The following is a 113,299-nucleotide window of genomic DNA, read 5'->3' as shown; positions in this document are numbered from 1 at the left end:
TCGCACTCAAAATAAATTAAATAGAATTTCCTCCGTAAGACTTTATAATGAGTCGCATCATAACCCTCTGTAGCATCATAACCCTCTATTAAAGAATCATGTTTTTTCGAGCCCGTCATACTTTTCATCCTGTTCCGATCATATATTTAAAGATGATGTTCCATTTTCGAGAACCAAATTGTGTCATGATTCTTTTATTCCTAAAACCAGCGTTGACTGGAACGACCTTCCTCCCTCCATCGCTGCCATTACCGATGTTGATTGGTTTGGTTTTATGGGGTTTAACGTCCCAAAGCGACTAAGGCTATGAGAGGCGCAGTAGTGGAGGGCTCCGGAAATTTCGAACAAAACGTGCATCATGGACTCGGGCCCAACGGTTAGCGCTAAGCGGCGCTAATATCAGTCCAAACCATTCGCTTGGACATTCGTGTCAAGCGTATATGGGCAGCTGTACAAGCATCATTTTTTTTTTAACGCGAGAGCATTATATGGCTATGTACGCGTCATCAAAGCGCCCGCAGATTTTGTCCGCATGTTCATGCCGCTCTGTAGATGTATGACAAAAAATTTGATTGCATTGGGTACTGGGTAAAAAAATGTCGCTAAATTCGAAATTTGGTTGGTGTGGAGTAATTAATGAATTAAACGCCACAAACACATTTAGATGTCGCTATAGACATGGCGTCGTTAAAGAGTGTGGGCGTTTTGCTTTCACACTGCTCCAATGCGGGTGGCCGCAGTGATCTAAAACAAAAAAAAAGAAAAAAACTGCAGGGAGAAAAATACCGACGATTACGTTACTTCCTAATGCGAAATTTGAGCGCAGCAAATAAGCTGTTTCAGGTTTCAGGGACAACGCCGCCGATGCCGACACAAACAATATGATACCCTCGCTTCCGCAGCGCTAAGAACCAGGTCTAGCCGTGGGAAGGTGGTCACGTATTCGTCGACGTGCCGGGGCCTACGTGAAATAACCGGCGCGTCGGCAGCTGAAGAGCACCCTATCCGCCACACAAGAACAGGGGGGGGGGGGACCCTTTCCTCCTCTTTCTGCATGGCGGCGACGGTGTTCTATGCAGTCACGTTATCTTGACTCTCTAGCGGCGTCAGCGGCATCCAGCGGTATCAGTCGGTCGCTGCTAGCGCTGGGGGGATGAAAGGGGGGCGGAGCTGGTTACGAGGCCGACGACGACGCGAAACCCAGGAACGGACGCCAAAGAGCTGCGCTCTAAAAGAGGACAGGGAAAGGCTATCGCATTTTCGCTCTTAAGCAGACTTAAGTGCAATCCTCAAACTCTTTTACTTTTCATTCATCAATTTCATTGCGGATGCACAAAGAGGAGTAACGACATAAAGCTATAGGGCTCAGAAAAAGGCGCTTGCTCCGTAAGCAGTTCGGCGTGCAGGCACAAACGCGTATCGCTGATCAAAGGCGATTTGAAGGTGATCACTTCAGCCCTAACCTACTCGCAATAAGCACACCAGCGGTGTGGTGTGTGTACCTCATTTTTCTTGTCCTGCGTCTGTGTTTCGCTGGTTCCACCCTGACAACATTATGAACCGACTAGCCCAGCAATTTACGCTCCAGGAAAAAACTGTTTGCCAGATTCAGCCGAAACGAACCTTCAAACTACGCTAGACTGTAAGGTCAAAAGATGTTAAGAAAGTACGAAGGAACCCACTCACCTTCACACACACTTATACACAAGGCGCTGCAACGTACCCTCACCGCTATACCTTAATTAAAATTTTGAGTAAAAATTAGCGTCTTAAAAAAAAAGAAAGCGGTGCTCAATTTTGATTGCAACAGGTGCTACAACTGATGACATATATCATCGTTGTTCGCTCATTATGCATAGTGCGCACAGAAATTTTTATTTTCTCTGACGAGTTCTTAAAGTGTTTCAGCGCTGAAACGCTTGTAGAAAAACAATGAGGCACACAAAGGGGCGCTAACTTGCAACTGCACATTTACTTGATCTTTCACTTAGGCAAGCAAACGTGCATGCGCTCCCCTCCATTCACACCTGATAAGAGTCTAGCGTTGAAACAAATGTGGGTGTTTTATCAAATAATGGCAATCACATGGGGATCAATAAGAACTGGTTCTAAGAAGCAATAGAAGTATAGAGAGCAACAACGAAACAGTGCACAAAGGCGCGAACTACAGTCAACTGGGCTAGAGAGACGAAAAGTGCTCGAACTCCTTTGCCTGCAGGCTAATCCTATTGAATAAACATGAAATATTTCTTAGACACATGAACCAAAGCTGCACAGATGCGCATATCTCGACCCCGCTGCTTGATTTGGGTCATCTCCCATATCTTCCCTTCTTTCTTTTCCTGCGGGCAATTACTCTGCTTTATGGAGGAGCGGGAGCATCCTTTACATTCCTTAAAGGCTGTGATAGGCTGGAGCTTTGATTGTTTCTTAGGGACAAGCGATGTTCTCTGTGCCTGTCACTTCCATAGCACCTGGTTTTTATTTATTTATTTTTCCTCAGTGGTCTAGAGGGAACATTACATGAGGTGTGGGCGGTGAAAAAAAGAGGCATTAGCATGATAACAGATGGTCTTGGATAGCATGTTTGAGTGAAACGGTATTGATGATGCTCGCCACTTTGGAAGGAAGACCATTCGAGTCGCTGGCTGTTCTGAGAAAAAAAGACTGGCGATATGTTTCTGTGCATGCTTTTTCAGGGCAGACGGCATTAGGACGACTATTAGGAATGTGTGTATGTGTGAGAGCGGGAGCTTCGCGGTGGGCGTGGGACAGCAGCGATGATAGTGCTAAAGCCTTTCTACTTGCTTACGCAGTTGCTCGGGATCGACTTCAACTTCCCTGCTTTTTGCCTGGAGGACAACTGCTGCCGAATGCTGCCCGTTTCCACGGATTCTTCTCAGCCGGTCATTGTCCTGCCACTTTGAACTTCGCGCCGTTGGACCACGAAAGGGCGCTGCCACCGCGCTACGACAAGCAAGACGCACCGCCACCGTCATCAATCAGCGTGCAGTGTATAAATAGTTGTCCGATGCATCCGCTCGTCAGTGGGCGTGGGACAGCAGCGATGATGGTGCTAAAGCCTTTCTACTTGCTTACGCAGTTGCTCGGGATCGACTTCAACTTCCCTGCTTTTTGCCTGGAGGACAACTGCTTCCGAATGCTGCCCGTTTCCACGGATTCTTCTCAGCCGGTCATTGTCCTGCCACTTTGAACTTCGCGCCGTTGGACCACGAAAGGGCGCTGACACCGCGCTACGACAAGCAAGACGCACCGCCACCGTCATCAATCAGCGTGCAGTGTATAAATAGTTGTCCGATACATCCGCTCGTCAGTGGGCGTGGGACAGCAGCAATGATGGTGCTAAAGCCTTTCTGCTTGCTTACGCAGGTCAGTTGCCCACTTTAACTATATTGTAAGCGTACAAGTAATCGATGTTCACTGCTTGTCCCATGCCCATACACTTTGGGATGCACCGTTGCTGATTGTATCCATGTTGTGAAGTCGCTTTTGTTGTCAGGTGATGTAGAGTCGAACCCTGGTCCCATCAAGCAAGGCCTGAGTAATGAGTATATATTAGTTGTAATTAATGACCTGAAAAAAATCTATCAAATCGCGCCTTGGGGAAGTAATGGCATCTTTGAGCGAGGTAAAGGCCAGTCAAGAACAGCTAGAGGCCGGTCAAAATCAGCTAGAGGCCAGTCAAAACCAGCTTGAAGATACGGTGTCAGACGCATTGCATCGACTGGCAGCTCTCGAAGCAAGGACAAGCGATTCTACAGCTCTTCTGGATGGGGCTGACGTGAAACACTTCGTAACTAAAGTTGTTCTTGATGAAACTATCTTCTGTGGACACGCCTTGATGAATTTGAAGATCAGTCTCGAAGAGATAATCTTATATTTTACGGTGTCGATGATGCAACAGATAAAACATGGGCGGAAACTGAGCAGGAGATACGGAGGCGCCTTCTGAGCTCATTTTCCCTGGAACTAACCGATGAAGGCATTAGAACGGCACATCGCCTTGGAGCTTTCGTTCAAAAGAAATGCCGGCCGATCGTCGTGAAGTTCGCATCGTTCAAAATTAAAGATGGCATTTGGGCTCAGAGAACAAATCTGAAGAATACAGGCGTGTCTATACAGGAGGACTTTTGCCGAGCAACTAGGCTCTCGCGGAAAAAGCTCATGGACTACGCTAAAGCAAGTGGCCATAAATACAACCTGCGTTAGAACAGGCTGTACGTAAACAAAAAATGATACGTATATTCTGCCGACACGGATGCCGTATGCGAAGTTGAAGCGCCTAGCGGGCGTGCCTCTGAAAATGACGCAACAGCCCCGCTTGCATCACCTCCGCCTGCATCAGACACGCCTGCATCAACTTCTTCCTCAGGTTCGCCATAGGAAAACGCAGCTGTACAGGCATCACCGAATCCAGATTACTGGATTCTTTTCACTAACATTCGCAGCACTTTAAATAAACGAGACTCATTGTCAGCTCTAGCCGACACGTGTCTTGCCGCGATGTGATTGTCCTGACCGAAACGTGGCTGTCTGAAAAAGTTGATTCTCGGGAACTGTTCACTTGTGAAAAAATTATAACATTTACAGATATGATCGCTGAGAGCGCGATGGTGGTGGTGTTTTGATTGCCGTTTCAGATGAAATTGCTTCCCATAGCGTTCCCGTGAATTCTTGACTGGAATTTCTCTGCACTTGCTTACGTTTGAACCACAAGGACGTTTTATTCTGCGTATGCTATCGACCACCTAGCTCACAGCCTTGCTTCTGCGATGACGTTCATGACGCCATTAATTCGGTCCTTTCTAAGTTTCCGAGGTCTCCTCTTTATATTTTTGGCGATTTCAACCTTCCCGCAATTTCATGGAACAGCCCCTCTTTTCATTTCTTACGTCCTTTCTCAGAATTGTCTGCATTCATTGAATTGTGTTCTACGTTCAACCTTGATCAAATCGTTAAAGCACCAACCCGTGGTACTCGGACATCTGCCAACATACTTCATCTTGTGCTAACCACCTCTCCTGAAACTATATCTTCAATCAGCTTTCTTCCGGGCTTAAGTGATCATAGTGCAATCCATCTAACTACGCCTTCACGCTCGGCTCGCTCTCCAAAAAGATACAAGCTACTTAGGAACCACAACAAGGCGGACTTTCAAGCTACTAATGCAGAGCTCGAGCGCTTTTCCGACACCTTCTTCCCGCAGTTCTGGAGTCGTTCCACTCAAAAAAACTGGCACATATTTAAAACGACGGTGAATGATCTCATAAATGAATATATTCCCACTCATCGCGTTTCCTGCTCCAAAAAAGCACCCTGCTTCAGCGTATCGCTAAAGCGCCTCCTAAAGAAGAAAAAGCGCATTTTCCGGCAGCTGAAAAATTTAAACATTGCTGATAAATGGCACCTTTATCGTGCTATCGCGTCACAATACAAGCAGGCGCTGCAGAGCGCTAAGCATGTTTTTTATCATGACACACTGCGTAATTTGCTCGCTTCCAACCCGCAAAAATTTTGGAACGTCATTAATATGCGCAAAACAAAAGAGGCCCGACTTCGCTCCATAAATAATATCCCGGTTCTTCCTCACAAGTGCTGCATTGCTTTGAACAATACGCTTTCTCATCCTTTACTAATTCCGTGGGTTCCACCTTACCCGATATTGCGGTTTCAGAATCTGTTCAGATGGAGCCTATAACTATCAGTGATGAAGGCGTTGCCAGGCTTATTCAGAAAGGAAAGCTTGCTTCAGCTGCAGGAGACGACGGTATTAGTCACACGTTCTTGAAGAGTACATGTTTATATCCATCCATGATGTTGTCCGAAATTTTTACGCAGTCCATCCGCACCGCATCACTGCATGACGACTGGAGGATCGCCAAGGTGGTTCCAGTTGAGGGGTTACTGGCACGGTTTGCACCCTGCACTCAGGGCCAACGCCACTCCGCTAGCTCGACCACACCTGTGGCCGCGAAGAACAACACCACCGAGGAATAAGCCCGCAGGCAAAACCATTTATTCGGATCTCCCAATGGCTTCCCTCGGTCGCGCGGAGGCAGCAGGCAGGCAGCAGGCACGGGAAACGGGCACAGGAAACAGGCACAGAACAGTTCGGGTCACCTAGGCCGCCGCTGGTGTCGCGTCCGCTCTCTCCGACGTCTCGGTGTCAACTTTCCGTCAGACTGTGTCCCCAGGCGTATTCAGCTCCCTGCCAAACATGAGAAAAGCCGGCGTGAAGCCGGTCGAGCGATTTGTGCTCGTGCGCAGAGCGAAGGAGATGGCGTCCAAGTGCTCGTCCCAATCATTGTGCGATCTCGCATATGCGCCCAGGAGCGGCTTGATGTCTCGATTTCGGAGCTCGCTGACATTGGACTGGGGATGGTAGCACGTGGTTTTCTCCTGCCGGACACCGACTGCAAGCGCCCTTGCAAGATAGCCGTTGGCCAGCAAGCTCCGAAATCATCTGGTACGGGTGAAAGACCCTTTGGAGAAGACAAGCTACCCTGGCGTCGTCTACAAAATTCCTTGAAAAAGATTGCAGCTCTTCCTACATAGGCGAAACTGGCGATTTCAGAAGACGATTGAAGGAACACCAACGTGACGTAAAAAGCAAAAAAGTGACTTCTAACGCTCTAGCAGAGCACAATCAAGACACGGGCCACCTGACTGACTGGGATTCCGCACGGATACTGGAAAGTTAAAAACTGTTATCTACCCGCCTACTGCAGAAATCATTGCACATCCATAGACAAGCAAAGCGATAAACAGGACGCGGGCAAATCTACCCGAGATGTACATGCGCTATGTACGCAACACGTTAACCTTAAACGTGACAAAGCCAAACGCGGGCACTGCAGCTTTCGACAGACATCGGAGGCTCGTCATGTGGCAGTGAATAAAGAAAGTCTTCAGTGTAGACCGAGACCGAAAATGGCATGAGCGCACCACTGCAGAAAAAGTCAAGAGTTTACTCGGATCCATTAAAAAGATCATCTAGTGTCAAAACCTTCACTCCGGTATGCAGGAGTAGCCCCAAGGATGTCTTCCACGTGCCATGTTTGGAGACATGGAAATTGACAGCAAAGGACATTCATCTTCATGCGTCTTCGCTGTGAAGAATACGCCAAAGCTATTCTTGTCAGCTGTATTCATGCTCGTAAAAAGCTTGTCAAGATTCAAGCTTTTGCACACTCTCTTGGTGTCTCATCTTCCCAGTAAACCATAAAACGTCACATAGACATCAGCGAGATATTTACGCTGGACATCAGACACTTCCGCCAGACATCCATTTAAGTACGGTTTACTAAAAATCTACGTACCTACAACACCACAATTAGAATCCGCACTGAGGTATAGTGCGTTGTGCAGACATCCAGCTCGACATTTACCAGATATTTGTGGACTGTGTAAGTACGCCCAGTCTACGTAGTCTAGACGTCTATATAAAGAGAATATGATTATACATAGACCAATACCCAGGAGAAAATTTCTAACTGGTTCCAGTCCAGTTGGTATAAGGAACACATTTCCAGCTGTTGCGACTAGAAGTTTGTTCCTTAAAACAGTTGCGACTGGAACCAGTTGCAATACCAGATGCAGCTGGCACCTGTTGCGATTCCAGATACAAGGAGGCCTACTGCATCCCAGCCACAGACTTCACTTTGGAGGCGTCGGGACGTCCAAGCACTCCAGCTAGCTCAAATACAGTTGAGTAAGCGAGTACATGGCTATCACAGGAGCCCAAAACACTGCAGATGTCTTTGAGTGCGTCAGTGTTTTATTGTTCTCAGCGCTTTCACTGAATCTGGAATCTTCTCGTTGAGCATAATCATTAGGTTTATAGCTGCGGTGGCATCAATACTCTTCTGCCGAGCTCAATAAATCAGGGTTGCTACAAAACAAAGCATAATTGTTCACTTTTATAGGTGACAAACAAGAGAATAGCACAGCAACCACTACAAACAAGCCCCAGTAATTTACGCCATTTTTACCGACGCAAGTCTGTGAAGCGTCAAAGGATGCCCTTGCGGCACTAAAAAGCACTCGTGCTGACCGGAGCGTCCTCCTACACGCAGTTCGGCACACCATCCAAACGCATGCCCACATTTCGGTAGTAGAGGTAAGTTGCATTCATCGCCAGCCCCTGTTTGAATGCACAGTGAGTTTGGCAAAACAGCCAAACGAGTGAGCATAAAAATATAACGTGCCGATAAATGCGTTCGAATTTTTTTCATTACGAACGCAAAAATAGCATAAAATACACTTCAATGTGCGAACTGAGTACGCACCTGGAAAGGTCACGATTCCAGCCGATGAAAACGACCTGTAGTCCTAATTCGTACTGACGGGTTCACTTCGACGAGTATGTAGGTAGGCAGGAAAGACTTTTACTGCTCTAGAAAGGTCTTGTGCTAGTAGCAGACGAGAAAGAAGAGGTACATCTTCCTTTTTCTTCCAGGGTCGGTGCTCCTATTTCAGGACACCGCTGAGCTTCCCTGCTCGTTGGGCGTGCTGGATCAGACCTTGTTGGCAACCCAGATCGCTGCTGGACAGCCGGCTCTCCCACTGTTCCGCACTCGGTTCTTTACGAAAGCTGTCGTTCTTAATGTATTCCCGTGTGATGTGGTACAACGGTGGTTTGCTGCCACACCACGGGAAAGTGTCCCGTTATTGCTGGCGAAGATTGCAGACAGGAACATTCCCGAACCTGCATATACTTTCGACGAGTAGTAAAAGCAAGAAAACTGCCTTCCTTCAGCTCCATCAAGGAAAGAACGGTTGAACAATCTCGCCAGCAATAATAAGGGAATAATTATTTCTGTGCCGAGGTTCTTCAAACAGAACGTTCCCACGGAACACGATGAGAAATCGCACACGCCGTGCGCTCTACCACTGCCGCCATGGCTGACCCTAGCCCTTCCTCCATGCCCTACCCTCATGCGGAGTGTGCGAAACTGACGCATGTTTTGTATCGTCACTTTTTGCACTTAGTAGTCTGCTTGCTTTGACACGAAAAGTAAGTTCGTAATGTTTAAATTGTAGCATATCTCTTTTTTCACAGCTCTAATCGTCATGCGTAGTTTGCGCTATTATTGATAAAATAGGATACGAAAGTCAACGTCATGGCGGCGTAGACAATTTTACCGCGATTTTCGCACCTCCGCCGGTCCGCGGCAGTCACGTCTAACGGCATGTCTCAGTAATCACGGTCTCAGCAATAGAACTTCGTTTCGGTGGTTGGGCAATTATAAATAAATAATTGTAACGCCACCCTGCCCGAAACGTCTATGCCACAACGGGCTGGAGATAGAAAGAGAGCGGGCTTAATAAAAAAAAATAGCATTGCTAATAACATGGGCAAACGATATGTTCGCTGCAGCGCGACCCATGCTAAACACACAATGCAGAGTTTTGAGGAAAGTGGCGATATTCGCCAGGAGAGCGCCTACCGGCATTTTCGCATGCAGTGCACACAGTGCTATCGGATTGATGTTCGCCGATAAGCCAGCTTCAATCTAATTGCACAGTACGTTCGTTTCTGCGCCTAATGACTACTGAGCCATAGCAGCGTTTATTTCCTTTTCGTCGTCCCTCCAACGGTAAAAAAACTTCCCATTTGGTTTTTACCCACGACTAGTTCTGCCCAGTTGGCCCTCAAATGGGGATTTTTACTTCCCACTTGACCCACAAATGCAACCACTTACTTCCCAGTTTGTCTCCAGTTCCTCCTGTTTGCCTCTAGACTGGGAAACGATGTTTCATACGATGTTTCCCAGTTTCCCAACCCAGTTTCCCGATGTTTCTCCGTTTCCAGCAACTGGGAAACGATGTTCTTCAGTTGCTGGAAAACTGGAACATTTGCCTCCCCCCTGGCCCCCAACTGGGCCAGTTAAATTCTAACCGAGTTTCAAAGAGGTACCAGGTGGCTTCCAAATGGAACCAGTTACTCCCATTTGAAACCAGTTACTCCCAGTTCAATTTCCAATGGAACATTTATTTGGCTTAAATACTGCAGTTGTAATAACCGAAAAACTCTGCATTGAAAAAAAATTTTTACGCCCTCGACCTACTGTTCCTTGGATCACCACTTGTCTAGAGGCTTCTGCTATAGCATGCTATGATAATGCTAACATAATGCAAAAAGCATTATGTTGCAAGGACATCCTAATGCAAAGAGCATTATAATGCAGAAAGCTTTATGTTCACAATGCTAGCGGACTCTCACAGGAAGAAATGCCCAAGGGACAGTGGGATGAGGACCTTATACGAGTATTTTTGTAATGCAGCACGTAAGGCACGAGTGCTTGCAACCAATGCTTTGTGCAGTTACGCATGCTTTACGAAAAAACACAATAGCGTGTTTTCTTGACCCATGCTGGCTTTGTTATTTTAACTACGATGTTATTAACTTAATTTAAAAACATCATAGTCAGAATAACAGAACAGGCATATGGGCAGCGCATCTAACACGAAGGCGAGATAACCTACTATCATTAAGGGTAACGGACGGCTGGATTCAGAGAAAAAGCAAGTACCGCAGAGAGGATCAGGTCAGGTGGGCAGATGAGGTGAGCAATTCTGCTGGGATAAGGTGGCCGCCGCTGGCACAGGACAGGGCTAACTGGAGAAATTTTTGGCCAGCAGTGGTCATAGGCTGGTGATGATAAAAAGTGGGACTCAAGAAGTATATTCTCAAATGTGAGGTCACACATTCAGCTACATAAATGCCAAAGGTTTCCTCAGTTCAACATTCCAGTAGTTATCATTGCCAGCGCGATTAGTAGATATAAGATATTTCTGAGAAACATTAACTGCAAATATTGAATTGAACCAATTTTTGTACTTTAAATATTTGGATAAGTTGAATAAAACATGCTTAATCAGAAAAAAATGATTATTATTGTCCTGGCTGCTGAATAAAAAAAAGTTTTCAGTGTGGCCTCACACTTTAAGCTGAGATAGCTTCTGTTAGCTGTAACATAATGTATAAATTGAAAGTAAGAATAGTTATGAAATATTGTTAACATGTAATTATTGAATATATCTGTTTTGTTTCAACTCAGTCAAACGGTGTCTCGATGCCTCTCCATCCCGTGTGGACCCGCGCAGTATGTGGAGTCGTAACACCTCGTTACATTCAAAGCCTTAAGAACTGTGTCAGCGATAGAAAAGTTTATTCCCTTTTTATACAAAAGAAAAGCCCAACGGGGAGATGTCGAGCAGGTGGACGTTCCCTCTCCCAATCCTTAGCGACCATGGCGGAAGTCAAGGGCCCTCGTTTTGGTGGCTCTTCTGCGTACCTAGCACCGCGACGTTCTGGCAGGAGACAGGGTGGGGCGGGGGACGTACACTAGGACAAACACTTCTGATCTTGACTCATGCAAATATGTAAATAAATTCAGTCTTCTTTCGCCACCTTCGAATTCCTTCGCTCAGTGGCACTCCAGTCCTGGTGGTGGGAACGGGCGTCGTCTGGACCGTATACATGATTTTAGATTCTAGTGCTCTCTAGTGTCGACGCCATTTTGGACTGATAAACGCTGCCGTCGCTGCAGGTGTGTGAGATACTCGCGGAGCTACGAATTGCTTACTCATCGGTATCCGCTCGCTGCACGCCTTTGGAGAATTCATTGATTGGATCTGCGTGGGCGATATGGCGCTAGCGACCGCAAGCGCCGATAGCAATCAACAAGGATCCGACGATCAGGCATTGACGGAGCTAACAATCAAGTTAGTTAGTTATATGGGGTTTTATGGCACATAAGCAACTATGGCTATCATGCGCCAAACACAAGGTTAGATGATGTTATGTCAAGTGTACGGTGGTTACATTATAATAGATTTAAAACATTGGCTTTCTTTAGAAACTTACAAACAAGTGAAAACTCGACAAGTGTTTGCTCGCCTAAAAGCAATGCGGGATGAAATGGAATGTGTTCATTGTAAAATACCGTAAAAAAATTTTTTTTACAAGTTCTTCGAGATGCGAACAAGAAATTAAAATGTGATTTACCGTGAGCTCCTCACCACACATTTCACACAGAGGTTTGTCTTTTTTTGTTAATAAGAAGTTATGGGTGATGTGTGTGTGACCTATGCGTAAACGACATAAAATTACTTCGATAAAACACTCTTTATGGCGGCATGATTTCCATTCTTTTAAAATGGGCTTTATGGTATGCAGCTTGTTGTGTCCTTCATTTTCCCAAGAAGCTTGCCACTTGGCTCTTAGTCTGCTATGCACTAACTTCATGTAATCCCTAGGAGGCAAATTCACATGTTTTATTTCCATGGTTCTGGTTTGTGCAGCACACATGTCGGCTCTCTCATTGTCCCTAATGCCAATGTGACTGGGAACCCAGCAGAATTTTATAACATGTTTTTGTGTTGTGACCTTTACTATATTGTGTATGATGCTTCCAATCAGTTGCTCCGTGGCATTTTTGGAGTTTAATGCTGTAAGGACGCTCAGTGAATCTGTATAAATGATGCTCTTTTTGATGTTTTCATTTGTTATTTTTTGTACCGCAACACAAATGGCATAACACTCCGCGGTGAAACCTGTAGCACATGAGGGCAGTCGTACTGCATTTTCATTTTTTCCTTGTATGACTGCGCTTCCTACATGAGCATGAGTTTTTGACCCGTCAGTATGAAATGCAGTGTAATTTCTGTATTTTTCTTGTAGTGCTAGATATTCTTGTATTATATGGTCGTGTGGCGTACAGGTTTTACTGAGGCGTGTTAGTGTGACGTCACACACTGTGGGGAGAGTGTACCATGGTGGTAGCGCTTCGTTTCTTGGGGCAATATTTTTAATTTCGTTTAGTATGTTCAGAGCTTGGCATTTTTCTTCGAAGCGCAAGAGCAACGGCTTAATCGCGTGAGGCATGTTGTTGAAGAGTATTCGGGATGGGCATTTCGTCAGAATTGAGTAACACACATGTTTGGGCTGAGAAAGGATTTTGAGGATGTATGTACAAGTTAGTGCAGTTCTTCGATCTTCTAAGGAAGGTTCATTCGTTTCCACATACAGACTTGTTATTGGTGAAGTTCTGTAAGCACTGGAAGACAACCTTAAACCAAGATTGTGGATAGGATCCAGTCGTTTTATGTAGGATGGTCTTCCTGAGCCATATACTATGCACCCATAGTCTAACTTAGAGCGAACCAGAGAACGATATATATGCAACAGGCATGCCCTATCAGACCCCCAGCGTTTTCTTGACAGTAGTTTCAGTATATTGAGGGCCTGGGAACCTTTTTTCTTTAAGCTATTTATATGTGGCTAGAAAGTGAGCTTTTTATCGAAAGTTACTCATAGAAATTTATGCTCTTGTTTGACAGGTAGTGGGGTCTGGTTTAGATATAGTGTAGGGTCGGCCTGTAGGCCTCGTCTCAAAGAGAACAGAACCGCTACTGTTTTCTGAGGGGAAAATCTAAATACGTTTCTATCTGCCCAGGTAGCCAGTTTATTTATTGTTATTTGTATCCGTCGCTCACAAGTAGGTATGCTGGAAGACGTGCATACTATTTGGAGGTCATCTACGTAAACTGAGTACATTATAGATTTTGGGATTACTTTTCCTATGGAGTTCATTTTTATGATGAATAAGGTCGTGCTGAGGATGCACCCCTGGGGTACGCCAGTTTCTTGTACAAAAGTGTTGGAGAAGGTTGCGCCTAGGCGGACTCGGAACGTGCGGTTGGTTAGGAAGTCGTTCAAACAGCTCAGCATCCTGCCGCGGATAGTTAGGTCCGCTAGGTCACGGAGGATACCGAACCTCCACGTGGTATCGTAAGCCTTCTCCAGATCGAAGAAGACCCCGATACAGTGTTGCTTGTGGATGAACGCTTCCCGGACTGTGTTCTCAAAGCGAACAAGGTGATCGGTTGTGGAACGTCTTTTTAAACCCGCATTGGTGTATATCTGAAAGTCGCCGGGACTGAAGTATGAAGGTTAGTCTGATGTTTAGAATGCTTTCGAATGATTTTGCTATACAGCTAGTGAGTGCTATTGGCGTGTAACTGGCGGGACTAGTTGGTGGTCTGCCAGGTTTTAGAACGGGTACTATGATTGCTTCTCTCCATGCTTGGGGGCTTTCTCCACTCATCCATATTTTATTGAAAAATTTTAGGAGAGCCTCTATGGCAGTCTCAGAGAGGTGAGCAAGCATGGCATAATGTATATTGTCTGGGCCTGGTGCTGTCTTTTTACCGGATGTTAGTACTGTGTTTAGTTCCTGCATTGTAATAAGCTGATTGTAGTCTTCATGTATACATGTTCTGAAGGGAAGTTTTTGTTTTTCTACTATTGTTTTGTGCTTTTGAAAGGAGTGTGTGTAGTTGGATGAGCTTGAAACTGTACAAAAATGCTCACCCAATATGTTAGCCTGCTCTTCTAATGTTGTTTGAGTACCGGGTGTTGTTAGCATTGGAAATGTGAAAGGAGTAAAATTTCCAGTGAATTTCCGCACCTGCTCCCACATTTTTTTGGATGTTATTGAGCTGTTTATCGAGGATATGTACTGTTGCCATGATGCCCTTTCTGCGTTGCGTCTGATGTATCGTGCTTTTTGCTCTTGCTTTTTTAAAGTTTATGAGATTCTCATGTGTTGGATATCTCCGAAAAATGCCCCAGGCTTTGTTTTGTTTCTTTTTTGCATCTTTACATTCTTTTGTGTGCCAGTATTTGTGATTTTGTTTTACTATTCCAGAGGATTGAGGAATAGCTAAATGTGCGGCAGCTAAGATACAATTTGTGAACTTTTCATTGATCTCATTGATGTCAGTATTTTCTAAAACTATTTTCTCTAATGTGGCTTTTGCACTAAAAAGTTGCCAGTCAGCTAAATTTAGCTTCCAACACCGTGGTTTTTGTGGGAACGACTGTTGGCGATGATGAGAGACTTATTACAACAGGGAGATGATCACTTTCATATGGATTGTCTAAAACACTCCAGTTAAAATCGTTAAAAACAGCCGGTGAACTAAAAGACAAATCTAAAACACTCATTTTCCTCGAGGTTGGGGAGCAGTATGTTGGTTTATTAGAGTTGAGTAAACAGACGTCATTGCATAAAATAAAATCCTCTACGAGATGGCCTCTAGCGTCGGTTTTCTCGCTTCCCCAAAACATGAATGTGCATTAAAATCTCCAACTACCAGGTATGGCCCTGGTAGCTGCTCTAAAAGATCCTCTAAGTCATGTAATGTTAAATTAAAGTGCGGATCGATATACAGTGAGCACACTGTGATGGTTTTATGGGCAACCAGAGTGGCTGCGGCAGCTTCGAGTCTTGTTTTTAGTTTAAGCTCTCGAGCCGGGACACCGTGTTTCACTATGATGGCTACGCCTCCCGACAGCCGGCTCGCCTGTTCCCGATCGCGGCGGAAAACAGTGTAATTCTTTAGAAAGTTATTTTTTTGGGGACCTAAATTTGTTTCTTGTAGACATAAGGCGACTGGAGCGTGTGCTCCTAGTATTTCTTTTATGTCACTGTAATTGTTTAAAAGTCCTCTACAGTTCCATTGTATTATGAAAGCCATCTTAATTTTGTGTTTCTATAGGGTGGAAAGGTAGATCAAGTTGTTGATGGCCCCGTGACTCGGGGCCTGTCTTTTTTTGATCGATCCAGAGAGCTCCGCCGACCGTCCGACGTGGACGGCGCGGGGCTGCCCGGGGCTGCCCGGGGCCGTGTCCATCGCCTCTGCGGAGGTGCTGGACGACCGTGCAGAAGGCACGTTCGCATTCGAGTTTGACCTCGACCTGTGGGAAGAGGTCTTGAGGCCTGCCGACCCGGGGGTCTGCGCAGCCTGACTTGCAGTTGGCGGAGCAGCGTTAGCTGCTCTGCCTTCGGGCGCGGATGGCACCGCCACAGGCTCACTGCGTGTGACCTGGACGGGTGCCGAAGCCTGGTGTGGTGCGCCGCGCCCACGCACCACATCGGCGAAGTTTTGTTTTGTTGTGAAGGAGAATGAGTTCGTGAGTGCAAAACGCCTTCTCGCTTCTTTAAATGAAATGTTTTCCCTTGTCTTTATGGTGATTATCTCCTTTTCTTTTTTCCAGGACGGACACGCCCTGGAGTACGCTGCATGGTCTCCTTCACAATTTGCGCAGTGCGGGGCTGCGTCACATTGATCAGAATGATCCTTCGAGGCGCATTTCGCGCACGTTTTCCGGCCGCGGCAACTTTGTGAGCCGTGACCGAACCTTTGGCAGTTGAAACATCGGCGAGGGTTGGGAATGTATGGTCTTACGTTAACTTTCAGATATCCTACTTCGACTGTTTCGGGCAGTGTGCTGGATCATGTGTTTTGTGTCTATTTCCTTATTATCCTTCCGGATCTTGATTCTGTGAACATCTATCACGTCTTGGTCACTCAGACCTTCGAGCATCTCTTTTTCAGTAATGTGGACAAAGTCATTTTCGGATATAACGCCTCGAACGGTGTTCAGAGATCGGTGTGACGTCACGGAGACAGGAATATCCCCAACAGATACAATGTTTACGAGTTTTGAGTGTTGGACGTTGTCCCGCAGTTCGAGCAGTAAGTCACCGCTGGCCATTTTAGATACCTTGTAGCCAATGCCCAATGCTTCTGTCAAACACTTTGACACTAGGAAGGGGGACAGGATTCTAGCTTGCTTATCTTGTTTATTTATTTTTTATTTACACATACTGCAGTCATAGAGACCAAGCAGGGGGGCAACATTCAAAAAGCAAAAATAATATCAAACACTACGCAAATCCAGCGTTCCGGCAACAATAAAAGAAGAAAACCAAACAGAGGGCAATGATATTGTTAAGTTTACACATACAATAAGACACTCTTTTCAAAAGCAGCGGCATCCTGAGCCGAAAAGACATTTGCTGGCAGTGAGTTCCATGTTGTGATTGTTCGGGGAAAAAATGAGTTTTTGAACGTATTTGTGCGTGCAAAGTACGGGGTAAGGTTATGGTTGTGGCTATTGCGTGTCTGCCGTGTAGAACGGGGGGATATATAGGGAGCAGCATTAATATTAAATTGACTAGAGTAAAATGAGTACAGAAATTTAAGCCTTGCGAGTGCTCTCCTTCTTTCTAGAGTGGATATGTTCTTCGTAGACATCAGAACGGATGGCGAGATAGAGCTATGGTAAGCGTTAAAAATGAAACGGACGGCTTTTCTTTGGATCATTTCAAGTTTCTTTATATCCTTTTTTAAGTGCGGATCCCATACGACGGAAGCATACTCAAGTTTCGGACGAATTAGTGTGTTGAAGGCAAGTTGTTTAAGTTCAGAGGGAGCGTGTTTTAATTTGTGTCTTAGAAGGCCGAGGTTCCTTGAAGCAGACGAGCAAATGCTATTAATGTGGCTGGACCATGAAAGGCGATTTGTAATGGTGACTCCAAGATATTTGTATTCGCTCACCTGTAGCAGTGGAAGATTGTTTATTGCGTAATTAAAACTGTATGGCGCTTTCTTGTTAGTAACCTGAAGAAGAACCGATTTGTCGCTATTTATTTTCATGGACCAAAGGGTGCACCACTCTAGGACATTACTAAGATTTGACTGCAAGCATTCTTGGTCGGTAGTGCTGCTAATTTTCTTAAACAGAATGCAGTCATCAGCGAATAGTCTAATACTGACTTCGGACGTATTTACGGAGTTAACCAAATCATTGATATAAATAAGGAATAAAAGAGGCCCAAGTACGCTGCCTTGAGGCACACCAGAGGTAACGGGTAAAATACCTGAATGAGATTTTTTAACATCGACGAACTGTTTTCTGTTGGAAAGATAGGTTTTAATCCATTTGACAAGTGCTGTTGGAAGACCAAGATGCTGAAGTTTAAAGATGAGCTTATTGTGCATGACGCGATCAAACGCCTTGCTGAAATCTAAAAAAATGACGTCAACCTGTCCAGCATTGTCAATCGATGAAGCGAATTCATGAACTGTAGTGACGAGCTGAGTAACCGTAGATAAGCCTCTTCTAAAACCATGTTGAAAGGGAGACAGGATGTTATTTTTTTCCAGAAATGACATAAGATATTTAGATATAACATGCTCCATAAGCTTGCAGGTACCTGAAGTTAGCGATATGGGACGGTAATTGTTAACGTTCAAACGATCACCTTTCTTAAAAATTGGAACAACGCGAGCTAAGCGCCAGTCATCAGGGACAACAGAATCTTTTAATGAAAGTTCGAAGAGGCGAGTTAAAATGTGGGCTAATGGTTCGGAATAACGGCGCAGAAACTCATTAGGGATATCATCAGGCCCCACTGCCGATTTCGTTTTTAAGTTTAGCAGCATGTTTAGTACGCCTTCATAGCTTATAAAGTCACCTGATATATCAGATCCAGATACCTGCAGTTCCAAATCTGGATCACTCGAGGCAAAGACAGAATGAAAGAAACTATTGAAGTGATTTGCAATATCCCCAGGAATCTCAGAGACCATGCCGTCAATAGATAGCTGATTTACCTCATCTTTAGAATCACGTAGGTAACGCCAAAACTTCTCAGGGCTCTCTCTTAAGAAGTTGGGCAGCGCCTGCGAAAAGTAGTTTTTTTTTGCTTCGGAAAGCTTAGAAGCTAGCTGAGTTTTCAGCGTGCGAAAACAGGTAGTTTTATGACCGCTTCGTTTAGCGCGTTTAATTTTGCGATGCAAATGAATGATTTCTCTAGTAATCCACGGATTAGGCTTATTTGTACGTACACGCTGGTTGGGAACAAAATTTTCAATGCAAAAGTGAATAGTGTCCTTAAGTGTAGTCCATATTGCTGTGACGTCGCTAGGCAGGTTATCACATAAATCCCAGAGTTTGTCACTGTCAGAGTTTGTCAGAGTTTGTCACTTGGTACTTAGGAAAACTGACTTTTCTTTTTTGAAAAAACTCTTCTGCTTCGTTCCGCCCTCTCTTGAGAGAGCGATCTGGTTTTGAAAAAGGGGGAGCCATAAAAATTCTAGTTTTTCGGTCATGGTGCCAGCCACTCACCACGGAGTCCAACAAGGGGACGCGACAGGAACTTGCGACCAAGTCCTGCCCACGCCAGCTGTACACCTTAACTATAACCTAATATGACTCAACTCAGGGTAGTTGGTCACACACGGTTAACCCTCGCCGCCAGGAAAAAGAGGAACAAACGAAGAAGAGAGGAGGAGACAGGAGAGTTGTAAGAAAGAGATAGGAAAGTGAAAGTTAGAGGGGAGGATAGGAAAAGGCGACTGCCGATTTCCCCAGGTCGGGTCAGGCCGGAGGTGCCGTCTACAGGAAGCTGGGGCCAAAGTGGTGTGTTGCCTCCGCCGAGGGGCCTTAAAGGTCCAAACGCTCGGCATCAGCTCAACCACCAGGATCCCCTTTTCCCCGGACACGGCGATGCCACGCACGGCTAAGCGCGGATGCTCGGGTCCGTGGTGATGCATTGTTCACCATCATCCCCCTGCGGGGATGTCCCTGCGGATGCTCGGGTTAACCCCGTGGTGTCGCCACTCACCAACGTCTGCATGCTGCAGACGCCTCCCTGCGGGGAGAGCTAACAATCAGCATCGGTAAGTGTTGTGCTCCCAGTTCACGTGTGTAGTTTTTGTAGCCGGTTTTCTTAATAATAAACGTGACACGCCGTACGCTGAGAACGAAAGTGGCAATCGCGATCCAAGAGCTCGGGTTTAGAAACCGAAAACATCATTTAAAATGGACGAAATTCGTTCATAAACTGACGCTCGAGCGACTACAGCGAGCAACGTGAACGAGCCGAAACTGCTGCTACTCATTGCTATGTCAGCGTTTGCTGTTGTACGCACGTTGAAACCGTTGAAATTCAATCGCTTCGGCCGCTTGCGTCTTGAGTGCTCCCACTACGAGCCAATTTATCGAGAGTAGGCCGCCGCGGTCGCTCGGTGGTTATGGCGCTCGGATGCTGACCTGAAACACTCGGATGCGATCGCGGCCGCGGCGGCCGCATTTCGATGGAGGCGAAATTCTAGAAGCTCGTCCACTGTGTCATTTCAGTGCCCGTTATAGAACCCCAGGTGGTCGAAATTTCTGGAGCCCTCCACTATGACGTTGCTCATAGCCCGAGTCGCTTTGGGACGTTGAACCCCCAAAAGCAAGCCAATTTTATTATGATGTACTTGCCTTCTCAGCTACTGCGCCGTTGCCAGCACCAATCGTTTCAAGGCCAATGGAGTTTGAATTTACTAAAATCAGAGGCTGATTGATACGCCAAAGGGCTGTTATTAGAACGTAAAAAGGAAACCAAGCTGCTGATTTAGTGTTGCGCTTTAGAATCTAAGACAGAGGCACTGCTGGAGTCATCGTCACATTTGCTATGTGTAGTGTGCGCATTGTAACTGATCGAGCTGTTTATGTTGCATTTGATGTGCCGAAGACGAAATCATGTATGCCATGTATGGAAGACAGCAGGGCTAGTTCCTAGTTGTTGAATGTGCTGGATGTGAAGGGCCCAGAAGAAACAAGCCAGAAGACTCATAGCTTGCATGCATGCCGTACTGTGCACATTTTCCTATTTTTATGTTCTGTGAATGTCCCTTTTTTTGCAACAAACAGCGGGAAAAAATATGATGACCAAAGAAACGATGACACAGAGTGGACAAATGCTGGCCTGTGTCGTCGTTTCTTCGGTCGTCATGTTTTTTTCTCGCTGTTTGGTGAAATGGATTGTTAACAACTCACTCTACTATTACTCCTTTTTCTTTCAGATGGCGGCACCTACGTGCACCCCATGCTGGTGACTAAGTGGAAAGATGACATGAAGCTCTAGCCAGATCTGTCAAGTGCACATATTTTGTGGTACTTGCTTAAAACAAAAGCTTGTGACCTCAAGCAAGCTGAAGTTTACAAGATCATAGACTCCTATAATTATGTGCAGAGTGGCTGGGTAGGCCAAGTATTGTGCCGCAAGATGAGGCAGGATATTGTGTGTCTCAAGACAGAGGTGCGGCCCTCTCAGGCCATTAACAAGACACCATGGAAAGCTTGGGCCTGCATCAGAAAGGCTGGTGAAATGCTGACTGCTCGCTGCAACTGCAAGGCAGGCAAGGCACGTGTATGCAGCCATGTGGGTGCACTTCTATGGAAGGCAGAGATTGCTGTACAGCGTGGTCTGACAGGGAGCACATGCACAGATGAGGCGGCTGCCTGGAACAGAGGCACAAAAGGAATGTGGAGCCTGCCCTCATTGACGACATTGGGTTCAAGCTTCAGTGCACTGCCGAGCATCCTGACAGCACAAAAAAGCCAACACCAACACGCAAGATAAAACATTTTGGCCGCAGAGAGGATCTCTCAGAGCATGTAAACAAGTCTTCTTTCCAGGACCTGTTCAGCATGCCTGGTAGGTACCCGGGTGAAGCATTCTGCTGAGCTGGCCCATTGTCGCCTCAAAAAACTGAAATGTTAGCTTGTGTTAATAGAATTGCATGCTGATACCCAGTGACGCAACTTGATTTGAAGTATTGTTCAGTACGGAATCACACGTGAAAATAACATCTTGAATACATAATCAAGCGATGTCGATGTTCGGGTAACATAGTTTTATTGTGTCATGCAGGCACCCTCCTTGAAGATGCATTACATGCTACAAGGAGGAAGATGGAGGACCAGCGGGCCACCCAGACATATGGAGACACCCTGTCTCGGGAGACTGAAGGTCCAGTACAAAAGGTAAAACAACAGTAATTTACAGGCTTTTACTTGAGTTGTATCTGGCCCATGTGTGAAAAGGGATGTGAGGGAAATTCAGTTCAGTTTTAGCTGTCAAAAAAGTAGGGGCCTAATAATACTGAAAAAGAGTTGTAAAGTGCATTATTGCCAATAGTGCGAGACAGTTACAGTGCGCAGGTAAGCTTGCTTCATATTTTGCTGTATGGTGATTAACAAGTTGACTCCATCTTGCTAAATGACTAGCTGCAAAGTAGTCGCCAATACTGCAGTGGCTGCAGAAAATTTGTACCTTCTGTGAACATTGCCTGTGTTTCCTGCTGGAAAGTTGCAAAGCATGCTACAGGTGGTCAGCAGCAGCAAGAAATGTAGCAGCCACTTCTTAGCCGAGTTTAGCTTAGCTTCTTCTTAGCAAAGCCACACAGGCGCTCTTTATTTTGAACAAGTCATTGGCAAGCAACCTCAGTATTTGTGTTCCTTTCTGTAATTTCTTGCACGTTTAAAACTGTTTTCTTCCAGTTCACACTCAGGTTTATTCAAGGTGATTTGTTTGTCTGTTGAGGTTGCCCCAACATGAGCCTCTGCTGCGATTGTAGATTTGCCGGAGAGCCAGGTTTCTTGAAGTAACCCTGGAAAGACCTCTTTGTCACTTCAACCTGGCTGACATGATCAAAGCCGGAGAAGAAAATCAGCTGGAAGTGCTTTCAAAGCTAAAAATAACAATGGCCACCTCCTTGAATATTAGTGGTGAAATAAAACGTACACTCGCCAAAAGATGGTTTATAAAAAACATAGTTTGACGTTTCGGGACCCGTACGGGTCCCTTGTTCACAATGAATGATGGACGGAATGGGCCGCTTCTTATATGCGCACTTGACAACGCAGTGAGTGGGCGTAGTTATCCGGGAGATTACCCTTCGTCCTGTTAATGACATGATCCGTGGTCTGTATATAAAAAGATCCTAAAAGCAGTCGTGACGATGTGGGTTTCATGGTATCTAATATTGTGGCGTTCTCCCAGTCAATGGTGTGGTTCTTTTCTTGAGCATGCTCTGCCAGCGGGTTCGATGAGGTGCGACATTTGTTGACGTCGTTCTTATGTTCTCTTAATCTTCTTCTGAAATCGCCTGATTCGCCAATGTATGATGCATCGCAGTTTTTGCAGGGGATTTTGTACACCACTCCGGGGAAACGTGTGTGCTCCAGACGATCTTTCACGTGACAGAGCTGTTGTTTCAGCTTGCTGGACGGCACGTGCGCAATGCGCACGTCGTATTTCGAAAATATCCGTGCCAGAGCCTCACTTGTCCCCCGGGCGTAAGGAATGCTCGCGCGCTTCTGTTGTCCGATGAGTCGGGGTTCGGCAGGTTGCAGAGAGCGGCGTTGTTCGTTGTGCAGCAGATGTTGAGGATAGCCATTCCTCTCGAGGTCGTCGCGGACTTTATTCTGCTCGGAACAGCGCAGACCGGGATTGGAGCAAAGACGAGTTGCACGGTTGTATAGAGCTGACGCGACGGAACGTTTGTGGCCAATGGGGTGGGCGGACTGAAAATCCAAGTACTTCCCAGTGTGTGTGGGCTTCCGGAAAACAGTAGTGGCAGGACCATCGGGAGTGCGGAGAACAAGGACATCAAGAAAAGCAATCCTTTCGGAAACTTCTTCTTCCATTGTGAATTGAATTTTGGGTTGAAAAGAATTTAGGTGCTCCAGAAACGGTTTGGCGTCCTTGCGGGGAATTACACAGAAACAATCGTCCACATACCGCAAGAAGAGCTTCGGACGAGTATGGAACGATTGCAGGGCCGAATTTTCAATAGACTCCAGAGCGAGGTTGGCACAGGTTACGGATACCGACGCACCCATAGCCGTGCCAAAGATTTGCCTGTAGAACTCGTTGTTGAAAGTGAAATATTCAAATTCAAATTCAAATTCTTTATTTTTGCCTTGTAAAGATACAGACAGCGGAGGCGCAGAAAAAGCTGAGAAACAGCTTGACTAAGCCGCAGCCCCCTTTCGCTTGGCAGCAGCTTGACATCAAGGCTTTTAATACAAAAGGCAGTTGCAAAGCGTGATAACAAGTATACAATACAAGAGAAAACGAAAGAACATTATACAATATTGACACAATATTCACATTGGGTAGACACAGGTAATGGCAGCAAAGAAAAAAAAAGAGAAAGAAGAAAAAACACACAAACCAAAAATCCTACATGCTAGCATACAAAGCACGCAAAGACCTGTTTGACGAACTGAAAAGGTCAAAATTATTATATATATACGCGTTTAGCAGGGACGGAAGAGTGAACTGCAGGCGTTCTCTACCCGAGTTTAACCGTGGGGTCGGGACTATCCATGTCTCCGCATACCTTGTTGTGTAGCTTGCATCTCGGGTATGTAGTTCAGCAAGTTTACGTATGTGGTTTACATGTCTACGTGTTTCGAGTTTAAACCGGACACTCCAGCGATATTTATACAAGTTGTGTATTTTTAGCACACCACTTTGTAGAAAGAGATCTTTGCTTGGCGAGTCCCAGGGGACATTGTAAACATGACGAAGAAACTTTTTCTGAAAAATGTAGATACGCTGAAGACAGCTAACCGTAGCTGTGCCCCACACTAGATGGCAGTAGTTTAAATAGGAGTAGAAAAGTGAATTGTAGAGGAGTAACTTTACTGTTCTTGGAATGACGTATCTGAGCCGACTTATGACTCCGGTTATTTGAGCCAGTTTCGTGACAATATGGTCCGTGTGGTGTTCCCAAGACATGCTGGAAGAAAAAACTACTCCAAGGCATTTAAATTGTTCAACTATGTCTATACGTCGCGAGTTTAGTTTAATCTCGATGGGGGAAGGAAGTAATTTGTTTTTAGGACGAAATATGACAGCTTTTGTTTTCTTCTCATTTATACGCATGTATCTGGATTCGGACCACTTTTGTAATTCACTCAAGGTGTCATTGCATTCCCGAACAAGGAGATCAAGATCATTTCCAGTAAAATAGATGCTAGTGTCGTCAGCGTAGATAATAAATTTAGCGGCGGAGTTAATGTTGGAGATATCATTTAGGTACATATTAAAAAGTAATGGTCCCAATATACTACCCTGGGGAACGCCAGAAGTAACAAGTTTTAGTTCAGATGTCACATTGTCTATGCTTACAGCCTGTTTTCTATGCGAAAGATATGATTTCAGGATCATTTGAGCCAGTCCACGAATACCACAACGCTCCAAGTTTTTCAGGAGTACACTGTGGTTTACTAAATCGAATGCCTTCGAGAAGTCCACGAAGACACCAATAACAAAGGCCTTATTTTCAAACTGTGTTAGTATATATTCCTTTTGTTCGAGTAGTGCTAACTCGGCAGATTTATTTTTACAAAACCCAAATTGATTAGGTGACAATAGGTCATGTTTATCAATAAAATCAGACAACCGTGTATAGAGAACTTTTTCAAAAGCTTTCGAGAATATTGGGAGTATCGATACTGGTCTATAATTTCCTAAATCATTGCGGTCTCCTTTCTTATACAAAACCGTTACTTTGGCTATTTGCATTTTTTTAGGAAATGTGCCCGTAGTAAAGCATAAGTTAAATATATCTTCAAGAACAGGGGCAATAACTCTTATAACATGCTTGACAGGCCTCACTTGAATGCCGTCAATGTCACAGCTATGGCTGTTATTTAGGCTTTGTACGACTGATATAACCTCCTTTGTCGTAACTGGGTTCAGAAATATTGTGTCCCTATTGTAAGAGCTAAAATAGGTGTTGAAATCACTTGACGGGGTGTTATGGGCAAGGTTGGTAAAAAAGTTGTTGAAGGCATCTGCCAACTCTCTGCCGGATACATCTTTGTTATCAAGCTTTAAAGCCCGCGGGGCAGCCTGTGGTTGCTCACGCCTCAGTAAGAAATTCAACCTTGACCACAACAGATCGTGGCGACCATTTTTAATTTCAAGAAATGTCGCGAAGTATTCCGCACGAGCGAGACGTAGCTTTTTTGTTAATCTATTTCTGTATTTCTTAAAAATGCTTAGGTCATCTGTTGAACGTGTCTTTAAAAAGAATTTGTACAGTTTGTCTTTCGTTTTAATTTCTTGGCGCAACTCAGAAGATATCCAAGGTTTGCGAGTTTTACGCTTTATTGCACGCAATTTTAGCGGGAAAGAGGAATGGTAGAGCTGTTTAAATACTCGGAGGAACTCATCGTAAGCCTCATTTGCGTCACTGGTAACGTCAATACTATCCCACTCAACTTGTTCCAGTGAACTGTGAAATGAATGGAGGGTAGCATTGGTTATACTTTGGTACTTCGCTTTCTCCTGTCGGTACTTTACCAGTCTAGTCTTATTTATGCATGCAAACACTGGAAGGTGGTCACTGATCGCACATGATATTACGCCCGACTCAACTATCGGTTGGGAAGTGTTCGTAATCAGCAGATCAAGAAGTGACTCACTTTCTTGTGTTACCCTTGTTGGATCGTTAATAAGATTGATAAATCCGTTCGAGGCCAAGACTGCGTTAAAGTCTCTAGTAGAGGAGTTATCCTTCAACATATCGATATTAAAATCACCTCCAGCTATTAGAGTGTATTTATTATCTGTTATAAATGAAAGAAAACAGTCGTAAAATTCCAAAAACCTAACCATATTTCCATTCGGTGGACGATAGCAAACCGAAAACACGAACCTGCCAGTACAGGCTGATAGCACTTCAAAATCTTCAGTAATAAGACTGTGCGAGTCCAACTTGTCGCATTCAATGTCATCTGACACCAGTAAAGCCACTCCACCCCCCTGGAGGCCGGAGAGGTTCAAGTAATAAGTTTTGTAATTGGTCATCCTGAAAACTTCGGAATCATGTGTGCTCCAAGTCTCACTGAGCATGATCAAAGAAAAAGGAAATGAAAATTCGCCAAAGAACTCCTCTAAACACAATATCTTGTTTTTTACAGAGCGTGCGTTCAGGTGAATAGCGTTAAGCGTTGTCAGCGCAACACACGAAGCAGTGCGGTTCAAGTCACTCGGCAGATAATACATCTGCTGCATGTCGATTATGTTTCAAGAAGAAACTCGAAAGATACCATGCTGAGTGCTATAGCCGATCCAAATCGCTCTTTACCTTCACATGAATGGCACTCATTCCCTCACTTCGCCTAACGAAAACCTTTCCATTGACATACCAAGTGAACTTATAGCCTTTTTCTTTGGCACAGACTTTAGTTGCCTGAAGCAGTTCTCTATTTCGGCGTGTTAAATTTTCTTGCATGCAAATGGGCGGGTCGCTATCTTTTAAGTTCTTCTTCTTCTTCAACCAGTTTTCTCTTGTAGCTTGCTTCGCAAAACGCACAATGATGCCTGGCGTCTTATCACGTTTAGCGGGAAGTCGATGAACAGTTGCTATCTCCGATTCCATCAAGCGAGGCACTCGAAGTTTATCAGCCACGTTATTCAATATGACTGTTAGATCCTCATCCTGCACTTCTTGTATGCCATGCAGTTCCAAGTTCAGCTGCCTGCTTCGGAATTCAAGATCGTGTATCTCCTTTTCAAACTGAGCTTGTGCTGCCTGATTTAAGTCATCCTTTTTCTCAAGCTCCGATATCCTCTTCTTTAGGTCCATGATATCAGCCTCTTGATGGCCGACCTTTTGCTCAAATTCATCAAACTTCGAAGATATGAAGCTAAGAGACTCCTCCATGCTTTCAATTTTTTCTGCCAGGGGCATCAGCCGCTCTAACTTTTGGTTAATTGAGAAGAGCGCAAGTTTGATATCTGTTTCAGAGCCACTACTCTCTTTACTACATGTATTGCTATACTTCCTGCACTTCTGCATGATGGGCACTGCCACGCTTTCTTTGTGGCCTCATACTTCGATTTGAAGGTCTTTTCAGTAAGATCAGTACATTTTCCAAAGTGATAGTTGCTCTCGCATTTGGAACATTCCACAAATGGCTCATCCTCAGAGATGATCACATCACACGTGCTACAGGAATCAGACATTGCTTGAAGTGTACAGAAGTAGTCGCAAAATGAATCTCAGTAATGCAAAAAGCATAGCAAATGTCAGCAAATGGCAGCAGCAGCAGCAGCAGCAGAAATACTATTAAAATAGATATTATGGCAACATAGGGCTACTAACCTGCAAAAGAGCAGTTTTTCAAATGGTGTTCACGGCTTGCTGCCGCTGCTGCCAAGTGACGGGTGGCCGAAGATGCTCCGCTTTTTGTCGGGTCGAGCTGGCTGGGTGCGCATGTGCAGATGACTTCTTGCCAGGAAATCCCTCGTCACTGGGGCGGATCCGTGAAATGTAGAGCCAGAAGTCCACGCAGCGCTTCGAATGCACGTTCGGTGGGGCCTCGAAGTAGACGGCACTGCAAAAGAGCAGTTTTTCAAATGGTGTTCACGGCTTGCTGCCGCTGCTGCCAAGTGACGGGTGGCCGAAGATGCTCCGCTTTTTGTCGGGTCGAGCTGGCTGGGTGCGCATGTGCAGATGACTTCTTGCCAGGAAATCCCTCGTCACTGGGGCGGATCCGTGAAATGTAGAGCCAGAAGTCGACGCAGCGCTTCGAATGCACGTTCGGTGGGGCCTCGAAGTAGACGGCACTGCAAAAGAGTAGTTTTTCAAATGGTGTTCACGGCATGCTGCCGCTGCTGCCAAGGCTTGTTCTGCAAACAGAATTTCAGGAGACGGCATAGATCAGCTGTTTCAAAAGGCGTTCGGGATGGCAGTGACGCGTCTTCTTCCAGTACCCGCTCGCAGCATTCGACAGCGAACTGAACAGGGACGCATGTGAACATGGATTTCACATCAAAAGAAACCATGATGTCATCGTCGTCAACCGCCACAACCTTAAGCTTGGTAACAAAATCAGCCGAATCTTTCACATAAGTCAGCGTTCTTCCAACGAGGGGCCTGAGGACTTGATGCAGATACTTGGACAGGTTATGCAATGGCGAACGCGTGAAATCAACAATAGGCCTGAGAGGCACGTCCGGTTTATGAATCTTCGGTAAGCCGTAGATAGCTGGTGCTGAGCCGTTGTGGCATAACAATTTGTAGTAAATGTACTTCTTTGAAGGAGGGACAAACTTGAACACATCGGTTAGCAGTTTTTGAAGCTCTGCTACTACTTTTTTCGTGGGATCCCGGTTCAGCTTGGCGTATGTTAGTGCATCCTGCAGCAGGTCGGACATCTTTGAAATATATTGAGTACGGTCTAATATCACGGTTGCGTTTCCTTTGTCGGCCGGAAGGATTGCTATCTTTTGATTGTTCTTCAGCCTCTTGAGTGCATGCTTCTCAGAAGTGGGTAAAGTGCTGGGCAAATTTGAACGTTTTCCAAGCGCCCCAATAGCACGCGAGCGTGCTTCTGCTTGAAACTTCGGATCCACTAGGCGAACTGCCTGCTCAACGGCACAAGTCAATTGGCCTACCCTTGGTGCGGCGCCTGTGTTGAAACTGAGGCCACGGCTCAGGAGGGCATGTTCCACGGGATCCAAGTTGTGCGACGACAAGTTGTAGATCCCCGGTACAGTATGGCTGCTTCCGGTGGTTCCGAGTAAGCGCTGGAACTTCGCTTCCTGGCTGGTGACCCTTTCATCTCCTGTTCGGGTTGCGACGAAGTTGGCATGAAGCAACACGTCGACGAAATCAGGGCCCAGAAGATCCTGAAGTTTGCGTTGCGAGAAGGACGCTTCATTATCAAGGCGCTTGATACTGGCTTTTGTTTCCATGATGCGGGCCTGAAGGAGACGCCGTTCTGCCTGAGCAACCACGTTTCTTCCGATCGGTGTCTTTACGAGCAGGGGTAGACGGAGAGACTTTGGCATAAGCCCGTGTGCCTTGCAACGGGAGTTGCAGCGCAAGTGGCTCTGGAACGAGGCCAGTCTTGATTTCAGGGAAACGAACTGACGGATCTCGGTGATTGCAGCGGGCCCATGTTTTCCGCGGAAGGCAACGTAGTCAAGGGTTCGACAGAATCCTGTCTGGCGAGGGAGAGGCATAGTGGTGAAATAAAACGTACACTCGCCAAAAGATGGTTTATAAAAAAAAAACTTAGTTTGACGTTTCGGGACCCGTACGGGTCCCTTGTTCACAATGAATGATGGACGGAATGGGCCGCTTCTTATATGCGCACTTGACAACGCAGTGAGTGGGCGTAGTTATCCGGGAGATTACCCTTCGTCCTGTTAATGACATGATCCGTGGTCTGTATATAAAAAGATCCTAAAAGCAGTCGTGACGATGTGGGTTTCATGGTATCTAATATTGTGGCGTTCTCCCAGTCAATGGTGTGGTTCTTTTCTTGAGCATGCTCTGCCAGCGGGTTCGATGAGGTGCGACATTTGTTGACGTCGTTCTTAAGTTCCCTTAATATTCTTCTGAAATCGCCTGATTCGCCAATGTATGATGCATCGCAGTTTTTGCAGGGGATTTTGTACACCACTCCGGGGAAACGTGTGCGCTCCAGACGATCTTTCACGTGACAGAGCTGTTGTTTCAGCTTGCTGGACGGCACGTGCGCAATGCGCGCGTCGTATTTCGAAAATATCCGTGCCAGAGCCTCACTTGTCCCCCGGGCGTAAGGAATGCTCGCGCGCTTCTGTTGTCCGATGACTCTGTTGTCCGCTTCTGTTGTCCGCTTCTGTAAAGCAAGCCTTTGGCTTGCTTTACAGGCTCACGCCAACCGAGCCCGGCTGAAGAGACAGAGAACTTATGCAGCACAAATCTCCATCTCCGACGTGTTGCTTCATGCCAACTTCGTCGCAACCCGAACAGGAGATGAAAGGGTCACCAGCCAGGAAGCGAAGTTCCAGCGCTTACTCGGAACCACCGGAAGCAGCCATACTGTACCGGGGATCTACAACTTGTCGTCGCACAACTTGGATCCCGTGGAACATGCCCTCCTGAGCCGTGGCCTCAGTTTCAACACAGGCGCCGCACCAAGGGTAGGCCAAATGACTTGTGCCGTTGAGCAGGCAGTTCGCCTAGTGGATCCGAAGTTTCAAGCAGAAGCACGCTCGCGTGCTATTGGGGCGCTTGGAAAACGTTCAAATTTGCCCAGCACTTTACCCACTTCTGAGAAGCATGCACTCAAGAGGCTGAAGAACAATCAAAAGATAGCAATCCTTCCGGCCGACAAAGGAAACGCAACCGTGATATTAGACCGTACTCAATATATTTCAAAGATGTCCGACCTGCTGCAGGATGCACTAACATACGCCAAGCTGAACCGGGATCCCACGAAAAAAGTAGAAGCAGAGCTTCAAAAACTGCTAACCGATGTGTTCAAGTTTGTCCCTCCTTCAAAGAGGTACATTTACTACAAATTGTTATGCCACAACGGCTCAGCACCAGCTATCTACGGCTTACCGAAGATTCATAAACCGGACGTGCCTCTCAGGCCTATTGTTGATTTCACGCGTTCGCCATTGCATAACCTGTCCAAGTATCTGCATCAAGTCCTCAGGCCCCTCGTTGGAAGAACACTGACTTATGTGAAAGATTCGGCTGATTTTGTTACCAAGCTTAAAGGGCAACTCCGGCGATTTTTCAGCCATTTTAAGTTAATGGCTGTTTTGTGTTCCTAAGAACCTCCTGTAATGTGTACGATACAAGGTTTTCAAAAGCAACCGTAAAATAATTTTTAAACAGCAAAAAACGCAACACTCGAAACCGAAACCGCAAAACCGAAACCGGGGAGGTGCCTTCGTGCGGTATAGACTGTGACGTCACGAGCGGGTTCGCCGCGCTGTGAAGTCCCCGAAGATATCACAGAGACCCTGAGCCGCGCTGTCGACAGGACTGAAAGCGCGGAGGACAGCTTTTCCGAGACCAGCGAGTCTTTAGAAGACGACTCATTCGACGATTTTGGACTGGACGAGTCGCCTTTTAGGTATGATACACCGCCGCGCGAGCCAGCCGAGTCACACCACAGGCCGCGTCACCTGCAGCACGGAGACGGTCTGAACTCGGAGAAGTGGTTACTTGAGCCATTTCTCGTGCATGCATTTGTGACAGAGTCGTCAGAACAAAAGTTAATGAGATGCTCCCGGCGGCAGCTGTTCGTGTGGCCAGTGCCGGCCGACCCAGCCTGATGAAAGAATCTGCTGCCGGAACGTTGCCGCTGTGCACAGCGTCCTTACAGGGGCATGCATCACCAACAGTCCTCTCTGCGAAGCTTAATCTCGACGGCGAGCGTTTGGAAGTGAGTTCACGCCAGCTACAGTTCTACAATCCAATATACCGCTTCTTCTTGACGGCCGCGCTTCGTTCAGCTGGCTGCTGCGATAGACGGTTGTACTATAATAACGTTGGCACAGAATATGCCTTCAAGCGCCAGTTGAACGAAGCCTTAGCGAGTTCAAAGAGATCTCTTTGAAGTACACGCTTTCTTCATAGCAATCCGGCGCGAAATGTTCCGAGCACAAACGGGAATGCTTCCTCGGAGACCAGTTTACACGGCGGACAGCTCTCACCAACTTGTCGCGAAGGTTCTTATCGCTAGGAAACCTACGCTAGATCACGCCCGTTGTCACAGATCAAGAATTTGTGCACCCCACAGCACAACAGAAGTTGCCGTGACCCATCACTCTGGCGTACACACCACATCAGGCACGTTGGGATGGCGCGAAATTGCACAGGTGGTCGAAATAATTCCGGAGAGCTCCAGTACGGACCTCTTTCTTCCTTTCTTCTTTCACTCCTCCCTTACGTCGCGGTTCGGGTGTCCATTACTGCGTCATTTACTTTCCTCAAAACCAATTTTCAGTTTTCCCCTGCACTTCCAGCGCCAGCGCGCGCCCAACCAGCTTGACACGCCGCCCCGCCAGTGACGTCACAGAACAGGGTGGCATGTAGAAGTTGCTCGATCAGTGGGTGCCGCGCCTTTTCCCGGCCCCTGCAAAGGGGCTGAGTAAGACGGAGGAGCGAACTTTAAGGCGCCTGCAGACAGGTACTCTACTCTGTCCTGCAATCTTAAAGCATTACGATCCTAACACGGATGGGCGATGCCCACACTGTGGGGAGACCTGTGATATCTTCCACATGGTGTGGGCATGTACTCAAAATCCCCACCTCCCCCCTTCCCCTACCCCTTCCAGAGAGGCATGGGAGACTGCCCTTCTCAACTGCTCCTCGCTTGAGTCCCAAAGGGCTCTGGTGAAACGGGCTAGAGACGGGGCATTGTCATGCGGTGTCCCGGACTAGGGACGCCGACCATGTAGCGTGGCCACTCTGTGGCTCCCAAACTCTATTTCAGAAATTAAAAGTTTTCACCACCACCACCTCGCGTCGAGGAGCGCTTGTCTTCAAAATTCGTTTGCGGAAAAACTACGCCGGTTTCAGGTGCGAAATTTTACATGAGGCATCAGACTATCATAAAGAATACAGACTTAAAATCCATGTTCACATGCGTCCCTGTTCAGTTCGCTGTCGAATGCTGCGAGCGGGTACTGGAAGAAGACGCATCACTGCCATCCCGAACGCCTTTTGAAACAGCTGATCTATGCCGTCTCCTGAAATTCTGTTTGCAGAAGACATATTTCACTTTCAACAACGAGTTCTACAGGCAAATCTTTGGCACGGCTATGGGTGCGTCGGTATCCGTAACCTGTGCCAACCTCGCTCTGGAGTCTATTGAAAATTCGGCCCTGCAATCGTTCCATACTCGTCCGAAGCTCTTCTTGCGGTATGTGGACGATTGTTTCTGTGTAATTCCCCGCAAGGACGCCAAACCGTTTCTGGACCACCTAAATTCTTTTCAACCCAAAATTCAATTCACAATGGAAGAAGAAGTTTCCGAAAGGATTGCTTTTCTTGATGTCCTTGTTCTCCGCACTCCCGATGGTCCTGCCACTACTGTTTTCCGGAAGCCCACACACACTGGGAAGTACTTGGATTTTCAGTCCGCCCACCCCATTGGCCACAAACGTTCCGTCGCGTCAGCTCTATACAACCGTGCAACTCGTCTTTGCTCCAATCCCGGTCGGCGCTGTTCCGAGCAGAATAAAGTCCGCGCCGACCTCGAGAGGAATGGCTATCCTCGACATCTGCTGCACAACGAACAACGCCGCTCTCTGCAACCTGCCGAACCCCGACTCATCGGACAAGAGAAGCGCGCGAGCATTCCTTACGCCCGGGGGACAAGTGAGGCTCTGGCACAGATATTTTCGAAATACGACGTGCGCACTGCGCACGTGCCGTCCAGCAAGCTGAAACAACAGCTCTGTCACGTGAAAGATCGTCTGGAGCGCACACGTTTCCCCGGAGTGGTGTACAAAATCCCCTGCAAAAACTGCGATGCATCATACATTGACGAATCAGGCGATTTCAGAAGAAGATTAAGAGAACATAAAAACGACGTAAACAAATGTCGCACCTCATCGAACCCGCTGGCAGAGCATGCTCAAGAAAAGAACCACACCATTGACTGGGAGAACGCCACAATATTAGATACCATGAAACCCACATCGTCACGACTGCTTTTAGGATCTTTTTATATACAGACCACGGATCATGTCATTAACAGGACGAAGGGTAATCTCCCGGATAACTACGCCCACTCACTGCGTTGTCAAGTGCGCATATAAGAAGCGGCCCATTCCGTCCATCATTCATTGTGAACAAGGGACCCGTACGGGTCCCGAAACGTCAAACTAAGTTTTTTATAAACCATCTTTTGGCGAGTGTACGTTTTATTTCACCACTATGCCTCTCCCTCGCCAGACAGGATTCTGTCGAACCCTTGACTTCCTTGAATATTGCGGCAGCTACAAAAAAACAAAGAGAATGCACTGCTTGATCTTTTGATCGTAAATGCAGAATAACTGCTTCCATATTCAAGGACGTGTGCCGGTCAAAGCAGGTTAATTGCTCATCGTTGCTGGCTAAAATATTCAATACTACAACAATTTTCCGTCCGGCCATCCGGTATGACATAGAGTTTGAAGAGCTGGCTAAGGCTTTTGCACTTGCTGCATTTAAAACACAGCACATAAATAGCAGGCTAGATGACTGGGGCTTGATGGTACTGCCGAAATATCCCTATCTTGCTTGGCTGCAGTCCAGATGGGTCATTTCATTGTGACTGCCATCCTCCAGCGCTGCTCGATGTCAAGTGTCTGTACACACTCCGTGATGTGCATCCAGATGATTTGGTGAGAGCAGGGCAAGCAAAGCCAGACTTTTGCTTGGATGCCACAGGCTCATTGAAGGTTACGCACAAGTACTACTGCCAGGTTCAAGCACAACTGCACTTGAACCTGGTGGGCAGCACTATGTGCTACCTGTACTTGCACGTAGACAAGGGAGGGAGGATGATTACAGTAGAGAAGGAAGAGGCCTTTATGGACACTCACGTAAATGCCCTAGAAAGTTTCTTCGTAAAAATAGTGCTGCCTAGGCTGTGATTGCAGCTTGGCCAGTTATGCAGCACATGGTGATGGCAGTAGAGAAGGATAGATGGAAACAACTTTATTACACAAAAAAAAAAATCTTCCAGGGTGGTCCCCTACTGGTCCAGGAGTCCACGGGCTTGTGCTTCGCGTAAAGCCCGATCCACTAGCCATTTCTGGCCGGCGGGCTGAGCGGTCCGTAAAGCAGCCTCCCAGGAAGAATGAGTGGGATTGGGGATGGGGGATACTGCCTTTGGGGAAGGACATTCCCAAAGGTAATGGAAAAGTGTGGATTTGGGCACGCCACAGGTGTTACAATCAGGAGGAAAGGTGGGATGAAAGCATGAGAGGCGGTGGGGTGAAATAAAGCAGCCTGTCTGTAATTGCCGCCATGTGGCGCTGGATAAGGGCGACAAGGTACTGTGGGGTGGTGGCAGTGTCATGCGGCTGAATTTGTAAAATGTGGTAATTTGGTGATATGTAGAGAGGACCGAAGGGGCTTCTTGCGCAGGGTTGGGTGCCTGATCCTCCGGGGTCCGGAAGGAGAGTTCTCGGGCCAGCGCATGAACGCGCTCATTACCGGGGATCGAGGCATGCCCAGGGACCCACGACAGAGTAACCGTTCGGTCGAGAGAGGTGGCCGTGGTAAGAATACGGTGTGTTGCCGGAGTCGCCACGCCCTGTAGGTAGTGGCGGTACGCGGCCTGTGAATCTGTGCAAATTTCTGTTATATTTTTGTCAATGATGGAGTGGGCCAGAGCAAGTGCGATGGCGGCTCCTTCCGCCTCTGCAGGCGAATTAGTTCGAATAGTGGCAGCGGCCCCCACTGTGCCGTCTTCATAGGCTGCGACTGCCGTGAAATATCCTGGTTTAGAATTTTGTGCCGCGTCGACATAAAGGATATCGGAGCGGTTGCTGTATGTTTTCGTGTAATAGCTCGCTCGTGCCTGCCGCCTACCGTGATGGAGACTAGCACTCATATTGCGCGGTAGGGGCTTCTGATATATGTGATCCTGCGTGCGCAGAGAAATCATGTAAGGTGTAGGACTTGTTGGGGTGGGAATTGGTGGATTGAGACGTAGCTGTCGCAGTAGGCATTGTCCTGTTTCCGTGCGACTCAGGCGGACTAATTGATTGGTGCGCTGAGCCTCTATTAATTCCATCACTGTATTGTGGGTACCAGTGGCCAGGAGACGTTTCGTGCTAACCGTCCGTGGAAGACGTAAGGCAGAGGTGACAGCCGTGCGTATTAGGATGTCTGCCTGTTGTCTTTGCCGCTGAGTGAGTATGTGGTATGGCAGGTGATATGTAATGCGGCTAATGATTAGTGCATTTGTCATATTGAGGGTCTCGCGTTCAGACAGCCCATGATTGCGTGCTGCCACCCGCCTGATAAGTGCAGCGACCTGTTTGGTCTGTCTCTGCAAGAGCTGAAGGGTGGCGGTTGCATCGAGTGTGTTGTTAATTAGAAGGCCGAGAATCTTCACCTGAGGCACAATGGGCACTGGATTCCCGTACATGTGCAGTTCAATCGGGGGGTCACTGGGGAGGGGTTTCAGCTGCAGGAGTTCCGATTTATTTGGAGAGCAACGGAGGCCTGTGTTTGCTAAATGAGTGGTGGTGATGTCTATGGCAGATTGTAGGATATCCTGGGCTGTTCCAAGGGATCCTGCCGTTGTCCAGAGGGTTATATCATCTGCGTATATGGCTGTGTGGAGCCCTGGGACAGCAGCAAGGGCCTTTGCCAGTGGCGCTAGGGCAATGTTAAAGAGTAAAGGTGATAAACCGCCCCTTGTGGGGTTCCCCGGTTAGGCAGGGGGAAAGGCTGGGAGGCAATATCCCCAAGGTGGAGGTCTGCCGTGCGCCCCTGAAGGAAGGCCCGAATATATTGCCATATGCGGGTGCCGCACCCCGTGGTGGCTAATGTCGTGAGGATATGGTCATGGCTTATTGTGTCGAAAGCCTTATGGATATCCAGGGCCAGTATGGCTCGCGTAGAGGCTGTACGACGCTTAGTGCAAAAGAGGGACTCTTTAAGCGCGAGAAGTACGTCTTGCGCCGAGATGTTTGGGCGGAAGCCGAATTGAACGTTTGAGAGAAAGCCTGTTGTTTCTAGGAATGGTTGCAGGCGATTGAGAATGACGTGCTCGAAGAGCTTGCCGACACAGCTCGTTAAGGAGATGGGGCGCAAATTTTGAAGAGTGAGGGCTTTGCCCGGTTTGGGTATAAATCGCATGCTGGCATGGGTCCAGGCTGATGGGAGCGTCCCAGCTTGCCAGTGGTTATTAAAGAGCTCCGTGAGTTCCTGGAGGGAGACATCGTCCAGATTGAGTAGTGCCTTGTACGTTATGCCATCCGGCCCCGGCGCCGTAGAGCGGCGAATACTAAAGAGTGCTCGGCGGACTTCGTTTAAGGTGATGTCGGCATCAAGTTCTGGGTTAGGTGGAGGTAGATTGGGTGGATGTGCCGACTGAAGAGATGTGGGTATATAAGTGTCCCGTAGTTGGCCAATTACGTCGGTGCCCTTTTGGAGCTCTAGTTGTATTAGACGTTGTGTGTTTACTTGTGTCTGAGATTTAGTGGTTGTTGGATCCAAGAGAGCGCGTAGGAGGGACCACGTGCGTTTAGTGCTTAATGTACCCTTCAGGTCGTTACAAAAGGTTGCCCAGTTTGCGCGGGCTAGCGTGTTCGCGTATTCTTCTGCCTCGCGAGTGAGAGCGGCTATGCGGAGTCTCAATTTACGATTGTGTCGCTGGTGACGCCAGCGCTTGAGAAGTCCCTGTCGGGCCTCCCATAGATGAGCCAGATGCGGATCAACCTGCGGTGCCTTAGGGGTATTTTTAAGGTATGTCACCACCTTTGAAAAGGCGTTTTTTTGTAAAAATGACATTTTTTCTTTTTTGTATTTCAGGAATCTCCAAACATTCAAAAATGTTTTGCAGCAAGAATAATGTTTGTATCTTATTTTGTTCAAAAGTTATAGCTAACTTTCGAACAGGTGGTGAACAGTTCTGAAACCGAAACTAATGTGTTTTGGTAACAGAAAATGATACCTCAGCGATAATCAACGGCGTATATTGAAAATTTTCTGTTTTTTTAGTAGTTTCATATATAAAAGATTATTCGAAGGCAATTTGTAAATCTTCCTTTTTTTTAAACATTGCTTTAAATTTCTGCAAGGGGGATGCATGACGCTACAAGCATCTACGTTGTTTACTTTGCGCGCGCTTGGCGCTATCGCTTTGAATGCTACCAGATTCGTCCTTGAATGATGGCAACAGAAGTACAGGAGATATTTTGAGGGAAGTAGGCATCGAATCGGGCCACCACACTCTCGTAGCATGTTTCACCAGTGACCATTACCGTGTGAAGAAGGCCCAAAGTCAATCAATGGGTGAGGCAAAACATCTCCGCAAGAAAAGACGGGCAGCAACAAATGCCAAAAGAGAGCTCGTGTCAGCTAAGGAGGGCCCTAGCTATGAACCTGGAGGATTTTAACTTCCTAGGGCATGAGATCGTGTTTCTACAAGGATTGAAAAACTTTAATCTTGTTTTTCTCAAAACTTCATTTCTTGCACTTTTGTGTTGCGCAAACAATGATAACATAGAAATTAATAAATATTTTTCAATGAAACTTTGCATGCTCGTTCCTTTGTTACTAGCCTGTGCAATGAACTAGGATAAATGAAATCGAATGGTGAGTTTTGATATAATCATGTTTTACGTGAAGGAAGGCAGGCAAAAATGACACATTTTTTTGTTTTCTTTGGCATTTTTGCTATAACTTTTTCCCCAATTATTGGATGGCAAAGATCCTAGTTCGTTGCACAGTATGGTTAGTTGGCTAACTCTGTGCCAAAAAGTTTACAATTCCTGCTCTCCATTCGCTAGTTATGAATGTTTGCGTAACAGCCAATTTTGGGCAATTTTTTGTGAATAATAAATGCTAGCATAACTTTTTTCACTCTTTTTTGCTTTTGAATATCATTTAAAACAGTGCTTTATAAGGTAAACGTGAAATAAAAATTTAATGCTCAAAATTTAAAAAATTTTGAAAAAGGTGGTGACATACCTTAATGCTTTTGCTGTTCGCCTGGATGGCCTTCACCAGACGGTCTGTCCAGTCAGTGACAGTACGGGGTTCTGTCGAATCAGTTGCCAAATATGAGCGCAATTTATCCCAGTCAGTGAGAAGCTGCGAACGAGGGTTGAAAATCTTGGATTCATAAGATATAATAGTGGAGACCGGAAAATGGTCACTTCCAAGGCTATCCTGGAGCACCGTGTGAGATTTAACGATTATGTTCTGTGTGGCCCATGTGAGATCGGGTGTGGTGTCGCGGGTGACGCTTGTGCCAATGCGAGTGGGTACGGTGGGGTTTGTGATCAGGCTAAGGTTGTAATCAGCCATTGCGGTAGAAATCAGATTACCTTTGGGGGTATCCGAGTTGTATCCCCAGTGCGTGTGACGTGCATTAAAATCACCCACCACAAGAAGGTTTGAGGAACGGAAGGAGCCCAAGATACCCGGAATAACTCTGCCTTTATCTTTAGGATTGCTGTATATGTTAATAATAGTGAGGCCATGTGTGTGTCCTGGTGAGCTTAGCTCTATCGCGGTATATTGAGTGCCCTTGCTGTCGGGCGTGTTTGTCGGTGTGCGGTCTAGTACCGGCATGGATGCGAGTGTCAAGATTGCCGTACGTGGTGTAAGGGCTGCCGTGTGATAACCGCGGATATGAATGCGATTTGTTTCCGTCTCTTGCAGAGCGATGACATGGGGGGGATTAGGGGAGTTTGCTATATATGCGGCTAGTTGTGCTTGTTTTCGGCGTATGCTGCGGCAGTTCCATTGCCATATAATTGTTTCTGCTGGTGCGTTGGACTGGTGCCGCCGCCGACGTTTTCGCGTGTTATTGTTCTGCGCCATGTTGCTGGTCTGGATTGAGTGGATGAGGACAGGCAGCGGGCTGAACTGCGCGCTGCTTGCGAGGCAATTCCTGATGCGGTACAAGTTCGAAAAGCTTGTTGATGCCGGCGTCATGTTTTTCCAAGCGTGTGTTAATCGTAGCTTCTATCCTGTCAGCCATGGACTGTATCAACTGTGCCTGGGCTAGTATGAGCTGTTGCTGCATCGCTCCGAGTTGTTCAGCAACTATAGTATTTATTATGGTAGTGATTTCTGAGCGAAATTCAGCGGAACGTATGTACTGTTTAACCGCCTCTTGAGGTGTAATAGGGGAGTCAGGGTTTCGAAAAGAGGTGGGAGTGGAGGCTGCTTGGACGGACAACTCACCGCTTTTAGCAGAGCCGGCTTCTTTCTCGGGTGTAGCGTTCCGGAGTGACTGCGTCTCCTGGGTCTCCTGGATGTGGGATGCGCAATCACTGGCTTTCGAGGTACAGGCCCGTGGCTCGGTGGCGTCTGTCTCGGTACCACTGGGCACCCGAAGGGGTTGAAGTTGTGTGAAATCGTGTTGTGAAGTTTTATATCCAGCGTTCACGGTGTCCGCACTGCACTTTTCCGTGTGGTCTTTGCTATCTTGGTTGTCCGACGGTTCTGAGGTCTCGGTCTCCATGGTCTGCTCCAAAGGTGTCTGTACACCCGTGGTGGCCACTGGGTTTTCCTTCCTCAGTGGTGGGAGGGGTGGCCATTGTTCTCTGCTCTTGTTCCAAGCTTTCTTTGGATGGATGGCGAGTGCCTTGCTTGGACCGTTTTTCTGATTCCCTTTCGGGGGAAGTGTTGTGCTGTTGTTATATCCTTGAAGTTCTCCCGGCCGGTCGGCTTGGGTTTGGTTAAATTTGGGCCGATGCTCAGTCTCGCGCTCCTGTTCAGTCTTGTTCTTCTGCGCATTCTTTTGCTTCTGCTCAGGCTTTTGGTTATTCTGCATTTGGCTCTGTGCAGCAATGTCTTTATAATGATGACGTCGGATTACGCCTTCATCAGCTTTGCTTGTCTTTTTCCCTCTTGTGGTGTAGTTCTTCTGTCTTGCCGGGCAGTTCGTGTCAATGGTGGAGTGGTCCGATGTGTCGCAGACGATGCAGTACTTTTTGCAATCGACATGTCCTGGTGGAGGATTGCGTACTCCGCAATTGTAGCATCTTTTCTCCTGCGGAGTGGGACAAATGTCAGCACGGTGCCCTATTTTCAGGCAGCATCCGCAAACCTGCATCACTGGTCGGAATGGTTTGCACCTGTATTCGATGCCGCTGAGGTAGACAAACCGTGGCACTGCTTTGCCTTCAAAGGTATATAGACATGCCCCCTTGGTGCCGAAAGGCCTCGCTTGAATGATGTTGATTTGTTGGGGATATGTTTCCGTGCAGTTTAGTAATTCCTCTTCTGAAGGTATCGGTAAGGCGCCGGTAATGATGCCTTTACATGAGTTATCTGGTGAGGCTGCATAAGCGCTCATTGAATATTTCTTTCCTCTTAGATTGATTGCTTGGATGTTGCATATCTGTTCCGTGAGGTCCGGATCTGGGGTGCTCAGAATAGCGATATTTTGCTCTGGCTTGATCCTGACTCTGGCCTCGTGGGTCAATTGGCGGCTGAGCTTGAATTGCAAAGCAGCAAGAAGTGACCTACCGGAGTTGTTATGCAGCGTCACCCCTCCACGTAGACGTATTACCACCTTGTAGTCATCATGCGGCAGCCTCGGCAATTTGATGGGGCGTGCGGGTCGTGATCTTTCGGCAGGTGTGTGTGCTTCGGCCTCCGTTACAGGTTTGAATCGTTTTTTGCGTGCGTCGATCATCCTGAACCATGGCGTCGCCTTCGGGTAGGCTTCAGTCCTCTCTCGTTGCGTCCCGTGCGGTAGGCCCCCCTCCGTTGTGTCGGTGGTAGAAATTCCGGGCATGGCGTCCTGGGTATCCATGTCGGCAAGTTCGTGGACTCCCTCCGCTGCCGTGGACAGCGAGCACGACCCGCTGTGGCTGGATGGGAAGGCAGCGGCGTCGGCCATGAAGCGTTGACGTGGAACGCCGCTCCGCCGTGCGCCGCCTAGGCGGCGTTGACGTGGAACGCCGCTCCGCCGTGGGCCGCCGAGAGGATTTAGGCTTAGTGCGGCGACTCCGCTTCGGAGATCTTCGTAAAGTGCTTGTGCAAAATACAGCGTACTTACGGACAAAGGAGTCCTCGTAAAGGTCCCTTGGGGGTTCACGAAAGCCTGAGGTAGGAATTTAGGGCGCTATGATGGGTAAGTGGGAAAATAAAGGCGAAAGTTCACAGCACCCATGTGAAGCGCGTCCGCTCCGCTCGGCTCCCCCTGGTGGTCTCTCGGCAGTAGAGAATTGCCAGTCCACAAATAAACAATTTAAGGTATCTTGCGCATGATGTGCTTAGTCATGTATTCTCACACCTCAAAGTTGCATGTTTTGCTTTGATTACAAGTCAGACAACTGCAACATCTCTGCAGTAAAAGGTGCAGTGAAGAGGAATCTGAACTCGCCTTTTTGTCGCGGGAACTCGATCTACACGTTCCGAGCATTCTTAGGAACTTCGACTTAATGCCCTGCGAGGCCGATTTCTCTAATTAAATCGAATTAACGTCCGGCTCCCGCCTTTCTTCTTGAATTCTCCCCGTACGGTGGGCGGAGTCGACCAAAGCGTGGAGTGCCTTTCAGCCAGCTCCGTGGAGGCTTTGCATTCGCTTTATTTTGTTTTTAGGTTTCCGTGAATAAGTAGTTTCATTCGCAGATAGTTTAGTTTATGTTTATGGGGTTTAACGTCCCAAAGCGACTAAGGCTATGAGAGACGCCGTAGTGGAGGGCTCCGGAAATTTCGACCACCTGGGGTTCTTTAACGTGCACTGACATCGCACAGTACACGGGCCTCTAGAATTTCTCCTCCAAAGAAATTCAACCGCCGCGGCCGGGATCGAACCCGCGTCTAAAATGAGTTAAAATGGCTTATAGCAACTGCCCCACAAATCTAGTTGTTAATCGAGAGCTCACAGACAGGACTGTCGTTATCCGTGAGGAAAGGCTGCCCATTGTGGCCGCTACTTTTTGCTCTGTACCCTGCAGGAATGCAGCCACTTTACAGGAATGTAATAAATAACAGCTGAATTCGTGGTTTCGAAGAGGAAGCATGTGAAATTTGCTTATGCCGATGATGTAGCAATTTCAGAGCGCAGCTCTTTGGAGCCCGTTTCTGCGTATCGCGGTGTCGCCGCCGCCGTTGTCCGTTGTAACCAGCAGTGGACACCTTAGTCGCGCTTTAAGCTGCGTGACCAATGGAGCCGAACCTTGGAAAGCAAAGGAAAGGCGCGTAACTGCCCTCTTTGAACAGTGGACACCTCAATCGTGCTTTAAGCTACCTGGCGGTAGCGACAGATGCGCGCTGCACGCGTTGGCATTGAGAAAGTTGTGCCATTTTAAGGAAAGGAAGTGTGCATAACTGGCTCCTTGGGTCAGTGGACGCCTGAATCGCGCTTGTAGGTAGGTGGGGTGATGAGAGCGAAATGTGGGCTGCAGGCATCGACAACGTCGTGCGCCAGAAATGCAGCGCTGAGGCCATAGGCCGTCGGCGTTCATGTGCTCAGTGGCGTCGGCGTTGGCAACGTTTTACACTGCGATCATTTTAAGGAAAGGAAGTGCGCATAATGTGGGCTGCATGCGGTAGCGCTGATAACTGTGAGCAAACTCTCGCGATCAACCATTAACTGCCATCTGCCAGGGTGGCAGGGTGGGTGGGGACTTTAAAGTACATATAAAGAAAAACAGGAATTTCTTACGGGGAACTGGGTTATCTATTGTTTCAGCCAGCGTCTTCGCTTCGGCGGACGCGGATGTTGCGACGTGAGTCTCTTCTTTCACTCTTTCCTCTCATCTTTCAACACTCCTCTATCTGCACGTGGCAGCAGTGGTGGCTCGGCTCGAACCAGTCGGCAGGCCCGTGAACTTTCCTTTTCATCCGTTTCTCAGTCGCAACACCACCAAGAACAATTTCTTACCACTTATGCGGGAGAACATCTGGTTCTTCTCGCTCGTAACGCTTCCCACGGCTGTGACAACCTAGCGAAATACTTGCACAGACCTCGTCTTTGAGAACCAGGCATTTGTGCAGCAAGTCGAGCCTATATACGTCTATTTTTCCGCCACAAAGCTTCCTTCGTGACAATCAAGAACTGTTAGTGATTTCTTAAAGAATGAAAATGTGATAAAAATAAGTTTGTAATTTTACATGCATGTGTTTCTCAAATTCTTTGCCTCAATCTATCGAAAAGCGGGAACAGCTGATGAGCTGCGCTCAAATTTGGCAATAGGAAGTTACGTAATCGTCGGCAATTTTTTGAAGGAAGTGATCTTTGCTTTCCGGTTTCTAAATCGTCGCTTCAGTTTGGAATACCTTTCAAATGTCACGCTTAAGAAATTGCTAAAACATTTGCTTGACTGTGTCTTCCGCGAGCCAATATATCGATCTCTGCACAGTGGAGGCCAAGGAGCAAATGTTTTAAAAAGAGCACGGAAAATGGTGGTGCCAGCGGGTGTGAAAACGTTTTTCTTCAAGTTGCACACCGGTATGTTGCCGGTTAAAACACAGATGAAGGAGAAGGGATTGTTTTTTACCATGGGGAGCTTACTGCTTGTTGTATCAAAGTCAATACCAGAGTCAATAGAACACATGTTTATCGATTGCAGGGATCCGCTGCTTTTTTGGGACGTGCTCCAGCGTGCAATAAAGGAAGACTTACCCTTGACGCCGTTTGGGATACGATCCCTGGACGTTGAGCCGGATCTTTATAAGTACGATGTAATTTTGCTTCTTGGCCTGCACAGTATTTGGCGAAGCAAGATGGCTGTACGACACTGCGATGAAGATTCGCGGTCTGTCCGAGAGTACTTCAAAGAAAACATAGTTAGGCTGCGTGAAATGTACAAGGAGCTATGTGAAGTTATCAAGTTGATGGGAGAGTTGTGTTCCTTGAAACAATTTTGATTTTCTCACGTGAGTGAAACACATGTCCGCTCTTGATGCTTGAGAGTGCAGCGCAGCGCAGAACATATGTTTGTGATCTGTTCCAATCTGTCAAAACAGGCAATAAAGAAAAAAAAAAGAGCTGGCGTGGTGGAGTGGTTGGCCTGCTCGTCTCGCACTCCGGAGACCCTGGTTCGATTTCCCAACTCGACCGATTTCCTACTCGGTTTTATTTATTAATGCTTCTGGGATTTTTCCCTCACGGCCGACGCCGACGACGACGACACCGGCTTTTCTGCGACACGGGGCCCCTAACGCTATCGCGTTTATGCTACACATTTAGTTTACTTGCTCCCGATAACTGAAGTAAACAAAAGTTCGCGACAATTGCCTCGTAATTATTCGGGGTCAACTTGATCTCATGCATGAAGGCTTATTTTTGAGTCGAAATAATACGAACAGTGCTATTTTTTGCTTAGGTTAATCCCATTCGCATTAAGCCAAATATAGAACTCGTTATGTCAGAGGCTGGCACGCGGCTGTAGTGGATAAATTTCTGTATCTCAAACGGAAACTTTTGTCTGTTTTAAGCGTCCATAGCAATTACATAGTTTAAATGAACTTTATGAATATCATTAACGCTTGAAAAAATGCAAAAGGCCGGAAATTGATAATGATGCCACTACAAAATTTGCTTTCCTATCGCTCTCTGGGCTCCTTGTAGCTGTGTCTACAGGAGCCCGGAAATTATACAAGAGAATGCGAGTGGTTTAAACTTTACTTCACCGCGCTTTCTATCAGCGAATGCGTATGAATACCCGAGGGCGCACGTCATACATGCGGCTGAAGCGGTCTGTGTTGTTAAAGGTGCACTGAAGAGCAATCTGAACTCGTATTATTACCGCGGAAACTCAATCTACGCGTTCCGAGCATTCTTAGAAACTATGAATTGTTGCCCTGTATGGCCGATTTCCATAATTTAAATCGGATTAAACGTGCTGGCTCCCGCCTTTTTTTTTTTGAACTCACCGCTGACGGCGGGGGTAGAGTTACTACATCTACTACCAAAGAAGCATGTACAGTAACTCTAGGTGGGAGGAGTCGACCAACCTTTCAGCCAGTCCCGTGGCCGTTGCCCGTCTGCCATCGGGGGAGTGACACCTAACGATCGGCGAAACCATGCGTACTTTTATTTCCGAGGACATAATTTGCAGCTATGTAGTCTCTGACTGGATCTATTTATTAACGGAAACGTAAAAAAAAGTAAAAGCGAAAGCGAAGCCATCACGCGACTGCCTGAAGAGAGAGAGAGAAACAACTTTATTGCCATAGTTTGGCGGGATTTAAGGCAGGTGGGCTTGGTGTGGCCCCCCGGTGGGGGCGACTTCCTGAGCCCATGAAACGAATGCAAGTTGGATGCTCTTGTCTGGCCTCCTGAGGACTTGGTTCCACCCCTACTCGTAGGGAGCGGGCAGTAAGGTTCGAGGGGGCGGATTTCCCGCGCGACTGCCTGAAAGGCGCTCCACGCGTTAGTTGACTTACCCTGCCGTCAGCGGTGAGTTAAAAAAAAAGGCAGGAGCTAGGACGTTTAATCCGATTTAAATTACGGAAATCGGTCGCACAGGACAGTAATTCGAAGTTTCCGAGAGTAGATTGAGTTCCCGCGGTAAACAGACGAGTTCAGATTCCTCTTCAGTGCACCTTTAATACTCGCCTAATCCGCGGCCAAGGTAAAACAGCGCAGTTCTTTCTCTGTGGTGCACTCCGTTTTACTTTTGGGGAAATAGCACTGTATTCTACGAGCGAGGTAGCTGTCTATTACTGCAATTTCCTTATAAAGTAGATTTTAACGTTTAATGCAACTGAACGGTTTCCTTAATCGATAAATATTTTCACTATGAAGTGTCTGCGCTCAAAGTTCTCAAGGATGTTTTTTGTTGTGATCCTGTGGACAGATCCCGCCAATTATCCCGACTTGATTCTAAATTTTTTACTTATTCAGATACCTCACGGGCTCCGACTGGAGTATTATGTGAGGGGGGTTACATAATTCGGGTGCGAAAAAGAAGCAAGTAGAAGATGGTTATTTTAACATCGTTATACAATAGCAAGCAACCTCCAAGAAAACAGAGCTAAATTGAAAACACACTACAGAACACACTTCAGAAAAAAAACCTTTCAGAACAAAATGCTGCTTATTTATTCTTTGAGAGTAACATAATCTGAGATGTGAACAATGTTGTCAGGAAGGCTATTCCAACAAATGATTGCACGGGGCAGGGCTGATGAGTTGAATGCAGTGGTCCTTCCCGAAAGGCGTTTAAAACTGAGGTGATTATGCAGTCGGTTTAAAATGTCGTTAACAGATAATTTTAAGTTCTTTAAACTGGTGCACTCTTTTAAAAACAACACGCCTGAGGACAGTTTTTCCAAAAGCAACAATACTGATTGTGGTCAGTAGTTATTGAGCTCATTCAACTATTCTCTTTTAACTTGCAAAAAAGTGCAAACTTCATTCTTTCGGGAAAAACACCAACCATCAGCATTTTATTACAGGTTTTTGTAAGTGGAGAGATAATGTAAGAGCTGGGTGTCTTCAAATGAAAAACGTTAATTTCACAGCTACCCCGCGAACATCTGCCTTCATTGCGTACACAGTGGGTGCTCTCTTTTCATAAATTCTCCTGTGTTGCATCGAAAGATCCATAAGCCAGGCTACAAACAAAATCTCAACCGAACAGCCATGTTCCGAAAAACGAAACTTTTATCTAGAGTTAGAGACGGGAAGCACTTGTCTCTTGAGCCTTCTTATCTGCTGAAATGTCGACAGTGATCTGCCGGCTTTTCTTCGACCGACTTCCGCTGCCTCTGAGCCCGCCGAAGGCCAGTTTGTCGAGTGCACTGGTTGGAGCTTCGCACGCCAGGAAAGCCAGGTAGGAAAGCAGCAAACTCCAAACAAAAACCGAGAAAAAAAGGGACACCTGAAACGGGATGCGTGGTGCGTCGTTATTTTGCCAAAGAATTCATCCGCTCATACTGCCGCTGGGCTTTGTTACGATTTATTGTTTTCACCAGCGTACTTTGCTTATCAGTGCCAGCGCGCGACCGTGCCATGTCAAGTTCCGCAAGCGATTTTTCTCCCAAATTGCTGATAAGACACAAGCTATATTGTGATCTCGACCTAGCCAGGCCGTTTCAGCAACGTTCAGTAAAGTTCGGGTTCGTTTAGAAGGGTCATTACGAATGTTCTCTATAACGTTAAAAAAACTTATCCAATTAAGAACATTGCTTCAACGATTATTTGAAGACTTTGCATCGATTTGCTTCTGCCAGACTTGTAACGGTTCTATCAATACGTTGGCACATTGACGAATTGAGCGCACAAGCACGAATATAAAAGATCAAAAGCCGCCGCGGTGGCTCAGTGGCTATGGTGCTCGGCTGCTGGCCCGAAAGACGTGGGTTCGATCCCGGCCGCGGCGGCTGAATTTCTTTGGAGGAGAAATTCGAGGCCCGTGTACTGTGCGATGTCAGTGCACGTTAAAGAACCCCAGGTGGTCGAAATTTCCGGAGCCCTCCACTACGGCGTCTCTCATAGCCTTAGTCGCTTTGGGACGTTAAACCCCATAAACCAACCAACCTAAAAGATCAAAAATTAATTCTTCCGATAGTCTTCAGTTACCAAAATAACATTTCTAAACATTGTTCCAAAAATGGTGCCCAAAGTTCACGCCCTTAGACCTTATCACACAAATCTCTAGGATTGGCGAGAACTGCTTCTGTTTTTGTCACATTGCAAGCCTCAGTTATTTTTAGGATCGCACATAGGACAGTTGGTGCCGCTTTTTACACAATCAAATCGCCGAGTCTACAACAGATACAAATAAATAAGGGAGGAATTCTTTACACACATCCAAGATGTGTTTAGAAATAAAACGCTTCTAAGTGATACTGGGGCAACTTTATTTGCCATAGAATTTTGTGAGAGGAAAACTCGGTTCTGCAGCTTTTTCTGCTCGTGTCGACGCTTGTTCGGCAGCAAAAAACGCACTTGTTGCTGAGAAAATCGCATTTAAAAAATCGCCTCCCCGAATCCTTTCAAATTCGTGAGGTCTACACTACTTCATGATGCAACCATGATTCAAATTTACAACAGATTCACATGCTACAAAAAAAAAAGCAGTACGCCTTGTCGCAGGGGTAGATTCTTATGCACACACTAGAAGCCTGTTTATACAATTCAAAGTACTTTCTTTGCATAGGCACTACTCTTATATCTTAGCCAAAAAATATAAACAGGATGTCCAAAACAAAGAGGTCCTCATTCAAACCATATCAAATCTAAGTTTAAGAGAAGGTAGATCTACATCGCGGTCAGCAGAAATTTGGAAAATTCCTTTCATGCGCACAACCATCAGCCGTCAAATGCTCGAATATTCACTTCCAACCTTCTTAAATTATCTACACAAACACGATATAAATATCGAAAGTGTTAGCACCAAAACTCTGAAGAATTTTTTACACAGCAAGAGTGATGGTTATGCCGCTATGAATTGTATGATGCTTTTTTTCTTTCAAGTATATTATAGGGTTCGGGTGAGCGTGGTCGGGCCGGAGAAGGGACGAGGAAGGCGGGAGACGGGGTTACGAGGAGATTAAACAAGGAAGGAGGACTTTATACAAAAATATTTACATTATTTAAAACAAAGGGTAACTGAGAGGGACTCTCAGTGAGAAGAAAATTCTTCAGAAGTCAACAGGAGTGCCCTGGAGTCTCAAAACAACACCCGTTAAATAACGCACGGACTCCCCAGATCCCTGTCTGGGGAATATAGTTCGAAGGATGACGTCCAATCGCATGGACAGTTGCGGACACTGTTGATACCGCCCACGGCAGGGTGGCGCTGGGCCGTGGGGCTCTCCCGCAGCTCGGTTGATGGGAGAGGGTAGAGGCTCAGTAATTAAACACTGCTGTCTTTCACTCAGCACACCACCACTCTGTTCGTTGACCCGAGGGTCGACTCGGCCACGGAACGCCACCATCGTCGCCGCATCTTCGGCCTTCGGCGGTCTTTGACTTCGCCGCTGCCACCATGGTCCCACGGTCCTGGAAGGTCGCTGCCTTAATCCACTTAGGCAGGAGGGGAGCGCGAGCTGCCTTAATCCACACAGGCAGAGGGGGGGGGGGGGGGGGGGGGGGGCATCCCAAACCCAACAGCAGCCCCGCCACCAGACAATGCGTCCGGAAGATGAGCCGCTCCTACGCAGCTCGGCTGACAGGACGTGCAAGAGGGGGCTCTCGTTCCACTCTTCTCCAGGCCTCTCTTCATCGGCTGTCGATGTCCCGCTCTCGGAATTTCTCTGGAAGGCGAGCCAAACGGAACCACAAACGCCAAGCCACACACAGCAAAAGCAAGTGCCGTCTGCTGCCCACTCGCCCAGCCAGACCAAAACCAAAGAAAACGAATTACTCAGACTTCCCTCTAAGTACTGTAAGTAAAAATTAAAATGAAACAAAATTTTCCTGAACGACCACGAAGTGCGTAGCCGATGCACGGTTCAGGTGTTCGGACCTCTTCAAAGTGTTGTCATAATGCATGACACTTCAAGAAACAAGGGATAATTAGAATTATTCTAGAATCGGTCGGACAAATTGAAACGATTCTCGATGTCACCCGGACAGGCAGGAATCAGCCGCGAGGTCAGACAGAGGCTTTCAATTTTGCCCCAAGCTAATTCCTATTCGCAGCTACTACAGCTGCCCATGTCGTCTTCGTTGCGTTCTGCATCGCAGCAGACGCGACGTAAATGTGCGAAACTTGCACCACAAACCTCGCAGAAGAAACGTACTGCGCAACTTCATACGGCCACACAAAGTAGCGCCTCTAGGAGCTCACACGAGCTACGTATGCTACAATGTCTATGCTACAATGTCCAGGAGAGGCTTCGCTCGCACCTCTGCGTCAGCGGACACTAGCGTGCAACACATATTGTAGGTAACCCTGCTTGCAGAACCGCAGAACAAACACTGTCGAAGCAATAACGTTCTGCAAAACTCAGTTCGGCTGAAAGGGTAGCATCTCTGGGAGCTTACACGAGCTATGTACGCTACAATGTCCCTTCGTGCCTCCGTGTCAGCGGACACTATAACACGCAACAGTCAGCGCAAGTGAAGTTTGCGTGTCAAGCCACAAAACAAACCTAACAAACGGCGCTAAGTAATCTCGCGGCGCCCACGCGAGGGACTACGCCAAGTTAACTGATGATGATTTCGATAGACACCCTAACTTCGGTGTACATCCGCGCCTCAGCGGGCGCTGTCACAAATTCGCAGCGCAGCTAAACCTAGTGCCTGCTGCACGGCAATTCGCATCAAACCTCAACTGAGTGATGCCGTCAAAAAACAAACATGGCAGAATAAAACGCGCGGATGTGACCTCACCTCACAAAACTCGTTCGCGCTACAAAGAAGTGCGCCATACAAAGAGTACTTAAAAATAAGCGTCGTCAAGGCTACATTACAACAATGAAAGCTAACGAAAAGTACAAAATTCACTCAGGCAAAGAAAAGCTCAAAACTTGGTTTGCTTTCATTTTTCTTTCTACAGATGATTAAATGAATAAAAGCAAACAGTAAATACATGGAGCACTTAGCCCTGGAATACGTCTAAACACGATCATCTGATTCAAGGAATCCACTGCTTCCTGTTCTTCAGCCGCGCCCTGCGGGGACGCGGTCGGACGGCCGGTATACAAGCTAAGGTTCCAAAAACCGGCGGGGCTGATTAGTTCCGCCTGTGCTAGAGCGGCGCTTCCCCCTCTTACTCGCGGTTCCCCTGTGGCGCTATTTTGTGCAGTGGCCTTGAACCCTTCTCCCTAGCACGCCGCCCGCGTCACATGCCTCATGATCCCTTCTGCGGTCTCTGGATGGAGCAGGTGGTTTGCATTCCAGACTGCGCATGATTAGTCGGCCGGGTTTTTCTGCAACGCCTGCGAACTATTGAGCGCCGGGGGGCAATTTTGAGAAATTACGCGGCCTCTTCAAATGCAGAAGCTTGACCCGCGCTTTTTGCTTTCTCGCAGAGGTGTTCCGATCAGCTGTCTTCACTCGTGGCCGTCTTCCGGAAACCTCGCCTGTTAACCTTCGCTGCCTGTCAAAAGCTCGCGCGCGGCCAACAGGAGCTAAGCTGCCGGCCCTTGCTTTCGTGAAAGTAGTTCGGACGGCGCGAAAACAACAAAGACAAAGGAGACACGAACACAACAGGACGGGCGCCAACTTGCAACTGAAGTTTATTGCACCAGACCCCTACATTTTATGCATCACCCCAGCCATATCTCGCAAGCCTATCACACATCAAAACGAAATTGTCATCAAAAGTCCTAACACCGGAAGTAGGCGCAACTATTACAGACAGATATGCATTCTGCACTATACACATGATAACATTATCCTTATTTTATAAGTCTCAAGATTAGAAGAGCGCGCAACCCACATGAAAGCAATTCATTCTGAAAAGAAATACACACGCTTGAACAAGGCAACCAGAACGCAAACTCAACAATCCTGATTTAACACAAATTGTGATAATGAAAGAATGACCAACAACAAACGCGGAAAATTTTTGGTGGACATGAAAACTTAAACCTTCGGGGAAACCTCCCAGCGTCAATGAACTATTTCTAGCGTCAAAATAATTGAGAAAACCTCCCAGCGTCAAAGATAAAACGTAAAATCTAAAGACAGCCTTCGAGAAAAGCCACCTCAGCGTCACTAATTGAAATTGAAGGCCTACTCACGCATGCGCTTCCCGCTTTCTTAATAAAAAATGCCTCCACTACTTCCCGCTCAAATCTGTCTTTACCGCTCTTCAAAAAAACTGTTTTGCTCAAATCCGGACTACACCCTTTGCAAGTCTTGCAGTGGTCAGCAAGGAAACTTCCATGTTGTTGGCGCACATTCCGCATGTGTTCGCTGGCACGTTCATTAAAACATCGACCGGTTTGCCCTATGTACACAAGACCACAGCTTAGAGGAATCTGATATACCACTTGTGATCTGCATTTCGTGAACTGTTTTTGATGTTTAATAGGGCAAACCGGTCGTTTCTTCTCAGGTTTTGACATAGTGCAAATCTTTGACAACTTTGATGGGGCCGAGAACACAACCTGCACCTGATGTTTGCTTGCGACTTTTTTAATGCCATGGGAAACCTTATGCATGTAGGGAATCACAGGGACCGATTTTTTTCTTGCTTCTAGAAGTTTCTCATCCCGAGGCCGCTTCAGTCTCTGAACTAACATTTCAGAAACAGCCAAAATCAAATGGGGCGGGTAACCGGCTTCATGTAACCTCTGAATTTGGGCAGCAAAGCTCGATGACATCCTGTGATGGCACGACTTTCTTAAAACGCTCAGAAGGGAATTAACGATTATTGCTCTTTTTACGAGTTTTGAATGAGCACTATCAAACGGCAACAGCCCTTTCTTTGATCTGGGATTGTATGCCCAGCATAGGTGATCCTTCATGAAAACCAATCTAACGTCTAAAAACTGCAGTTCACGATTCACTGGTAACTCCCACGTGAACTTGAGGCCCTGGCTGTTATTGTTGAAGACTGATAACACACTTTCTGCCGCCGAAGCTAGATCGGACTCATGAACATTCTTCATGATAACCAAAAAATCGTCCACATATCTAAAAATGAATACTACACGTGGGTCTATAAGATGACTTTTAATTTGGTTCCCAACAGCTGACAAGAAAATATCACAGAGTACAGGTGCCACTGAAGACCCTATGCATACACCTTTTTTCTGGACAAAGAAGCTACCTTCAACTTCAGTTGCAAGTTGGCGCCCGTCCTGTTGTGTTCGTGTCTCCTTTGTCTTTGTTGTTTTCGCGCCGTCCGAACTACTTTCAAGATATGAACCAACTAGCCCAAATCAAAGTACTTCCTTGCTTTCGACCCATCAGTTTTCAAACGCTCATCGGTTTCGCCATTTTTCTCTTGCAGCAAAGCCACTGGCGCTTTGCTCAGAGTGCCAGGCGACGGCTCAATTGCACAATCGCTCGCTCCCGTGACCTCTGCTGAACATAATCGGTCGCTCTCCTGCGGTCCATATTTGGGCGCTGCGCTTTCACCTTTCTGGGTTGCAGCAACCACCCGTGTGGCATCGCTTTTTATAGCTAACGCTTCGCTCTGGCTTGGAGCGCCAGAGTCGCTGTCAGGTGACTCACAGCCACGCCCTGTGCCGCAGATTATCGCCTCAAATTCCTGACTGCTACTCGCCGGCTGCGCCAGCGGAGGACCTTCTCCGGTTTCGTCATTGCGCTGACTCAAAACCTCACTGCAGTCTTCATGAAACGGAGCTTCTGCCTTTAGACCTAAACGTTCGGTCCCTGTTTCTGCGGAACTGGCAGTTATTTCTGGGCTTGACCCTGCCCTGTCACTGCTCTTCTGAGCAACTATTTTGTGCGTAGGTGAGCAAGCGGGGTTCGTTGGCTGGTCGCTATCGCACTGATGGGAGCGCTGCCCGCTGCCATCATTTCGACCTTTGGAGTCGACTTCTACCTTTATGCCGAAGAAGCGAAATAGGGCCCTTTTCGCTATTGCATAACTGTCGATCTCCTCGCCGGACAGGCGCGCCAATACACCGCCGACGTCACCAGGGAGGATGGCCACCAACATCATCGACCATTCGCCCTGGTCCAGCTCTTCCTCCCTACAGATTAGTTCAAAATTCTCGAGGAACGTTTTGAAGTTTTCACCTCTTCGGAAACTCCTTAACCGATCTCGAGCTCTACGCCAGTGAACTTTACGCGTGAGCTCCTGCAGCTCTCGTCTGCGTTGCTCCTCTAGCTGGGCCGCTAGCTGCGCCCGTCGCTCACACCTTACCTCCCATTCTCTTTCCTTCTCCTCATGTAGCTTCTCCTTTCCTGCATCTCCTGATCCTCCAGAAGTTTCTGCCTTTCCCGCGGCTCGAGAAGCTTTCGCTTCTCTTTCTCCTGGAGAAGCCTTCGCGTTTCTAGCTCCACTTTCCGTTCCACAATCGTCTCCCACGTCTCGTCTGCCTCCTCGACTGTCACCTCCTCCGCCTGTATCACATCCAAAATCGCCGCTCACGTTTTAGCGGGGCCTACTGATATGCCCAATTCTTCCAAAATTTCAAGCAGGTCCTCTACCTTGAACTTCTCCATCGCGGAACGCACCTCGTGCCGCTGATCCCCGCTAAAACACAACCCTCAACTTGAAGCGAACAAAACACAAAACTACCAAATTTTCATTTCCCAGAAAACACAAAATTCCACTACTAACATCTGCCTGTGCTAGTGCGGTCTGGCGAAACAAATGGCAAACATCGGGCACTCACCCTGCCGAGATATAGCTGACGCCGTCAGTCCCGTAGCTGCCGGGGTCCGTTGGAGCCGGTGACCTGACGCGTCCATCTCTCGGTCTTTGTAAGCGTAGCTGATGCCGTCAATCACGTAGCTGCCGGGGTCCGTTGGAGCCTGTGACTTGACTTGGGCATCTCGAGCAATTGAACTGTTGAGACGTAGCTTCTATCTCACCGCTGGCAGCCAGTTACTGGGATCGGGTGAGCGTGGTTGGGCCGGAGAAGGGACGAGGAAGGCGGGAGACGGGGTTACGAAGAAGAAAACAAGGAAGGAGGACTTTATACAAAAATATTTACATTATTTACAACAAAGGGTAACTGAGAGGGACTCTCAGCGAGAGGAAACTTCTTCAGGAGTCAACAGGAGTGCCCTGGAGTCTCAAAACAACACCCGTTAAATAACGCACGGATTCCCCAGGTCCCTGTCTGGGGAATATAGTTCGAAGAAAGACGTCCAATCGCATGGACAGTTGCGGACACTGTTGATACCGCCCACGGCAGGGCGGCGCTGGGCCGTGGGGCTCTCCCGCAGCTCGGTTGATGGGAGAGGGTAGAGGCTCAGTAATTAAACACTGCTGTCTTTCACTCAGCACACCACCACTCTGTTCGTTGACCCGAGGGTCGACTCGGCCACGGAACGCCGCCATCGTCGCCGCATCTTCGGCCTTCGGCGGTCTTTGACTTCGCCGCTGCCACCATGGTCCCACGGTCCTGGAAGGTCGCTGCCTTAATCCACTTAGGCAGCAGGGGAGCGCGAGCTGCCTTAATCCACACAGGCAGAGGGGGGGGGGGGGGGGGGGCATCCCAAACCCAACAGTATATATGCTGGTCTTGATGTGATGGGGATATCTTATTGTTGTGTAAAATGGGACTTTGACGTAGAATGCGAGCAACTAATTTTTCTTTTGAGACAAGAAGGTCTTGATTCACTTGCTATGTGTGCATGTTTTCTTGATTATGCTCCTATATATGTAAATGTGCAACTGCTGTATGCCTTGTAAATGGGGGCTCGAAGCACGTCAAGTGATACATTTCACTTTTGTTCCAGTCCCTTACCGCCTCGACGGAAAAAAGTTCAATTTCAATTTCAATCACCGTTTCGAAGTGAATGTGCAGTACAGCCTAGCCTCCGGGATCCGAGTTGAAAAGCTGTGTCGACGCACCGCAGTTTACTTACGGAATCGTCCCTAGGTGGCGATAGGCGTATTTGAGTTCTTTTCGTTTTTACACTTTTTCTCGCTTATCAAAGCTGCATTATCAATAAAAGCAGCATCTTACAAGGTTTAGGTTTATCGGGGTTTAGCGTCCCAAAGCGACTCAGGTTATGAGGGACGCCGTAGTGAAGGGCTCCGGAAATTTCTACCACCTGGGGATCTTTGACGTGCACTGACATCGCACAGTATACCGGCCTCTATAATTTCGCCTCTTATCGAAAATCGAACAGCTTCTTTCTATTGCACTGCGATAAGCTATTGATACAGGCCTACTCCAGTTTCTCCTCAGCTATCCCTTAGCTTGTGTTTTATGGCTTTCACGTGGCTTAACGTCCTAAAGCAAGTTGGGCTATGAGAGACACCGTAGTTTTGAGGTCCGCATAATTTCGACCACCTGGGGTTCTTAACGGACGCTGATATCTCGCAGTACACGGGCCTCCGGCATTTCGCCTCCATCGAAATGCGACCGCTGCGGCCGGGTTCGAACCCGCGTCTTTCGGGTCAGCAGCCGTGCACCATAACTACTGAGCCACCGCGGCGGGCGGTACTTTAACTTACATGTTCAAAAAAGGAGAGACAGCCATTGAAAAAACAAACTGTAAATTGCCCCACACTCCAAAAAAAAGCTGACACTGCTACCCTGAAAGCGATTTTTTTTTTTCGTGGTAGAAGCACACCAAGCCGACCGATAGACTGAAGCCCGTCACTTTCAAGTATTTCGTTTACTTGATCGCACTGGCAGTAAGCGAATGCTCGCGTTACACAAGCCAGCTAACATCTGTACGAGACAACATGCTTCCTTGCTGCGGGGCCGCACTTGGTCGCGCATTGTCGGACACAGTGGGGAACTTCGGTCGCGTCTATATACACCTCAGCTGTCCTTCCACCGCTGGTCTCTCTAAGAGCGCTTCGGTTATATGCGAGCGTATACCTGATTGAAGTGCGAATGATGTATTCGCTCCCTGGATGAGTACAGCACGAGTTCGATGAATGGCACATGAATGAGGTAGACACCGAATGACAGCTTGCTCAGTGGCACAAAAACGTTGCTGGAGAGGAACCTGCTGAACAGGCCTGCGAAAAAATAAAACCCACATATATTGTACTCCAAATGGGCAAAAAAGTAAAAATAACAAGGCCATGAACGACTGGAATATGCAAAGCTTAGATAGGTATACCTGTACCATTCTCTCAACCTAATCTGGCTTTACCATCCATTACATAATGCAGTCTTACCGCCTCTGCCCGTGGAACAGGCCAGCGTGATCCAGGCTAGGGAGATGCACCACAGAAAGCGGTCAAAAAAGGCAGCCAGCAGGGTTCCAGCCATCGACGTAGGATGCGGGCTCTTGTACCAGGAGAACTTCATGAAGACAGAGCACAGCATACTGCTCGCAGCGACGCACCAGCCAGTTAGCTGCACGGCCTGACGATGGAAAGATGCGAAACCAATGAAGAGTGCACGTCCCACAGAAACTGTACGGTGTGAGTTTGCTGTGCACCGAAGAAATTACCAGCGCTGAACTGGTTAGGCTGATAGCGTACAAGTTGATGGAATCTGAAGGTGATCCATTAGTATAATCATATTAAAGTGCCTTAATGCTGTATCTTGTAGCAAAACACCCATAGGCATGTGCTTAGTGCTGCACCGTCATTTTCTTTTTCTAGTTAGCGACGATGACGCCGCAACGAATTTCCTTATTCTCTTATGTAGATAGCAAAGCGATAGTTTGCGAAAGGCGGCAGACTGTACCATCCACCGCTACATTCTGCCGCTTGCCGAGAGAGTGAATAAGCGCCTTGCAAAAAATCGGAAATCTAGAAAACGGACTCGCCTGTAAAGGTTACATTACAAACAGAATAGAAAATATCCTGATTTCAATGCGACTGCCTGCTTTTTTGTGGGAAAAGTTAATAGAGCAGGGTTCACTGGCGGATAATGCGACAGAAGGCTACGTTAAATACACAGTTAAGCATTATCCTTTTAGGTGGTGGTAAAAAATGCAGTTTTTTGCTTATTCCTCATTGCTTAATGCAGGTTCGCGCGTCATATCAACATTGGTGTCTACGATGCGCAGCCCTGGGGTAGGCTGCTGCTTATTTTTTCAACTGAAAGCTTTTTAAGCGCTGCGTTATTTCAGCACATCAATAATTTCGCTTTTGTATTTCGCCTTCAAAGTATCCAAAAATTTCACGATCAAATATATATACTGTTTCGGATGCACTGCCAATGAAAATGTTTGCGTTTACAGTGGACACGGCTGTTGACAACAAAGATAGCACGCTCCGTAGCTATAGGATGTCAAAGACTCGAGACTCACAAATGGACACTTCTAAATATTCTACACCATTAAACGGCTGGTACCAAGAAAATTAACCCCCCAATATACTTCGTTAAGCTAAATAAAACCAAAAACTAAATACCTTGGTTAATTTTGTGTGTCTTTCTTAATTTTCATGACTGTCCTGCCGGATTTAAATAGGGGGTTAAATTTAAGGCGATCCATTTCATTCATGTGGAGGAACTGCGAAATCATGCGCTTATTCGAATCCGCTTAAGCAGCAATGCGGAGCACATCAAAGAATTTCATTGCATCCAAGTCTTTCATTATGGCCGTTTTTTTGTTATATTTGAATTTTTGTCTCTTCCACCTCTGCCCTGCAGGACGAAAGGGGAGATTTCCCTCTTTATTTTGACACCTGTCAACTGTTTGGCAGGTGGCTCTTTCATTAATTAACCCCCCCGACAAGACGGATTGTTTGCTAGTGAGGTACTCAGTCCAAATGTGAATTCAGTGCGCAAGCACTTCGTTCTTCACTTCAGTTTTGCTTTTATTGCGTAAGCTAGCTCCGGCGGTGGCCACGGTTGACCTCTAGCCGCAGCGAGGGCAAAGCGATTGAGCGCCGTAGCCATAGCAACCGTTTCAGAGTTTCGGCGTCACTACATAAAAAACAAACTGTCGAGGCTGGGAACCGAACCAGGGCCTTTGGCATTTGACGCTACCACTCCGCCACAAAGGCTTAGAGTATCGGCATGAATAAAGGCGCATCTAGTGAATGCGTGGGTTTCATAAATAAAATAAAAGAAATAAAAAATAAAAACAAGAACAGAAACAAATAATTAGCTGAGGTTTAGCTCTGGTTAAACCGGGCAACTTGCGTAAGCAGCGTCGAGAGCACGCGATTAGGCGCGCAGCAGCGGAGCAGCGACGGTCCTGCTATCGTAAGCAGCGTCGAGAGCCGTTGCCATAGCAACCGTTTCAGCCGCACTCCACCAGGCGGCAGGACCGTCACTGCGCCCGCGCGCCTAGTCGCCCGCTCTCGACGCTGCGTACGCAACTTGCCCGGTTTAACCAGAGCTAAACTTCAGCTAATTCTTTGGATTCGCGGTGCACGGAAGAAGATGAAGATCCCCAACCGGGGACGCACCTCCTACCTACGTCTCGCTCTCTTACGCGCCTTGTCGCTGTCGTCATGCATGGTTGCTGCTACGCCGCGCTCCCCCGGTGTGGATTGGGACATCGCCTCGACATTGGGAAGAGTGCCAATGACAGATACCAGTATTGAAGGGCGAGGCGATTTTAAAGCTGTAGCTTTGTGGCTCCTTTGCAGAAAACTGCATCATCCGTAGTGAGCGAAAAAGTTCGGGTTGGTAGGGAAGGTGGCGACATCACACGTGAAGTGGTGAACTTGAAAAATTATTAAAAATGAAAGAAGTGGTGGTTAGAAGGTCGAAACGTGACTCAGTATTTAGGACACCTTTGAATAGAAAGTAAATGAATTGCGCTCGAAAGAAACCCTGACACTAAGGTTTAGAGTCAGGCGCGCTACCCATAGGTACCGCAGGCGCGCTTGTACAACTTGGTTAAAGCGGGCTTTATATGCATGCCGTGTGGTCTTTCACATAAAATGGAAACGTGTCCGTGTCTGCGTGGGTAAAGCGCAGCCGCTGGGGCCCGTCAACTTTATTGCCTCATACCCTAAAGAGACGGAGCTTAACCCCCTAACTCTGCAAGCTTCCTTACCCCGGTAAGGGAGCCTTCACTGCAGTGAGGCTCCCTTACGTCAACCTTCTTGCTGAGGAGCCCTAAGTAAGGTCGTCCTTGGTGCGTCCTCTGAGGAAGGCAGCTGTAGTGGGAAAGAGAGAGAAGGGAATTTTAATGAGCAAAAGGTGGAGAGGTCGGCCGGTGGTAACATGGCCCTGGCCTGCTGCGGACTACTTTTTCGTCGTGGAGGAATTCTGTGCACGGAGGCTGAATCCGGGCGGAGCTTCACTGCAGACTTAAGTTGTATCCGACTGCAGTAGCTGCCTTCATGCGTCCTTTCGTCGTTCCTGGCCCCAGAGGAGCGCTTCACCTCACTACTGTCACATGTGACTCCGCAGTCTCGCGAGGGTGGCGAGACGCGACGCAAGGACCCGAGCTCGGCGTGAGCGTAGCTGAACGAGCGGGAAAAAAATGGCAGCGTGGACTGACAGCTACGCGTGCGACTAGACGCCATTTTTTGAAGCGAAAAGCTTCACTAGGCTCGTCAACACCGGGTCTGGCGTGCGCCGTGATCAATTTTAGCCGCAGCTGCGCATGCGCAAAACCGAGCGACGTCACGCGGAGCGCAGGTGGCCGCTGCTACCGCAGCCGTCGTCGCCGCCACGCGCTGACTCCATCGTCTGAGCGTCGCCGCTTCTCCTCCTCGCCACCGTTTTACCCGTCGCCGCCGCCGTCCCAAGAGAAGAAGGTTCTTTCTCAAGGCGTTGCGAGAACGCGTGAGAGGCGGCGGCGGCCATAGAAGAGGCGGCCATCCTCGCCACCGTTTGACCTCTCGCTGCAGACGTGCGCAGTGAACACTTGAAAGGAGGGGTATATAAGGTGCGCTTGCCCATAGAACAGGCGCAGACACGCGCCGTGGAAGGGGAAGAAGAAGCAACAGTTGGACGGCGCAGAAATACCGACCCAGAAGTGGTGGCTTGGGAGTTGGCTAAAAAGCAGCGAGAGCTTTTCGCTTATCCAGGCTTAACCTTAGCTAAGCCACAGTCAATTTGTTTTGACCGTGCTTGTGAATATGCATCTGATGAAGTGTACCTGTATCCTCCAACAGCTAGGTGGTTTCGCGACGCGGTGAATCCGATGGAAGTGCACTCAGAGGAAGAATTTGTGTTCCGGTTTCACACCGATACGGCTCGGCCACACTAGGACACCTTCCGGCCACCAGGTCGCCGCTCGTTGCGTGCAGAGATATGGTTAGAAAAGAGCATAAATCGACACTTTGTACCACCAGCGTATGCTTGCTGACGTACACTAAACGCTGGTATTTTGCAGGACGTTACGCCATTTCTCACATTCCCACCTTTAGTTCAGCGTATGAGCGACGCAATGGCAGAGCTATTTCTTTTGCATCTGGTGTGCGATTTTCCCGCCCAGCTCAGCCTAGTGGCGCCCTCTGGTTGTTGGGACGGAAACAACTTGTTTCACGTGTTTCACGTTCAACAAACCGACGGTCCTCTTAAGCCTAAAATCTTCAGAATCTTGAATATAAATAAAAAATTAGGCAAATTTATCATTCCAACGTTTCCTCAGAGGCGAGATGAGACGAAGCGAGAGACCGATGTCCCATTTATGGCAAGCGAACGCACTGAAAAAGGCAGTAACAATGACGAATTCAGGCCGAATCGAGGGGTCCAGCTTATAAGGGCGCCGCAGTGTTTGTCGCCGCGGGAATATAACTTCCTACTCGGCGGCCAATGGGAATCGACGGAATTTTTCCGGCGGCAGAAATCTGCCCTGTACCGATTGGCGCTCCTGTATATTAGTAACCAATCAAAGATTCGTGCGTCTATTTTTTTTATTGAATGAGAGCGTTCGCGTAAAGCTTGTGAAAGATTCCTTAAACCCAGGCGCGCGGCATGCGTTCCTTACTTGAGGAGAGGCGACGAGAGCTTCCTCCATTGAAAATTCGCAGAAAGGAGGTCTCACTTAAGGTTAGGAACACTTTGAAGGAAAGGAAGCTTTCAGAGTTTGGGCCTAAGTATCCCCTGAATTTCTAGTCCGTGGTTTTTCTCCGATTTCTGCCAATCCAAGCATTGATGCTTCCGTCACAACGCTACTATTGTCCTGACAAAGATCTGCGAATGTAGCACTGAAAGTACAATTCTTGTACATCTGATGGTGACGTCATGTACCTGTAACAACTCTAACAAAGTAGCTGCCACCAGAAGTTGCTGCTGGCGTCACGACGCTGCGCCCTAGCTTGTGCTTAAAAGATGGTTCACTTCTTTTGCTCATGCCAACCTTGGCGATCTTGCGCTCCCTGAAGTTGTCCATTAAGAGGAATGTGATGCACCCGCCGAAGTAGGACAAGCCATGATAGAAAGGCCGTCCGTAGTACTCATTGACGGTCTTCAATGTCCTTCTGTAAGACAGAAAACAACGTGTATAACTGCGTAAGTAAAACATAAAATGCCAGTTTCCTTGCAGCTACTGAATGTTAAACTTGTTTCCTGTGTAATAACTTTTTCACGTGTGGCGCTTATGAACTTGAGCGAAGTCGATGTTTGACCTAGTTGGTAACGCACGGTTCTAAATGGAAGCTTAGTTCGACAAAACGAGGTCGGGACAGGGACACAGCAAGTAAGGTGTATAGGCATATTAACGCAACTTCTAGTGCATGGAACCCTGTTTTGTTGACGAGTGTTCTGCAGCACTATCCTGTCCTAAATATCTCCCACCACATCATCCGGGACTGCAGTCGCGTGGAAGTAGCCAGCAAGGTTATAGCAAAGCCGTAAAGCGTGAACTGAAAGTCACGTATTTAATTTGGAACGAGATGTTCTGTAAAGCCCGTTTTAAGGGGACATGTGCTACATTATAGAAAAAAATAAACGTTGGGGTACTTATTTGCTGTTCAAGCAAAACTGTAGCCTTATTTTGTAAAGATTTTTATTCTGAATAATTGCTTCGTCCTTTTTTATTGCGAGCTATCACTTGCGACGTAGGAGACAAAAAAGTGCTCCCAGCGATTGTCAGGCGCTGGCTAGGAAACACAGACAAGGATGAATAATGACAGAATGCCAAAACATTCCTCAGAGATAAGGGACTTAATGACAACACAAAGGCGTTTATGATTTCATTCGTCATGGTTGATGTCTGACCAGATGGATAGGCCTTGTGGGAAAATAATAAGTCACCAAAATAGACACTTTAAAAAAGTGTTACACTAAGCACGAACACGGCCAAGGTGAAGAACTGGGAGCTTTTCTAATGCACTAGGCGACCGCAAGTGAAATGTCGGCTACCGACGACAAAAAAAAATGGCTGGGGTTCAGCGTGGCTTCAACCTAGTTACCTACATGAGCAAAAGCCCTGTTAAGCATGGTTTCCACTGTCACAAATCAAATGTCAAGGTCAAGGTCTGATACCCAATAGTTATAGTGATATGATCACGTGGTCACACTACCATAGCTTTGGCCATACCACCATGAAGTTAACTTTGGTTTGACCTTGAGACACATTGAAGGTCATCGTCTCATACACATCGAAATCGTAAGCTGTACCCAGAGGAGCAATTACCCATCACGAACAGCATAACGGAGCTGATTTCGCTTCCTAACTGAACGCGGTAAAATGTCACAGGTGCAATCGGGCCATTTTTTTACTGTAACAGCCACCCTAGGCTCCTCTGGCTTTGAGAAAGGATCTCGAAAAATAAAATCACGTATCTGTACTCCATGCACACAGGTAGTCTGCAACGCACGATGTTTCAGCTTTTAAACACGTAAAATCCGTGAACTCTAATGCAGAAAATACGGGGTGTATGTGTGTGTTTCATATAATTTTGGTTCACCTCTTCACAGTTTTCCTTGGTTCTAAAGAGTGGCGTCTGTGTGCCTGGTACTCGCGTATGTGTAAGCACACACTTGCACGCTCATATGCATGTTGCACTCACTGTGGTGAGGTCCCGGGAGTGATGAGGAATGGATAGATGTCAGGATCGCTCGTCAGTGTCCACACAACCACCGCGTAACTCAGCAAAGACAGCAGGACAAACACTCCCACAGCCACTGCCTTTCGACTGTACAAAAGTAATGAGTTCCAGGATGGAAGACGTGGAGAGTCTACCGGCTGCTAGATCAAGAACATCAAAAAAAACTCTACATTTCGAACGTATCTAATTTCTTTATTCTCAATTAGAATTCATTGCTGTTTGAACTCGCTCAAAGCCGCCGCGGTGGCTCAGTGGTTGTGGTACTCGGCTGCTGACCAAAAAGACGCGGGTTCCATCCCGGCTGCGGCGGTCGAATTTCGATGGAGGCGATATTCTAGAGGCCCGTGTGCTGTGCGATGTCAGCGCACGCTAAAGAACCCCAGGCGGTCGAAATTTCCGGAGCCCTTCACTACGGCGTCCCTCATAGCTTGTGTCGCTTTGGGACGTTAAACCCCTATAAAGCACACAAACAAACAGATATATTTATCTCACAATATTTCAAATTGAATGAGAGTGCCAGTCATGAAGCGCAAATGTAACTGTGAGGTCACGGCAGGACCACGATACCTCGACAGTCACGTACGAATTGAACTCGTATAACTACCAACCTGTTATATAACTAATACTGTTGTAAGAGAGTATTAGCTTGCATGAAATACTATAGCAATAGGAAACTTGTGCGAAAAATGGCAAATGTCTTTAAATATTGCTAAGTGTAAGGTCATGCGTTTCCATAGACGCTCCAACTTAATACCACATAGCTACTTTATCTACGGTCTTCGTTAACATGCTACGAAAGCATACAAATATATTGGATTGCACTTGTCTGACGATCTTACGTGGTCAACGCACACCAACCACATCACTGCAGCATCTAGCCGATCCCTTGGCTCTCTTCAACGCTCATTGAAGTTTGCCCCAGCACATGTAAAATTACTAGCCTGCACCACATTAATGCGCCCAAAATTAGATTATGCAGCCGCCATTTAGAACCCGCATGAGGAATTCCTTTCTGGTAGTATAGAAGCTACCAAAATCACGCCATTAGATTTGTTCATGCCGATTATTTATCCTACACAAGTGTAACCGATCTTAAGAACCGATCCAGCTTGCCATTATTAAAGCACCGTCGAAAACTAGCCAGTTTAGCCCTTTTTCATCGTTTCTACTATTCACTTTCGTTAAGCTCCCTGTTAAGCTTCCCTGTTTTGAGCTTGTCACAAAAACAGTCAACAGGCGTCATACCCTTGCTCAAAAACACGAACATATGCGCAGTATTTCTTCATCCGAGCAGTAAAAGACTGGAACGGCCTTCCCAATGCCGCTGTAATATTAGAAGAAACGCTTGCATTCGAAGATAAGCTTAAATCTTTAGACACATTTTAGGTTTTCGTGTACATTTCCCCTCTAACGCTGACCTATTGCACTTTGTTTTACTATGCAGTTTTTACTGTTATGTAATCCGTTATTGAATTCTCACCCACCGTTCAGAGCTTCTTCCTATTTTTTTATTCTTGTCTTGTTTTTTTTTCTTTTGTATTCGAAAGCATTTGAGCGTTGTGCATTTTGATTTTCCGAGCTGTTTGCCTGTTTCATTTGTATTTTGAACTTTGATGTTGGCATTGTCCAGAATATGTTCGTTATATGTTAATATTTCTGTAAAACCCACCTCTCATGTAATGCCCCTGGTCTGGGGTCATTGAGGTACTAAAATAAAGAAATCAGTGAATCTTTAGAACGCACAAATGAGTGAAATAAGGTAGCTAACACGGTGAACGTACAAAGTAGGGGACTACTTGGCGCATCACAAGCGAAAAAGCTTTCGAATTCTACGTCAAAAATCACTTTTCGCCCAATGAGAGCCCGAAAACGAACGTTCGGGAAAATGTGCGAAGGCTTCTGGGGGAGGCGACCGCCCCCTCCGCCCCCTCCGCCCCCTCCCTTAGGACCGCCACTGCACCCGTCATGTTTCTGTACTTCTTGGATTGCCGGTGCTTCCGCATCAACAGAAACGAAAATTCAGGGGGGCACTTCGTTGGCCTCAAGTGCGGTGAGTCGGAAGCCTTAAGCGCGGTGTTGCTGCTTCTGTCACGGATGTGTGGTTAAGATGTTATTAAGCTTCGCCTCTAAGAGTGGAACGCGACAGCGTCTTGCAACGCTGCCAGGCAGTCCACGGAACGCCATCGCCCATTCGGCTGCCCTACGCCTTGCTCGACGGTAAATTGGTTTTTGAGGAAAGGATATGTATCTGTCTCGCATATCTCGGTGGACACCTGAACCTCGCCGTAAAGGGAAGGGAGGAAGATGGGAGTGAACGAAGACACCGCATTCACTACACATGGTGTTGTTCACTCCAAACCATCGAGCTGGCATGGCGCAGTGGCGGAGACCGTGGTTCGATTCCCCACCTCGACCAATTTCCTATTCGTTTTTATTTATTTCTCTGGTCTGACTAGAAAGGTTAATTAGGCTAATTGGTTAACTAAACTCAGTGGGGCCAGTTGGTCATACCCAAGCAACCACAGATATCCGTCGGACGTACGAGCTAGATCCGAACGTCCGTGCCGAGATCGGACGTCCATCGGACGTGCGAACACAATCCGATTTCGGATATCCGTATTCGTGCATCCGCTGGACGTACGGACAGTGTCCACTTTTGTATATCCGCATGATAGACGAGGTGGACGTCCGAAGGATGTAAGGTCGAGTATTTTCCCAGGCCATGAGTATGGACGTTTTTTATTTCACAGAAAATTCGAGTCTTTCGTGTATGTATACTCTTTTATTTGCATCAGTTGGAGGGTTTGACGCGAAGATGTTTGTAAATTGGTGCGATTCCACTCCTACCTGCAGTGCAAGAGCCGCCAACGAGCTAAATTTATCTAAGAGGAGAAGCAGGTGCTGCAGAATTTTGCAAGAACTAATGACTAGTTTTGTATTTATAAAACTTCTCCAAATTAGTGGAGTTGTGCGACATGTCCACCGTTTTGCTAGCTAAACTTGCCATTGAAATCATTCGTAAGTATCAAAACTCCCGTGCATTCTGCTATCACCATCATCATAGATGTCAGTTCGCGGTCAGTCCAATCCAATCCATCAGTACGGCTCCGTAGCGCTGCGCTGTTGTTGATTTGCTGCGTAGTGCTGTCGCGCAGAGCTTTATAGCTCTGTTATTATAATGTGTGGCTTTGTTCGGTCTGTGGACGAAAGATACGGGAAGCGCCTGAAGCTCTTGTGGAACACCGGAATCCCGTACTGCGTCGACCTTGGTTTAAAGAAGGCTTAGTGCACATGGGATTGCCTACGAAGGTATGTATCCAGTACACTTCTTGGAACTTGCTTCTAGGGCAATGCATGCTCATATAACATTCGTTCACAGGACAGTGGGAGCAGTAAGCGCGAGGAGATAGCTTCCACAAGTGTGTGCTGTTCTCACTTTTGGGAGCCTACATCACACAGCTGCGGGAGCCCTCAACTCGCGCGGCTAATTCCCACTCCTCTTCAAAGTTGCGGGACGGAGTATTTTAGCATCTTGTTAATTTTTAGGGCATCGCTATGTTCACTGTGCCTATATAAAGAGTGACAACGCGCCAAAGGCAGACCATAGGAAGCACGTGAGGTCGCAGTGGTTCGCAATGGAAGCTTTGCGGCTTTCTGTGCACAGTCGCGTACAGTGCTGCGCAGGTTAGTGCCCTAAGGCCCATGAAAATAAATAAAGAACAGATACATTGTCAAATATGGTGTGGAAAAGTGAGAGCTGTTATTGCCTTATACTTATTGAGGTGTTTGTTAAAGTGCATTGTCTGTTATACTTGCAGCATTAAACACTTCTATTAATTGGTTCCAATGTTTTTACTTTGGCTACTGCATTGTGCCATTTGTTTCACATGACTGATGTTTGCCGCGTTCTTTTTTATTTCAGAAATCCTGTGGGTGGGAAGATTACGGATGTGTCCCAAGCTTGCCACATTTGAAGAGTCACATTTAAGAAATTTTCCGAATGTAACCCATTGCTCTGCTGATGTATCATCAACCACAATAAAATATGCGTGCTATGCATCAAATTGTTTTTGGTTTTATTGCATTGCGCGGAGTGAAAAAAGCACGCATGCACCATATATGCGAATATTCGAGAAAGATCCGCCAATGAACGTACTCAACTGGACGTCCGTCGGCGGGCGAACCGTATACCTTTGGCCACCTTTCGGACGGCCGACGGACGTCTACCGGCTCTTTGCGGATGTTCAGCGGACGTACAGAACATCCGAAATAGACCTCTGTCGGCCGTCCGAAGGATATCGGTGGTTGCTTGGGTACATAATCTGAACGAACAAACGTAGCGTTGAAACAGGACACAGAAAGATGAGGACAGGACGGGGCTACAACTTATAACTGAATGAAATCGATAAACGAAAGACACATCCCTTCTCGAGCAAAGACACGCATGCGCAAACTTGAAAGAATGGCAAAACTGTGATAATCTAGAAAAAAATCCGGTAAAAGAAAAAGAGACGAAAAGGGGACGAAAGCCACCGGTCATGAAGACTGTTTACAAACATTAAGTGCGTCTTAGAAAGTTTCTTTCTTTTTCCATCAGATAAATAGATGGTGTGCTAATGCACGTGTCACTACCACGTTGTGATATTTCATGAGCTTCCAAGATTTCCCTCGCCAATTGATCTTTACCCCTTCCTAAGATCTTCGTGCGCTTCAAAGAGGGAAAGAAACCTGTGCAGCTCTTGCAATGCTTTGGCAAGTGCTCATCAGTTTGCTGACGAAGCGAAGATGCGTGTTCACTCAGCCTCAAGTTTAGGCATCTGCCCGTCTGCCCAATGTACACACTTTCGCAGCGGAGAGGGTTCTGATAAACAATATCTGTGGCGCATGAGACGTGCGCCTTCTTGTGTTTTGTGCTACACCCTGACTTCTTGACGCTCTCATGATCTGCCAGAGCGCAAAGCTTTGCAAGCTTGAGGGGAACTGAAAATACCACATCAATACCAAATTTTGCTGCCACTCTCTTCAAGTTGTGCGAGAGCCTGTGTACATAGGGCATAACTTCAAACTTCCTTTTCTGTTGTCCCGGTACATTTATCTTAGATAACTGGATGTGTTCTCTTTCTTTGTGTAACTTTTTCTTTAAAGTTTCTGCGACCGCCACAAGAACATCGCCAAGAAAGCCTGCTTCTTTAAGTCGTTGAACCTGGTTGTCAAAACTACTATCAACTGTGTGCGGACATGACTTGAGGAGCGCTGACCTGAGACTTGTGGCTGATATGCCTCGCTTAATGAGCTTCGAATGAGAAGAGGCGTAAGGTAGTAGCGCTTTCTTGGACCGTGGCTCGTAAGCCCAGCAAAAATGACCAACAGAATTAAAATACAGGTGAATATCTAAAAACTGAATGGAAGTTCTATGGAAGTTCTATGGAAAAATTCAGTGACTTCATGATACCTTTGAATCGGGTTAAAGTCGAGTCTGCAACTACACTCAAGTCATCTCCAGACGAAAAGTTGAGAACAACAAGGAAATCATCTACATATCTAAAGACACGTACAACGCGCTCATCGTTCAACTGAGACTGAAACAAACGTCCAAACTTGGCAAGAAAAATTTCACATAGCACAGGGGCGACACTTGAGACAATGCAAATCCCACGTTTCTGGACACAGAAATGTTCTTTGTAGCTTATGATTGTAGAATTGAGGTACAGGGCCAAGAGTTCCAGAAATGATTCAATACTAACACCACATGAATTCTGAAAAGACACCTCACCCGCCTCTTCAATACACTCTCTCACAGCAATGAACAGTTCATCGTGCGGCACCGAGTAAAAAAGTTCCTCTATATCCACTGAAAATGCAGAGTTTGCACCGCACACGTCACTCCGTAGAATGTCAACTAAGACGGCTGAGGAGGCGACTTTAAAAAGGTCCACAGTACAAAGGCTGTTCAGGTGACGCTGGAGGAACCTGCCTAGACGTGCCTGCCAGCTGTGTCGCTCTGTGATAATGGCTCTGAAGGGACATTAGGAAGGGGTAAAGATCAATTGGCGAGGGAAATCTTGGAAGCTCATGAAATATCACAACGCGGTAGTGACACGTGCATTAGCACTCCATCTATTTATCTAATGGGAAAAGAAAGAAACTTTCTAAGACGCACTTAATGTTTGTAAACAGTCTTCATGACCGGTAGCTATTCCTCCCCTTTTCGTCCCTTGTCTTTTACCGGATTTTCTAGATTATCACAGTTTTGCCATTCTTTCAAGTTTGCGCATGCGTGTCTTTGCTCGAGAAGGGATGTGTCTTTCGTTGATCGATTTCATTCAGTTGTAAGTTGTAGCCCCGTCCTGTCCTCATCTTTCTGTGTCCTGTTTAAACGCTACGTTTGTTCGTTCAGATTAAACTCAGTCCCACTGACTTGGAGCATCAGTGTACCTTCCCTTTAATTGGTTGCATGGTTACTAGCCAAAGTACAATTGGCCCAGTTTGAAATTCGCGCACAGTGACGTCACGAGCGTTTTGACCAATTGAAAAGCGTGACATTTCTGTCGACAACTCCTGCTTACAACGATGAAGCAATAAAGGCTTCCGAATTAATATAGCTTTGCTTAGGAGGCGTTTAACGTGTAGATTGACGGCTTAATGCGTGTGCCACGACGCTGTCCTTAACAACCTTTAATAGAGCTCGAGGTTCACAAGAAGCAGTTCTGCAGGTTAAAACTGATGATGTTAAGCCCGCAGTTGCTTCAGTTAACTTCGACTAGCTTCACTGCGCTACCAGGGGGCTCGCGACAGAAGCAGAACTGCCAACGTTTATTTGCTTCAATCGCTTGTTTTTTCAATTACGAATAAAATTTTCGCTTAACATCGTTCTTGTAGGCAAATTCGCTTGTTTGCGTTTCGATCTTCACAGAACAATCGCTTTGTTTCAGTAGAACGAGGAACGCTGTGGCGATGTCTCACATGTATCCGGCAACATTGATAATTTGGTTGTTATTATTGTGCTCTGAAAACGAAGTAATTAAAGTAACGCATTTCTCCATATCTTCTTTTTCTGCAAATTCAATGTCAGCTTCTAGATCTGCTTTCTATGGAGACAGTACCTAGCTGTAGAATGTTATATCAGCTCCTCAGAGAGTTTACTGCACCGAGTTATATAATATTAAATTTGAGGAACGTTATGGTACTAACAAGTCAGGCCTCATTACATGGGAAGAACGAGTTAATGCGATTTTCTTCTCAAATTATGCTTTAAAAAATCTACTTCTTTCTGTGCCGCCTTCATTTCTTGTTTTAAGCAGCGGTTTCGTAAACGCGGTACAGCTTAACAGATAGCATTTGGAGCAACTGAAGGAAAACACGCACGAATTAAGAAGACAAACAGCTTCTGCCTTGCTTGACAACACAGAAATGATGAAAGATTGAAATGTTTAGCCCGGAACACGGGGCTTAAAGTCCCAAAGCGATATGGACTACGAGAAACACCGTACTGGAGAGCTATAAAATAATTTCGACCACCTGTAGTTCTTTAACGCACGCTGACATCGCACAGGGAATGGACACCCTTAGTTTCGCCTCCATCAAAACGCGGCCGCCGCGGTCAGGATGCAAGCCACGCCCTTGGGATCAGCAGCCGAGCGCTCTAACTAGTCAGCCACCGCCGCAGGTTTAAATGGCGAAAGAATCTCGACTGCTGATATCGTTGCTACATACATGTGCTATGAGAGGGCTGCAGTTAACTGGAGAATCTCGCCGAAGGTCAAGAAAATTGCGCGGAGTAAAACCGCAATTTTTTTAGAACAATTGTTCACAAATGTTCTGGGAGTGAATTAGGCCTCAAACTGATTTTGAGCTCAAAAATCGCAATCAACTTCTTTAGCCAAGCCTCTGAAGCAAACTGCAGTTTAAACCTAGCTTCCTAATCACAAGGACTCAAGACTAAAGTATACATTTTGAACTAACTCGCTTTAGTTAGATTTCAGAGTATGCCTTGCTTAGAGCGTCGTCCGGAAATGTCATTTACACCTTTGTTCCTAGACACTTATAAAAAAAAGCTCACCTTTTCAGAAGCAGCAAAGTAGGAAGAGCGAATACAAAGAGTTGATAGTCTGCTGACAGGAACCACGTGTAACCGAGCAGTATCTGTTGTAGACAGAAAATTGCATTTTACAGCTTGTCACAGTTCATGAAGTCAACAGAATGCCCAAAACTGAGGACAAAACGTTGCACTCGGGAGCATAATAAGGTAGGTCTTGTCCTTTCACACGTTCCATCCTCACAATACACAGTGCAAGTTGCAGACGCTAAATACATGGAGGCCATTCTCTCGATGAGGTGAAGTATAAACGCCCTGTTATAAAAAAAAGGGAACCAAATGCACAACACTATCTAGAACAGACGAATGGGAGAGTTGGTAATCAATGAGCTTAGAAAGCGCGAAAATTTCGGGGACATAGGAAAAACACAGATATGAATGCTGACTTTCAACTGAAGCTTTATTACTTCAGATGGCATTAACAGCGAGAGAAATAAGGTTTTTAGACGCAAGGTAATGACGCCGCTGTTGCGACCATCAAGAGTTGTTAGCATATATTCTGTTCATGTGATTGTTGTCGCAAAATTCGGCGCAATTCTGAAAAAAAAACAAACAGCGCCGCGCGGACGCATCTCGCCAGAGCGCGTCGTAAAACAGGGGAGAACGAAACCCCGGAGAGTGACTAGCCTTTTGTGTGTGGCTGCCCCCTCCACCATCTTTCGCCGCAGGGATTGCGTCAGCCATGATGTCGAATGTCGGTGACGTTTCTACTCGAAGTCGACGGAGAGGGCGTATCCTTGTGTGTGCTAAGAGGCCCTCTCCCTCTTCACTCACGCGTCGGTGGCGACGCCAGCCCGGAAAGCCTTGGAAGCTACTCGAAGCGCGTTAGAGCGTTTTGACCAATCAGGTACGCGTGCCCGGCGCGAGAAGGAGTAGGAGACTGCACATTCGATACTGTGAGTATGTGCGCGCGTGCCTTGGCGCCAAGAACAGAGAGACGTGGAGCAAGCCTATATAAGAAGGGCGTGTTGACCGCTGTCGGTTAGCCCGAGCCGCCGTTTAAGCTTCCGAGAAGCGCGCCCGCTCAACTCCCGGGACTACACCACGCGCCTAGCCACAGACCGACGAGGCAGCGCGCGCCAGTCTGCTCGACGTCACCGTCGTGAACCTCTGGCCGTCGGACTGTCGCAGTGCTTGGTGAACAAACTGTGTTTTGTTTGTTTGCCTCTCTCTTGTGTTGGCGCACTCTAGGTGCAATAATTCTTTCATATTGTATTATCTAATGAAACTTTGCCCGAGTTGCATTATTTTGTTAATCACTTTGTATGTGCTCGTACGAGTGACTGTATAATCCTCTGTATCGTCTCATATTGCTGTATAAAGTTTGTTATGGTCAAATGTTTAGGGGAATCCCCCAAGGTGGAGTAGATTGGTAATAAGGGAGTAATTACTCATTGGCATCCACCCAAGCGCAGCCATACGGCTACAAAGGAAAGCTATACAGCTTTCTCAGAAATTTCGTAGTTAAAGAAAAATTCGTCCTGGTCCGGGGTTCGAACCCGGAACCACCGCCACACCGGAGCAGTCGCTCTACCAATTGAGCTAACCGGGACGGCAAGCTTATGGTAGGGCGAGAGCGAATTAGCCCTTTGTAGCCGTATGGCTGCGCTTGGGTGGATGCCAATGAGTAAAGTTTGTTATGTTTGTGAACCACTGGCCAGGACTTATTCTCTGGCTTGCCACCGGCGCAAGCTGGGCACCAAACGACCAAAAACCTCTTGTCGCTCGGTAGCAGTTGTCCACTGAGCTTGCCACGCTGAGTCGAGGGCTTCTCCTTTGAGTCCGAGACCGCTGCCCCTACACGCTCTAAGGGTGTCTGGGAACACAAGCTAAAGTGCTCGAAATGGTGACAATTGTCTTCATGTTTTCTTTTGTTGGTTGTGACCAATGTATACATTTTTGCCGCGCAAGCAATAAGGCTTCATTTGAAAGTACAGCGCTCGTGTTTGCATTCCTCCTACGTCACCGTCTTTTCTGCGCTGTCTACACTTAGAATGCACAGATTCCTACAAACATAATTTTCTTCATTATAAATGAAAAATATAAATATTTGCTCAGGCGCTGCACAGTTCCTTTACACGAAGTGTTTTGAGTTGATTCGTTGGCTCTGCCTTTCCCAGAATAGGGATAAATTACTAATTAGCCCGACAGAACACTCTCCCGCTTTTAGCGGCACTCGCAAGGATTTGGCTTTGATGGAGGCTTACTCGCGTGTCCATTTTGTAGAAATTTTTTATCTGTAGGAGCAAATGCCACCAGTGCTCTGACATTTCTTCCCGGAATCTTATGAAGAACGCCTTGCTGTCTGGCCCGGTGACGAACAGTGGGAGTACGTAGAAGCACATGAGGATGAAGAACAGGGGAATGCATGTTCTGGAAAAATAGAATGCAAATGGACATCCATAGAGACAAGGCTTAAGCAGCCATCCTTAGAGTTCACTACTGCATTTCATGGTTCGCTCCTGGAGCGAGAGCTCCTCTAGGACATGTTTCGCCAAGGTCAACGAGTGTTGCAGTTTGACCTTCAGCAGAGGGAGCGCCGGAGGTGTGGCTGTGACGTCAGAGCATGTGACTCGGTGCAGCTGCAGCCGTCGTGCCATTGCACCGACCGCGGTGCGCCGACTGCTGCTTCGCCAAATGTGGTCATGTGATTAAGCACGTGACCACATGACCACGCTTCCTCGTGCGTTCGCTTGATGAGGCGACGACGCTCTCGCATGCAGCTGATGAGAGCGCGGCTGACAGCGTGCCCGAAACGCCTGCGAGGCGTGTCGAGCTCTAACCATGCGTAGCCAAGTGTAAAGGAGCTTTCGCTCTGTTTAGAAGCGTTAAACCACTGCCAATTTTTTTCTACAGTGTACAACTCTGTATTGTACTTCCTCAATTTTTTGACAACTCGAGCGAACTATGCGCCAAAATTTTATCCCTCGCTAAAATGTTGAGCGGAAACGAATTAGTGTGCCAAAGAAAATTAAAATTCATCGTTGGAACTATGGTTTGAACGAAGATAAAAATATTCTTGACGAAAATTCTCGCTCTTATGATTCGAATATATGTCCTGGTTTTTAGAAGCTGGGTAAATTTTTTATTGGTTCAAGATTCAGTGCACATCAGCCGAGAGTTTGGCACCAATAACGAAATAAATATGGCTCCATTCAGTTAGGGATGGCAAATATTCTGGCATTGCCATGTATATTGAATACTGGCGAAATTCACTGTCTGCAATTATGAAAACATCCTTGTTTAAATTCAAGCCGCCTAAAAACGTTGGTAAGGTGCCCCGTTTTCAAAAGGCCCGGAGCTGCAGTAGTCGTTAGCGTTAGGCTTAAGCTGCACATAACCGATTCGAGATGGTCTTCTTTACCTGATCAGCCTTCGAAGCACACCGACCCCAAAAACGAAGGGTCCATTTCTCCTCTGCTTCATAACAGTCAGGCAAAGGAAGAATCCGCTGCACAAGGGCAAGAGGACCGTGCAAATTGGTTAAGCAGTCATGAAATTTCCAGTACACATCTGCAAAAGAATAATTGAAGTAAAGGAATCTGAAGCAACCGTACGCTCAATTTTAAAACGGGCACCAGCTACCTGCAATGTTTACACCGAGAATATTCGTGTGCAGCCTCTGCCATTTTTCCCCTGCGCATGCTATCCCACTTAATTTTTTACTTTAGAACGCGCCGCCGCGGTGGCTCAGTGGCTATGGTGCTCGGCTGCTGGCTCGAAAGACGCGGGTTCGATCCCGGCCGCGGCGGTTGAATTTCTTTGGAGGAGAAATTCGAGGCCCGTGTACTGTGCGATGTCAGTGCACGTTAAAGAACCCCAGGTGGTCGAAATTTCCGGAGCCTCCCACTACGGCGTCTCTCATAGCCTCAGTCGCTTTGGGACGTTAAACCCCATAAACCAACCAACCTACTTTAGAACGCAATGTTAAATAACTTGATTCTAAACTAGGAAACGCGGAAAAAAAAAACGAGTTTTAAAAGACTCGGAGCGAAAAGAATACCGCTCCCTTGCTGACCCCGAAGGTCAGCTGCCTCTTAGATTTTACCTCTCCAGCGGGTGCGCCGCATGTGGCTATGACGTCATGCCGTGTCACTCGGCGACGCCACAGCTGCGCGCTTGGCAGTCACGCTGCTTGGCCGCTCCTCCTCGCCAGTTGTGCATGTGGTGTGCCACATGACTCGGTCTTGCGTTTGGCAGTCACGTCCTCTGCTGCGCCGACCAGCGCTCTGGACGTGATGCATCACGTGATTTGCTCTCGCTAATATAATTGCAGGGCTTGCAGACAGAGCTTTCGCTCTCTATACCCTGTCGCAGCTGATTTTAGCCACAGCTACTTTTTTCAAAGAGGCCGTTTGTACAGATGTTACGGTCCCTTGATTATTTTTGCGAAGCCAAAGAGATACCGCGGAAGAGGGGAGGAGGTGGTGATAACATCCAAGGACGCTTTATTGCTATTTACGTTTTAGCCAACGGTAGGGGGTTACTTGCCTGAGGAAGAAGAAAGTTTCGAGGCTGTTGAAGGCTCCTGCTATCATCATGCAAGGCCAACGTTGAGTGTAGATGAGGAAGTTTAGGAAACGTGCTGAAAGAATACAACCGTTTTTTTTTTCAAATCCTACTTGCATGGCGAATCATGCGCGCAAGTAATGTGTAGAAAACGTGTCGAAATAAATCATTTATCGAGACTATAGCGTATCCAGTACATCCGAACCAAGTCATAAATCATATCTTAGACGCCCTATAGACAGTATAGGAGAAGGCTAGCATAGCAGGCGTTGCCGGCCGGGCGGATGAGATCAGAAAGGTTGCAATGGTAAGGTGGCCGCATCTGGCACAGGGCCGGATAAATTGGAGGGATATGGTACAACAGGCCTTTGTACTAAAGTCAACGTAATTAGGCTGATGATGATGACGATCGGCAGAGTTTTTCTATATCAGGCACTAATTGGTCCAAAAGTGCCACTTTAGGTGCCAGTCTAGTCATTTGCGTTATTCAGGTGCAATGCTCAGGACCGGTCTAAGCATGATGCTGTCGAGAAAAAAAAACGTTGCAGGGCGCAGGAGACTGCCCACAACAACGGTGAAGCCTCTGGAAGCTAGATTAAAAAAATTTAGTTCTTGACGTCATACCTCTGAGAGTGGGAGCTTTGTAAGAGGTGCCAACGAATTATGATTATCAGTATGTGTCCACTACCACCCCCGCGGGAGCTGCTTAAGAGTGGCTACCACGTGAATCCGCGGTTGTTCAATGATTAGTCAAAAACAAGCGTCTTATTTTTTTATATTTCAATTTGCTGTCAGCGACTCGTCGAAGGCATTGATTAGTTTGCATTGGCTCCAGAAAATGCTTCTATAGCCGCGTTGTAGAAAAGAGCGCATATTCTTCAACCCGATTTTGTTTTATAGCCCAAAAATATTATCCCTCACGCGTGAAAGAACATAGTTGTTATTTTATCTAAATTCTGAAAAAATGCTTTGAACAGCCCAAAACGTTTGGTGCTGGTGTGGGGAAAAGCATGAACTGCTTCCAAGAAAATCGCTGCAGTTGCAATGAACAGGAATTCGAATCGAAACCCCGAGCAGCAGTGCCGGCTTCGGATTCATTTATATTGTAGCTTTAGTTATGTATTTTAGAGCAATAGCATGAGTAGGGGGGGTGGGGACGTGAAGCTTGAATACCTATCGGTGTATAAATTTAAGCGTTGCATGTTACAGTAATCCGAATAAACGTCATTTCCGCTGGCACTGCGGCTATCGCAATAATTAGCTATTTTTGCAACTGATCCACCCAAAAGGAGTGAAATTTTCGGTTAGGATTTTGCAGGTGGCGCAAAAATTTTCCGCCAAGTAAAAGAACACGTAAAAGTACTCGGTAAAATGACTCAGTAAAAGAACACGCGAAAATAAGACTTGAAGGAGAAAGAGGCAGGACGTATAAGAGTACCTACATCTGCCCATAAACATAACGTACCGCTATCATTTTCACTCTCACACTCACGCACTTTAAAACACACACATACACACACGCATACACAATGGTGACATGTAACTACACTTTCAGAAATGCCCTACCGCCGCCCTGTACAAATCCCGCTGCATAATGAAAACGCAGTTTGGGTATGCACTGAATTGGCAACGAACATGCAAATGAGGTGAACATGTTCTTACACCAGTTGTCGGACACTGTGAAATAGCAGTGGCCTAGAACGATGTGGGAGAGGCTGAAGAAGCGCAGGCCGTGCAGGAACTGCAGAGCGTAGTGGTCGCCGTCGGCCCGGTCGGCCGCCTTGAGCAGTGCGCGCGTGCTCGACGCCGCCGAGAACGCTGTCACGAACTGAACAAACGCACCTGGGGAGCCCGCAGAACGACCTCTTAGTGCTACGCCTACAAAAGGCTGGTTAACCCGTTATAAAAATGGTGTATAGACAGTCTGTAGACTTCTTATTGACTCTATTGACTTCCTATACACACTGCTTTTTGTCTGTTCACAGTCTATAGACTGTCTATGACATTTGTATTGCCTATAGGCTGTTCTCTAGGTTTTTTGTATAGGCAGTCTACAGACTTTATAGACAGGAGTCTATAGACACTCGATAGACTCTCCAAACTTTTTTTGTAAGGGACATATCCTCCGCTGCGGTAGACTTGCGCTCCTGTGAAGCCGAATCAATTCGCGAGGCTCGTCATGGACTTAAGTCGGTATGGCTGAAAGTTAACGAATTATTTTGTTTACTGGAAAATTGCAACGCAGCAGTAACAAGGACGAGACGAGACGAACGCAAACACAAGCGCTGACTAACAACTGTGTTTTATTGCTCTGAGCTAGCCTATATAAGAACTAGGTACAAAACAACAAAACAGAAACCAACACATCACCTCACGCATTCGTGGCACGATTATCGGAATTGTCTCCCGTTCCTCCAATCTTTCGTCCTATCATTTGCGTTCAGAAATGAAATTTCTTTTTCACTAAGGCGCACAGAGGGGTTGCTAACACACTTATCTGCGCATTTTGATATCACCAGAGCTTCTGCTATCAACCTTATGGCAGTGTCCCGACACTTGCGAAGAATAACTGTTCTTTCAAGGGCAGGGGTGCAGCCCTCGCACTGGCTACAGTGTAAGGCGAGTTCCCCTGAGTTTGGGTCCCTTAGATTCCTTTTTGTTCTCTTGTAGCCTTGTGTTCAGGCATCTCCCTGTTTGACCTATCTAGATGTTGCCACCCGACAGGGGAATTGAACATACCACATCTTTTTCGCAATCGACGAGACGCGGACGGTGCCTCGTCACGCAGTCGGGCTCACGTTCGGTGTCAGAATTTACTCTTTTGCACAACTGATGCAGTTTCTTCGGGGCCGAGAAGAAAATATCAACCCCCGATCTGTTTCCTATCCTTTTCAGTTTATGCGATACCGCATGTAGGTATGGTATCACAGCTGCCTTTGTTTGGCCTTTTTTTTTTGTGGTGGGCCCATTTCGCGATTGTTTAAGTATGCCCTCTGCAACAGCAATTAGGAGATGCGCTGGATATCCGGCTTGCTCCAGACGACGCACTTGGCTTTGAAAGGCTTCTTCTTTACGCTGCCCACATGTCTTCTCAACAGCGCTCACAAAGCACGACTTCACAATGGCCCTCTTCACAAGCTTTGAGTGCGCCGAGGCATACGGGAGGGGTTTGTTACCCCTCGGCTCACAGGCCCAGCAAACGTGTTCAGAGCCAAAGTACAGACCTAAATCTAAAAACCTAATGTGGCCGTTGGCTGGGCGCTCATGAGTCACCGCCAACGGTCGAAGACACTCTGAAAACATTGTGAAAACTTCGGGCACTCGCGTATTCGCACAACCGTTTTCGTCGTTCAAGATCATGAGAAAATCATCTACAAACTTAAACACTTCGTCTATTCCAAACTAAGCGCATCGGTCCCGTATCTTGCGGTCCCGGACAGCTAGGCATATATCGCTTAGTACGGGCGCGACACAAGAACCAATGCAAATCCCGTTTCTTTGAGAGACAATGAGGTCTTCGAACTGTGCAAAGGTAGAATTCAGGTAAGTGTCCAGCAGCTCCAACAGGCTACTGACGGCCACGCCTGAAGCATTTTGAAATCTAATGGCACCATGGGCGTCGATACAATCTCCGACATCGCTTAACAGGTCGTCATGCGGGAGGGAATAATACAAGTCTTTTATGTCCACATATATGGCAGTAAAACTACCTCCGCGCCTATCTTTTAAGTAGTCAATCACCTGCTCGGAGCCTTTCACATGAAAAGGGTCGCCAATATCGAGCACTTCTAGATGAGTCTGGAGAAACTTTCCTAGATTTTTCTCCCATGCCCCGTTCTCCGAAACAATAACACGGAGTGGGCAGTCAGGCTTGTGCGTTTGTGCGCTAAAAATATATCTAAGCAGAGCTTATTGTCACCATTGATACTCCGAACAAACTTGTCCAGGCTTAAACTTTCGCACAGCTTTATAGCATGACGTTTCACTTTTCTCAACGACACTTCGTCGTGCCTGTCGAAGACCGAGTGTACTGCATCAGTAGTTGGCGATTTATATGCTTCGCTTCACATAACGACAAAGCCACCCTGCCGGTAACAGATTCGGAGACCACCTTCCCCTTAGACAGTCAACTACTCTTCTAAGCGAGGTATCCCTTACATGTCCACTGCGACGCAACAGTACATCAACACCTTCCGAAATACACCTTTCTGTCTCTGTATCAGGCACGAATCGTGCGACTTGCCTCACCATCGCCAGCTGCTCTGCCGCGTTCTTTTTCGGCTCCACGGCGAACTTTGGACCATGGCCGAGTAGCTGGCGGACTTCCGCAGGCAGCTGCACGTCACCAACAGTGTGCACTGCATTCCTGGAGGGTGTCCCATTCCGTGGAAGGTTTCTCCGTAGCTGGTGCAGCACCTGTTGCCACAGGACCTCAGTAGTCTGGTCGATGAGACGGGAAGCTTCCTTCCAGCGCCACGCAGCGTTAGCCACGCTGTTGGAGCAGTTTAGATGCAAGCAAAGGTGATTCTTGTAGAGGCGTGCTTGCCGCTGCCACTCTGATCGCAGGAACTTGCAGATACGAGTGCCAGCAACCACTGTGCGCCTTAGTGTGTCAGCACAGCAACCCCTCTGTGCGCCTTAGTGAAAAAGAAATGTCATTTCTGAACGCCAATGATAGGACGAAAGATTGGAGGAACGGGAGACAATTCCGATAATTGTGCTACGAATGCGTGAGGTGATGTGTTGGTTTCTGTTTTGTTGTTTTGTACCTAGTTCTTATATAAGATGGCTCATAGCAATAAAACACAGTTGTTAGTCAGCGCTTGTGTTTGCGTTCTTCTCGTCTCGTCCTTGTTTCTGCTGCGCTGTAATTTTCCAGTACGCAGAACCAACTAGCCAGTCACTATGTTTAAGCAATTATTTTGTTTATAATGGAAGAGTTTGGCACAGAAAAGGCGGTAAGCGTTGAGGTAAGTGTTGAGCGCTATGTTTGCTGATGGCGTTTTAGCGGCATATTGCAACCGCGGGTGATGTTGCTCAAAACAACGCTGTCTATTGCCGCAGTTCAATGGAAGTACAGACAAAAGAAAGGTTTAAGGCGAAAGTCCATCGTTGTGCCATCGTTGTCCATGTGCCATCGTTGTCGACAGAAGGTTGTCAGCAGAGATGTCACGCTTTATCTAGTCGGACCAGAAAAAAAAATCTTCGTGCACGATGGGATTCGAACCACGACCCTTCCGTTCAGCAGCCGAGCGTGCCAATGGCTACGCTACTTCATGCCAACGCATACTACGTAGTTCTCCTTGTCTAGGACGCTGGAGACTGTTTGCAGAAAGGCGTCGAATCAGACGGATGCCTCCCAAACGCCCTCCAGTGTCTCCAGTATTCAATGTCCACAAGCAGTTAACATCTTAACATCAATCAACATCCTGAACACACATCTGTGACACAAAGTGCCCCCCTGAAAGAGGAGCACATATAGGAGCACATATAGGAGCACATATATGAGCACATATAGGTGCACATATAGGTGCACATATAGGTGCACATAGAAAGAAAGAGGTGCACATATTTCCGTACAGGTACGAGATCATGACTGATCGCGATCCTTGCAAATGTCTCTGGAACTGAAACGGCCCTTTTTGGAAGCTGTGTTCCCAACTGACCACATCCATTGTGCCGGTTGTTCCACCCAAAAATGTAATTTTCTTAGAACTTCCGTGGTATAGCCGTTGATATTTTCAGTCCTGGAGAGTGGTCAGAATATTCATGTTTCGATAAAAAGAAAATCAATAATATTATCTCGTGGCTATAGTACAAGGCTAAGTGTTTTGTGGTCTTGCCTTCGTGCTCCGTTATGCGAAAAACCTAATCAGTATCGATTACTCATTCTTCAATTTTTCAGGCAAGCAGTTCGGGAGATCGGAAAGCTGAACGAAATTACACAATCCTGCACTGGAAAAATGTACCTGCCAGCTACTGTTACCACGGTTTCCGGTAATACTGAAAAACTTGAAACGCATATCGCGTGTTGTATACGGTTAACTGACACGGCTGTGGTAACGGCACACAGCACAGCACGTCAAGAACAGCATATTACTCTTACGTGGCCACATATACGCTTCTGATATAGTAAGCATGAGTGCAGAATGTAAACATCTTTTATATATAACGTACAACCTCTATAGAGAAGTGCACATTTTATGGCAAAGTGCACCCTTTGTAGCCAAAGTTAATCATCATCTTCAGTTTGTTTTCAATTTTCATATTGTTCCTTGTCCACGGGTACGCTTATCAATGCTTTGCTTTGATGCATGCTTGCCTGCAATAATGATGGTTGGTTTGTATTCTTCACGCATACAAACCCAGTCCTTTAACAGTGTCAATTGGGACTACAAGTATATTGAAAGAAAAGAAATAAATATGCAAGAATAAAGTGAAACTTACTTCGTTCTGCGTCATGTTTTCGCTTGACTAGAATGAGGTCAACGCAAGTGGCAACTGCGATGATGACAACCAGGAGGCCTAGAAAGATTCTGGATTAATAATCATGCAAATTAGTTGCAGTTCTTCTACAAGGGGAAAGTTTTATCTCATTTTAAGGATTTATCCTTTGAGTGAGTATTTGTAATTTAGTAGAAACCTTATTTCCAGGTTTTCAGATTTTTGTATCAGACACGTTATTGCTCAACAGAACAAATTCAGACCATTCCGGTTATCACTTCATGCAACTTGTGACTGGTTTTAAAGGCTGCATCAAGACCGAAGACTGCTTTCACGGACTCAATTAAGTAGTCGTCTTCTGAGCCATTCCCTCATAATAATTAGCTGTGGGAATAGATCAGTATACCTAGGCCTTCATATGGTGCTCACGCTCGGCATACAAGCGAGCGAAAACCCACACTAACCCCAGCCATACCAGAGCTACAAAAAAAACGAGGAGGCCTCCATTTTAATGACGATTTTCCGCGTATTTTTCGCACGTTTGTATTAAAATGGTCTTTCACGCTGCTTCTGGCAGAGGCGAAAGAGTAAAACTGCGTAAAGAGAACGGGGACACATAAGAACGGGCCTTTCGTCTAGTGATGCAAAACTATCGGAAAATTGACCATCGATAGTATCGATTGCTTTTTTGAAACTATCGATGGTGTAAAAAGCTATTGATAGTGCTACTATCGATAGACTATCGATAGTATTATCGATAGTCTACTATCGATAGTATTATTATCGATAGTAGAATCGATAGTATTACTATCGATAGTACCGCTATCGATAGCAAGATTGTCGACAGTGAAACTGTCGATGGTAAGACTATTACTGGCAACAATATTCATATTATGCATTTGTGCTATCGTGCACTGCAGACGTCGTCTTGCTGACGTAACCGATGCAGAAATGCTTTTCGCACACATGCTTTGCAACTAACACATTCGCACGCTACCATTTTATCGAGTAGCTTTACGTAGGGAACGTCTGCAGAGCTCGGTGACGCGTAGGCCGCGAAAACGTGCGAATCATGTCAGTTACTCATACCATAACCTCCATACCACACTAGGGAAAGGAAGTTTAGAATGCAGTGTGTACGCGTAGTTGATTTTATAGAATCGATACTACCATTTATAACAATTAGTATCGATACTGCTATTGGTATTACTATCAATAGAATTATCGACAGTACTATCGATAGTAATAAAACTATCGGAAGTATTATCGATAGTACTGTCGATACAGCTATCGAAATGACTAACTATCGATAGTACTATCGATAGCGCGCTATCGTAGCACTATCGATCGTCTTTTTTACCATCGATAGTTCGATAGTGACTCAACTGTCGAGATGGTATCGATAGTACTATCGATAGTTTTGCATCACTACTTTCGTCTCGTTCTCTTTGCGCAGTTGTTCGCTTCAAATGAACCAAGCAGCCTGCCAGAGGGTTGCAAATGCAGCCATTCGGGACAAAACAGGTGGGTAGGCGTGGGTAGCACCTCTTTCCTAGCGGCCGCTACCATGTCCACCCTCACAGTCATTGAGCACGTCTTAACAAAGAGGCGGTCGATGGTAATCCAGCATAGACTGGAGCTTCTCCTCTCTTTCATTCCACTATGCGACTCTCGCGCTGCCTCCTGCAGATTCGAACCCGCGGATCCCCGCTGTTATGAGCGACTTGCGAGCTCGTATACGTAAAGAGCGCTTGTCCTACGTCGTTCTTCAGCGGTGTGTGCGTTTTTAGGCGCTACTGTTTTTCCTTTCTCAAGTACAATGAACCATCTAGCCCCAATAGAAGTTCTTCTGAACCATGAACCGTGATTAGCTAGGCAGCATAAAAAGCAGCAAAAAAAAAGCAGCTAGCAGCAAAAAAAGTATCTGCGCGGAGTCGCTCTATGTAGCGTTTGTCACGAATTACAACGAATGAAAACGCGCTTCGAACATTCCACTTCCTGAGTGCCATGGATTGCTTATTATTTACGAAAGTCCAATACAACCGCGTACAACACATGTCAGTTATATGTGCAGGTGTCCGAAGCACACTTTGCGGGAAACGGAAAGCTGGCAAAACCTTAATTTTTTTGGCACCTTGAGCATGCAGCCACGCACTGAAGAGTGTTCGCTTTACTACTCAATGTGAGGCCACGATTCCAGGCAGTGAAGACATTAAGCTTTTAAAGCAAAAAGCTCTACTCCTCTCATGAAGGTCGAATGGCTGTTAGATTCGACCTCTAACGAGCGGCGCGCCGCACGTGGCTATGACGTCATGCGATGTGACTTGCAGACGCCACAGCTGTGCGCATGGCAGCCAGGTCCGCTGCTGCGCCGACAGCGGCTCTGGACGCTCGCTCTTGCACTCGTTCCACCTGATGCACCACGTGATTTGCTCTCGCTAATATAATCGGAGTGCTTGTTGACAGAGCTTTCGCTCTGTATGTTCTGTCTCAGCTGAGTTGAGCCACATCAACTTTTCTGTGTATACTCAGCTTCAAACACTTCTGTGGCCACCTCTACATCGCTGTTCATTCTTTACAATTGGCGGAATAACTTACACAATTGCCTTCTGTGTTGTGCTCCACGGTTCCGGTTCTGCCGTCACGCAGTTCGACACTTTGATGTCGATAACTGAAGGCTTCACTGCAACAAAAAATAAAAGGGCTTTTTTAGTCGCATAATTCGTAAAGATGCTTGGATGAAAAAATGAAGTTGAACCGTTAGCACTCGTGGTGTGAACTATTCACACCTGCCCGAAAGATGTCCGTCGTCCGGTACAGAGCCTTTCAAATACCCGCGCCCATTGAGCCATGATGCTCCCTGCTTTCCTGCGTGGAGCTCGCATTATAAATTCGATTTGCCTAGTGCCATGCCCTTAATGAATCCGCGTTCTGATGCATACATACGAGGGTAGTGTTCAAAAATTAGATTCTCTCATTTATTTTTACCGAAGCGATGAGTTAGTTACAAACAAACCCGTTTTTGTAGCACTTTAAGCGACGAGGAAGACACAAACTCAGATGATAACTGTTGACAACCCACATACATTTATAATGAACTGAAATCGCCGAATGATTTTTTTTCTTCCAAGAGCTGGCTATTTTTCAGTCACAAACATCGGGGCTATGACTTTTCTACATTATTCTACTCACAGAATTCTTGTCGCGAGATCGGGTTTCAAGATATCCGCCTTCCAGTTTGCAACAGCGCGGGCCGTGCAATTGCCGGTCGAAGGCGCCGGCGACTAGCCGGAAAACCCTTCGTTCTCGGTGCGTTGCTTTTCAGCGTCGGGGCAAATAAACACTTTTATTATCAGTGCGTCGCTTTTCAGCGTCGTGGCAAATAAACACATTTATTATCCGTTTCCCTCTCTCCTTGCATGGCGGGACCGTCTCGCCTCAAACGAGCTGGCGGAGCAGCTGACCTTGATGACTCTGGTGCAAAGCCTCCAAGGCGCTGCATAGCTCTTTCGATTTCTCTGAACAGTTGCGTACGCCATTTTGTCGACAGGCTGAGTTCATTAACCAGTAGAAGACGACAGAACCGTGCCAAGAACACGACAAAACTGTTTGTAGTTTTGTCGTAACGACATATTTGTTTGTTGTTTTGGGTATTTTAGTAGTAGAATGTTTTTTTTCTATTAATTTATTATTCATGATACCTTACACGGCCCAGAAGGCCATTGAGTAAGGGGAGCAAGGAACGACAAAATGTGCAAAGGAAACTAATTAATAGAACATGAGATACAAAAGATTAAGTATAAAGAAACTAATGTACAAGGGAAAACTTAAAGGCGAAAATATGCGTAGGATACAAGGCACTTTTCAGCAGCATGAGTGCCGTACATACGGCCAAAACAAAACGCAGTGGCAACGAAGGAACAAAAGTACACTGCGACAAGGTGTTATGAGGTGAACGTTGCACCAATGCACGAGTGAAAACAAGCACAACTTACATTTCAGGTCCCGAACGAAAGCCTTGTTCACAATAAGACTGTTTAAAAAAAAAAAGACGGCTTTACACCCTTCAGTATGGGTCGCAATTTAGAGGAAGAAAAAAAAGTAAAGTTGAGCCTTTATTCGCTCTGTTAACCTACTTCGTTATTAAGCGCTCTTTCTCACAATTCATCACAGTAATAAACTTCCCGAAAACATTGCATTCATTAAAAGCCACGTTGAAGTCGTTCGAAAACATACGCCTTTTTATTTTTTAATGTCAAGATTTTCGGCATGGCACCTTTCTCTTTATTATTTGTGGTTATTTTTTCTTCACACCTTGTATTTCTCCTCCCTAATGTAATGCCCCTAGAGGCCTTTAGGGTTTATGAATTAAGAAATAAAGAGTGCCTTGATTCATTCTAAGTCAAGGACTGTAGATGCCGCAACAATTGTTTCTATCGGCTGCCACGATCACCACCTTATCTCAGCCCGTCTCGTGGCAGACTCTGCACGTGCTTCGCAGTCACATTCCTTGATGCGCGATATTTCCTAACGGCGGTTTGACGTTCCTTTTTTGCGTCCATCTACCTTTAGAGACAAATGCAGCATAGCATTCGATAAACCACACCAGGGAGCTTGGCCCGTGGCAGGGGGTTCCTTCACCTCGACAACATCAGCTTACTTATTGGCATCTGTGCGATATGCACATCGTCCTTTCTGATCGTTCGAAGCGGTTTTCTGCTGTCTTGCGGCATTGCGGCACATGCTGCTGCTGCTGCCGTGGTACTCGCGTGTGTTCGACGGTCTTTGGCACTTCGCTGACGAAATTTCGGCGGAAACCGTTTCACTCGAGACCTCTGTTTACCATGTACAAGAAGAACAGCGCGAAATAGACAAGGACTATAGGAAGATACACACAGACAGGCGCTGACTTGCAACTAAAGGTTTATTGCGCCTGTTTGTGCGAATCATCCATTAGTCCTTGTCTATTTCGAGCTGTTCTTCTTGTGCATGACATACCAACTCGCCCAAGCATCAGCCCTTACTCCTTTTACCAACTTAAACTTGCCACCGAGGTCATCAGGATCGGAGCAGATATTTCGTGTACAGTAGACGGGTGACGCAAACACTGATAGCTTCTTGGTAATGTCATGAGTCGACTTATAATTTAGCTATATTGCCCCCTGCGTTGATATTCAAAAGACGCTTAAGGATAAGCGATGCGCAACACGCTTGACAAGGCCGTCCAAGGTCGGAATGCTCGACAAAACCAGACGAGCGGGGTGCAAACGTGGGAACGTTGTGGCGCTGGCTGCGTGAAAACAAATAAACAACACGCATGCGCCGAGAATCGGCCTTGGAGGCAAGTTTGCGCGCTGGCATGCGGCGCTGGATGAATGCAGAATTTTTCCTTGCTGAAGCATCACCGATAGCTGTGACGCGCGCCAAGACGGAGGACCGCGAGTTAATTTACGATGGGGATCATTAGCCTGTCACGGATTTTTCCGACACAGCCGGTTCAGCTTTTCGCCCATACAGGGACCGTGTTTACGCCATATTTCGGATTCAGGCATCGTCTCGTCTAGCATAAAGGGGCGCTGCAAGCCGACGCTCAAAAGCCTAAAAATTTTAAGTCAGCGTTGAACACGAGTTCAACACAATAGTTAATGCTTGCGGCACACTGGTATGTGCAGTGTAAAATTCACAAAAATAAAGCAATCGTTTATTAGTTGCGAATTACATGATTAGCTTATGTATATAGATGCAAGGTGACATGAAATTCATGCATATTTTTTGCCTACTTTATGCTGTCTAGAATTCCGAATTTCAAAAGCATGGGTTAAGACAAAGGACAGGAAAGCTGGAACGGTATGCAATAGCCCAGCGGACAAATTTGTTAAGCCATAATTCTTCCTCTTTTGGCTCTTTTATGTGTAACCTTGCAGCGCTTGACTCCTCCATTTTTACTGTCCTTCGTTTTTGCCTGCGCTTTCAAATTTCGCTATGCTATACCAAATGGCCCAGCAAACAACAGCTTTGTTATGCTGGCTTCTTTATGAAGTGGTAGCAATTATGACGAAGACATACTTGCATCCACCATGTTCTGCAGGTCCTCTTGGGTGCAGTCGTCTAGGAAGCAGATGCCGATCCGAGCTATGGGAACTTCAGTGTACGAGAAGTGGCCCTTGTAGTAACGCATCTGGACAGCAGATATAAGTGGATGGAAATCAGGCAAGCATTTGAATGGTACACTGCTTATAAAAATCATAGATTTGCGCGTTGTTATGGCGAAGAAACGACTTTCAATAAAAGTCCTTTTTTAAGCTTGAAAAAGTAAAATAAAGAAAAGCAGGTGCTGCCATAAATCATTGTTATCCCAAAGTGCAGTAACGTTGAGACAATTTGCCGGCAGCGGATCCCTGAGGCTAGCAAGGACCGCCATTCACTGCCAACGGTGATCTCGGAGTCATTTTCGGTCTCGACGCCAAAAGCAGGAATCGAGTGGCGGGAAGAGAACACTGAATTTTTAAATTGAGTTTCCCGAGCAATAATATAGCCTTTATATACCGGACCAATATCAGGATAGATGGAGGCACAGAATCGATTCCAACTTAAAACGGAGAATGAATGCTCCCTTTAAAGCACCGCACCACCTTGAAGCCTAGTTATCATTCGAAGGAGATCTGAGTGGACGTCCTCTTAATCTTCAGCGGCACACAGGAAATAATAATTTGGTTTGTTTCCGGTTATGGCATTGAAAGATACTAGGGATAATTGAGACCACCTGCGGTTCTTTAACGTGCATTGACATCGCAGAGTGCACGGGCTCTAGCATTTAGCCTCTGTCGGAGCGCGACCGGCGCGGCCTTCATCGAACCCGCGTCTTTCGGGTCAGCAGCCGAGCGGCATAACCACTGATCCACCTCGGCAGCTATAAAATAAAGAAAACCGCTGCGAAACAGGAATGTATTTTCATTGGCCCAGTTTGAAAGGCGAGGTAGAGCTTCTGCCTTGGTAATGTTGGCTTTAAAAACGCTTTTCCTCAGCATCATGATCATCATTATCAGCCTGACTACGCCTACTGCAGGACACGTGCCTTCTCCCATGCTTGCCAATTAACCCTGTCCTTCGCCAGTTGCGGCCACCGTATTCCCGCAAATTTCTTAATCTCATCTGCCCACCTAACTTTCTGCCGCCCCCTGCTGCGCTTGCCTTCTCTTGGAATCCACTCCGTTACCCTTAAGGACCAGCGGTTATCTTGCCTTCGCATTACATGCCCTGCCCAAGCCCATTTCTTCCTCTTGATTTCAACTAGGATGTCATTAACCCGCGTTTGTTCCCTCACTCATTTCGCCCGCCTCCGGTCTCTTAACGTTACACCTATCATTTCTCGTTCCATAGCTCACTGCGGTGTCCTTAACTTAAGCTGAACCATCTTTGTTAGCCTCCACGTTTCTGCCCCATAGGTGAGTGCCGGTAAGATACAGCTGTTGTATAGTTTTCTCTTGAAAGATATTGGCAAACTGCCATTCATGATCTGAGAGAACCTGCCGTACGCGCTCTACCCCATTCTTATTCTTCTAGTTATTTCCCTCTCATGATCCGGATCAGCCATCACTACCTGGCCCAAGCAGGTGTATTCCTTTAATATTTCCAGCAGCTAGCAACTAGTTGTCAACGGCTGTTCCCTTGCGAGAATGTCGAAAAAGCTCCTACTGGCGGCAAATTATTGGATTTTGCAGCTTCAGCATAAAGACAGAGTGGAAATGTTTGTCAAGAGCTCTTCATAATTCTGGATGCCACAATATTTTTCGCTGGTAACTAATGTTAATTTGGCTATCACTGCCGAAAGAGAAAGAAAACCGTCATCGCATTATGACATATCTTTCCGTTTTGTGTGAGTTTTCTGCGCCTTTTCTAACAAGTGAAAGATTAGTGAATCGATGGTTTGATTACGCCGGTGAAGCTGGTCAGTTTCGCTTTGGTAGGACACCTGCCAGTAATGAGTTGTACTAGGAGTAATAAACATTACTAATTTTGTGTGTTACTCGGGCGGCCTTCCACTGCACGGGATCCCGCTAACGAAGCCGTTTTCCTGGCTTGGCGAATGAGTTGGCGCTGCAAAGACAGCTCTGAATGGGCCAACTTGGTCTCCCAATGCTCTTAGCTAATTTCTGTTTTGTCATAGAGTTCAGTTGTGCTGGCCAGTTCCAGACCATGTAGAAGAGAGTAGACGCCTCTCCACAGGCCTGGCACTCGCCTGTAGGATATTTGTCCGGCCAAATCTTTTGCGTATCGCGCGAGGTTGGGGAACGTCCGGGCCATTAAGTTTCTCGAAATTGTGGCTTCTTCTCTAGTGAGGGCTTTGTGCGGAGGGGCAAACTTCTAGTGACTGAATCAATGACAGTCGATAATCGCTCCGTACGTTTGGGGGATGGTGACTTCTGGGCCGGCGGTGACGGGGCTCGGAAAGCGCGACCTCGAGCTGTCCAGTCGCCCGCATCTTTATCCGTGGTGCCCTTGTGAGCCGGGATCCACAGGATGATTTTGCAGGAGTAAGTACTGATGAGGCAGGGGTTTGCGCTTTTGCGATTTGTGCTTTTATTTTTTTTTGGATCAAATGAGAAAACTCCATCCGAACCTGAGCGAAGCCCAAACGGATGGCTGGTTGCTGCCGGTCACGTGATGCAACGTCACCGGTCACGTGACAGTAACTCCCTGGATAATGGATAACACTACGGTTGTACCACGTGTCCACCTCAAATCAGAACATATCACGTCGCGCTCTTAACATTACGCTACACGCAACATAAATACACCCTAAAGTAGAAGATTGGAAAACCGCCGCCATAGCTCAGTTGCTAGAGCTCCGCACGCGGAGGCCGTGGATTCGGATCCCAGCAGCGGCATGCGGTTTTAGTGCGTTAGCACATATTGTGGTATTTACTAAGGTAATCGCTAATAGAGTCAGGACAACCTTGGACTTCAGTCAACCAAATGATCAGGCAGGCTTTCGTAAAGGATACTCGACAATAGACCACATTCACACTATCAATCAGGTGATAGAGAAATGCGCAGAATATAACCAACCCCTATATATAGCCTTCATTGATGACTATGAAAGCTATGGAAAGAAAAATGATAGGTGTAACGTTAAGAGATCGGAAGAGGGCGGAGTGGGTGAAAGAACAAACGCGGGTTAATGATATCCTAGTTGAAATCAAGAGGAAGAAATGGGTTTGGGCAGGGCACGTAATGCGAAGGCAAGATAACCGCTGCTCCTTAAGGGTAACGGAGTGGATTCCAAGAGCAGGCAAGCGTAGCAGGGGGCGGCACAAAGTTCGGTGGGTGGATGAGGTTAAGAAGTTTGCGGGGATACAGTGGCCGCAACTGGCAAAGGACAGGGTTAATCGGAGAGAATGGGAGAGGCTTTTACCCTGCAGTGGGTGTAGTCAGGCTGATGATGATGATTACGAGAAAGCATTTGACTCAGTGGAAACCTCAGCTGTCATGGCGGCATTGCGGAATCAGGGTGTGGAAGAGTGTTATGTGAATATAATGGAAGATATTTATAATGACTGCACAGCTACTATAGTTCTCATTAAAGTCAGCAATAAAATTCCAATACGGAAAGGTGTCAGGCAGGAAAACAGGATCTCGCCAATGCTCTTCACTGCCTACTTACAGGAGGTATTCCGGGGCCTGAAATGGGAAGAGTTGGGGATAAGAGTTCATGGAGAGTACCTGAGTAATTTGCGATTCACTGATGGCATTGCCTTGCTAATCCACTCAGGACAAGAACTGCAAAGCATGATCAGTGAGTTAGACAGGCAGAGCAGAACGGTGTGGCTAGGAATTAACATGCAGAAAACCAAAGTAATGTTCAACAGCCTAGCAAGGGAACAGCAGTTCGCCATTGGTAGCGAGGTGCTGGAAGTAGTAAGAGAATATGTCTTCTTAGGGCAGGTAGTGGCCGCAGATCCAGATCATGAGAGGGAAATAACTAGAAGAATAAGAATGGGGTGGAGCGCATATGCCAGGTTCTCTCAGATCATGAATGGTAGTTTACCAATATCCCTCAAAAGAAAAGTACACAACAGCTGTATCTTACCGCGGTACTCACCTATGGGGCAGAAACAACGCAGCTAGCTATGGAAAGAAAAATGATAGGTGTAACGTTAAGAGATCGGAAGAGGGCGGAGTGGGTGCGGGAACAAACGCGGGTTAATGATATCAAATCAAGAGGAAGAAATGGGCTTGGGCAGGGCATGTAATGCAAAGGCAAGATAACCGCTGGTTCTTAAGGGTAACGGAGTGGATTCCGAGAGAAGGCAAACGTAGCAGGGGGCGGAAGAAAGTTAGGTGGGCGGATGAGATTAAGAAGTTTGCGGGGATACGGTGGCCGCAACTGGCGAATGGCAGGGTTAATTGGAGAGACATGGGAGAGGCCTTTGCCCTGCAGTGGGTGTAGTCAGGCTGATGATGATGATGAGGACATGTTATGGGAACTCCCCTCATTTAACCCTTGTGTGTGTGCGTCTGTTTGTCTGAAGCTTGCTTTGTGGCAGGGTGCTCACCTGCCGACTTAGTTGTGGGCAACCTGCTCTGGTGTGTTTATGTATATATGTGCACACCTAGCAACCTGTCAACCGTGGCAGATGGCAGTTCAATTAATCGCGAGTAGAGCGAGAGAGAGAGAGAGATATGGACGGAAAGGTAGGGAGGTTAACCAGGCGTTGCCGAGTAGGGCGATGCGATAGATTACGCGGGAACAGCCACCTGGGATTCAGCGCGAGCAACGTAACTCCCACGATGTCAGCACCTGCCATAGCAGCGCATGGCTTTACTGCTGCACCAGGAATGGTATAACGAGTCTCAGGGATATATGAATGTAAAGTACGGAATCGCCAATTCTGCCTACATGGGCATTAACGCATATCCCTATCTGAACAGCTGCACTACGCGAACCCTGGATACGGAACTCCGGTGAAAAACCGAAATGCTAGCTCACCTATTTCGCATTCGGCTTTTGTGCGCAAATCGACCATCATGTTTTGCACTAGTTTCTTACGAAGTAATTTTCAGCGGTAAAGTGTTTACACCTTATCGCTTTTTGTACTATTCATTTCCCCTTAATGAACATCATTCAACAAAAATGCATTCCCCTACGCTTTGCTTTGTTTTGAATGGCCTTCTTAATATGCTCGCTTAATATGTATGTCAGGAGGAGTCCCTCATTCGACCACCCGTTGTCTGCTGAATAGATTAACGAGGGCCGCGGTTCTGGCAGTCTTGAATAACACAGTGCGAATATGCGAAAAAGTTTGCATAGTGAATCGAATAACCTCCTATTTTATTGGCGTAACTAAAAAGAAGATATACGATTTTCTACCCAAAATTACGCTATTTAATTCGCTATTTCATTCGCCGAAACGAATCAAATAGTGCATGTTCAAAATGATTCGAAATGAACCAAACAGGGTCTCAAGGTTTCGAAAAGTTATTAATTTGCATGAAGTTCGAATCGGGCGTGCAGTAATTTTCTCACACATGCTCACACATGGGTTCGAGGTTTCAGTGACGCGGGCGACATCAGCTAAGTTCCGCAGACCCGACTTTGGTGCCTGATGGTTCGCCATGGTGCGTAAGGAGGTCCGACTCCTCTGATCCACTCAAAGGTGATGCTATTCGTTGTCGTCATGAGTTGCAAAAGGCAATTTCTTATCATGTGTAAACTTACGGGCATAACAGGGTTATTGCACTGACTCCGTGTCGCGTTTTCCTTATTGGAGATAATGTTGCGTCTTCTTGCGGATGTATATATATAACTTCACATGTTGCACAAGTAGCAAATTTGGTGCTTCGATTCGCTATGTATTAGGTTTTTAACAACAATATTCGATACTGTTTGGAAAAGTGCTATTCGCACCCCGCTAGTCTTGATGTCGTAGGTAACATAAGCAGGTTTTCGCACAGCGACCTTTCGTTCACGTTCCAGGTGGCAGTCGCGGTAGTCCGCCGCTATATGCGAGGGTGGCGCTGGCGAACTCTCCCAAGCGTTACAAGCAACATACAAAGTAGAATTCCGGGCAGATCGCTTGGTTGGGCTCAGTACGCGACATACGATGATCGTGTCCTCGGGTCCCACTGGCGGCATGTCTTTTTTTTTTTGTGCGTTGGTGCTAGAGCTTCTATTCAGCCGCTTAGCGTTTTTCTGTGAGAACCATTTCTGTACCCCCACAGGGTTGTGGGCAACCTGCCCTAGGTGCTCTCCCCTCCCCCACGTGGCAGGTGGGCCACCTAGGTCACGTGACCTTTCGACGTCATCGCAACCTGCCCGCTGGATTATGACCAATCTAAACACAATGCAATCAAGGCGGAAAGCTGGGCTAGTTGGTGTGTCATCGTTAATTAAAAGACTAGGGCATAAAACTAGTACAAAGACATAGAAGGAGACAGGACGAGCGCTAAACATAAACTGAGGATTTACTGCGACAAACAAATACATAAAAACACTTCGGTGGCACATGCGCACACTGGGTTGAAACGAGCACAAACTAATCAAAATGTGGCAAACTGCTTCTGAGATACATTTCTTCTTCTTTGCCGTGACCAGAAAAGAAGAAATGTATCTCAGAAGCAGTTTGCCACATTTTGATTAGTTTGTGCTCGTTTTAACCCAGTGTGCGCATGTGCCACAGAAGTGTTTTTATGTACCTGTTTGTCGTAATAAATCTTCAGTTGATGTTTAGCGCTTGCCCTGTCTCCTTCTATGTCTTTGTCCTAGTTTTGTGCTCTAGTCTTTTAATTAACCTTGACACAATGATAGGTGCCAGCTAAGTTTCTTATTGGTACTGAGAGGCTGCTCGGAAGGAGTATCGCAAGCCCTACTGGTGCCAGCGCCTGCCAGTGCAGGGCAGGGGCGGATCGCTTAACAGCTGCACCTCGGCGCCAGGAGTGGTATGAGGATCCCCAGCGATTTGTGAATGTAAGGTCATACTCCGGAGGCAAAGTCTGACCATGAAAATCCGAACCTCGAAACGAAACCGAAATGTTAGAGCACCTAATTTGCATTTGTCCTAACCGTACAAAATCGTCCACCATGTTTTTTTCTTTCTTATCAGCTTTTTTCAGTCATGAAGTGATCACATTGCTCGTTTCCCATCCTACAATATCGGAAGTTAAGAAAAAACATTGACTCACGCTTGCCTTGATGTTGAAGAACATTGTCTTATTCTTTGTTTCATAGCTAATCTTTCATTTCCCTGCGCCTGTCTGCTCGAAAAACAGGATTTTTCACCTAAGACTTTACATAATTTCTAAAAATAGGCTTTTTGAGTTAGGATACTGCTTTTTTTCTGGCATAGCACTGCCAGTGGTCTAGTTCATGATAACACAGCTAATACGTGCTAACTAGCAGGTTCGTCAACTAATATTGAATGTTTAACTTTTAACTACTACTGTTAGGCTCCTTAATTATAGAGAGGCGTGTAGCCCACCGTAAGTGACATCCATATCAGTTTTAAAAATTTAGAAAACGCGGTTACCCTCGGCGCAGCGGCCCAAGAAATTTTGGCTACGTCGTATCAAAACACATGAGCTTTCGAGAACCTTTCAGGCAAGGCAACCCATCTAGTGCAAGTAACTCGTCGAAATAGTCAAAATTTGTGGGGCAGCAGAGCCGTGCTTAACTGCGTATTCGAAATTCTATGAAATTATGTGGATATTGCTTGCGGTGGGCTACATGACTCTCAATAATTAAGGAACCTAACACTAACAGTCCGAAATTTAACAAATTCAATATTAGTTAACCAGCCTGCTAGTTAGCAAATATTAGCTGTATTTTTACCAACAAGACCACTGACAATGCTGTGCCGAAAAGAAGCACTTTTAAAAATTGTGTAAAGTTATAGGGGAAACAACTTGTATGTACACACATCCTGTGTAAGTTCACACATTACTACATATAAATGAACACCTAATTCTTCGCAGGCAAAGGTTTCGCAAGCAAGACGCCAGTGCTGCCCTTGAACATCGGGGTTCAAGGTTGCGCGAGAGAGTTATACGCGTGTGGGAAATTGGCGCCATTTGTGTGCATTGCAGAAACGCATTACCAGGAAGTCGGGACAAGCCCTTCTAGTTCCCTTGGACGCCGCCACGTGGCGATTGGCTTTAAACATTAAAAAATAGCACACTGACATCATCCGTGACGTAAGAAAGGAAAAGATTGATTGAGTGGCTGCACTGAAGCGCTAAATGACGCTAGGATTAGCAGCAATGGCGGGGCGCTGTACGGAATTCTTGGCAGCTACCAGCGGCCAGTATTTAGGTTAATACGGAATCGGTGCTGGCCGTATGCGGCTGTGATGTACGCAGCCCCGTCACCCGTGGCACTACGAGCTGGCGTAGTTTTGTTCAACCTGCCCGCTTGGGTCCTACTGGTGGTCGGCAGTGCCAGTGTGATGAGCATCCGACCAGGAAGTCTCCTCTGCACGGTATTCGAAACAAGGTTCTGGAGCTTCTGGGTACGTCCGGATCTGTCTTCGGCATGGTACACCCCCGCAGCGATGACTTATGGACCTTGCGCCTCTCTGCTAAAGAATCTGCCGAAGCAGTGTTATTTTGGCCCACATTTGTCAGAATGCCATTTGGCCAAGATCCTACTCAACACCGATTGATCAGGTTCCGCGTGGTATTGAGTCGAGGTTTGGCTTTGACTCGACCGCTGATCCAGACAGGGCCTTGTAATAGTGCTTTTTCTTAATGAAACTTGAGATATAGCCTACATCTGGTCCTGTATCAGTGAGGCAGTTTCTATGTTTCGCCTACACCGGCGATGGAGTAGCGTACAGAAACTTACTCCCCTACATGTTATTTTGTTGGGGCCATGGCCTAACTATGACAATATTTGCTCGAACGAAATCGACTTCTGAAATGCACATTACGCTTTTCGCGCACTGTTCTGCATCGATAAGTACCACATCGAGACCTCACGAATCGCCTAAAGCTCTCGCTCAGCCGGCTGTTCAGAGGCCCTCAGCTAATGAATTGCTTCACAGGTCTCCATCGTCTATTGCTCTGCAGTAACTACGTGCACCACAACGCATATCTCTAACCGATACACCCACTGAAATAGTTAACGAGCACACAATTCTTGGCGTAACATTTTCTACTCATATCAAATTTCACACCATGGTATTGAAGTGACAACTCCAATTCAAAAACAAATAATCGAATTTTTTTAGTCTAAATGAAGACGGCCTTAACGATTTTCTATGTTCAATATGTTCGCGAAAAAATAATGCTCACTATTTTTGTCTGTAGTATTTTCTGTTAATGCTATTCGTAATCTTTGTGTCGATTCCGCTACTGACATTTGTGGTAAAAAAAAAAAGTTTTGACTGTTTCTGCGTCTGCAGGATTAAATCATTGTGACATCCTCTACGCTGCTGCCTTGTACGGGCCCCAGGCACTCACAAACTACTTGTGAATGATTCTTTCGCCGGGCGACCCCCAACGATATGTTGGAAATAAAACATCTATTTAAGTACACCGATGAGAGTCAAGCCGCTACGCAGCGTGATCAAGTAGCATGCAGTCTCACCGTCGGATGCATGACGCTCAAGACGGTCTCAAGAGATTCCCCAAAAGCCGTAGAATTCTTCATGTACAACACTAGGTTGCAGTATTGGCCGTGCGAAAGGTCGTTGCCGTAGTTGTCCTTGACGACGGTCTCAATGCACTCATCAAAGGCTCCCAAATCTGAGCGCGACCCTTGGAGCAGTCCTGTCGGGTATTTTCCCGTCGCATCCAGCACTGCAGACAAACAACAATGGGCAGGAGGTGTTTAGATAGGAGCGGATAGCTCCAGCGAAATACACTGCCGGTAGTAAAACACGTTGCGGGGCTAGATGGTGATGCATTTTCTTTTCTTCAGATTTAAACAGCGCTAACTTTTCAGACAATACACAGATAGACATGACAGGACGGGCGCTGACTCCAACTATGTTTATTGACACGTATTTTTGTTGAACATATAAGGAAGACCACAGTCAGCGCACGCGCATCTACGACTGCAGGAAAGGAAAAAAGGAAGGAAAGTTTTTTTTTACCGAATGATGACAGCAAAAGTATATTAAGACGAGCAGACTGCATTTCGTCCCCTATTTTTAAGCAAAGTGAATTCGCTGGTATGTGCGAAGACAGAGGTGGTGCTGACACACATGTCGGCTCTCGCCTTGATAAAAGACTTTCGCCTCAATAATATATATGTATAAATTATACACATATCTATATGTATGTTAATGTATATGTAAATATATATGTATAAATATGAAGAAAAGAAAAAAAAACACTGCCGATAGTATTAGCAAAGCGAAAGATACGCATTCAACATCTACTTTTTTATCGCCGGCTTTTAGTGCGCCATTTTCGGTCTTTTTTTTTGCCCGCTCGAGGTATGTGGTAATTTGGCTGTGACAGATGTGGTACTCTGATATAGCCAGATGCATCCGCTCCCAGGCGTGCCTGGTACTAAGCAGTGATGATAGGTGGAGGAAGGTGGCTCAGTTAATAACACTGTCTTAACTGTATAACCTTCCACTTCGATATGATGTACTGTGCTTTCGACCAACGGCCAAGTATCACAGCGTTAAGCCCTTAACTAGTGCACATTTTGTTCGGTGCAGCACAAGATGAACCGGTTGCGCACTCGCTGTACTGGCCCAGTTCCCTCATCCGCATGCCTCTTCCTCCCCAGGGTAGGAATGCCCCACCACAGGAAGGCTGAGATCAAAATAAAAAAAGCATATTGCCCATAGCTAAGTCGCCATCGTTGTTTTCACAAGAGTATAAGTTTGTAGAAAGTTGCTGGCTCGGCAGCACGGTCACCCTTGTAAGAGCTCCACCCTCGTGCGGAGGCCAGTTTGGGCAACCGCATACGAAGTGGAGGTTCTTACCCAGATCGTGACGAATAGTGTACTTCCTCTATGCCATGAATTTGCCCAAACGTTCGTTGGATACTGCGGCTATTTCCACTCCTATAGTCGGGCCTGGCGTGGCGTCATCATTGAGTTAATCATTTCGCGAGCCAGTTAACGCCGCCCACTCTTCATGCCCTGAGGTCAACCGCGGCTGAACTTTTTTAGTGGGAAAGTATTACTTATCGGGGTCAAACCCAACCACGAATCTTGTGGCTTTCGTGACCTTGAGGATGAACAAATACGATAAACCATTGCCGCGACAAGGTTTCGAAACCACGGCGGCGCGAACCGATGAGCTTCGCTGACCACACTCCACGAGCGCACTATGCTATGGCTGCAGTCGACCGCATGTCATGTTAGCCCTTTCAGGCGCCATTTTTGTTTTGACTGAAATCAACTACTTTTTTTTCCTAAGTAGTATATTCAGGCCTCAAGAAAAAGATTCTGTTAGTTTTCGAACCTGAAAGACCAGCAGGTAAGTTATTACAACGATGTGGAGAATACCGTACAAAGTGTTAGATTTGTTAGAAATAGTAACATCGAAATGTTCTCGTAAGTCAGGTAAACACCCTAGGTATCGTGGAATCACATTGTGTTTCGAAGATTCACATTACGCTCGAAATCGGGCAAAGACAATCGATGTTTTCACTCGCGGCAAAATCTGCACAAAACTGCAGACCAAGTGCTACCTGGCTCAGTCTTATGCGGAATATTATTTACTGCATTCGCTACATGGCACAAAAAACCAATTTATTTGCAAAAAGAAGGGTGCTCAATTTGAGTGAAATAACGAAATCACCGTTAAGTGCTCCAGTTTCTCAGAAAAAGCTGTAAGTTTGACGCTTACGCAATTGTGTACAAAGAGCTTGAAAGGGTTACACTTCAACACGCTCTAGCACTGTGCGTTGCGCATCGTCATCAAATTCCATTTGCGACGCGAACAGATCAGATCAGCTTAACCTCGATCAGAGCTTAACCTGAGTCTGATATCGTCGCCAGACGTGCCGACGACCCATCAAAGCAAAACGGTGAGCCAACCAAGATAAACACTTGCTTTCGCACGTCCACTCGGCTTAACTACGATAGAACGCTACCACTTTTTATTGCAAGGACTTTAAATAGAAGTAACCACTCAGCTTTCTTTATCACCGCAGTTCTTGTAGCCTGCATAGGATTTAAAGAATATGGCATTCAAAGAATGACATCTCATAATTAAACGATTTAAAGATCAAATATTTTTTTTTACTTTTTGTATGAAGTATACTCTAGCAGTTTATTCATCCTAAGCCTATTATTGGACGTAGAGTGTGCAGATGGGGAAATCTATAGTTGCTTTCGCATTCACCATTATTAATTAGCCCAAACTTCTACTTGAGAGCTTTGAACACTTCTTCCAGACACCAAGTGAATAGCAATTTATAGGACAGGGCGTCGCACCCTGAAACATCTTTTGATCAGCACTTTTATGCACAATTTATGAAGTACTGTGCATTCTGAGTGTATACTTAACTGCAGACATTTTCTAGCGAATTCACCTTCAGCTTCACGACGCTTTCGTCGCACAGCACCGTCATAACCACAGCTTTTTCTGCAGAACGATCTGTTTTTGCAGAGAAAGTGGTTATAGCTTCGGTTTCCATGCTGCCATGGAAATTGTCTATCGATGATGGCCTTCTTTTGGTCTTCCTTTGAATAGGCTTCCTCTGGACACAAAGTTTCTCCTCACAACTTTCAGGATTCCTCCCTACTTTAGTGCTTTCTCAGTCAGCTCCATCGTAAGTTTTCTGACGCCGCTTATCCTTCGTTCCGAGAACAGTTTTGATACTTTTTTGAACCGTACATTGTTTTTTTTACATATCTTCATATTAAGGCTCAGGGCTGCCTTTTTTTCCCAGATTTCATTTTTTTTCTGCGATAGCTTGCCAGCGTCCTGCTCTTCCTATCGCGCACAGTCAAATTCGTCTACACTTCCCCGTACAATGTGCTCGTCTTCTTGAGCTATGACGACGCAGTGTGTCTCTGTGTGTGTGTGTGTTTGGTTTGGTTTATGGGGTTTAACGTCCCAAAGCGACTAAGGCTTTGAGAGACGCCGTAGTGAAGGGCTCCGGAAATTTCGACCACCTGGGGCTCTTTAACGTGCACTGACATCGCACAGTACACGGGCATCTGGAATTTCTCCTCCAAAGAAATTCAGCCGCCGCGGCCAGGATCGAACCCGCGTCTTTCGGGTCAACAGCCGAGCACCATAACCACTAAGCCACCGCGGCGGAGGCGGCGCGCGCGCGCGCGCGCGCGTGCGTGCGTGCGTGTGTGTGCGTGCGTGCGTGCGTGCGTGCGTGTGTGTGCGTGTGTGCGTGCGTGCGTGCGTGCGTGCGCGTGTGTGCGTGTGTGTGCGTGTGTGTGTGTGTGCGTGTGTGTGTGTGTGCGTGCGTGCGTGCGTGCGTGTGTGTGTGCGTGCGTGCGCGCGCGCGCGTGTGTGTGCGCGTGTGTGTGTGTGTGTGCGTGCGTGTGTGTGCGTGCGTGCGCGCGCGTGTGTGTGTGTGCGCGCGCGTGTGTGTGTGTGCGTGTTTGTGTGCGTGGGTGTGTGTGTGTGCGTGCGTGTGTGTGTGTGCATGTGTGTGTGTGTGTCTGCGTGCGCGCGCGCGTGTGTGCGTGTGTGTGCGTGCGCGCGCGTGTGTGTGCGTGCGTGCGCGTGTGTATGTGTGCGTGTGTGCGTGCGTGCGTGCGTGCGCGCGCGCGCGCGCGTGTGTGTGTGTGTGTGTGTGTAGAACAACTGCAAGCTTCCCCTCAGTGCTAGTGCTGTTTTCTTGTACTGGGTGGCAACTTTCGCTGTCATCTTCTCGAATACGGGTTAGTTTTATGCAGGACGGCTGTGTCCACGCCCAACGTTTCCGAATCTTGTACAGTGCAGTACTTCGAAAACAATCTGAAGGAAGTTTCAGTTTCGGTCTCTTCAATCGGGCACTACTACTCCACCAGTGGTTTTCTTTTCCTTAAGTGAGGCATAGCTCTTCGACCAGAGGAACGCCAAGTATTCTGCAACACTAGAGTACACCTGCCGGCGCAAGCAAACGCGCTTGTTCTGCCACTGGAAGGGCTGGCAGGCAGCCAGCCACAGACGGCAATAAGTATGCGTTGTAATCATCGTACGGGAGATTTTGCCTTGCGTAATACACAGCACGATATTTTTCTTTCTGTGTTCAATCCGGCGAAGGACGAACCTTTTGACTAGGTATGTTATGTTATTTGCACTGACCGCACCACTCGAACGTTGCGAAATCACGGCGTACTGGGAAGGGTTACGTATAATAAATATGACATGCGACACTTTCAGCGCACCGACGGGAATACCTCGTGCCAATATACAGGGTGTCCCAGCTAAGTTGGACCAAGATTTTAAAAAAAAACTAAGCGTTCTAGAGAGCTGAAATCACGTGAATGCTGTTAGGGTTTATCTAAAATTACAGCACAATTTTTTCGCGCCTTCTAATTTAGTAATTAGAAGAGATAAATAAATTGACTTCTTAAATATAGCTTGAAACGTTCAGGCTTCATTAGGAAAGTTGTGGAGCTCCACAAATATTGTCCAGACCAGGAACTTCCAACGAGACAGACTTAGCGTGGCCGTTTTTATTCGGGAAAAACGAAAGCCCGCGGAGTTTAAAAAATAGCACGTGACAGCGCGCTCCGTGCGCCCGGATGCGCCGCGATTACAGCGCTCTCATCCGTGCTTTGTAAAAAGCATCACTCGCTTCGCGCCTTTCGTGCTGCCCAAGACAGGGCTTCGCGTTGCGCTTGGCTCCCAGATAAGCGCCAGTGGGCACGGGCGGCAGTTAAGAGAAAGCGCGGCTTCCGTTTTTCATCGTGATTCACACAACGTTTTCAAGCTTGTTATATGCGTCTTTGCTTGGTGGAATCTTGCTCCCAAGTTCAAACTCATGAGATTGCCATCGTTTCTCCGCATGGATTCTGCTAACGTGAGAGCGCAATTATCGCCGCAGAAACGAGAGCCGCGCTTTCTCTCAACTGCCGCCCGTGTCCACTGGCGCTTATCTTGGAACCAAGCACAACGCGAAGCTCTCTCTTGGGCAGAACGACAGGCGCGAAGCTAGTGATGTTTTTTACCAAGCACGGACGAGAGCGCTGTAATCGCGGTGCGTCCGGGCGCACGAAGCGCGCTGTCACGTTGTATTTTTTAAACTCCACGGGCTTTCGTTTTTCTCGAATAAAAACGGTCACGCTAAGTCTATCTCGTTGGAAGTGCCTGGGTTGGACAACATTCGTGGAGCTCCACAACTTTCCTATTGACGCTTGAACGTTTCAAGCTATATTTAAAAAAGTTAATTTATTTTTCTCGACTAACTATTCAAATAGAGCGAGCGAAAACTGGTACTGTAAATTTAGATGAACCCTAACAACATCCATGGGATTTCAGTTCTGAAGAACGCTCAGTTTTTTTATAAATCTTGGTCCAAGTTAGCTGGGACACCCCGTATATGCTGAAAAAAAGAAAGTAACAAAGCAATTCAATTGCTACGCTCGACAGTTAAGAGCGCCAGGTGTCTATGCGAGGGTACCCCGGGAAGCGCGTAGTAGAGAGGGGTCGCATTAAATTGAAATAAATAAGATGCTTGTTGCATGGCTTATGGTGGCTTTCATTCCAAAGCTCTCTTTTGCAACCGCATACAGCCATGGTAAAGTTAGCAGTGTTACATGTTATCATGACCTGCTTCTTTATCGTGAGGAGGATTATGTGCAGCTCCTTTATCTCAGTAGTCACTGCGCTCGGCTGCTGACCCGAAAGACGCGGGTTCGATCCCGGCCGCGGCAACCGAATTTCGATCAAGGAGAAATCGTGTGCTGTGCTATGTCAGTGCGCGTTAAGGAACCCCAGGTGGTTGAAATTTCCGGAGCCCTCCACTACGGCGTCCCTCACAGCCTGACTCGCTTCGGGACGTTAAACCCCAATAAACCAAACCAAACCTCTATCTCCAATTATGCCGGCCCTTCAGAAGCCGCCGTGGCGATACTCGAGCAGGCCTTCTCATCCCACTGCCGTAGGTAGTATTTTATTTTTCGAGCATGGTAAAAACATTTATTTAAAACTAATGACGTGACCATGCCCCCAGATGATATACGCGTATTTTGTCAAAAATATTCTTCATAAAAAAATAAAGAGCAACCGCGATGCCGGTTTCTTCTGGCCGAGATTGCCAATCAGGATAAAGATCACTGGTGTATTTAGCTTCTCCAGCATTCTGAGAGAAAAAATTAGAGAATTGGAAAATTGTATAGTACTGTTATAGAGATATTGAAGGTACTGGTCTATTCTTCTGATTAGTAGAAAAATCTTTTTTTAAGTCTTTCCATCGATCGCATCGAACTGCCATAGACAACCAATGTGGAACGCTTTTGACGGTAACGAAAACATTAACAGAAGAAAATGCAAGACTGCCGTCGTGTAATCGTCGGATATATTTATTGTTATAGTGAAATCTTACAGTATATGAAAAAATTGCTTTCATGATAGTCGCCCGCTCAAAAATGTGTCCGTCTAGAATTGTTGGGTATGCATGTGCTAGCGCCGCCTATACTGTAATGAGGATGCAGTCAGTTTTTGCGCAAAAATAATTACATTTAATATTATACATTACCGCATGAATAGTACATAACACTTCTGAGAACAAGGTTTGCGCTTCGGAGGAGGAGAGAGACAAACATTAACGAATACAGGAGAGGTCTGTCTGGTTACTAAGCAAAATAGAGGCCAATATTTCTGCACAGTACGCTAAGTATAAATTCAGAAGCAGTGTGTAGAGTTTCGGTACTCAAGCACTATAAGATATCAGCGCATCATAACTATGACTGGGGCCTCAATGACTTTTGGTTGCGCATTGTGAGAACACTAGGCAGTCTTTAAGTAATCAACATTACAATGTGTTACGGCTGCAACGCCCACGGCTCGAGGTTCTGGAAACCGCGCATGGTCCGGAGCAGGGCAACACTGCACTCGGGTCGGATCTCCGCGCCTAAGAGCCTGGTCCGTAGTGACACCGGTATGCTGGCCATGCCGCAGGCCACAACGTCCCGCACAGCTTGTGCGTAATCCACGTTCTCCACTTCTTCCGAGGACACTGCACTTGTTGTCCCAACGAATGAGACCGACTCCTGGCTTTCCATGTGGGCCACTGTTGTATTTCCGGCTGTAGACAGCTGAGCAATGGCGACCGGCAACATCACACACATAGCCACGAGCACAGACTTTACGCCTGAAGGGATGTTGCCGCCTCTTTTCGTCGAGAGCAGTGAACACATTGTAGACAACGTTTCTCAATAGGTGCGCTGAAAGGGAATGATTTTGTGACGCCTATTCTGACGCGTACTCATGCAGAGTCGGAGTGAAATGAGTATGGGAACGTCAACCCAGTTTCATTTTTTTGTGTGTGTGTGTGTGTGTGTGTGTTTGTGTCGAAGCAGCAGTTGCCTGCTGTAGAAATCACCTTGTAGCACCCGGGTTCGCTCCTGAGGGACTTCTGCTTCCTGAGGGTGCCTTTCGATGTAGCAGCTTCTCAACGTTCCCGTCGCCTGTCGAAGAAAATTTGATGTTGGTATGCCGGTTCAAGGAAAGTTTCGGTACCAGCACATGTACAAAAAGGCCCCTACTCGGGTTAAGCCGCAGTTGTTTCTTCTGGAGTCGCTGCGAGACGTTAAAGACTGCCGCCGACAATATCAAACAGCCAGTGACTGAAAACACGAATCACTGAAAAAAGTGACTGCAAACACGATCAAGAACTCCGAAATGCAACGTTTCTGCGCATTCAAGTACCCAACCGCACAGTACACGCACTGATCACTGGATCAAGAATGAATGAGAAAGCCACTGACGGCTGTGTTCTACGGTACGCTTATGCCGTTTCGTAACAGCAGTAAAGTCAAGCGCTGACGAAGAACGAAGCGAAAGGCGCGCGTCCAACGACATGAAGGCACGACTATGCGCTCATCAATAAGCTAAGCAAGCAGGACCTTGCCGTTACTCGTCTGCTTATCATATTCGATCTGTACCTCGGGCCTCGCCTCGGGATTTTGCTTTTTTTTATACCGCGTTCTTGCCCGCAAGGCCAGTCAGTTCACGCTTTCTCCCAGAGCCATGCCATTATGAGATTCAGTGGGCTGAGTCGCTTTCGAATTAAGTGTTTGCACACAGGCATCTTGTTTTTTTTTGAAGACCAAACAGTGGTAATGTTACTTTTCTCGGTAAAAGTAATGATGACGCTTTTGTTATTGGTCATGCTGTATCCTTCTGCCAAAGAAATGGCTTTCACACTACTGCGTGTACACAAAATAGCAACTATATACGGACACAGTTACTAAACCATGGTCGTCATTTACTATTACGAGGACTAGTTCTTCACTCCAAATGACCTCGAGTAAGTGACTGAATAAAAAAAAACCATTTCACTGAAGAATAGACCGGTATGTGTGGGCAAAGTTAGAGCTAAAGCGTGCTATTTGGTTAGTTACTGAATCCCGCGGCATGTTGGGTTTTCGGTCTCATGGGTTTAGTACTACTCCTGTGCGTCTGGCACAGCAAACCGCCTCCGGTTTTCGATATTCGTTCATAACTGCTCTAATCCTGCTCCTTACTCTTCATAGTTGCCACTGGTAATCCTTGGTATTCATTACATCTGGTAGTAAAGTATATTTTCACATGTTTATAATTAGGGACACCATAGAAAGTATTGCCCTGCTTAAAGCGTTTTTGGGCATCTAACTCAACTACCTGAATTTTCACCATGCTTAAATTGACTGAGTGACTGAAACAATTATACGAGGGGTGTTCTTACAATATTACCTGTTTATTATGAAGCTGTTTAAATAGATTCCCACTTTTCATGTTAAATATGGCCGGCGTGTATTACTCCGAAAGTGCAGTTTACTGCTACGATTTGGGCGCTCTAAAAACAATGTTATGCGCTAGAAACATACAGTAACTGTTGTTTTAATGACAACCAAATATATGGCTTTCACAGAACATATAGCAGCGTATTGTTGCAATGGAAAGTGATTTTGGTTGAATGCAGCGAAATTATACTGTTACATATGCTACTGTTACATATTTATACATATGCTGTTATATCACTTTTTTTGCCTTATTGCCAAAAACAGCAACACCGCCAAGAGACAGACCTCCGCTAATCATTCTGCAGAAAGAGGTGCACACCTCAAGCGCGGTTCATACTATGCCACAACGCCTGAAGAGCACAAGCAAAGAGGAGAAGTAGTTACTACAATAACGCCGGACTTTTGAGACGGTAGAATACAGCAAGAAAAGGTCCTCCGGACAGGATTTCAAACAAAGGCGATGTGAGATCTGTTTACACTCTTCACATGTGCTTCCTCCACGTCTAAATTCCCTCTATTCAGACCCCTTTAAACGTATATGATTTGCTCCTTACTGGCCCATTAAAGAATGCTGAGTGCAATCAACAGCGAGTCGCGATCAAACATAGTGACAATTATCACTTTGGGCAGTTAAATTTATTATTTTCATTAAATTTTGAGAGATTATATTGCTACTGCAGCAACGCATATCAAGCTGCTAGTACACATCAACATTTCATAAACTATACCGCCACCAGCATGCTTATATCACTCACAAGTATACCATGTAAAATTTTGCAGCATATCATATACTCTTATCAAATTGATTTCCTTGAGTCTAATTCCTTCTTTTCAGCAGAAGAACACGGTTTCAGGAAGACAGTTTCATGTGAAACACAGCTTATATGTTTTACAATGACCTTTTTGCCTACACTGACTTGAACATTGATGTAGACTGTGTGTTTTCGGACTTCGCGAAAGCTTTCGATACTGTTTCTCACGATCTCCTAATTCGATAGTCTAATTCTCAGACTTAGTCTGCTTAACATTGACCCTAACGTAGTGAACTGGATTAAAAGCTTCTTATCGAGTCGAACCCAATATTTCTCTGCTAGCGGCTGTTCCTCCTCTCACACCTCCGTGACATCCGGTGTACCTCAAGGGTCGGCACGGAAACCTCTTCTATTCCTAATTTACATTAACGATATTCCTGAATGCAATTCTCATTATTCTATCACGCTTTTCGCAGACAACTGCGTCATCTATCACAAAATATCTAACCAAACTGATTCTATTTATTTTCAGGATAATCTCACAAGCGTACCTAACTGGTGTGATAAATGGTGCATGCGACTAAACGTTAATCAATGTAAAACGATGCATGTATCGCGTCGCACTAACATCACTGATAACAAGCGTATTTATGTTCTTCACGACATTCCCCTTGAATCCGTTAACTCCTACAAATACCTAGGTATTCATATCTCACGTAACTTATCATGGCATAGGCACGTCGAACATGTCACAAATAACGCCGACAGGACTCTTGGATACTTGCGCCGAAATTTATCTACCGCGCCTCTACCGATAAAACTAACCCTTTATAAAACATTAGTGCGAACAAAGTGAGAATATGCATCTGCAGTTTGGGATCCTAATATAATCATGCTGATAAACACACTAGAATACATTCAAAATCGTGCAGCACGTTTCATCTTATCTAACTATTCCCGTTACGCTAGCATCACTTGTATGAAAAACACACTTGCCTTACCAGCACTTTCTTCGCGCCGAAAGTGTTTTCGACTGTGTCTTTTCCACAGATTGAAACTGTTGAACAATCTCGCCACGAATAATAAGCCAATAATTAATTCGATGTCGAGGTTCTTCAAACACAACGTTCCTACGGAGCACGACGAGAAATCGAGTTTCTTTTGAATTTGTATGGGGAGCCTAATGATTCTAAAGGATCTCTATAGAAACTCGCTGCATATCGAGTCAGCTCATTCATCATCATCAGCCTGACTACACCCACTGCAGGGCAAAGGCCTCTCCCATGTCTCTCCAATTAACCCTGTCCTTTGTCAGTTGCCGCCACTGTATCCCCGCAAACTTCTTAATCTCATCCGCCCACCTAACTTTCTGCCGTCCCCTGCTACGTTTGCTTTCTCTTGGAATCCACTCCGTTACCCTTAAAGACCAGCGGTTATCGTGCCTTCGCATTACATGTCCTGCCCAAGCCCACTTCTTCCTCTTGATTTCAACTAGGATGTCATTAACCCGCGTTTGTTCCCTCACCCACTCCGCCCTCTTCCGATCTCTTAACGTTACACCTATCATTTTCCTTTCCATAGCTCGCTGCGTTGTTCTTAACTTAAGCTGAACCCTCTTTGTTAGCCTCCACGTTTCTGCCCCATAGGTGAGTACCGGTAAGATACAGCTGTTATATACTTTTCTCTTGAGGGATATTGGCAAACTCCCATACATGATCTGAGAGAACCTGCCATATGCGCTCTACCCCATTCTTATCCTTCTAGTTACTTCCCTGAATTTTTCTTTAACTACGAAGTTTCTGTGAAAGCTGTATAGCTTTCCTTTGTGGCCGTAAGGCTGCGCTCGGGTGGACGTCAATGAGTAATTACTCCCTTATTACGATAGCTGTAAGACTATCATTCATTCTTTCAACACTACGGTCGTCTTCATCAGTTAAAGCGGAAAATCTGTTTTGCAGCGACATTCTGTATTCCTCTACCTTCCCTCTTAATGCTAACTCGTTAATAGCCTTTCTCTTCACCAGTTTCCTCCGTTCCCTCTTCAAATCTAAGCTAACACGAGACCTTACCATTCTGTGGTCGCTACAACGGACCTTACCGAGGACCTCCGCATCCTCTACGATGCCAGGGTGTGCACAAAGTATGAAGTCTATTTCATTTTTAGTCTCACCATTGGGGCTCTTCCACGTCCACTTTTTGTTTGCTCGTTTGCGGAAGAAGGTATTCATAATTCGTAAATTATTTCTGTCTGCGAACTCTACTAATAACTCTCCCCTACTGTTCCTAGAACCTATGCCATAGTCACCTACCGCCTTGTCTCCAGCCTGCTTTTTACCTACCTTTGCATTAAAGTCGCCCATCAGTACAGCGTACTGTGATTTTACTTTGGTCATTGCCGATTCCACATCCTCATAGAAGCTTTCAACTATCTGGTCATCATGGCTTGAAGTAGGCGCGTAGGCCTGCGCCACCTTCAGCTTGTACCTCTTATTAAGCCTAATTACGATAGCTGCCACTCTCTCGTTAATACTGTAAAACTCCTCGATGTTGCCAGCTATATCCTGATGAATGAGGAATCCCACACCTAGTTCTCGCCTATCTGCTAATCCACGATAGCACAGTACATGCCCGCCCTTTAGCGCTGTATACGCCTCATCTGTCCTCCTAACCTCACTAAGCCCTATGACATCGCATTTAATACCGGCTAATTCCACCAACAGCACTGCTAAGCTAGCCTCGCTTGATAAGGTTCTTGCGTTAAACGTTGCCAGGTTCAGTTTCCAATGGCGGCCTGTCCGGAGCCAGAGATTCTTAGCACCCTCCGCTGCGTCACAGATCTGACCGCCGCCTTGGTCAGTTGCTCCGCAGCTGCTGGGGACTGAGGGCCGAGGGTTAATTGATTTGTTCATAGAAGGTTATGGCCATCTACTACACCAGGGTGGCCAAATCCTGTTCTGGTGAGGAAGTGCGTTGTCGGTTCTGTTCACCGAAATCAGGCCGCACTCCAAGCCTGGGTATGCAATTCCATCGACACGCGGAGTTGTTTTTTTTTTACGGAGTGTCTAGCGTTCCGTTCAGACGGAACATTTGCTGCTGCTGCAGTTCCGTCCAGACGGAATATTTACTGCAGCTAGGGTTCCGTCCATACAATAGAAAGCTTTAGTTTCACGTACGTAGAAGATTCACGTAAGTAGAGCGCTTATTTGTCACTAGTGCGCATGCGCAGAACGTGAAGTGTCTGCGTGGGTCTCACGGACGTACGTGAGATTCGGATATTTGCGTTGCGGTCTTCCCGTTGCTTGCGTACTTGGCGTTGGCAAGATGGCGGCGCCCTGCCCGCCCGCTTCACAACGATAACAGCTTCGTCGCTAATCCCTCGACGTGGTATCGTGCTGTAAACTGCTGTATTTGCCTTCAGTTGGTCCATTCTTGCTCTCGCATGAAGTTTTAGGTGAGAACTAGCTTTTGTTTTCCAGATAAAAATCCGTTTCAGCAGCTCCTAAGCCTGACGGAGAAGCGTTTGTGGTCGTCATAGCAACGAGTGTGCCGAAGGCCCGAAGGCATCTTTCCTTCCTCCATGGCCGAAGGTCTCGCCAGCGAGGAGACGCTGGTCTCGCGAGACCACGCGAAGCTCGAAACCTCGCGGGATATCGCGAGACACTCGGCACAGTCAGCGGGAAAAGCAAAACGGTGCACGTTTTGGCTCCATACGCACACGTCGTCGATATGAGTGGGACACCAGCGCGCCTTCGCTTCTCGAAAAGCGATGATGATTTAAATAAGCTGCGGGACGTGAAGGAATGCAATCCCTTTGAAGGTAGAATGCAACACACAGTTCGGTGGAAAGAAATCGCTCAACGTGTGTCAGAAGAAAGGGGGAATGTATTTACGCCCGCACTGTAGCTTGGCCTGGCTCCGCTCTAAGCAGCTCGACTAAACAAAATTAGTTTTCTTTATCTGTACTAGATGGCGCGGCACAACATGCTAGCGCATTTTTTAGGTTCTATGGCAGATCTACACAGTTTGCGTCCCGTA

The 113,299-nt window shown here is 46.7% G+C and overlaps 1 protein-coding gene and 2 pseudogenes across 1 annotated transcript; 2 read left to right on the top strand and 1 right to left on the bottom strand.

Moving 5' to 3' along the window:
* The first annotated feature begins 11,276 nt into the window (after nucleotides 1-11,276).
* On the top strand, nucleotides 11,277-21,712 carry LOC149327491 (uncharacterized; annotated as a pseudogene).
* Nucleotides 21,713-34,516: 12,804 nt separating this feature from the next.
* Nucleotides 34,517-35,111, top strand: LOC149327490 (uncharacterized; annotated as a pseudogene).
* Nucleotides 35,112-47,789: 12,678 nt separating this feature from the next.
* On the bottom strand, nucleotides 47,790-106,925 carry LOC149327489 (nose resistant to fluoxetine protein 6-like). Its single transcript, XM_089564895.1, has 16 exons — nucleotides 106,564-106,925; nucleotides 104,928-104,935; nucleotides 99,233-99,444; nucleotides 89,716-89,827; nucleotides 86,248-86,332; nucleotides 83,653-83,741; nucleotides 78,868-79,047; nucleotides 77,188-77,281; nucleotides 76,061-76,147; nucleotides 74,904-75,069; nucleotides 72,661-72,743; nucleotides 64,563-64,688; nucleotides 62,909-63,029; nucleotides 57,861-58,050; nucleotides 57,556-57,698; nucleotides 47,790-47,996 (listed from the first exon to the last, which is right to left on the bottom strand). Exons 1-16 carry the CDS (start codon nucleotides 106,923-106,925, stop codon nucleotides 47,790-47,792), a joined length of 2,265 nt encoding a protein of 754 aa, XP_089421021.1.
* Nucleotides 106,926-113,299: the final 6,374 nt, after the last annotated feature.

Source organism: Amblyomma mixtum, chromosome 10 (genome assembly GCF_055824585.1).
Source record: "Amblyomma mixtum isolate Tamu chromosome 10, ASM5582458v1, whole genome shotgun sequence".
Lineage (NCBI taxonomy): Eukaryota > Metazoa > Arthropoda > Arachnida > Ixodida > Ixodidae > Amblyomma > Amblyomma mixtum.
Note: the sequence above shows the minus strand (reverse complement) of the source record. Positions and strands in the feature narration are given on the sequence as shown.

Excerpts from the sequence above, each read along its gene's own strand:
- LOC149327489 (XM_089564895.1), bottom strand. The coding sequence starts at position 106,925 with ATGTGTTCACTGCTCTCGACGAAAAGAGGCGGCAACATCCCTTCAGGC. Across the intron at positions 89,828-99,232 it reads TGAGCGTCATGCATCCGACG|ATGCGTTACTACAAGGGCCA; the intron begins GTGAGACTGCAT and ends TCTGCTGTCCAG. Across the intron at positions 63,030-64,562 it reads ACTCCCGGGACCTCACCACA|AAGGACATTGAAGACCGTCA; the intron begins GTGAGTGCAACA and ends TCTGTCTTACAG.